At 45.3% G+C, this 141,796-nt stretch overlaps 11 protein-coding genes and 1 long non-coding RNA gene across 23 annotated transcripts; 8 read left to right on the top strand and 4 right to left on the bottom strand.

Annotated features, from left to right (window-relative positions):
• Positions 1-47,129: 47,129 nt before the first annotated feature.
• On the top strand, positions 47,130-53,263 carry LOC3291198 (midnolin homolog). Its single transcript, XM_061653707.1, has one exon. The coding sequence runs from the start codon at positions 48,026-48,028 to the stop codon at positions 50,198-50,200; it is 2,175 nt and encodes a 724-aa protein (XP_061509691.1). The 5' UTR covers positions 47,130-48,025; the 3' UTR covers positions 50,201-53,263.
• A 10,376-nt stretch (positions 53,264-63,639) lies between these two features.
• On the top strand, positions 63,640-68,192 carry LOC4577638 (high affinity copper uptake protein 1). Of its 10 annotated transcripts, XR_009765798.1 has the most exons (6): positions 63,678-64,279; positions 64,796-65,032; positions 65,246-65,615; positions 67,026-67,072; positions 67,165-67,353; positions 67,457-67,692. XR_009765798.1 is itself a non-coding variant. In XM_061653774.1 (5 exons), the coding sequence occupies exons 2-5, from the start codon at positions 64,895-64,897 to the stop codon at positions 67,463-67,465; spliced, it is 564 nt and encodes a 187-aa protein (XP_061509758.1). In that variant the 5' UTR covers positions 63,654-63,794; positions 64,796-64,894; the 3' UTR covers positions 67,466-68,192. The 10 variants fall into 10 exon arrangements, 8 of the variants coding, with proteins under 8 accessions (XP_061509754.1, XP_061509758.1, XP_061509756.1 ...); XM_061653774.1 differs by lacking the exon at positions 67,165-67,353 and having other exon boundaries at positions 63,654-63,794; positions 67,457-68,192; XM_061653772.1 differs by having other exon boundaries at positions 63,654-63,794; positions 67,165-68,192.
• Positions 68,056-70,778, bottom strand: LOC1271016 (mediator of RNA polymerase II transcription subunit 18). Its single transcript, XM_309758.6, has 3 exons — positions 70,522-70,778; positions 68,702-68,792; positions 68,056-68,631 (listed from the first exon to the last, which is right to left on the bottom strand). The coding sequence occupies exons 1-3, from the start codon at positions 70,644-70,646 to the stop codon at positions 68,212-68,214; spliced, it is 636 nt and encodes a 211-aa protein (XP_309758.5). The 5' UTR covers positions 70,647-70,778; the 3' UTR covers positions 68,056-68,211.
• A 557-nt stretch (positions 70,779-71,335) lies between these two features.
• Positions 71,336-73,404, top strand: LOC1271017 (delta-aminolevulinic acid dehydratase). Its single transcript, XM_309759.5, has 5 exons — positions 71,336-72,026; positions 72,107-72,254; positions 72,391-72,843; positions 72,917-73,033; positions 73,101-73,404. The coding sequence occupies exons 1-5, from the start codon at positions 71,917-71,919 to the stop codon at positions 73,257-73,259; spliced, it is 987 nt and encodes a 328-aa protein (XP_309759.5). The 5' UTR covers positions 71,336-71,916; the 3' UTR covers positions 73,260-73,404.
• Positions 73,405-73,997: 593 nt separating this feature from the next.
• Positions 73,998-80,249, top strand: LOC3291197 (uncharacterized). Its single transcript, XM_563987.2, has 2 exons — positions 73,998-74,113; positions 74,187-80,249. Exon 2 carries the CDS (start codon positions 74,187-74,189, stop codon positions 79,947-79,949), a length of 5,763 nt encoding a protein of 1,920 aa, XP_563987.2. The 5' UTR covers positions 73,998-74,113; the 3' UTR covers positions 79,950-80,249.
• A 2,116-nt stretch (positions 80,250-82,365) lies between these two features.
• LOC1271018 (small ribosomal subunit protein eS19A) lies at positions 82,366-83,527 on the bottom strand. Of its 3 annotated transcripts, none has more exons than XM_563989.4 (3): positions 83,424-83,527; positions 83,061-83,131; positions 82,366-82,974 (listed from the first exon to the last, which is right to left on the bottom strand). In XM_563989.4, the coding sequence occupies exons 2-3, from the start codon at positions 83,129-83,131 to the stop codon at positions 82,569-82,571; spliced, it is 477 nt and encodes a 158-aa protein (XP_563989.2). In that variant the 5' UTR covers positions 83,424-83,527; the 3' UTR covers positions 82,366-82,568. The 3 variants fall into 3 exon arrangements, with proteins under 3 accessions (XP_563989.2, XP_061509016.1, XP_061509015.1); XM_061653032.1 differs by having other exon boundaries at positions 83,389-83,457; XM_061653031.1 differs by having other exon boundaries at positions 83,383-83,451.
• A 1,927-nt stretch (positions 83,528-85,454) lies between these two features.
• On the bottom strand, positions 85,455-87,713 carry LOC1271019 (CWF19-like protein 2). The gene is made up of 3 exons (XM_309761.5): positions 87,546-87,713; positions 85,725-87,412; positions 85,455-85,645 (listed from the first exon to the last, which is right to left on the bottom strand). The coding sequence occupies exons 2-3, from the start codon at positions 87,390-87,392 to the stop codon at positions 85,511-85,513; spliced, it is 1,803 nt and encodes a 600-aa protein (XP_309761.5). The 5' UTR covers positions 87,393-87,412; positions 87,546-87,713; the 3' UTR covers positions 85,455-85,510.
• A 2,393-nt stretch (positions 87,714-90,106) lies between these two features.
• On the top strand, positions 90,107-91,974 carry LOC1271020 (SET and MYND domain-containing protein 4). The gene is made up of 2 exons (XM_061658777.1): positions 90,107-91,231; positions 91,312-91,974. The coding sequence occupies exons 1-2, from the start codon at positions 90,585-90,587 to the stop codon at positions 91,676-91,678; spliced, it is 1,014 nt and encodes a 337-aa protein (XP_061514761.1). The 5' UTR covers positions 90,107-90,584; the 3' UTR covers positions 91,679-91,974.
• Positions 91,975-98,366: 6,392 nt separating this feature from the next.
• On the top strand, positions 98,367-100,681 carry LOC1271021 (uncharacterized). Its single transcript, XM_061659420.1, has 3 exons — positions 98,367-99,382; positions 99,453-100,190; positions 100,268-100,681. Exons 1-3 carry the CDS (start codon positions 98,868-98,870, stop codon positions 100,359-100,361), a joined length of 1,347 nt encoding a protein of 448 aa, XP_061515404.1. The 5' UTR covers positions 98,367-98,867; the 3' UTR covers positions 100,362-100,681.
• A 3,384-nt stretch (positions 100,682-104,065) lies between these two features.
• On the top strand, positions 104,066-105,813 carry LOC133393784 (uncharacterized). Its single transcript, XM_061660255.1, has 3 exons — positions 104,066-104,423; positions 104,495-104,743; positions 104,824-105,813. The coding sequence occupies exons 1-3, from the start codon at positions 104,141-104,143 to the stop codon at positions 105,372-105,374; spliced, it is 1,083 nt and encodes a 360-aa protein (XP_061516239.1). The 5' UTR covers positions 104,066-104,140; the 3' UTR covers positions 105,375-105,813.
• A 4,502-nt stretch (positions 105,814-110,315) lies between these two features.
• LOC1271023 (tubulin beta-1 chain) lies at positions 110,316-130,110 on the top strand. Its single transcript, XM_309765.5, has 2 exons — positions 110,316-110,677; positions 128,429-130,110. The coding sequence occupies exons 1-2, from the start codon at positions 110,621-110,623 to the stop codon at positions 129,713-129,715; spliced, it is 1,344 nt and encodes a 447-aa protein (XP_309765.4). The 5' UTR covers positions 110,316-110,620; the 3' UTR covers positions 129,716-130,110.
• Positions 130,111-131,616: 1,506 nt separating this feature from the next.
• On the bottom strand, positions 131,617-140,664 carry LOC133392746 (uncharacterized). Its single transcript, XR_009765800.1, has 4 exons — positions 140,034-140,664; positions 139,805-139,930; positions 139,162-139,591; positions 131,617-133,333 (listed from the first exon to the last, which is right to left on the bottom strand). It is a non-coding gene; the product is annotated as an uncharacterized LOC133392746 (long non-coding RNA).
• Between the last annotated feature and the right edge of the window lie 1,132 nt (positions 140,665-141,796).

The following is a 141,796-nucleotide window of genomic DNA, read 5'->3' as shown; positions in this document are numbered from 1 at the left end:
GTTTTGCGTGATAACAAATGGTGGTTAAATAGTTGAAAATAGCTTTCCAAGCACTCATTATTTGAATATGGATAGCCAGAAGAAGTGTAAAGTACCAGAAACATTTAGAGTAGAATTGCCGATGAATAGAAAGTAAAGAATCGATCGGCAAAATTAGAAGAAACAAATATAATTACAAAATTGAATGCAAATCCCCCGTTTAAGAATATCTTAGAAATCGTATGAACCAAAAATAATTCGGTAATGAAAAGTGGGAAATATCCTAAAAGTAAATCAGCAAACCTATAAACATACAATTTGAAAAAAAATGCTGGGGAAGCTTAAAAACTAAAACAAAAGTCAAACCAATGAAAAATAAAACGAACAAAACAAAACAAAAGAATTAAGGAATCGAACAAAATAAACAAATTCAAGAATTAATAAAGTAATATTATTGAAAAAAGTAATAATAATGAATCATGAACCACAAAAAAGGATTGAACAAAACACATTGAAGAACAAAACAGACTTACCAAAGCAGAAAAGCCTAATAACGAAACAAAAAAACTTGTGAATGTGTAACAGCTCTTAAAGGCACCCTAATTTTGTTCGTTTTAAATATTTTGAAACGCCAATTCCTCGTTAATGTAACGCTTAATTCCTACTCAATAATCTTCTCAGTTTTCCCCGAACATTATCCATTCATCAGTTTTGACTTCGTCCCAAACTAATTCAGTCGTTCCGTTCTACATACATCAAAAAGAGAAAGCAGTGCTCGTAATATCACCACCACCAGGCAACCAGCGCTCTTCCTGCATCCGAAATTGACACTTTCCAAATGCGTTCCAAATGTGCGGCCCACAGAATTTTTCCGCTCGTTAGCCAGCAAAACAGTGGCTTATGTGGCGCATACAACCGATCGCCGATCCTTCTGCACGGCGCAACGGCCCAACAGAACCGGATGCAGAACGGAAAGTGCTCACGGCTGTCAATAAGTAACGAGATCCCAAGATCCTTTTCTATCGCTTCAGAAAACAGCACATCTCTTTCTACCTCTCTAAAAACATTCTCAAACTCCGGCGGTGTCATCTAACGCGTCATTCTGTCACCCGAAGGCGAAAGGACTCGCGGCGTCCTCGTCGTCGTCGTAAGTGCATCGACGTCGATGATGCAACAGTCCAAGAAATAGGACACCACAAGATGGCGTCCATTTCGTAAAAATCGTTAAGACGCAATTGCCGATTTTACGTTTCAGTACAAGCAGGCAAAACAAGAACCACGGCGTTGCCCGGGGGAGATTCTCCCGGCTGCGTGGATGCGCACGGACACAAGACGCGCCCGCCGTAAAAGGGAAAGGAAGATGTGCGTTCTCTCGTGTTGTGCCCAACTGCGGACAGGGCAATCAATTATAGCGCGTCCGAGAGCGGGCCCACCATTCCTAAATGTGTAACATTTCAGCCCGCACCGCGCCTGCACCTCCCAGGGCTTTGCCATCCCATCACAGGGGCCTTTGCCATAACCACCACAGCGCGTCCTAACGGACCCTTTTTCTGCTTTCCCTTCTGTCTTCCCCTTCACATCTTCCTGCGCGATGTGCCTGGGGTTGCTAGCGACGAACGATCGTCAATTTCCTGCAAAGCAAAGGCATCACACCACCACCAGCACCACTCTTGCCCGACGACCTCATTCCACCCGACCCGAGCACACCCAACAACAGAAACAGTTGGAAAGCCGTCCCGATCGCCGCTACGGCTGCCGCCAACAAGTCTGTCCGGTCCGTCGCCGGCGCGCAACACACGCAGCAGCAGCAGCAGATCCCTTTTCCTTTGCCCTGCCTTCGCCTTTAATCGCCATCTTATGTTCTCTTACGCCTTACACCTCCTTCTTCTTCTGTTCACTTCTACTCTTCCCTTGCTTCTCTGTACCTTTTTTTGGAAAAACTCTGGACGGCCCAGACAGGAAGGCACCAGACTAACACAAACGACAGCTCTCTCTCCACAGCACGTGAAGTGGTAGGCAGGCGCAAGGGAGGGAAGTGAGGTGACCTGTGATTGGAAACGGTGGTCCGCTCAAGTGTTTCTTCATGTTTCAATGCATTGCTTGCTTACCCACCCTTTCCACATGCACACACACACACACACATGCACCACACGGCACCCCCCGCGAACGATCGGACGGGGTTCAGGTTGGGTTTTTTTGATCGATCACGGCTTAGGTTAAATGCTACATTCATCAGGGATGGAACAGTTGGCCCAACCGGCCAAAAACCCCTGAAACGCTGAACCATGAGAGCGGGTGGGAAGCGAGTTTTGGGACGGGTTTTTGATCATCATGACAGGGGGATGTGGAAGATCGACAAGAATATGAATTAAGTTTCTTTGGTGTGGGTAGCTAGAGCTCCGAATCTCTCCACGAAATGGCACAAGAACTTTCGGTTCCTAACTGTCTGTCTGTCTGTCTGCCTGTTGGGCAGAGAACACCGTTGCCAGCCTGTACGAGTCATCCGAATCCAATTATGAATGTAATATAGAAAAGAACGGGATGAAGCTGTAGAGCGAAGAATATGATTTATTTAGATAAGACTTTTTAAAGAATAGAATAGCTTCTCGAAGATCTTTTAAATCTTCATATAGCAAATGGTTCAAAATTGGCCATAATCAAGCCACGAAGTTTATTGAGAATTCTTCACAAATTACCTGCATAATCCAATGACCAATGATGATATTCCAAGGTATTAAGTCGCCAGTATCTAATGTATCGCCTAATACTTCACATAGTCTATAGTTTAAAGACACTGGGAAATGGCTTTACTTTGTCTAATGATATCGCTCGTAGTACGACGTTTATACGAAACAGATTCCAGAATAACCTTAACCGAAGTAACAGAAATCTTAGAAAACTTCTTCAGACATTCGGCAGAAGTGCATGATCCTTACCAGAATTATCCTAGACTTCAACCAGAGATTAGCCACAATAGGAAATACTTGAAAAGGAATGTCTCTAATGCAGTCGTTGCACTCAACATTCCGTTCATTAATATAATTTTTTAATTACCCTTGTATGTCCATACCCACGGCTTTGCTCTACCAGTCTCTGTAAACTTCATTCCGTACATTGCAGAGCTGGTACCGGCGCGCTCGCTCGCTCAATCTCAGCACTGATCGAGGTCGATTGACATGTCTTCACTGTTTAGACGATTTGTCCATCAATAAAACGGCGCAATGAATTGATTGACCTTAAAACAACTTGTCTGCGAAATTATTGAAAGTGACCGTCAGGAATGCAGCCAACGCTTGGCCTGCCTGCCACCAACTCATACGCCCTGTTATTTGAATGTGTACGCCATCTTAGCACCCAGTTGGTTAACAGCAACCCGGAGAAATGATATGAAAAGCAGTTAGGTGTATGATTGATGGAAATGTAGGGTTGAACAGATTTAAAGTTCTTTTCTAAAGCCAGAACCCCCATTTTAACAAGCATAAACTGTCTCGTGCCGAAGTTCACAATGCCCCAAATCTCGACGCTTTTCTTACGCTTTGTAAGTTGTGTTGTTATAAGGTTTCCTATCCCGTATTTTAGTAAGCCAGTAGCAAAGGGAAACATTAAAGTGTGCTCTCAAAGCAAACAGTACCCACTTGGTACTGCACTGGTGACGAAAAACCCAAGGCGTTCGGGCAAACAGACACCCCAAAATCAAACATTTGAACTTCATGCCCCACCTCCGGCCTCTGTCCTCGTCTCTGGCTCTATCTCCGGCCCAAGACGAGGATTTTATTTACGAGCTGCAAAACGATCCAACTCATACTTCTCGGGATCGCGTTCACCCTCCAAGATCCACCCTACCCGCCCCTCATGCAGGGACCATTGTGCAACATTCTCGTTTGCGTCGTTTGGAGAAGGAAAAAAATCCATGTTTTATGCTGCCAACTCCTCCGCTCCTCCATCACTCTGCTATGTATTTGGGCTTTTATGGAAACAGAACCACCACCAGCAGCAGCAGCAGCAGCAGCAGAAGTGCATTTGCTTGGCTCTCACTCCTTATTCTTGGCATTTCTCTTCATCTTAATCTTCCCAAACCTCCCTTATTTGCTCACCCCCAGTGCAGCCTCCACCATCTCTTCTTCTCAGTGGCTGCACACCATCTTTCGCTGCGATCTTTAGACGCAGAGCGCATCAGACTTTGGGAGTTCGGAACGACCACACTGTGCAGGGTCGTTCTTTCCCGCTTCTTACCCCCAACCCCTTTCCACACGGTGTTGATAACGATATTCTTATGTGCACTCTCTCTCTCTCTCTCTCTTTCTCTCGCGCTCACACAAAGACACTCGTGCGGGAAGACGTTGCAACCGGAGATGCTTGCACTACCAAATGCGTCCATATCGCGCGTTGATGGCCCGTGTGTGCACATGCACTTACGCAAACAGACCCGGCCACATCCAATGGACACATCCAAATGGGGATGCAGAGGGTGTGTGTGTATATTTTTTAAAACAACAAACCATCTTCCTTCCTTACTTCCTTTTGGTTGTTCCAGGGCCCTCATGCAACCCACTACGGCTTCTGAAATCCATTCCTGCCAACATCACCCCATCCTCCTATGTGCATGCGTGTGTGTGTTGAGATCGATCGAGGCGTGGTGGCGTAGCAACAACAGCAGCAAAAAAAGTGTATGAACAACGACGCTCCGGCAGACAGTATGACGCCAAGCAGTCTCGCCGCCGCCGTCAGTGTTAGGCAGTCACGGTGGTGGTGTTTGCGTTTCGATCTTTAACCGCGTCGATTCGATCGTTGCAGTCCTCCCCCCCCCCCCCCCCATCCGCTTCCCTTCTGCTTCATGATCGCTCTGTGTACCGTGGTCGATACTTTAAGCGGCCACCGTTCTCCCCCAAACAACCCCTATCCTCACCAAACGAACAAACGAGGCGACCTCATCCGGTTGCGCGGTTAGTCTTTTCCGTGTCAGGCGTTACCTTCCGCGGCTTGTGTATGTGTGTGTGTATGTGGGCACCCGTGGGCAGCGCAGCTCGACACCGAGGGCAGAAGCTATCGGACGTTCAAGCCGGATACAAAGTCGATTGCAAAGTCACTGGAATATGAGCGCACATACAAAATGTTTCAATGTAGTCTACCATTTGCAAGTTCGAGCATGAAACCTAACTAATACAACAAGAACGATATAGAGAAAATACATAGAGTTTGCTCTATTAGATGTTGCTTTTTCAGTGCCTTAAGGGCAGCAAACGCGAGGAAACCTAAATGGACACATAACGTAGTGAGACAGGTTTGCATGCTGGTCACGGCACCAGATATGATATGTAAAATATCATAAATTTTAATAAATTTAAAAATAGATAAAAGAGCATTGATAATGTGCAAAAAGCAATGAGTTATATGAGCGTTACAGTTCAATAAAATTCCCGATTTTAAATGTAATTGCTACTGTAAGTTAAATATTCATGTTAATAATTGCATTATTCCGTCCGATCAAAGTTGTATAAAACGTACACGACTGCTCTTATTATTTTATTTCCTTCTTATAAATATTGTAGTATGCAAAGTAAAGTATTAGGATGATTATATTTCATTTTACGTCGACATAATGACATAGTGACTTTAGTAACAGGAACACTTTAGGACCGCAATAGGACCCGTACAAATACTTAAGTTCAGAATGACACTTTTACACCATTTCTCATTTTACTAACTCATGAAGGCTAAACTATTCTTTAAACAACTACCGAAGTGACATTTATTCTAAATTTTTATCATTGATCCGCTCAAATAGTATTCAAAACACCTGAAATTATGGATTTGTTTGAGATTCAGGTGAATAATCATGTTTAAAACGTTAAGATTTCTTTAGTCCATAAATTGGATCTTCTATCGATAGACAATTGCTTTGAGCTCTTTTTACATTCATTTCTTTTTGGTATTGGACAGTGAAAGAAGTATTTTCTGCGCCGCATTATTTATGGAAAATGAAGTATTTTTCAGTACACGATTAATTTAAAGGTTGGGTACGTTATTTCCTGGCGGAACAAGAAGAAATCATAAGAGCATGCACATCACAGTCGATTTTTAATGGCTTGATCTAAAACTACCTTAAATTGGTGCAGTTTGATGTAAGTTAAAGGTGCCACTTTTGAGGAAAATAGCTTGAAAGCCAGTCTCGTAAATGGCACAAGATTTACGGAACCCGTCAATTTGACGGAACTTTGAAATGAAATACTACAAATATATTTTGTTTAATCTTGATTTTTACTTTTACGTAGCAAAAGTTTTATTTTCATAACTTTCATAGATTTTCAGATACATATGTGCTATACTTATCTCTACGGAACTCGTGAAATTGACCGATGGATAGATTAGATTTAGATTTAAATAAAGTGGCCTCAAACGGAATTACTGATCAACTTATTCCTTATTCACGGACATCGGTCAAAATGTGGCATCGAAAAGATATTGGTCCATGTGTTCGGTGTCAAATTGACGGGTGTCCGTGGAGATAGGAGTGAAAGTGAGCTTGGCTTTCAGTGACTTATTGTTACCATAGCTGGATAGTCAGTCCTACACGTATGGGGACACGGTCATTCGGGACTTGAACGCATGACAGGCATGTTGTTAAGTCGTACGAGTTGACGACTGTACCACGAGACCGACCCCTCAATTTTGTAAACCATTATTGCCAATAGCGGTAACTTATCAACTCAGCCGCAACAGCAAGATAAACAGCAGCATAGTAGCCGGTGGCGTTGTTTGTCATTTGCGGTTACACAGAGGGGGCCTGCCGCTTGTGTTGTGTGATGATTGTGGGCATTGCGCTGCTGTTAGTGCTGTTGCATTTGAATTTACGTGATCGGTTGCTGGCGGCTAAAGAGCGCCAGCAGGCAAAGTGTGTGTGTGTGTGTACACATACACTCGCACCACCCAACAAGTACTACACACAACAACGATCCAACAAAGATCACCCGTTGAGTTTGTTGCATGAAGGTTGTGGAGGGAACCGAGGGTGGAAGCAACACACACCTCCCTGGAAGTGGCCGTGGGATGCACCAGCACAACGGTTGTGCGTGTGTGATCTGGCCGGTGATCGAGGAAGGGTTGGGGATGGGGATGGAGGGTATATGGGCGCGAACACGTGCATACACATGAGAGCGCTAGGCACTGTGTGGGACACACCATCGATGAAATCATCGCACCGTTTGCCCACATCCATGATCGATAGAGAGCCAAGGCACACACAAACACATAGGCAAATGACGCTTGGCTCGCGCTTAGGAAACCCGCGGAGTTCGATACGAATCGAAACGAATCGAACACCAAAACGAAACGTGGGACGTAAAGTAAACTTGTGGTGCGCCCTGCCAGCACCACTCCACACTGCCTCCCACAATTCCCACATCCCGCACGGACATTCGTTCCAACCTTTGACACATCGTTTAAGGAGCTTTATTCCCTATTGCTTCGTTAGCACAGTTGTTGGCCGGCGTGTTGGCTATACACGCGTTTTTTGTATGTGTCTATTGAGTTGGAAGCCGTGTGGGAAGGAGTTGGGGTGTAGCGTTTTTTTTTTTTCAAATAGGTTTGCATAATGTTTAATACTGCAGACACAGCGGCACATGTGGAGACAAATGCGGAGAAGAATAAGTTATAAAATCCGCGTGATTTATTAACACCATCATGATGAGGGAAAAAGCGGTAAATATGTTTTGAAGATGAAAATTCTACAATCATATTTTCAATTTGTTCTCATTATATCGCAGACGTAAACTGAATGCTGATGTATTAGTAAGTCTACCATTTAGCGATTTCAGGAACTTTTTCACAAACGCTCAGAAACTAGAAAACCTAACCAAACGTTAAACACTTCAAATTTAAACGGTTTAAGCAATCTTTAAATCTATTATAGTCGTTTATGAGTTATGTCACATTTCAATAGATTTTTTTGTTTAATTTAGTGTATCTATTATGATTTATGTTATATTATCTATTATGTTTGTCGTTTATGATTTGTTTGCCAAAGGTTTTATTTGTCCTATAACTAATTTATTTTTTCCATTTTAAGGTTATTTTGACAATTGATTTTATGTGCTACGTTTTTATATTGTGTATTTTTAAAGAGACACTGCACAGTGGAAGCAGCTCATAAAAACACCGTGATAAAAATATATTATTAAAATATGTTCTAGTGAAGAAGGATGTTTTATTGTTTTATTATTGTATTGATGTTCTATTTTACCTTAATTTTCTGTTTAATTTGAATTTAACATTTAGTTTTGATAGTTTAACTCTTTTCTAACAGTTTCCTTGAGCTGATACAGTAAATTAGCTGTCCTATTTGTACATTACGACAGAAATTTACTGTATCGTCGATTTAAAAAAATAAAATAGAGTGAATTTATACTGTTATTTACATGTTGTAAGACTTTCTACAGATTAATATTTATCTTAAATTAGTTTCAAACAAAATCGTAGCAAATTAAAAAACTAAAAAAACAAATTCGTATTACGGTTAAAAACAACGAAGTAATTAGAATTAAAGAGGCAACATTAGTATTTCACGGTATATGACAGGACGTGCTATACTTACATTCAACCCTAATCTTCAATATTACCTGTTATCAATCTTATTATTTATCTTATTATTTTAATGTTTACATTTACCGAAAAGCGTCAAAATTCCGTTCACATCCCAGCTGTGATTTATACTTATAATCGTTTTCTTGAAAATTTGCTCAAATGAATTTTTATCATTCTATAAATATGATTGCAGTTCGAAAAACTCAGAATTCAAATGCCTGCTATTTAAATTAAAATGTTCTTTGTTATCCCTTCCAAAACAATTATATTGGAAGAAGTAATATGGCCAACACTTCTATTATTCTCACCATGATAAAGACAAAAGTTTTATTTTTATTTTTGTTGTTATATTTTTTGGCATAACTCTCTTGAATTAGAATAATTTTCTAAATAAGGCATTCGTTTTAACGGTTATTATATGAAACCTTTCTATCTTTCTAAAACGCTATTAACCGTCAAAATTAAAGCAGTACTTTTTTAAATATAGTCGCTGAAAGATGATCGTTTCCTTTACCTGTGTGAATGTGAATGTGAAAGATTTGAAATACCCTTCAAGTTTTTTTTCCTTGCAATCCACGGGGTTTAGAAGCCTTTCTTAATGTAAAAGTATCTACTTTAAGGCAAAAGTACTCCCGGCATTGAAATCTCAAAACATAAAAAATGATTTTCATCCCAATCAACTTCAATCAAAGTTTAAAAAAAAACACTACATTTCATTTGAATATTCAGATTTAATTGTGTTCATGGAATTATTCTCCAAAACCGACAATACAATATATTTGATGAAAAGGATAAACCAACAAAGTGTATTTTTTTCTGTAAAATACATAATGCAAGTTAGTGTAGAGTGTAGAGTGTAAGCGCAAGAGCGTACAGCGTAATGAACATATATTATTACTATTCAATCAAATAAACAAAATCTGTTTTTTAAGGTTAATTAATATGAAAATTAAAAACAGAAGTAATGCAGTAATTGAAGTTGGATCAGTAGTTTATATAATTTTAATTCAAATATTTCTTTTGTATACTTGTTTTAAAATTATGTTAAAATACTCTTCTATTTTCCTCATACATTCCTTCGAGTGCAATGATGCACGTGAAATGGAGCGAACGTAACCAATATAACTACGTGCGGTAAGCCATAAAACTCAGCCACAACTACTCATTGGATTGAACGACGATACTTATTTCTAAAGCAGTTTCACAGAAATAAGTATCGTCTTCATTCTATTTTTTTATTAAAAACAGAAAACAAACCACTCTTTCCGACTGAACCCTTCTGCTTCATTATGCAATTGCGTCTCAACGGTGTCCTTGCACCGATCGCACGTAATGGACGCGGTACGTCAAAACATTCGCTTATTGAAAACGTCGAACGCGTCCGATAAAGAAACGCCTTCCCCGTTTTCCACCAACCGGCCCGATCAGGCACCACACTATCAGTGCAGCAGTCATTCTAACGATCATCACGTTTCTTAACGCACACGCTAATGGCGGCGACGACATTCGACGAACACAAAAACGCACTCCGTCGCCCAGTTGGCTGGCCGGTGCGTGCACAAGCTCGAATACGTGTATGTGATTAGCTTAAGCCTCGCCGACGAAAAGGGTCCGCTGTGAATGTGGAGGGCGGGCGAGTAATCAATCCACCAAAGCCGCACGAAGTTAATCGCCCTTTTACACGCCCGCCGCACTAAAGCAATCGATGGCCGCGCTCGCTTATCAGCCAAACAACGAAGCATCCTAAACAACAACGACCTCGCATCTCAGTCCCAAGTCCCTTGCGCTCGTAGTAGTTGTAGCAGTAGTAGCAGCAATCCATGCCCTTTCGCTTACTCAGCTGCTCGACGGCTGACGGCGGCTCTTGCCCCTACCGGCTTCCGTCTAGGTCGCCCTGTTTTGACTGATAAGGAGCTTCACGTTAAAAAACCCCAGCAGCAGCACACACGTTTGACGTCTGAAGGGACTCCTATCTCATCCCCGTTGTCCCCCCTCGCAGACAACCCTCTCAGCATACAATCGAGATATCGTGACACGTTCGGCAGGGTTGCATCTCGGCGCATATTTCTAAGAAACCCTCCGCCGAGAAGATCACAACAAGCGACCGCATCCACAAATCCAAACAAAACATTTACGCGGCCTAAGCGCCGCCTTTGATGATTGGTCGACGGTCAGAGGACCGTACCGACAGTGGGATGGGGTAAACTGTCAAAGCAAATGAGGGTAAACCTCCACACCTGCTGCTTCCCCTTCACCCAACAAATACGCGCGCAGGGTCGCCACACCACACACCAGAAAGGGGTCACAGTGCGACCGGCTTTGAAGGTTATTGGTTTTTGTGTGGTTTCGCAGCTCGGTGAGGAATATTTTATGAGGGCCTGCCTAGCTGTGTGTGTGTGTGGACTCCCCACACACCATCATCAACATCATCATTGCGGCAGCTGCTGCATAAGGCGCCTCCGACGGATGCGAATGACGACATCACATCGTGTCAACCCCGGCCCCCAAGGCCTTGCTTGATCTGAGACTTTATTGACGTTTTCTGGTTTTTTTTTCTTCTTTTCTTCGTTGGCAAATGTAGAAAAAAGGAACACAGCGCCACATTTATGGAGCAGAATGACGGGTGCAATAGTAGGGGCCACGTTCTGATTGAACGAATTCCTGATATCGAATGCAATTTTAATTACCGCTTCATGGGCTGTCAGCCGGGGCGAAACAGCGATTGGTCGATTTTAAATAAATATTCAACGGATTATTTTAAAAACAAGCAATCATAAGAAACAGCTTTGGACTGTGGAGAAGGGATGTAGCAAATATTTGTACCTATATTAATATTGTGAGCTTGATGCTACTTGAAATTCATGAAATTGTATTCTGGTGCGTAGTGACAAAAACATCGTTGCAAGTTAGTTTACAACTTATTGCATTTATAAACTACAGCACTGAAGTTAATGCTTCAAACCGACTTCCTAGTAAAGGTTGTCTATAGGTTGTCGCAATGTATTATTCTTTAATTGACTGCAAACGAATTGAATGAAATAAATTTGCACCACATTCTATTTGTTGCCTATACAAAAAGCTCCAGACTGCTGTCATGGAAAAAAGAACTACATGAACAAATCAAAAAGACATATTTCTTGTCATATAAATGATTAAAACTCAAACCCAACCAAAAACGTATCAAATATATGCTAATAATGTCCTAACTCATATCCTACAAGGTTAGTTACTATTAAAATAACAACGATTTAGTTGTTTAGTTGTAAAAGGTGACTCTTACACGCCGAACATTTAACGTAAATGGGGAACGCTCGATTATTGTTGAAGTTATTTTATACTCTATTATCAGAAATAGTACGACATTTATTTTTTTATAACAGCCTTTTCCAGTTCGTTTAGATCACGGATTCGTTGGTGGTAGCACTAACACATCATAAAAAATGAGTGCAAACAGTTATTGGAAAAATAATCCGGTTCGAAGGACCATAGCTCCTTAGATTCGAAACTCATATATTATACACATATTATACATCACTTCGTTGATGTTAAGAAGCTACTTGAAAACGAGTTTATAAAATGCAAGTAAAACACATTTTAGATTAAAAATTACCATAAGTAACAACAAACAGCTATGAAAAATAATCCGGTTCGAAGGACTAAAACTGGCGCAAACTAACCATACCAAATTACGTATTTTAGATTCTGAATTGATTCAAGTTGTCAAAATTCAAAAAATGCTCGATAACAAACATAACTTCAATGAGTTGAAGTATGACATTCGCATTTAGTTTAAATATTTTCTTAAGAGGGTTTAACGAGATGTCAATTCTTCTGCTGATGCTCAGGCATTTCTTTTTATACAAGGCCTCAAAAAATGCCAATCAAAAACAAGTCACAAATCCACTAGGATGCATTTGAGCACAAGCATTCCTCCTCTACGTACAACACCACCACCAACGACGCTGATGGGTGATGGTGGTTGTGAATGGCTAGCAGAATTTATTCCAGCCGCATCCATACCGTATGCGCACCTGCCAAATAATTTCCGACTCCTGTAGCGACCAGGCCCCAAAATCAAACAGGCAGACAGATGCGAAACATTGGTCCAATTACGCCGAGCCAGCCACTTCCGGCCAGCTACACGGTGTGTGCACGATAATTGGCCCAAAAAAAACAAACATACATAGGTTGGGTGCCCCCCTTTTCGGCCGCAGGAGCAGCGCCAACGCTGCTCAATTGAATGTGTACGCGCGTCTAATCGATTTGCATGAGAAGATGCACCCGAGCGGGTGCAGCCAAAACATGCGCCTGCTAATGCTTGCGGGCAAATATTTATTTACATTTCAACGTGTGTGTATGTTTTTTTTTTCGCCTCTTTTGCGCTTTTCAATCTAACGCCGGATGGTGCATACAAATAAGGCTTCAAAACCCGGATGATTGTGTCTGCGCGGCTGGCTGCAGTGTACGCCCTAACGCGGGACACATTCAGGCATTTCTTTCTCGTATTTAAATATAACGTGAATGCTATCCAGTCGCAGGGGAGGGACACTTTTTTACACAACAAAAGCCACCTAAAGCCGTTTGAATCGTGTATAAGGTCTGCCCGGTCCATTAAACAAACATGCTAACTATTATAGTCTAAACAAATCTATTCCGAAAACCGCTGGCCACCGCACCCCTAATTCAGCCGGTTACGCCCTTCAGTTAGCCTCCCCCACCCCATCTCGATACGATGATTAATTCCATCGATCGTGGGAAAAAGCTCGCCAGCAACCTGTTTCCAGCTTCTGCTTCCCCCAGGGCCGTGCCTTGCTTCCCATTTATAGCGAGTTTTCACTCCCAAAAATCAACAAATGGCGCCCTCGGATGACAATCTTTCGGCCTAATATGTGTGTGCTTGTGTTCCACTGCATCACCTCCACCTCCTACTCCTTTGGAGTCATAAATTTCGCCCATCTCGCAGCGGAAACACGGAATGTCTGGTGTGGGCTTAAGATGTTGGATGTTTTTTTTTGTTTTTGCTCTTCACTTTTTAATATAATAAAAACACAAAACAACAAACAACACCATTTTTCGATCATTTTCTACGAGATGACCACACAGAGTCTTCTTTCAGCCTGAAATACACACACACACACACTCGAGAGTGGCTGAAGAGTCAAAAAGGGGTAGAGAAACATTAGTGCCGACCGAAAGGCTTAAACAAGCACACCTGAAGTCGTTTTATGCAAAAAAGGCAACGAACAAAGCACAACACTGCAAGTAAGGAAAATGAAGCAGTAAAGAACAGATAGGATAGGAGAGGGGGTGAAAAAAACAACCCCCACTCACACACCTCATTCACAAAAACACACGTGCAGGGCCGTGCAGGGGATATCGGAACACGGAGGAGCGCGCGCGCACGAACACAATCGGAATGCTCCTTTTTACTGATGAATGAAATATGATATCCTCGATCGCTAGGCGGCGCTGCCTCTTGAGGTGGAATGTATTTTTATAAGATGTGTTTTTTTTTTTTAACTTCTCTCTCTCTACGTTGCGCTGTTCAAACATTATTTTACGGCTTTAATGGGCTGCGGAGGGAGATGCTTTCAGTCCCCCAAATCTCTCGAACGCCATTTGACTAAGCCTGAAATCAATCACAACGCGTAGCTTTTCCCGCCTGGTTGGTCCCGCAGAAGATCGTATAAGTGCGTTTCTTTTTTCTCTCTCTCTTCCTCTGGGACACACACACGAGTGCGAGATGCGCTTCAATGACAAAATCCCACTTGACATTCACAGTTTTAAATTTATGTCCCCAATGAATGAAACGCTACAACGCCACGCAGACGCCATCGGATGGATGGTTTTTAAAGCAAAATCGCGCTACAGGTGGCAGGCTGTTCGTTGTTGTTGGTGTGGAGATCTTTGTCTTGCCTGTTGTTGTTGTTGTTGTTGTTGTTGATGCATCAGCATACATGAATGGGACATGTAAAAAATATAGTTATTACTGCGCACACGCTGTGAAGCAAAGAAAAAGGTTAAATTGCGCCTAATATTTCAATGTTTCACATTCGTTTACACATAAAAGGATATTATCTTACAAACAATGTAATGTATTTGAAATGTCAGCTTAAAACTACTTTGTACGGGATCTCTAGAAAAATTTAACTGATAGTGTTAGTAAACAAATTGGGATTATAATACAATGTTTCCGTTTTGTTTTATTATACCCATCATTCTCATATTCATAACAAATTAAAACTTTTATTATGAATATACAACTTCCAGTAATAAAATAAGAATGCAATTGATAGTGATGCTGTACAAAGTGTAAAGTCTGCCGTATTACAAATTATGCGTTCAAATACAATCTGGACCTGTCGTCTCACAACGCCTAAAAACGCCAAAAGGGTGTTGAAGGTAATTGATAATAAATCGATCGAGACACGTAAAAATAGAGTTCTATAAAACATTGGGCATATCATAACAGATTAAATGGCTTTAAATATATGATTTATGTAAAATCATTACATAAAATTATGTTTAACTTTTACTCACAAAACTTCTACTTTTCATATAAATGATTTGATTGTTAGTTTCCGTGGAGCGCCGTTTATCCAGGCTTCTCGGGACTTGACCTCACCCGGATATGCGAATAACACAGATAATGAGTCAAATGATATATTTTATCACCAATTCCTGATAAATATTTGGAAAATTATCTTATTTTTTTATAAAAATAACCCACTTTTTATTAACTTCATGTTTTTCCATAAGAATATTTGAAATTTGCTTGAAATATCGTGTCTTTTGTTACGACAATGTACTCTTTTATTCGCTTTTTCAAATATCCTCCTCATAGCGCAATGTCACCATTGTATTGAACTGTTATTTCTCAACTGCACGGATAACAGGACACCCGGATAAAAGGTACCCGGATAAACGGCGCTCCACTGAACTTAGATCTGTCAAACGCGACAGCAGTTCGAGGTTGAAGATTTGGGAGGAACGAGTTCTACAGTTTTTTAATATACTCATCCAATAAAAGAGCAGATATGAAAAGCATTATAGGCTAATATTACTTTTCTTTAACGATCAAAGATCATCCGTCAAAAGGCTTGAACAGGAAATAAAATTAATACCCAAGAGCACAATCTAATAGAGATCACGAATCAAAGCGATGTTTATCTAAAGTTGATAAGGGTTAAGGCTGTCGGGAAAGACCTTGCCGTTAGGTGTCGATCATCCTTTAAAATCCACTCTACCAAGGCATCCACTTGTGCGTCTAAGTGAACCTAAAATAAATTGAAATCATCCCCAAACCATATCCGCAGTGACGCATTCATCGCGATATTCAACAACAAGATGGTCTTCTATAAAGCTAATGTACACCGTGTGATATCGAAGGTAGACGATGATCGCGATTCCGGATGGGTGAGTCATCCCTGCCAGTGTAACCTGAAACTTTGCACTGCTCGAGAAGATCGCAAACCCAAAACGCCACCACCAAAGAACGCGCACACCGTCCAACGCATCCGTCAACAGGGAGCGTATTTTATTGACATCTACCGAATTGTGCGTCGATCGAAACCCGTCTCGTGAGGAGCACGACACTGTTTGTTTTAAGCTGCTTCCCTGTCCATGGGCTCCACGACTCCACTCCCTGGACCCGCTCACGCCAGCCCGTTTATTGTTGTTTATTTGCAAATTTTTGATCCTTCAAGCCGAGGGTGCGCATCTCGTGCGGCAGGCTAAATAAACATATCGTTTTATGATACCGTCCAGTATGTTTTTTTTTATTTTATGTGTTGCGACTATTCTTTTCGCGGCATTTTTTGTTTTGAAGAGTGATATGTGTGTGCAACAAGGAAGTGCTTTCATGTCTGTGTGCTCTGTGTGTGTTTTTGGTTTGCATTTTGTTATCCACTTTTATGGAGTCAAAATTTTGATTTCCACTGTTCGACTCCAGCAGCCAGCCAGCGGCAGCAGCAGCAGCAGTTTGTCAATTATAGAGCTATCATCGGTAGCACGGCACTGGTTGGGGCATGCAAATTTTATAAAGCCCGTCTTCCATTTATGGTACTGCGCGCCGAACCATCTCACACAGGAGGGTCACAAATTGACTCCGAAATTGGTTGTGAATCTGGCAACGAGCCACCAGTTTATCTTGTGCTTGATTGGTGCGCAATCTTCTACGCTTTAGAGAGCAGTGGCGGAAGTGGATTTGCAAATTGCTGTTTGGTTTGCGAATACATAAATTATACAGTAATTAAATGCGTGACTCAGTGTGGTAAGTTCAGCGCAACGTTGTTTTGAAATAATTTAAAACTTATGATAGACAACTATTTTATCAGGAGTAGTTTTATCATACTGTTATGGTTTATTAATGTTGCCCGTTCCATAACAAGTCAGAGCACTTTCTCCAATATTCTATTCATGGCCCTTCATAACAATCATCGTAAAATTCTATTCATCGAGCATTCTAAAACCAGACAATTCCCACGTGACAACTAAATAACTAAGATTGTTTACAGTGTTCACCCATAAATCTACCGCCTGTGATACATTCCGCTCAAATTCCAAACACTACTCACTCGACCTCGAAGCCCCCGAACAGCAAACCTCGTTGGGACATCGTCCGCTAGCCAAACCTAACAAGAGGCTACTAATTTCAAACACATCTATCAAGCCTCGGTTCGAGCCATACGACACTCTTACTGGCCCTTGGATAAGCTCGCCAGCACGACACATTCCACCGGCAAAGATAAAAACCCGGGGATTAGCATACGCAGCATTTGGAACGCGGGTGAGTCCGTCGGTACGCCTGCCTGCATGGTTAGGCATTTGTCAAAAAAAACATACACTCAGAAATAAAACCCTCAACCCTCAGAAGTCACCGGATCTCTCCCATGCCGCACAACCGTTGCATTCCTTACTCGCCCGAAGGGGAAAGGGAACGAACCTGATCCGAATGGTTCCAGGCGGGGTGTGGTGGTTGCCTAGGTGGTTGGAGTGCAAAAATTCTTGGAAAGCCCAAAAATTGCACCAGCCACTACGTCGCCCACCGTAACGCAGAGTTCAGTGAGTTCGCGATTGGTGGACCGTTGCATAAGCCCAGCTGTGGCGGACATATTGCATAGTTTCCCATTGCCTTGCCACCATCGTCGCCATCACCGCCGGATTCCAGAACGATTGAACCATGCCTGACGATATGGCGTATTATTTGCAGCATGGTCACGTGGCCACAGTCTGGCCGGTCGCGATCGTGCCTACTAACGAACTTGGCGGACGATGGCCATTCGTGTCCGTCAGATTCGATGCGTTTGCCCTCCCACCGTCTGCCTAGACAAACGGGCACGTTCGATTCGGGACGCGACCCGCGGGAAATCGCGCACAGATGCAAATAACAATTATTGCCACCTCGGTGGGTACAGACACTGAGGTGCCGTACAAAGGGGGGAAAAGATGGACAAGACATGCATAATTTCAATCCCGAACATCTTCACCACGGACGGGAGGGGGCATTGGAGGTGCAAAACAAGTGCTGAGGGCCAGCGACCTGCGCGCCTATCGTTCAATTTAAGGGCCGGCTAGACGAGACCGATTGGCGCGATGCACGCAACCGTCAACTACTGGTCCCTAACCGTCCCCCGTCTTATCACTCGGCTGCGCCATCTCACCCGCAATTGTTGCGGTGGCTTTCGTCTAGCTGTCATCCTTTTCCGGATGACAGGCACGTCGTTGACGCTTATTCGCCTTGTCTTTGGACTCGGCTGCTCCGTTTCCGTTTGGCGTAAAATATAAGGAGCGTGGCATCGTGGAGTGTGTCCGCCGCGGGTGGACATAGGTCTTGCACAATGCAACGGTACAATTACGTAGCGTTACGTTTGGCAGGCTGGTCCGTTTTAGAGCCGGGCGTAATAAGTGACGGACGCACTATTGGGTCAGGTTCCTATTTTGGAATGATAAATGTTGGACTATTTATATTTTACAATTAACGAATCTATTGTGTCAGTTTTTTTTTGTCAAATGAATTAAACAAATAGCATTGAAATCTTCCCATTCTCTATTCTTAAGACGTCTTATCTGTTCTACAGACGATCGAAGCTCTCTGTTGGTAAGCAGAAGTATGTTAGTCCGCAAATGTTGTTGTTTCAGCTTACTTTACTGGTAAATAAGGAGAACGAAACTTCAACACAATATACACTGTTATACCTAATTTGCTACTGCTACTACAGTGTTCCGTAAAGAAGACATAGGCCCCAGAACAGAGTCATGAATGTAAGACTATGTTGGCCAAGTTGTATAATCTAGGCCATATGGAACACATGAGACAATAAGATGAATGAACAAACCATCTCGTTCTTTATTTGAAGTTCTAATTCTATATCTTGACAATCTGCTTCCCAGAAGTTGGCAACTTGGTTTGACCTGGATTAGAAATTTAGAGCAGAAAAAAACAATGTTACCATATTTTTGCAAGAAAAAATGAGTACATGCATCTGTAAGAACAAAAAATACTGTTAAAAAATTATCTCGATCTAGAAATGATTTAAACTTCATAACTAAAACAAACAAAACATATTTTGGATAACCCTTTTGGAAATACAATAAGACCTGAACATCAGAAGCTTCTATAAGCGAGACGACGTTTAAAAGAGAGGTAGACGATGCAAAATCAAAAATATCCATGTTAAAGAGTCATTTAAAGCTTCTAGAGAATTTGAAGACTCATCCAAATGCCAAAGCGAACGAACAGTCCGCGCAAAAGGGAAATGATCCACGTCCGACCTTGTAGAGGTCAGTATGTCTATCTATTAAAGCACCGAGCGTACAATACATACCTCATGTATTATTCCTATATTAAGAAATGCCAGTTTTGTCAATATTCTTCAGTACCTTCAAAGTTCCACTGACCATGTATTTAAACCCTTGAGTTCATTGGTCTAAATTACGTCAATTGAGTAGTCTTCTTGAATTCTTCTCTCAGCCATCCTACTCAGATTGTTATCCAAGCAGTTAACCACCGTAAAGAAAACCTCATCAAAACGTGCTCTATGATTGATATCATTTATTATATTTAACACCACCCATCCACGCACCCATCCTCGCCCCACACTTCTCACTGAACGCTTTGTTTTTCGCCAACAATTAGCTTAGGGTGGCTTTGGGTGGCGCAAAATTTGACGCCACGAATGGTCGGATATCAGATCCAAAGCTATCCCCCTCGCGCAAACCGTCGCCGTCAGTGGGCAGTGGGTTTTTTTCATTCGTTTTGCTTTCCGCTGGTGCGCAATTGGTGCACGAGGTATTTCCCGCCAGCGTGGTGGCCACCTGGGCCAGCTAAACCAAGAAGAGTGCGCACGGTGGGGTCACCCCGTTCATAACGGTAATCAATTAGGTGACCGACCGGAGGCGTTTGCGTTTGTGTGTATGTGTTTCGTGCCAAAGCAGGACAGCAGAGAGCTTGGCCCCTCTACCTTCGACCGACACACACCTGGGCCGCACGAAATCATGATGCCGCCCGTGGAGTCAGTTGCATTTATGGTGAAACCGGACCCCGAACCGGCAGACCCGTTTAAACCACCAACACCACCACCACCACCTTTGGACACTTGACAGGCGTACCACTAGGCGCTGTGGGGATGGCGAAATAAGGGAGCCCAGCCGATAATGAAAGGTGCTCAATCAAAATGGCGCTAGGTAACAGTAGCGAAACGGGGGGCATGGTTCGGCTCCCCCAGGCGAGAGATCTCAGAGCCGTGCTCGAAAACTGGTGTACTAACCAGCCTCACCAGGGCTTCTCCGCTCCCGTGGCATAGGATCATAGCTCGTGACGACCGGGCACCCGGGACCATTTATTCGCCTGTTTACGGCGCACTGTGCGCACATGCTTTCTGCTGTGCGATGAATTGCACCGGACTTCTGCAGGAGGAGGCGGTAGAGTGCGTCCCCAGCACCAGTAGTCACAATGTTGTTCGGCTAGTCGCGGAGACCTTCCCAGCCCGCATGATGATTGAAGGTAATGTGAAGGAGAGGCCCCGAAGGCAATCTTTTCACTTTAGTCGGCAATAGTCGTCGGCAGTGGGATCATCCAAATGAGGGTGCCTTAGGGGCAATGCAATTACCACGCGATGCTCTACACTACAGACTCTCCCCGTAAACAGGTGTAAAATGGGCATCCGGGGATAGCTCACCGTGTGTGTCTCGGTGGAGTACACTTCACGGTTGTCCAATAAAGATAACCCCCGTGCCTAAATTACTAAAGACCGCCCGGACCGAGCTATCCGGTGAGGTAGTGCGGAAAGGGGGAGCTCTCTTTAACGATCATATTCAAGGTTATAGGTAGAGGAAAATGTGAGTCACATCGCTCTAACCACACTATGGGAAACAGTTTGATTAATACACACATGCTAGGCCGTTATAGAAAAGCCCATATACAGACAATGAAATACCCTTTGATGATATCGATCAATGGCGTTGTACATGGCCGTCGCCGATGTAATCTGTTTCGATTCATACATTCCATAGGCCACCACCGTGTAGAGTGAAAAATCTGTTCAACTCTACTAATTCCATCGCCATTAGTAGGCGTTAAACCTTACATATACACATACACAGACACAAAACTACACGAGCTAACATCCGCTTGAAGCATAGAAGCGCGCAAATGATGACGTAAAGTAGTGCGCACTCGAGGCGCCTCTAACTTAACTGCACATTACAGCTCCATCGGACAACGATCGTGTGCGCACATTGTAGATCCTGTTCGATCCATTTTTCCTCCTCGAGTGATCAGCAAAGCGGGGAAAACAAATGATCCGATTGAGGTGAGGCAATGTGAGGTTAAAATTACTAAGAATTAGCCCTCGCCGTTTGCACAGCTGGAGAATCGAACAAGATATGCGCCATCGAATTGAATCTTCCCATATTTTCGCTGCCTCGTATTTAAACAGTCGCACTGTGTTTTGTCAAATGGGGGGGTCCAAGAAGTATCACGAGAGCTTTTTGTGACTGTCTTTTTTTACCTATTCACCTGTGCAAATGGGAACGTGTGGGTGGCGTTTTTCCGAAAATTTAGCTCACCCTGCTCCCTTGCGATCAGCGTATACAGTGATACGCATTTTGTGGCGAATGATAATTGTAACTGCATTGAGGACGGTTCCGAGAACGCACGCTATGGGTACGAGGGCCAAGCTGAATCAATAAAGTGGTTCATTGGACCTCTGCAAGGCGCGTAGTGTTTTAATTCCGCAGAAAAAGTATGTTATAGTTTCTGGGGATGGTTTTAATGCTTGTTGCTTTGGGAAGGCACTAATAGCAGCACTTCATACTATATGGAGCCTAAAAATGTCCATGTTTATAGAAAATTTAATTTTACATTAAAATTGTTATATTTTATTTAAGAATAGCCAAACAAAAGTGCAAGATATGCGTACAATGGAATGCTACAAACTTCGAAGACAATAGTGAATAATACCGGAATTCCGGAAATAAGCATTTAAAAACTTTCTCTGTGATATTTAAAATAAGAATTTGGTTAAAATATACTTTTGTCTAATACAGCACTTTCGCCGCTTATATAATTATAATCCCGGCTGTATATAATTAGGGACTTCAATATGACGCAGAAGGTTGTCCTCCTAAACATCTTTCTCCTACTAAAGCTGTGGTCCGTTGCGTCTATCTGTGGCGCTCGATCATTGGAGCTACAATCTCCACTAGCATACAATGATTCATATGGGGTGGTTCCGGAGGATTTAGTGTCTCTCCCCAGCGGTTAGATCTCTCCGAAAGTCGAAGGGGATTAATCCTACACATCCCTAGCATCAATACCATTGCACAGCTGGTTAATCAATATGTCAATATGTGCCGAAGACAATACTGTGATTGATGTAGAAGTCCTTAAATGTTCATCGTAAATCCTGTACGTCGCATCCCTTCATGCATCCCTTACACTGATTTTTGTCTATCGTTTAAGATGTTTTTGATACACATGATGTCCCTTCTATAGCACAATAAGGCCAACATTGCCATATAGTTCGTATCTCAAAATACGACAATGGAACATCAAAACCAAGGGATAGTACTTCTTTCCGTCTAAAACCACAGAATGAAATGTTTATCAAAAGTCTTCTGAATTTATATATCACTAATAATATGGGAAATACAATTTGAGGACTGATTTGAAATTGAACTAACCATTCACCAAGATGTTATTGAGATCTTTATTCGAAGAGCAGAGGTCCGAAAATAATAATGAATATGATGATGATATGATCTCATGATCTCAAGATCAGATTAAACATCACAACTTCATGCCTTGAACAGATGGTTATGTTCATGTAAATGCACATTCTGTTAAAGTGTTTTTGATAATCTGATGTCTTATACTACATGACTTTATACTACACTTTTAGTACATCATTAATGTAGAACAATATAGCACATAATTTGAAAATTCAGAATCACCTTCTTCTCCTTGGCACTTCTTCCTGCACCACAGATATCATGGTAGAAGTAAATTCTCCAATCAAAGTGTGCCGCTCAACCATTTAATATCCTTCTCGTACGGCACATCATCACGGGCGTATCATTAGTATCGGGCGCATTGCGTGTATAATTAAAAGTGATTAATTTTTACCAATCCTCCAAACGGTACCCCGACCGGCTGGCCGAGCCCCATTTACCCCTAGACCGAAATCAACATCAATCTGACCACCATCAACCGGCACCGCCAAAAGCTGGAGGCCCAAAGCTGAGCCCGTGTATAAATCAAAACCACCGGGACTAGGTGTAGAGCTACCCCGCAGAACCGCAAAAGGATCGTGAACGTGTGAAAAACAACCCCCGAGAACACCGGGTACAATAATGATTCAAAACCCGCAGCACACTGTAAAACCGCTCATTTTCTGGTCCATTTCGAAGCGCGCGCGGTATCAATCAAATATGGCGACGGTGGAATGTGCCAACGCCAGCAGACTGAAGTAGACACGGGTAAAGGTTTTGAGAGCCGCGCGCACGCAGGGTGGTTGGCGCGCTGGAGGCAAATAAATACTTAAATAAACGAAAGCTCAAAGTTGGCTAAGCGAGAGGACTAAACACGGACGGGGAATGGAGAGCAGTTGACGAAAATAAATAAATAAAGCAAGCGAGCGAGCGGCCGCGGAATGTGAAGTTCTTGGTGCGCGGACATACCACACAAGCCACCACGGGAAAGAGCCACTGCCTTCGTTTGCTTTCATGAGGTTGGAATTCGTTCGCAGGAGTTGATTTTGGACGCAGGAGTTGAACAGAACGACCAATCTAGGGGGAGGGGGGAAGCATACGAAGAAAGGGTAGCGAAAGGGGGAGATGAAAGAATGCGCAATGGGCTCCCAAGGTTCAAACGAAACAACCCACAAAGAGTTTGCGGATCCCAAACGCTAAGCCGTCCGATCATCCTTTCGGCGGGCCGGTTACACATCGTTCCTCATCCAATTCCGTCGCATCTTCGCGGGGCACAGGACGAAACAAGAAGAAACGGCATGACAACAACGGCACAAGAAACCATGCTTGTTGGAGGTGGAGAAGGTTTGAGGCGCACGGTGAGGACAGCACAAAGAGAGCTACACACGCCCGAAAGTCATCCGAAAACGAGATGAAATGCCACGCAAAAGGAAGAAAGGCAATACAGCGAAGGTAGAAAAAAGGGAGTCTCGTGCAAAGAAATAGCGCTCCCAAAAATTGGCCTCTAGTTAAGGGCTGCTTCGTGCTTTTGTTTTGTTTTGCCTTTCTTGGGTGAACGTCTTTTACAAAAAAAAACGGACCAGGATTTTGTAGTACTTTCGTTTTGGGTGCTTGCTGAGGAGTTGGAGGATTTCGAAAGTTGCTCAGAATTCGTTTGGTCATTTTTTAGGGTTAGGCACTCAAGATATATTTCAGAAGAACTCTTCAACAAAACCATAATCTTCAATAGAACCAGATAATGTAAGAACATCATTTTCTGAAATGAAGATCAATTTCACTTTATTGGAGGAACCTACTCCAGGAAATAACAAAAAATCTTAATTCTGATTTGATGATCTGAAAATTGCACATTGCATATTTTCAAAAAAGACCAACCCCTTGCAAATCCCACTAGTGCCTCAGGATTGTCAACTTAACAGCAGAACCTTCCCAATCTTCAAAGCATCCTCCAAAGACGAACAAAAATGAAACCTCAGCGACTTGTTCGTGCCAACTGACAAACTCCACATCCAGCAGCATCCAACAAACTCGCTCAACGGCTCACCATGCCGCTAACCATCGTTCGCTCCCTTTTTTTGCTCTTGGTTCCATGAATCGTCCTCTACCACCGATTCGCCACGCTATTAACGAAACGAGTGGCACGAAGCGCCCGGAGCCCACATTGCGCACATGCAGTTCGCGATTGTGTGTTGACTGACATCATATTTTTATGGAGGTTAAGTCAAACAAACCGGTTGTGTTGCCGGGGCGCTCGGGTTTTGGCTTCAGCGCGGTCTTTCGCCGCTTGGTTGGTGTGCGCTTGGCGCTACACGACGTTCCATGCTATGGGCGCGCGAAAACCCTTCATCCCAACCACTTGCCGGCACTTGGGCGATGGCGTGGCGTGTTTATTTTTCGTTATATTATTAAACTGATTGCTGGGCCTGCGCCGAACCAGAACTGGCTTCAAAAAGACTAGCTTTACGATAGCTTTTGTTTCGAAAAACAGCTTTGAAGTTTCGCGTCCCGATTATTAACCACTGCAACGCGTGGTGACATTGCGTGAGAAAATCAATTTCAGTAGGCCAATCGGAATGTGGGACTGAATCGTAGCCTTGTCGACGCCATCGTGTCTCTATACGCACCGTATCATCTACTAGTTAAGGGGACAGCTTCCCGCAAAGCCGTCCTATGCTATTAAACCTCGCCGATGTCCAAAGGGGGAGAGTGTTTTCAAGTGTCGAACCACCTCCCGCGGATTCATCCGCGTATAGTGAGGATGGCGCTATAAAAAGATCAATGTACACATCCTGTCTACGAAAGCCGCTCGTCCGATTGCCGTTTGACCAAGTGGAGCCACACACACACACACACACACACACACACACACACACACACACACACACACACACACACACACACACACACACACACACACACACACACACACACACACACACACACACACACACACACACACACACACACACACACACACACACACACACACACACACACACACACACACACACACACACACACACACACACACACACACACACACACACACACACACACACACACACACACACACACACACACACACACACACACACACACACACACACACACACACACACACACACACACACACACACACACACACACACACACACACACACACACACACACACACACACACACACACACACACACACACACACACACACACACACACACACACACACACACACACACACACACACACACACACACACACACACACACACACACACACACACACACACACACACACACACACACACACACACACACACACACACACACACACACACACACACACACACACACACACACACACACACACACACACACACACACACACACACACACACACACACACACACACACACACACACACACACACACACACACACACACACACACACACACACACACACACACACACACACACACACACACACACACACACACACACACACACACACACACACACACACACACACACACACACACACACACACACACACACACACACACACACACACACACACACACACACACACACACACACACACACACACACACACACACACACACACACACACACACACACACACACACACACACACACACACACACACACACACACACACACACACACACACACACACACACACACACACACACACACACACACACACACACACACACACACACACACACACACACACACACACACACACACACACACACACACACACACACACACACACACACACACACACACACACACACACACACACACACACACACACACACACACACACACACACACACACACACACACACACACACACACACACACACTAGACGGTGGCAAAATCCCTCATTACCGGATGCGGCAAAGACAGGTGGAATTTGCGTGTGCTTGTCTGTGTGTGCGCCCTGGCGGTAAGATTACACAACAAGTGGCTACTCGACATAGCTGACATTCTGGGTGCACGGTCAGGACGGGTTGAAGATGGCGCGATCGGACGCCTTAATGCTAAATTTGTGTTCACTTTTAAGAAGACACCGTGTTCACACGAAACACAGAGGGGTTCGGCATCGATTTCCGTTACTATCTTGCAGCGAGCCACTTGTGCACAACACACAAGGAAAGATAAGTGGCAACGAGGGGACGTGTCTCATTGGGGTTTGATAAGGATGGTTGTTTCCTTTTGAAGTGGACAATCATCGGGGCGGTATCGAGGTAGCAGTTAGTCCTATTTATAATCCCTAAGTGCTGGCGGTGGAGTAGATTATCCGGGCATTAAGGAAATCGCCTCTTCTACACTGCCCAGCAGTGCCCAGCAGAAGGTGCGAATGCATCGGTAAACATTGGCAATGGGAGCTAAGCGTGATGCGCTAACCATCAGCTATATTGGAGCTTAAGCGAATCTCACACTTCCTCTTTTGGGGCTGCTTGGCTGATAAGCTAATCGCCGTTTCATGTCTCAAGATGCCCGCCACAGTAGGGGAATTTTTACATTAGACTTTGGAGGTTTTCTAATCAGAACTATCAAAGTCGTACCGATTGACTGGAGTTAAAGTAGATATTCTTACATCTGCAAGGTAGCAATTCTAAAGCCTACGAAAGCCTTTCCATGATACTTGATGAATTAAAATTATCAAAATATAAATATAGATCATAGGATCATACCGTATAAGCAAACGATCAATACCAGACATTCATTGACATTAAAAGGAACAAGCTGCAAGTTGCACTCCATGGTGAATAATGTAATCTGCCATGAAGTCTACCATAATAGCTATAGTCTATCATACTTCATGGTCTATCATGTACATGGTCAAAGAGTGATGGCTATTTGACGGATTTTGAATGATTTCGAAAGAAAAGTTGTCTGATCGTACACCACCAGAGTTTTGTATGAACATCATGGGCCTGTTCTGAAATGATGACCAGATGATGATTATCACTTAAAGATATTATAAACTAAAAGAGCAATTAACATCACGAAACACCAATTCTAAGAGCTAAAGAGTTCTACGTGTTACGCATGCCTAACAAAAATCATGAACAAGATTTTAGAGACACGAATCTTTAGTTTAATATCTATTCTTCATTCTAGATTTTATACTGACAGATGAAGAGTACTGAGAAAAATTCTGAACATCCAAACCCGCTTTTGGTATTTAGTAGCTAGTTCCACCTCAACTACCTGTACCTCAACAACTACCTCAATTATCAGTCATCAAGATCTCTAGTGATAGAGTTCTTTATAACACCACTAATTATAAATACAAAACATACAAAGTTAATACACATGAATAAAACGATTCTACACGAGCATCTCGAACATTTAACACGAAATCGTGGCCACAAGGAAACAAGCCACAACTATTAAATGTAGTGCCATTGGTCATGGCACCACTCAACCACAGTTGCCACACATCGACCGATCATCGACGAGCTGACGAGTGGCTGATAACGTGACAGCGAGCTGGTGGCGGAGGGCGCGGGTGTGAGTGTCCCCGCGGATGGTGAAAGTGTCGGAACAACAGCGGAACATCTTACGAAAGCGCCAACCGCCCGTTTGGCAGCACACGTGGAAAGGCTGGAGTAGAACGGAGCGAAACAAACAAAAAACTAAGAACCAGGACCAACGAACATCAAGCACCAACCAACGGGAGGCGGTAGAATATGGCACCGGCCGGCGGGTAATCATAATCAAATCAAGTGCTCAACGCGTGTTCGGCACCAGATCAAAGCGCGGAGGAGGTCGCTGGGCGGCACACTTCAAAGCGTGCGCCCTCGGCAAGACCTTTCCGGGCACGGTTCGTTAATTATCGGTCCATTTCAAACGATGCGCAGTCCCATCGCTTCTGGAGGCCCAATTTTTTGCCCCGATTTGCCCGGAATCTTCTTCCAATCGCGAGCCACAGCCAAATTGTTGTGCAGTGCACCACACGACATCAAAGATGCGCGCAAAAGACATAAATAATTGCCATTAAATCGGTTTCAACGCTACCCAGAAGCTAAGCCAAGGTCCAGGAAGGCATCGAACGACAGCATTTGACAGCGTGTAGCACAATAAATCTAAGATTAAGTTCTTGCGCATGAGAACTGTGTGCGCAGCGAAGAAAGCACCACTCATGTCCTGCTAATGAGCAATCCAAACTTGACGATTTTCAAGCCCAACACCGCGTCCCGGTCTAACGAGGATCATACAGCCTATTCGGTGCCTGTACGGCTCTCATCCAACATGTACAGCGCAATCAAAATAGAAAAAAGCCTCACATGTGTACGACGACTTCCGGTAGTGGATGCACTCGAGAAAGGCACTTTTGAGCCCCCTTGCGCGAATGGTTTTGGGCGGTCCGGTAATGAGTTATGGATGGCCTACTGGAGCTACTGGTATTGCTACCGCCACAACAGCCCATCTGCAGCCAAACTGTGCCCATTAGCAACGGCAGCAGCCTTGAACAAGAACAGAAGTACAAGCTCGGAGAAGTAGCTCTGCTCCCTATTCCGGCAGGCTCCTCGAACCGAAGCGTTCAAGATCTTGGAGAGGCCTCTCCGTACCGTAGGTACCGATCGTACCGAAAAAAGGCACATTTACATAACAGAAAAATTCAAGTGATATGTAAACCACTCCACTCCGAACAGCCCTCCGTTGAAGCTGGCCACCGCGTAAACTCCTTTCCGTGGACCAACCATTACCGAACACAGTTTCCTTGCTACACAGATCGAAGGCAAAAATCGAAACACAAAAGCACCGAGAGCTCGTAAAAACCCTTCCCCATAGACGATGAATCACACACACACACATGAACACACACACACTTTCTGGTGACTTCTTATACTATCAAAGTCAGAATCTTGGTAGAAGCGACCAAGCAATGCATGCTACCAAAGGTAAGTGGAAACCAAACAGGAAAAGAAGGAGAGAGAACGCCGGGCTTGACCGGGAAGGTAAAACCGGTAGCCGAAGTTTTCGGGGCTGAAGCAGTTTCCCAGTGGCTATTATAATCTTCATCATCATAACGAGCATCTAATGGGAGGACTTCGAAAGGAGCAACATCCGGTGCTCGATAGCCATCGACTGCCGTACGCACAGCCGGGCACCGTGTGGCACGGTGGTGATCAACGCCGATGAACGATCGTGTGTGCGCGTTGCATGATGGTTTACGGGGTAGCGTGGATGCATTTAAACGATTGCGTGTTAATTGAAGGAAGTGAGACGGTGAGGTTCGTCGCCGGCAAGATGGTTTTTGAGCTCGTTTTGTACCCCAAAAGCGGCGGATAATGTTCTTGCCATTGCGTCCGTGCGGTTGCGCCGTACAATTGCTTGTCGTAAGTTATTATTAAGCGAGAGCAATTTAATTTCTAAGACATTTGTAAACATAGCTAAACAACACTTCAATGCTACCCTAAAAATGGTAAACATTTCATGCTGGTTCAAGGATCTAGATGAGATAAAAGATTGTCCAATAAATTTATTACTCGGGACAAATGTATATTTAATAAATATTTATTCTACGTATGATAAACTCAGCAGTATCCTTAAGCATTATGGTATTATTATTTCAGCAAAGACGTTATTTTTGGTATTTAAGTCACATATGTATTAGACAGCAGTAAACACGCCGACAGAGCATGGACTTCAATGGCTATTAGCATACAGCATTACTCGTGGACGTTTAGTACAATGTCATGCACGATATCACACGTTCCGAGGTAGTGAGATCGAATCCAAACTGTAGACCTATCTAATGTCTGAATATTTCGACATTACTTTTCTAGGTTTTATGAAATACATCCGAAATCCTGAATTCATTGCAGTTGAATAGATGCACAACAAAAGAAGGCATACATGGATTAGTACCGATGAAATCATTTCATTCCAAATAATAATAATCTTATTGTAAAATATTTTTTTACTACTACTTTCCTACTTTAATACTTAAGGAACAAACCTACAGAAATTTCACTATCGTTATTGAAACTTTATCCATAACCAATTTCCATCCACTTTCTGTCATTTAAAGCACTTGTGCAACAGCTTACGATGGGTCACCGGAGATAAAACTTTTACACTTAAAAACGTTACACGCAAATTACCTGCGCACTTAAAAAGTGTTATAAATTGAAACTACACACACTCATTGACCTACCCTTCCGGCAGCTACTGCGAGATAAAATCTTCCCAACGATCATGCACCGCTCTGTAAAAGGATTTTGCTAACTAATGAACAATTTTGTGCAAGTTTTACCACGTCAAACATCAATCACCTGCGCGACACTTGACACTCCTTTGGTCAGATAAAACCCCCTTCATGTGGTCAGCTTCTGGAAAAGGCCTTCTGGTATTTTATTTTTTCGTTATGAAAATTAAGTAAAACTTTCAACTAAAAAGCCAATAAATTAGCTATTCCCACAGTTCATTCATGTCGGGAACGGTTCCCCCGTTTTGTGCTACACAAGCCGTAAGGGAAAGGTCAACTTCATTTTCACGTTTCAAGCGATAAAAAAACAGCAGACCCTTCCGAGGTGCTGCACTTCGGGTTGCATATACGCGTCCACTTGCTGCCGGAAAGATGCTGCTTTCACACCTTTTGCACCACCGCCCTTTTTCACGAAACGGGACGGTGCACGTCCCGAGAAGCGAAGCACAAAATAAGATAAAAGACGCTAGCCAAACACTGGCACCGAAATGAAGAAGACAACAAAAACTGGCGAACAAACGAGAGTCAAAAAGCGCCAACCGACCCAAAAAAAAGAAGCCACCGGAGGCTGCATCTTTGTGCACAGTGCACATGGCAAGGTATTTAAACGAAGTACCCCGGTAAGTGCAACCCTCTGTCGTACAACGGACAAGGAGTGAGGAAAGAAGGTGTGTACCATCGTCATCATCATCATCTTGCTTTCTTCCAAAACCAACCTACACAAACTGCTTTCGGAGGCTTCAGCATCAAAAGCCGGCAGCCAAAAAAGCCCTTCACACAGTTCTAACCCCTCGGGCGACCAAGACTCGCTTCGCTTCTGTTCAACTCGCCCGCAGGAGTCCGCTTGCCTTTGTGCGTTTCGATCACACTCTGCGTTCACTCGGTGCACCACAAAACACACGGGTGCGAGATGCTGCCTACGGACACTGTTTAAAAATACTCATATCTTATTTGTTGTTTACTTTACACCGTTTAACCTTTCCCCAACAGCCAACAGAAAAACGCCCGGCTGCAAGAAATAACTCCCGATGCGCTCGCCTCTCCGTGCTTCCCGGAAGATCACCGGGGCCCGGCGTTATGCTACTCATTTATGCTACACCACACCGGGCCAGCTTTGAGGCCGCTTCTCCAACCTCTTCCAGAAGCACCGGGCCAACCAGAGATTCTGGCCGAACGAATCCAATCTTCTATTTACCATTCGCAAACTCGGTGTTCGGCTTCGTTTGCTCTAGCAGTTAAAGCAGCGTTTCGGAAAACAAACCCCGTACGTACGGTGTAGTCCGTACACCGTACAGCACCTCACAAAAGCCTCGGTGTGGCGGTGTTTGACACTTCCCAGAAATCGAAACCCTGGGCGCACCGGTTCGAATTGTTCTACTCATTTGTTTCAGTCTCCCCGCTTACCCGGAGCTTTCCCAGGAATTCCAACCAAATACCATTGAATTGATTCAAGGAAACCAATCTCCATTGCAAACAGAAACAACCAACCGACTCGGAAGGAAAAGCAACCCCTGTATACCCGCTAGGGGGATCGGCACCAAATCTGGTGCTTCACACAGGCGCAGCATAAACGCGCTCGCCTGCCGGCCCGTGGTCAGACAGTGCGGAGCCAACATGGCGCCCTGCGATCGTCCAAACGAAATGGCCGACTTGACCGTTTGTGTGTGTTTTTTGTCTTCCTCCCTCCTCCCTCCTTCTCTCTCTCTCTCTCTCACTCCGGATTTTTTGTTCAACGTTGGAATGTTTCGATTCCTTTTTGGTCATCGCCGTCGTCATCGTCAACGCACCTTCTGGTCGTAAGATCACGTTCAAGATCTCGTTTTTTTCCTCTCCTTTAACGCACGTCTCTGAGTTTTTTTATTCCACGAAGCCCAGTTGGAAGATATCATTTGAGGTGTAGCAAGAAAAGAGGATTTTTATTTTAGTGTTAAAAAATTAGCAAAAAGGGAATTTAGCAGATTTACATTTAAGTAACCTAGACGTCGGCCTGACCTACATGTCTCCAGAATCATGTTTTAAACATCTATGTTTAATCTCGATTCGTTATTTGCAATAAAAAAGACAGACAGCTAGGCAGTTCCTCCAAAATAATTACTTCTAAAGTTTACTTTGGTTTGTCAATAACACATGTAATATAATGTATGTAATCTTACGTTTATTTAACATTTATCTCAAGTGCAAGATCTTGAAAAAAGACTTTTCAGCTTCTACAATCAATTAAATCTCTTGCTATGTTTCAGATATGTTTGCTCATAACGTTTGATCAATGATCTTGTATAAGGATGCTCCGAATATTATACACCAAACATCACTTTTATATCACCACATCTAGACATTTCCACTACCGAAATATGTCAAGTGTACATTCAAGCATATTAAGAAGACCGTGAAGTGTACATTCAAACATGTTTGTACGTTTGGATAGGCTTTTGAGAATCTAGAATCAAATAACCGTTCAATCAATATATCGAAATAATGCGTCATGTTGGATAGACTACGATTTCAGATACATTTGATCGATGATCGCGTATAAAGATGATCAAAGTATCCTAGACTAATCATAACCTTCATATCACCCCATCTAGACACCCCAGAGATGTGTCATGTGTACATCCAAGCATGTTACGAGGTCTAATCTAGTCCAAATAACCCAAAACCTGAATTCATCTATAGATCACGTTGCCTCTTAATTCCAAAGAAATCGACCAAGCGGATGTAATGGAGAACTTCGACTTGATAAAGATTCCTGGAATAACTTGTGTGACATGAAAGCTTCCGAATCAGTAACTAGAACGCCCCTAAAAGTACTCATGATTTAGTCCCAATTCTCAACCCCACGCTAATAACTGCCACACCTTGCGATGTCACTGCCAGTTTGCGTAGAGAGTTATTAACCCATTACACAACTTCTTCAAAAATAGATAAATGTCCCCTTGGATCATACATTATTCCACTTCCACATACAGAAAAATAAGAATACAAACAAACAAACAATTGTCATCGTTCGATAAATCAAGTCACCCTCTCTCTCTTGCAAGCTCCTCCAAGTACATTCGGGATTTTACATCTTCGACCCAAAATGTTACTTTTTTCAGGTGGGGGTTAGGAGGCTGGGGCGCTGGGCGAGAAACACAAAACAATCAGGTTTTTCTTCCCATTACTGCATCCGCCGACTCCACACACATCACAGAAAAGAACGCACAGTAAATGTTTGCTGTGAATACCGGGGGTTTTAAAAACAAAATTCGAATCCACTCCACACTAGACCTCTAGGTCTGTATGTGTGTGTTTATGAGCGTGTGTTTGTGTGTGTATGTAAGCACAGCATCCGACCCCGCACGGTTTTATCGCTGGTGGCGCCTAGCTTGCCCTCGCACACGAGACTGATCGGCGACGTGTCGTGGTTGGAAAGAGATCGCAAACCAAGAGCGACCTCCGCGCTAGCCAGAGTGGAACCGAGACGGTGAAGCATACGAGCCAAAGAGAGGCAAGCGAGAATGCGTGAGAGGGATAGAAGGAGAAAATGAAAGGATGAAAGAGACACAGAAAAGTGTAAGCGGGGCATTAATTAACCCTCTTGGCGCAGTGGTGAAGCAGCGCAAGGAGAAACAAAACCAAAAACCCACAAGAGACAGGATGGAGACGCTCAAGAAGGGAAGACCAGCCAGGCAATGTTGGGGTGCAGATTAACGCGAAGGAGATCATCCGCCAGCAAATAACAAGTACAACAGCAACAACAACAAACACGATATAAAATAAAAATAAAAAATCACCCACCTCGTACACCATCATCCACCATCCTCTAGGCGCCGCCGGACGTTAGTGCACACCACACACTCACGACGGGCTCATAATTCGTGAAATGAAAACTTCCTGTCACACACCTCTCTCGCACACCACAGAGCTCACGCACACATTCCGCGGTACCACGGTCTCACCCGTTGCGGCGTCGGCGCTTCGATCTCGGTCGATCATGTCTCCTCCATCAGTCGCTGTACGAATGTGTGTGTGTGTTTGCGTTGATCGAAGCTGGTTTGGCGCCGCCTAATGCCATCCCGCTTTAGCGCACGGTGACGCTCGAAGCGCTACCTCGCTTCTAACCTCCATTCACCATCTCTGCCTGGCGTCTCTTATCCTGGTCACGGCACCATCACGCGCGTCGATCGATTCGGTTCATCCGGTTACTGCGTTTCAAAGCAGCAGCAGCAGCAGCAGAGAGCGAAAGAGAGAGGGAGGAGAGAGATAAAAAGAAGAAAAAAATAACCAGTAAACGATCTCTTTGCCAAGGTGCCTATTGCGCCAGTGTTGCCACGTCCCGGCCTTATTGTTGCTGTTGATCTTCGCCTGCTAACGAAGGAGCCGGGAGAAGATAAAAATTGAAAATTTATAAAACCCATTATTCTTTTCTGTGTTTCGTGCTTTCCTCCCACCGGGACCTTTTCTCCCTTCCATGTACCGTTTTTCGCTCTTTACTCGCTCTAATAAGCCTCCTTCTGCATCCCGCTGCACCATTTTCACCTTCCTTACCCACGCCGCCGGTCATGGATTTAAGGTTGGAATTGTCGGTGCTGCATCCTGAACGATCCTGAGTCCAAGCGATTGCAACCTTCCTGGCAGGTTTCGCATTTGCACCAGGATCGTTTTCGCTCGAAATCGAACCAGAACGGAACCTGCATTTCTGTTCTGCCCAAAAACCGTTGAGAGTGGAAGCAGCAACAAAAAACAGTTCGATGCTTTGGGAGCATTTTACCGGGAAAAACACGGAGCGATAGCTAAAAGGGAAGCCAAAGCTTAAAGGCAACAACGAAACACCAACAAGCGCAAACTTTGAACACAAAAAGGTGCCCGAGAATAGAAAAGAAACTTAGAAAATATCCCGCTCGGCTCGAAAGAAAGGAAGAAGTTTGAAAAGTAGAATTCCAACCCGTAGAGAATATAAGCGACCGCGTCCGAGAGAAGATAACAAAAGCAGTTCAACCCCAGAAAGGTAACCGAAAAAATAAGAGAAACGAGAAAGGAAAAAAACAGATAACTGAACAATCGAAGGAATAGAGGGAAAAAGTGGAATAATAAGAGTAGCACTAACAAGCCACGAGGAAGAGGACGCAACCGAAAAGGAAATCGAGCAAAACGGGACTGCGAAAGAGAGACAATCAGACGAGAGGCACGAAGAAGCAGGGAAGCCTGGGCGGGAGAGCAGAAGAAACGTACAAGCAAACTTCGATTGGAAAGAGGTGAAACGGGTGAACGAAGGTGTGGCAGGGTTAGAAGGATGCGCCCAAGAGGCAAGAAGCCGCGCCAGTCAATCCACCTCGTGCAGCACAACAACCGGCAAAAAATACCGAAAACCTGTATCGAAAGATGTAAACTATGTTTGGAAAATCATTAATGCGCTGGAAAGTCGTCCCGGACCACATGAGAGTCGTGGCCCCGGATGACGGCGAGACGACCGTCGTGCGATGGCCACGGCAAACGCAAACAAGATTTTCTTCACCTACCTCCGCCCTCTCCTTCAGCTCGCTGCACCTCCTCCTCCTTACCGCACCTGTGCGCTTCGTGTTTCGCTCTTTTTCGAAGACCCATCCTCTGGACGAGATCGCGCCCAGTCATCCTGGCTCCTGCCACCGAGAGCGAGACGAGTAAGAAACGCTAAGGGAAGGGTGAAGAAAGCGTGGAGTCCCCAATGCCTTCACCTCTCGCACGCGCGCTCTTTCGCGCTCTCTTGACCACAACCATCACCAGGACCAGGAGGTGAAGAAGACGAAGCAAACAAGCACAAAAAACCTTCCAACACGACGCCTTCTTGATCACCATGACCAAATAGAGGAGCGGCCCCTCATTTCCCCGTGGGCGAACGAATGGGCACCATGACGCGGCGGCGACGCAACTCCACGCAGAGGGCCTGGTAAAGAGGGCGAGTGGCGCGAACGTGCGCACTCAGGTGAGGTGGTGAGCAGCAGCAGAGGAGGCTGAGTGAGTGTGCGCTCCATGATCTCATCCTGCGTTGCCACCACCTCTTCGCTAACCACGCTCGAGCCGAGAGAACGAGCTCTAAACCGGAGGCGCTACGATCGGCGTCGGCAGCCAGAGCGGCGCATCTGCGATCCAGGGCCAGGCGAACGCGCGCGTTGTTACCCCGTCTGTGTCTCACACACAGGCGCTCACTGAATGAGTGTGTGTGTGTGCGTAGGAACGCGTGCACCAAACCAACGCACACCCGCAGCCTCCCGTTTCACGTATCGCGCTACGATCCATGATATCTCGAGGCGAGAGTGAGAGCAAGCGAAACAGACAGAGTGCCAGAGCGAGAGGGCGAGTTAAATCAAGCAAGAATCGAGAACGACTCACCATGGCGCCCTGACTCGGTGGAGCTTGCGGTTGGAGGAGGTGAAGGTGAAGGAACGAAGATTAGCGGACAGAATTTTATGCCAACGCACGAACGATGATGATGATGCTTCTCCACTTCACTCTCACCAGCAGGCACCCTCCTGTCGTGTGCATGTAAGGGGGGGCGAAGTGAATGATGGGCCAGATGGGGAGGGTGATTTTTCATTCCGTCTTGCCCGTGCGCCGTGAAACGGGGCCAGGAAGAAGGGTGCGGTGGGTTTGGGTTGAAGAACAGGATTGAAACGCTGAGTAGCGCCACGTAGCCAGCGAGAGATTTAGCGTCAGGCGGGAACAAGTTCTGCCCGTTTAGCGTCGGTTGGTGGTGATTCGGCAAGTTTAGTTGCCCGCCGTCCCCGATATGTTATGTAAAGTGTTTCTAGGCCATACGCAAGCAATCTATCTTTTATGGACTCTATTGAAAATATATTTACTTAGCAAACAGGTTAGTATTTAAGTCTATTTGGAATGAGACTTCTATAATTAAGAACTTAATTCTTTCAAAGTAAATGTATTCAGTACAAGAGACGTTTATAGAGACTTTTATCGCGACGTCTAAAACATAGCCTATTGCCATGTACATTTTGTTTAATGATACAATACACATAATCATTCTTTGATAGTAATGACAACTTAAAAAACCATAACATGGTTTTAAATGCAATTAAGCAATTTAAACACGCACGATACTGCTCAGATATTACCGAGCCCCGTGTGAAGAGGACCGCATAGCGTAGTGCGAAGAGTTTAGCCCCACGCAAAGCGGGTCGTGTAATCAAGCCCCGATAAGATCGGGCGAAAAAATTGGTGGTGTAATGTTGGTAAAAGAACTAAATAATAAACCTCTTCCAGCTTTACAACAAAGTGGGTTACAAAAGGTTCTTTTGAAAATGCAATACCACTCTATTTGAATAAAAAAGAAAGGAACTCTAGCCTTATTCTCTCTACAACGCTGGTTGTGTATTTTGTACACCACCCCATACATTGTGAAAGCAATACCGCTTGCTGCAATTCTTTACAACATTCTCTCCTATCTAGTCTCTGTCATCCGAGAGAATCAATGATGCAATAAAATCCATTAGCCCCCCAGCATGTGTGCATGGGTAGTGTTGTTACCACCGACCAAAGCATCATCTACACATCATTAGCAGCAACAGTGTGTCACACAGGAAGCTTATAATTAGCCTCTTCTTTCCCGCTCTCCCCACCATCATGCGATCGATCACACAAGGTCAACTGAGCACAAAAGTGTCCCTTTCATGCCTCTCCAGCTGCAACAGTGCAACACAGAACACGTGATATGACGATTGCCCACCTCATCGAAGCAAAATCACCACCACAACACGACGTTACGATCATTATGATGAGTCAACCCTCTCCTCCCTCACTCGCCGCCAGTGCTACAATGCAGCGAACAAGGCGCCAGTGGCAAGAACTTCCCATTTTTGCACTTCAAATGCTTCCCGCGACACGTACCGCCGAGCGCGGAAAGTGAACGTTCGTACACAAGTGCCAGTATGTTTGCTTATATAATTTGCTTCCTGGGTAAAATCTGCCCCCACCTACCTCTCTGGTGCGAATCACGGGGGGGGAATTTTTCATGCTGCACGTTTTATCCCGTACAGATGACGGTACAGTAATTGAAGAATTGTGAAGCTTTTTGCTTCTTGGGTATGGTGGCGCACACGTTCTAACTGTGTCTTTCCCTAATGGAGCTAAAAGACTGAGTCAAGAGATGATTACCGGAGAACGGTGCATGATTTGTGATAATGAAGCGCATTTAATGGTTCCCATATAGCAAGATGATGACGATGACAGATCGGGAAAATTTGCTGGAAACCCACTATGATGACATTCCCTTTTAAAATCCCACCTTTGCAACAAGAACATTCGATTTCTACTGCGTACTTGCATCCAGTATGCAGCGGATCCCGTGCCCTTGCGCCGGACGAATTCCAATCTGTCCCGGAACTCGGAGCAACGGAACTGATTGTAACGAAAGCACCACCTGTTCAAAAGCCTTGCCTCGTTGACGGTAAACCCCGATTAAAGGTACATTTTTTCTAATTAGTGATGCTTTACGGGCGCGCGCGATTGTTTACGCTGTGGAGCTTGTTGCTTGTTCGCTGCGCGTTTGTTTAGACTTTGGTGGTGCGCTTTTGTTTTTCATACCCACAACACACATACACATACACACACTCACACCGGACAATGTTTTCAATTGTGTTGGCTGCTTCGTTCTATTGCTTACACACGGCAGCAGGCGTGCGGAAGAAAAGCAACAAGCGGCAACAAAACGCCGCAAACGGCCGCGCACCGCACATTGCACCGTTGCGCCTAGGCCTGCGGGCCAGACAAATTGTCGCCACCGGCAGAGCACGCGTCAGACAAAGCGTCGTCGCTCGGACGGCTGGAAACGGTCGGCAGGTTTTTCGGTGGAGTGGGTTTCCATCAAATTTCCTGCTATTTGTTGGTTTTGCGAAGATTTTTTTGAACTTTAAGCGGAAGACGTTAAGGACGTCAAATTGGAATGTTTGATTTAAGAAATGGAACTTTGTGGAATGATTATTAAACAAAATAGAAATAACGTGGCCAACGAAAGAACATATCCATGAGAGTAGCTGATCAAAGAGGTTGATCACAATTTACAGGATTTTCCAAATCAGTTTCGAATGTGCACATCATTATTGACGACCTCAAAGATGTTTTTCATGAAAATGGTATATTTGCATCATAATAAAATTTCAATTCTTACATTCAAACAGAAAGTCAATTAACATAACATTATATACTTATACATTATAAAAGAGAAATTCAAAGACATGATTTTCGACACCTCACAAAGAACTTTCAAACTCAATCCACCTTGAAATATGTTGAAAATCATGTGGATGAACTGAAACATTATTGTGATACACATACATCATTTGACAGCAGTTGGAAAACATCTCGCAATCCATGAAAAATTGTGTTGGCAGTAAGAATTGACTCGGAAAACGCTATAAAAAATCACTATCACTATCACTAATTAAAAGATCAATTGATCTTGATGCCTTAATCTCAAATAACAAGTCTTAAAACGTGCTTTAAAATACGTTTACATGTTGATTAAAGCCAGCCATAATTTTCCAATTTTATTTTTAACAGACAGTCTTACAGTGTCTTCTATGCGTTTTAAAGGTTTTGCAACTTTAAAGACTGTTAAGCATCTTCAAAAGACATATTAAAACGATGTAGCTTAGTACACTCATAATAAAGCTTTCTTTAGACTTTTTTTGTTATTCAGGAGGGACGGCTTTGCCGTATTGCTTAACTATTTAGACTTGTTTAAGAGTAAACGGCATACGAAATGTTTTTTGGGAAATGTGGCAAATCAAACTGATTCTTCTTCTATTTGGCGAAACGTCCTACGCGGACATGCCCGGCCTATACAGGCTTTCGAGAATTAGTTCATTATCACACAAGGCTGATAGTTATCAGTCCTTGCAACGGGAGGACGATCCATTGTAGGCTTGAACCCATGACGGTTATATTATTGAGTCGTTCGAATTGACGACTGTACCACGGGACCGCCCCTGCACATATCACACATAAATACTATTTCACACCGAGTTCAGTAGGTATCTCAACTACATTAGATCAGTTGCAGAACACTGCATGTGAGCTCTCAAGATCTAAACCCCCTCTTCAGAAGTGGAAAACCTTCATCAAAGCTCCCCCAAAGCTAACCAGACTGCAAAAATTATTTAAGTTTGTTTGCTCACAACGAACCCTCCTTTTTTGTCAGATTTTCTGTTTTGCCTCTCAGAATTAGGGCTCGGCAGTAAAATTCTAACACAACGATATTAACCAGCAGCAATAACAACAACAACAACAACGCCATCATCATGATCATCACCGCCAACACGGCCGTCCCGTCACGTTAACGATTTAGAATGCACGTTCACCGGAAATGACTCCCACTCGAACCGACTGGCAACATTATGGCACCCAACCCAACCCACCACCACCACCGGGCAACAGGGTTGTGTGGTGCATTCCGCGCCAAACATTGTGCACGCCGGATCGCGATTATGCATCGTCAGCGCACAGGCACAGACAGCATGGAGCGCGCGTTTGCTTGCGCGTTCTCTCGCGCGTTTTGCTGCCCGCCAGCAGCATCGTACGATGCTCTAACGCGACCAGAGTGTATGTTTTTTTTTCTGTTCACCCTTTTCTCTCCCTTCCTCCGCCCACACACACACACAGACATACATAAAGAGCTGGTATGGGCGCACCTACACTCCCACAACCCGCGGCGTCAGTGCGCTGAGTCAATGAGGCGCGCACACAAAGTGGCGTGGCAGCCAGGCAGACGCCGCGTTCGCGCCTGGAAGAGAAAATTGTACATCGCGCGGCACACAAGAACGGCGCACCAAAAAACCGCCAGAGTGGGAAAGAGCCGTACAGCAAAAAGAGGGAGAGAGAGAGAGACCGCGCAGGAACGACAAAAAAAGACTCATAAAAAAGCAACAAGTAACCCTTTACCGTGGTACATACGTCTCTAACCTCCGCATGCTAGCCTCCTGCGCATCACGCAAACGAGCAGCGGCGCTTGTGGCTGGTTCGAACGATTTGGTTTAGGGCGCTGGGGAGTTGTTGCTTCTTGGTCGTTGCTTTTTGTTCCGTTGGTGGCGCGTCTTCTTGCGTATGCTTTCGCGTCCCATCAGAATCACGTTTTCCAATGAACGCGCGCGCGTCGATCCAAGGAGGATGGGATTTTTGTTGTGTATGTGTGTGCTTTGGGTTTTTCTGTTTTTGTTATTTGCCACGATTAGAAGCAAATGATCACCGCTCTTGACCATTTCTTTGGAGCCAGTAAGAACCTTAACCATTCGTTCGGAATGTTGGTAATAGTTTAATGCGATAATACAATATTTTCAATATACCATTGATACGATATGCGTTAAAAACTAAATTGAAGAAAAAACTCCAAATGTTAAACTATTTAAATCTATGTCTCAGTTTTCCTGATTTTCAGAATTCAGCAAATTTAATTCAAAATTTCACAAATCTCCATTGCAAAAGATCAAGACCAAAAGCCTGCACGCACTGTACCGATCTTCTAAATACAAATCTGCGCGCATCTTTGGTCGCGATTTTGCCGCGTTCTTCCCACTCCGTCTATGCGTATTAGCAAGCCGTTCGGGCGTACACCAAGAAGAGAAGAAGAAACACACCATGAAGTAAGGCCCCAACGCTAACAGCGATCGGTAGAAAAGAGAGCAAAGCTGTGAACGCACACCGCGCCGCGACGACTTTCATGGGACGACCACGTGCGCCCAGGCGTCAGAATCGATTTTAATTTGCACACATCGTTCCGCGACGACTTTTGACTTTCTCGCCCCACCATCATCATCCACAATTCCTTCGCCTTCTGGTGGTATATATTTTCGAGTGGCGGCAATATGTTTTCCAACCATCGTTTCGAGCATTTCGAGAGCGAAACGCAAAATCCCGGAAACGCGTCTTGATTTAGCGCGTTCTAAGTCGCGCATTTCTAAGGCACGCTATAATCCGCCACATTAAAACTTGATTCACATGTTTTGCCCCATGCGCCTTGCTGTTGGCGTTTTTGCGTCGCAATTTAATCGCACTTTAAATGAGCAATATAATCGATACACGCCAATCGTCACACGGGGTGGGAATAATGCGTTTCGGTCCGATTCGATAATGATTACAACGTCCGAACGAATGGACTGGTCCCCCCCACACGCTCTACCCTGGTGGTGGCTGCTTTCTCACGCTCCAGAAATCGCCCTTTTTGCTGTGGGTCAGTGAAAGGAAACGCCAGCAGCGTGCGCACAAGGACATGCGGCAGCTCCGTGCGGTGGTCGCGCTGTGGCAGTGGTTTTCTATTTATTTATTTTCTGCAAACAATTCTCCAGCGCGCAAAGTCGCTGGTGCGAAAGTCAAGGAAAGATCCTACGGACTCCAAGTCGTAGTAGGCGCCTTTCGCGCACGCCGGGCCGAGGCCACCGGCGGTGAAGGACAAAAGGACAAGAAAAACGCGCGTCCGCGTTAAGGTTCGTGCGCGCTTTCGCTGTTGCGCAATCGAAAGCGGCAATCCAGCCATGGCGTAAGGTGTGTGCGTAAGGCCCCCTGTCGAAGGTGACCGTAACGAGCAGGTTGAATTATGATCTAGATTTTGCGTGAGGATGGCTAGCGGTCGGAGTGTTCTTTTTAGCCTCTCACTCGCGCGCAGTCTATCGCTGCAAGGACCTTTCACCAACTCCTGGGAATGGGAGCTAAGGTTATGCAATCGGGGCGGCCCCATCAATCCGTGATGACCGTGAGTAGGGTAGCGGCAAACAGTAGAATGGCACGTTTCCGTATGATATGCACGTTTAGTCTGTACCGTTGACCTTAGAACCTAAATGTCAATGCATCGCGCGCCATGCGGTCTGCCGTGTTTGCTCGTGTTATGTCTCCGTTGTGCGGCTTATGCAATCTGAGCCTGTTGGAGGGTTATTTTTTTATGATCGTAGAACGTTTCCCCGTCCATACTGATACGGCTGCCTAGAATGACCTCGCATGGTGTTCGGAATGATAATGCCTTGGAAGTTATTCGTAATAAAACCGATTGATTGGACGTTGAGTATCTTAAGATACTCCGCGATGACTTCCTGAGCTCCAGAGAAATTCCAAACTCTCAAACATAGGTCCTGCTCAAAACTGACTATTTTGGGCTCATTTGACATTCTCAGGAACAGATAAAAATAAGTCCCGAGCATCACTGATAGGGTTTTTACATTTGAATGAAGACTATACGTAATACGTTAACACATATAACTAGCCTAGCACTCCTATGAAGGAGCTAGGAAATGTTTTATATTATATTCTAATCTATTATATTCTTTTCTACTGTATGCTACAATGATCTAGTGATCCAGTAGGAAGCACTATAGTCTAATCCAGTGCAATTGGACTGTTTGGAAATTTCAGATCCTGCATATAGACTGGCATGTCCGCGTAGGTTGTCACGCCAAATAGAAGACGAGGATCTAATAAACCATATTATGATCTTGTATAGATCCATTATTCCAGAACATCTCAAGAAGACCTAAGCTGTTAGTTCTGAGTAAACAGATTGAACGTAGTTCAAAATTAACCTCAAAATCATTAGAGCGAAGTAAGACCTCTATATCTGTATCAATAATCAATGCTTGGAGTGTCGTACTTCTGTAGACATCATTTCCAATCAATTCCCAAAACCCGATTCATTCACAACCCTAGCGCCTAAACAACTTCCTGCCGAAACTTGTTATTTTAGCTTGTTGCAGGTCCTTCCTCCCCTACCCACACATACACCCAAGAGGTTGTTAATGACATTTTGACTGTGGCCACTCGGACAACACATCATGGAGTTGCTGCCGATGATGATGCTGATGAAAATAATGATGATGCTCGGGCCCCTCAGCTCCCAGAATCACATACACACAACCACGTTCGAAACCCCAGAGCAGGAAAAAAAAGAACACCCCAACATCGAACGATGTGTGTGATGTTGTATACGCCGCGCGGCCTATGCAATGCTTTCCAGCCGCGCGACGCTTTGTCTGGGGTGGTTCGCCCATGGACGGCGAACACTGCCTGCCTGCCTGCCTGCCTGTCTGCCTGCCTGTCTGTCCCGACCCGTTCCGCTCCGTCCCGCTTCGCCCCTCCGCCTTTGTCTGTGCGTTCAAGCCCGAGAGAGCGAGCCGCGCCGTGGCGACAATTTGTCTGGTGCGGTCTAGGCAGGCCTGTCCCGTGCACGGCGGCTGCTGCTGCTGCTCGCACACATCGAGAGCTTGCTCGTTTGCCTGTTGCTCTTTCTACCACCACCTTCACGCTCGTTGCGGAGAGACGTGAGGGTGGCAGATAAGCGAAGGGCAATAGAACGAGAAGCCGACACAATCGGAGAAGCATAGCAGCAGTGTGGCCAGAAAGAGTGTGCCTGTGTTGGAGAGCTACACTATCGCGGCTGCACAAGTTTGATGCTGCGTTGCCACGTTTGCCGCACCTCTCTCTCTCGCTCTCTCGCTCGCATACATTCACACAACTCTCACACACACGCGCGTATGTAGCAGAAAAGAACACACACAGTAGCCAGCGGTCGTTGGTCATGCATACGTATGCTTCTTTTTTTTGGTATAAATCGAGCGTCATCGACGAGCGAGCGAGAAAGAGAGAGAGATAGAACCTTCCTGATACGGCTCATCGCCGTGTGAGAGAGAAAAGGAAGCAATTTCTGTTTGTTTTTCCCTTTTTTCAAATTGAACTCGCGGTTATTTTAACATTTTTGGCACACCAGTGTAAAAGGGGTTTGGGGGGAGGTGAGAGGTGAAAAGGGGTGGCGATCGCGAAAGGGGAGAGTGGAACAGGGGTATTGGGGGATGCGCAAATGTGTCAAATTGAAATTATTTTTAGGGGAAATTCATTCTTCGCTCTTCAAATGATAAAGAAAAAAACAAAAACCTGTAAAACTGAGTGCGTCGATAAATCATCTTCGATTTGTGTGTGTGTGTGTGTGTGTGTGTGTGTGTGTGTGTGTGTGTGTTTCGTCCCCTTCCCAACTCCCTCACCCCACCTAACCCACCCTATGGGAGATAGTGGAGCCGGGCGAGATGAGCTGTCACACGCATGCGGAAACGGCCCCGACGGAGCGACCGAGCCGCGGCAGGTTGTGTGTGTGCGCGAGGGTGAAAGGTGAAGGTGGCTTAGCCGTCCCTCCCCCCTTGCACCCGCTTGCAAACGGTCGGAATGGAAGACGGCAGCCTGGATGACGGCAACAGGGCACAACACACACACACAAAGCCGCGCTCGCGCTTGTAGAACGGTTTGAAAGAAGCAGAAAAAAACAAGCTAAATGCAGGGCAAACAGGGAAGGGAATGAAAAGGGGGAAAGGACGGGGAGGGAAATGTTTCGATCTCTCGCGCAGTCCGGTCAGACCGAGTGGCATTCTCGCCGCACCAGAGATCGCGCCGCACCACTGCAAAGCGTGCGCGAGCGAGAAAGCAATGCGAAAGACTGTGTGTGTGAGAGAGAGAGAGAATGTGCTCGGAACGGATGCTCACACTCGCGGCAGACCAGTAGGCGTTTTGTGAATGCGTACTATACTCACACACTGACACACACACAGGGATGAAATCAGCTCCGCGTTCACTGACGGCTGACTGTCTCGTTTGGTGCGCCACCCCGCCGCCCATCGCTCTGACCACCTTTCCACACTTGACGCACGTACGAACACCCAAAACCCGCACAACCGAACGAACGACATTCCATCGAACCGCGCGCACTACCCGCACCTGCCCTACAAAAGGGCCACAGACACACACACACACGCACATACGAAAGCGAGAGAATGCGCTTTCCTGCTCTCACAAGCCGCGCTCAAACGCTTTCTGCCACTTGTCTCGCTAGCGGCGAACGAGAACGCCATCACATGCTCTCTCTCACTCATGCACTCTTTCCTTCGCTTCTTTCACACTCATTCAACACTCATTTTCGCGCTCTCTCTCTCTCACACACACTCTCTTGTACGATCATGTGACGGTGAGTATGAATCAACGCGCACGCACTGCGCCCCTTGTACGTTTGTGTGAGTGTGGGTGCGCTGGTGAGCGAGAGAGAGAGAGAGGGGCGTACGATCGACGACAAACCGTGAGCACGGCCGGCCCTGGCACAGTCGGCAAAGCGAGCCGTTTTTTCAATACCTCACAGCAACTGCACCAGAGCGCACGCACGCTCGTCTCCCGCGCGCGAGAGAGACAACAAGAGAAAGAGAGAGTGAGAGAGCGAGAAAGACGGAGCCAATAGGACCCCCCTAACAAAATAGGTTTCAGGTGTGTGTTGTGTGTTTCATTTTGAAAACACAGCTCAACGACAGCGGACACACCACAAAGCAACCGGAGTGCAACCCGCGCGCGCGCTCGGTCATCATTCACAGAGAGCCTTTTCTTCTACTCGGGTCGTGTGTGTGTGTTTGTGTTTAGTGTGAAATATATTTTAGTGTGTTTTGTTTTTGGCGAGTGTTTCCAGTGTTGTAATTGCAGGGAAGACTCATATTCCCAAAGTGCCTTTTGACGACTTTTCTCCAACGACAGTAGTGTGTGTGTGTGTGCGTTTGTCTCCACAACCGCAATAAAAGCAATTGTTATACAAAGAGCAAGTGACGATAGTAAAGTGTGTGTTGTGCGTTTTTGTGAAAATGCAGCAAGCGCATTAGAACGGCAAATATATATATAGAGAGAGAACGTGATAGTGTGTGCGGACGACAACAGTGAAAACGAACTGCACCGGGCGCCTCCACACGCATACAAACACGCAGCGAAAACAGCAAACAGAAAGAGCCGCCGGGCGAATGGAATATTTTGACAGTTCCAAGCTCCAAGCAAGCGTGTAATGTGCCGTAAACGTTCCGTAATGATGCTGTGCCACAAGTGTGCGAACGTGTATCTACGTGCCTTTTAGTGTGTGTGTCTGTAAAATACTACCAATTGTGTGTGTGCCTTTTTTCAGTAGCGAAAAACATATCCGACATATCCACAACAAACACTTTGTGCAAAACTTTCCCGAAAAAAAAAAACAGAAACAGAAATGGCCCACGGTTCACTCACAGTTGCCGGCATGATGGTGAAAAGTGAAGCGTCCCCGACCGGCCGGTCACCGTCCGCCGCCGGCACAGCGACCACCACCACCAGCCCCAGCCACAGCAACGCCGCCAAGATGGGGTCGCGGCGCATCTTCACCGCCCAGTTCAAGCTGCAGGTGCTCGACTCGTACCGGAACGATGGGGACTGCAAGGGGAATCAGCGGGCGACCGCCCGCAAGTACGGCATTCACCGGCGGCAAATCCAGAAGTGGCTGCAGGTGGAAAGCAATCTCCGCTCCGTCGTAGCAAACGGTGGCGGAAGTAGCAGCAGCAACAGCAACAGCAGCAGCAGTAGCAACACCGGAAGTTCTAGCAACGGAGGAGCAGGCAACGCCAACAGGGAGGCGGGGATGAAAATAAATCTTCTAAATCATCACCAGCACCACCACCAGCATCCGCATCTGCCCCACGTGCAGCAGCACCATCCATCGGTGCACCATCCGGCCCATCATCCGCTGCACTATCAGCCGGCGGCAGCGGCGGCCATGCACCATCACCACCATCATCCGCACCATCACCATCCGGGGCTGACCGGGTTGATGCAAGCGCCGTCGGTAGCGGCGGCGGCAGCAGCAGCAGCGGCCGCAGCAGCTGCAGCAGCAGCAGCACACTACCACCACCAGCAGCAGCAGCAGCAACACCTGCAGCCGGTCCATCCTCTGGCGTTCCATCCGATCGGTGGACCCATCGTGCCCCAGCAGCAGCAGCAGCAGCATCTGATGGACGCGGTCAGACAACGCGCGGTGCGTAATGGTGCAAGTTTGTCACCCGTCCACACCGCCCCGGCCATCCCAGTGTCCTCCTGTTCGCCCCTGTCCACCGCATCGTCGGCGTCGTGCTCGTCATCGGCCGCCGGTTCGCTCTGTCCCACGTCGCCGCCAGCGAGCGTATCGAACGGTGAGCAGCCGGCGTCCTCTGGCGGCGATCCGGCGAACCCGCAGCAGCCGTCCGTCATCTTTTCGCCCGTACCGCGGCTGGCTGGTTCGTCGCCTGCCGCCGCCCCACCCTCACCGCCAACGTCGGCCGGGGAGAGCAACCACTATTACGGCCACATTCGTGCGTTTGCGGCAGCGGCGGTGGCAGCAGCCGCCGTCCAGCGGTACGATCATCCGATCGATCTGTCACGCCCCGGTTCGTCCCAGCTCGGTGGGCCCGTTTCGCCCGCATCCGACGCCGGGTACGACCGGCGGGTAAAGCAGGAGCAGCGCGACGAGGAAGGGGAGCTGGAAGCGGCGGAGGAGGAGGAGGATGAGGAGGAGGAAATCAGCGTAGAGGAGGTGGATGAGCCGGTAAGCAGCCACAGCGCGTCGGAACAGGCGTGGGATCTGTCCTGCCGCCGGTCAAGCGATGCCACCAGCAGCACGGTCACCTCCTCCAACAAGCGATCCTCATCGGCAATGAGTGGCCCGATCGCAACGCCCGATACGAGCCGCCCCGCCAAGTCGGTGAAACTCTTCAAACCGTACCTGCTGGATGAGGAACCAAAGCAGCAGTCGCAGCAGCAGCAAAGGCCCGATTCGGCCCTCGCGGAAGATGATAAGGATTCGACGCGTGAATCGCCCGCGATCGTGGAGCAACACCACCAGCAGCAGCAATATCCAATCATTTGGAGCAACAGCTCGCCGGCGTACTACGAACCGCCCCACGCGTACGAGCTGAACCCGCCGGCCTATCTGCTTGCCTCGCCGGTGACCGGCCTGCCGGGTGTGGCGCCCGTACCGGCGCTCGCCACCGAGCGGGGCTGGAGCTCACCGCAAGCGTCGCCCGTGTCCGGGTACGACAGCTCCACCTCGATCTCGTCCGTGTGCAGCGGGCCGGAGGAGGACAATGCTAGCCACAGCAGCGCCTCCAGCCACGGCAGCAGCGACGGCCCGTCGTCGTCGGAGAAGCTGAAGCGGCAGGCGATCGACAGCTTCTACCATGATGTGGCGTGCCGCGGGGACTACCGGGCGGTCGCGACCAAGTACAACATTAGCCGCAAGTACGTGGAAAAGTGGCTGCAGCAGGAGGAGCAGCAGCAGGAAGATGACCACCACCACCACCAGCAACACCATCGTCATCATCATGCGGAAGTGACGACAGCGGGCAGTGTGCGAGTTTCACCGCTCGTTGTAGGGTGATTTTTTGCACCGCATCAATTGCGACACGTGAAAGGTAATGCCGTACTGGGTGCATAGCATTAAAAGGGAGGGAAGCAAAACGGGAGTTGCTTTTTTCAAGATAGGCCATTTAATCATATTTGTTTTATTTAACTGAAATGTGATATTTTACTATATATTGTGTGAATTAAAAACACACACAGAGAGATACAGGGATGTAACTCGAGATGAGGAAGATTCAGAAAACAGCATGAGAGAGAGAGAGAGCGAAAGATGAAACGAGAAAGAGATGGGAAGGATATCATGTTGGACGTTGTTTTACACACCAAATACCAAAATTACAACCGTCTCCAGAACAGAACGAGCAGGTCTTGTTTTGTCTGTTGGTGGCCAACAGTTCAGCAAGGGGCCGCACAGGTGGCGGGATTAACACACCGACCGCCGCACACCTTATTATGCTTTACCGGGCAGGTTTTGGGTAAGGAGGCGACCAGATCGGGATCGCGGGATTTCCCCACAATTAGTCGATCGTCACACCTCACAGGTGCCATAATGTTCACCGTGTCATTAGCTTTTTCGTTTGCAAGTTCAATCAATAGAGAGAGAAAGATAGGGACACACAGGGATGGCCATAATCGAGGGCCCCGGGGTCAATTGAGAAGATCCCAGGTAGGGCAGTGTAGGGATTGAGAAGCTTCGGAGCTGTGAGAGGCAGCCTTGCCAGGTAGACCTTAGCTGCGCTCTTAAAGCAAACCAAAATGCATTTGCATTTTACAACACACTTATAATGTGCCCTCTCCAAATCAAACGTGTTGCTGCGACGAAAAAAGAAGGAAAGAAGGTATGTAGGTAAGCGGCCGCTTAAGGATACAACATGGGGGATGGGCTGCATCTTTTCGCACCTTTTCCCTTTTCTTTGGGTAGGGCGCGTTTGCCACTTGCCTTTTCGGTGGGAATTTCCCAAAATCCGCGCGAAAAGGCGGGGTAGCGTAGAGCAACACACACACACATCTTCCGTACCGTGTGCTTTTAGGACATTTAGGGTGCAATGTGCCAACTACCGGCGGTTTCACATATCATTCAAACAGGGGGCAACGTTTTCCGTCTCTCCAGTTTCGCCGTGAAAAGGAACAACGGAGAACGATTTTTTGTTGTTGCTTTTTTATTCCTATTTTTGTGCCGCAAAATAATGCTTCGCACATGCACTTCTTGAACTAGACCCTATTACGCATCGCCCTCGATCGCGCGCTACTTGACTTTTGCTTCTTTTTTTTTTCTTTTCGTTTTGTTTTTTCGCGAGCAAATATGTTTGTTCCGCCGATAGGCTTTGGTTTTGTGGGGAAGAAGAGGTGGTTTATTTGAGTCACCTGTTTTGCGCTGCTTCCCTCGTAAGTGTGCACGGGACCGACCACCGTGTGTTGTCACCTTAGAACGCGCGCACACACACCCTGTCCGGCGTCCCGCTTGATTACGATCAATTTGACGCGCGGCGACGGAAGGGCAAAGAGAGGGAAAAAGGTTTTATGTTTCTGGCTTGCATCATCATCATCATACCTGGTCGAGTTGTGGTGTGCGGGGTAGCTAAAATTAGACTTCAATTTGCAAAGTGCAATTGTATGTGTGTGTTGTGGCTGGCCCTTAGCACCGGATCAAAACAGTGTGGGGTAAAAAAAATGCCACCCAACCACCAAAAAGCAATAACGTATTAAAACGGCAAACAAATCGCGCACACGGACAAAAAAAAGCAAATCCTATCCTGTGACTGCAATTGTACACCTGCATATCGTTTAAGGGACAATTGCAAAAAAAGGGTCAAGAAAGATTTCAAACCCCGCAGGGGGACTGTTAAAAGGAAGTGGCGACGGTGCGGCTCGCTCGCTCGCTCAACGTCAGCAAATGAGCCATGAGTATTTTTTATTTGTTTCCCTTTCTTTTTTTTTTGGATTTTGAAAAGTGTAATCGAAAACTTGTATAACGGTGCCTTAGTTCTGGGGTGTGGGCCGCCCGTCCCATAGTTCAGTGCAGGTCAGCTAAACTTGTTTGTTCTCGTTTCTGGTCGTATTAGTCCTTAAGTCTTTCCTTTTTATTCGCTCTATCTCACTCTCACTCACTCTTTCTCTCGGCTGTATTATCTCTCAATCTTGTATGAAAACTAAACGGTGCCAACACACAGAATCAGCAGCAAGCAAAAGGTGTACAGTAAGACGACGTTTTTGTGCGTACAGATTGGTGGTTAATGTTAAGCAAAAAGAAAGCTCTAGTGTTTAAGTAAGCAATGTTTATAACACGTTTGTTGAGAAGTAGCATGTAGAAAGGTTAATTGTTAAAACAGCGACTCGAATTTCCCCTCCCATTTTCCGATGTAAATCCCATCATCCCAAGCATCCCAATTTAAGAATCGAGTTCTTCCAGAGCGCGAAAGCAAAGGAGAAACGGATAGACAGGGGAACGGTAGAGCGTTTCGAAAACAAACTACAGGAAAACCCTCTTATATCAGTAGTAATACAGTAATTGTTAATAGTAGCGACTAAAAAGCATAGGGAAGAAAACAAACGTAATTGTGAAATTCGAGTGCCTAAATGAAAACGAATCAAAACGTTTATTATATTAGCATAGCTTAGAGCTTAGAATGTAGCCAGTTTAGTGCTGTTTAGTGTGTAAGCGTCATAATTTAAACCCCCCATTGTATAAAAAAAACGTATATTACAAAAGCAAAGAAGCGCGCGCGTGTGTGTGTAGCGCAGCATTAGCGGTAGATAGACAGGATAGATCTTATAAGCGACACAGATCAAATACTTATCAAAACGGCGACAAATGTCTGCCAGAAAAGCATACAATACATACAACAAACGGCAACAATAATCTATATACATACATACATACAACACACTAACTGTGTCAATCAAGTGCCAATGCGTAAGCGTACGAGAGAAGAAGAACCCCTCCCCTCGTGGTGGTGTAGAGAGCAATAGAGTGTGAGTGTGTGTGTTTGCAAAAAACGGTTGAAGAACAGATTCGCTCGACACCACTACCCACATATGGTTAAAACAAATAAAATCAAAAGCAATACATTTAAAACATAAATTGCAAATTGTTTCCATTATTACTTTTCCTCGCACTGACATTGAAAGAAATTCGTGAAAACTCTTCCTCGTGTATGAATTGGGTTGTTAAGTCTTATTTAGTTTTATTCTTATATTTCAGCGTCTTTTTTACGGTAACGGATTTTGACAAGTTGGTAGGTATGATGACAATGAAACTTACTGCGATCATTTCAGTATCATATGATAGTACAGATTGCAACTTGCAGGGTTTTCCGAGTCAATTTCCTACAACATTGTGTCTACAACATTTTTCATTCGTTGCGACATGTTTTTCAACAACTGTCAAATGTTGTACTTGCATCACAATCATGTTTCAGTTCTTCCAATCATGATTTTCAACACACCTGAAGCTGGATTTAGTTCTTAGTGATGGGTGTGTTGAAAATCATGTGTAAGAATCGAAATTTTATTTTTTATTTCAATACTCCATTTGAAAGCTGTTGAAAAACATTTTGAAAGTGATGAATAATGAGGTGCACATTCGAAAGTGCCCTGGAAACCCCTGCCAGTATTTCCAGGTATATTTTCGAATATTTCTGGTCAACCTATAATCGGATCTAATAAGCCAGATCCACAGAGGATCCTTTGCTCCACAGACCATGAGATCAAGCTAAACTCACACCATAGCTACCTAAACTTTAGCATATGTACAACGTCCTATTCCCTATGATGTTGAGACTAATTGCATAAAGCATAGCAGGTAAGGGATTGTTAGAATGAATTCCCGTCGGTGTTGGGCGCCGAAATCATACTCCGCTATCAAAAAAAAAAAAAAATTCGCGGAAGAAACCCCTATTTAATGATCGAGCGAAAATGAATACAAATCGTTATTTTTTTATACACTAAAGATCACCATTTTTACCGAAATCTACCTTATAGCATATACCGAACGATATTATATTGCAGTAATCATCTACTTGCAAAATAATAAACATTTACAGAGGTTCACAAAATTGATGGTAAACGCAGCATGATCACAAGAGCTTTGTTAATATCTTAACCAGTTTTCAAACTTGGACTTAGACTTAGACTTAGACTTAGACTTAAAATCTTGATAGCTATCGCTAGTTAATCTTCCTAACCATCGATTAGGTATTGCAAAAGTAAGGTTACCAAAACTTGTCTTTTATATTTAAGTCAAAGCTATCAAAAATACCTGAATTTGAAATCAAAGAATTAATGGTGCGCCTAGAATTACATGGACGCATGTACTTCATTTGAAGTCATAACCTAATTTTCTAACGCAAAAACCACCACTGGCCTCTTCAGGATACTTTTACAAAAAAGGCTGCTTGACCAATTAGGGTTCTGTAAAGGCCCTATCACATTGAGGAATTGGAATAGAATTGGTACATCAACACGCGTTTGACACCAGTTGTACCAGATACAAGAGTGTCTTCGCAAAAAAAAAATCTTCTACAAGGTTTGCAGACAAATTATAGCTAACTTTCGTATGATTTTGCTTGAAGTGGTAGGTTTTAGTCAATAAATTTATTATTTGATCTGATTTTAACTGAAGGTTACAATTTTATTGGTTACCTTTTAAAATGGCGTTTTCAAATTCGATCAAAAGGAAAATTATTTTGCATTTGACATTCGATGTGTAAAATTAGTACAATTTGCTATAAGAACTGTCAAATTTAGAAAATAACGTATAGCGAAATCGCGTATGTCGAGAATATTGTAACAATTGATTGGACATTTTAATCTTAAATTCAATGATTTTCTTATAGTAACAAATGGGCAAATCTATGCTTAAAACAACATTTTGAATTTAAAGTATACAGTCTTTCCCCGAGTTACGCGAATTTTTATTTTTGACAGTTCAGATGTCAAATCAGTACAATTTTCTCCATCAATTGTCAAATGAAAAATAATTACCGATAAATAACCAAATTTTCTACACCAATTGCATCAAATAAGTATTAAATTACATAAATGAACTAAATTCAATCAAAAATTATGATAAGTAAAGTATATTTTTGCTGTAACATGTGATATTCGACTTACGCGAAAATCCGAGTTACGCGAATGTCTCCGGAACGCATTATTCGCGTAACTCGGGGAAAGACTGTAATTAAATCTTATCAAAAATGCTATGAAAACATAATGGTCGCAAAAAAATCTGCTATATCAAACTAAATTTTACAGAAATTAACTTTATTGTACTTAAGCTCTATGCAGCTGTTCGATACATTTTGTGAGCTACTGTATATTAAGGATTAGTTTCCATCGCTCTACAAATGTTGTAACAATACGTTCACAGGGAAATGTTGAATAGATGTGTGTAATTTATCATTCTGTTCCAATATTTGGGAAAACAACCTTTAACCCTCGTGTGTAATGTTTTATGTGTTGATTTGTATATTGTGAGACATCACAAAAAAACAAAAAACAATATTTCATTTTCACTAAACGACTGAATATGAGGAGAATTATTTATTTTTTGAACAAACATAATTTTGTTGCACAACGACAAAACGATCATTAAATTAAGAAAAATCGAGAAGAAAGTACACCTTTAATTTGTGATTGTGAATATGATCACCATCGCAATATCACAATATGATCAAAACGGCAAAGTAAAGCTCTTCAAAAATACATTAATGTCATTCTCATTTTTCGCAATATTAAACTCATTTCCAGACGCACCTGATTCTAGAGCATTTGGCACCGATTCCCTATTGGCACGTGTGCAAAAAACAACAATATACTCGTTGCGATATATCTAATAACCCGACCATAAAACTGGAACCTAATTACCGGCAGGAAAGTGAATTAAAGAAAGAGAAAATAGTGAACCCAAACACACCCAGTCCCAGTCCGCCCCCTCGTGGGTTCGTAAATGAGAAATTCATTTATTTGCCCACTATTTGGCCGGCTCTAGCTCTTATTATTTTTATCGCTCGGTTTTGCCGATCAGTGTTAGTACCCCTTACTTAGCTGTACATCCTACAATTGAGAGCGCGTTATCATTGATCCGAAACGATCCGGGCGTACTGGGGCGCTGGCGGGCGATACGCTAACGGGTTGACTTTACGAAACGGGGAGGAGAGCTGCATTTTATAAAATCATTTTCATTTCAGTTTCATCCTCAGTCGCGCAGTGTCTTTGATGCCTCACAGCACAACCGGCCGGCTATTGGTTTTCCATCGTTTTTTTTTTTTTTTTATGAACAGTTTCACTGATCAGTTGGTGGAAAATATTAAAAAAGAGCCAATTGCTCGAAATGCTGCTCGATCGTGCTTGGGTGATTCATTTTCCCGCTGATCGATTCGGAGTGGTAGGCTCCTCTTTTTTTATTTGCTGTTCTCTTAACTGTGTCACACTCACGTGGCAATAACCCTGAAAAAAAAGGGTTAACAAAAATTACACTCCCAAAAATGTGTTTTCTTGCGCACGAAATGTGAAACCATTAATTCATTTAGCGTGCATACGCGTTTCGGGCATGGCAACGACAAAAGCAAAACCAACATCGATCGCACAACTTTCACTAAGTACGCGCCTAATTGAATCAGACGGTCCAAATTAAAGCGGTCCACATCCCCACCCCGCCCCGCCAAAAGTACCCTCTGGCTGTCCTTGAACCCCGGGGCCGCAGGCGAAAGGGTTATCGCGAACGCTTTTCACTTTCAGCGGGGGCAGGCAGTATCAAGTTACCGGTGAACCAATTACGACGAGCGAATCCTCCGACCGAACGACAGGAAAATGCGCATCAATGTATCCTGGTGGAGCTTACGCGGCACTTCCGTCAGCCAGGTGTGCCAGTGTGCGGTGGAATTTTTGGTGACCGGTTGGGTAATTAAGCTCGACTCCCTGGAACGGGGTGTTTGAATACAATTAATACAATATTTATATAATTTTATTCGAGAGCAATGTCTCTACCGGTCCATCACGACCACCTTGTGAAAAAAAAACAAATAAAATTCAAGAAATACTTTCGTTCTTACCCGGTTTTTATTTACACCGGCACAATCACCGCCAGCCACTTCCATCCAGAGATGGTACACGCAAAAGGGGTATAATTCAATTAACGCCCAGTGTGTGCGCATAAAAACGCCGGCTAATGCGTGCTCTGCTGTACATGTAACATCCCACACGAATGCGTGTTTCTCGTATAAATTTAGCTGGGACATATGCCAGCAGACTAATTGATCGTTTATCTAATACAAAAGACGATTCCAGACAGAATTTGGAAGAAGAGCGATATTCGGGGACACAATCTGGATCTGGACTAGAACTCACACATCATCGATCTGTTCGATCTTCGACCATAGACTTAACTTCGGCGCTAATCAGTCTCAATGTACAGTTGAGGTTAACGCTCAATATAAAATTGTTTGCGTTCGTTTATTGTTCATTATTTATCGTTTAATTCGAGTTTAATATACGTTTTATTAGTTGCTCCTACTATTGTTACCCAAATGTATTGGGAAAACCTTAAAAACAATATTTAGGTGTACATGATATTGTCAAAATTAATTTATCGTGAAATATGAAATATGAGATAATATCAGAGGTCACTATAGAGTGTAATTTGGCTTTTATGTTCAAATTCTGGAATCATTTAATTTGATGTAGTTAAAAAATCAGAATTTAAAATAAATCATAATCTCTTTTTAAATCTGATAAACGACTACTAAATGTAACAGAATAGATTAAAGATACAATTAATAATACTACGAACTCAATTAGGCACGTTTTGTTTTCGATGGTGGTTGGTAAAAAAGGTTATAATATAATCTTTACAAAATTACAAACAAGCAATCATGTTTACACGGATATACATATCTAATTCCCAAGCCTTACCCGTTGCTTTGCTTCGTTGCTCCAAGTGCTAATCATACCTCTCCCGTGCAATAGGGGGATCGTGCCATGTGACCAGTCCAGTAATTCGGTATCTCGCCCGGCCCGGAATGGAGTGATTTTTAATTGAATTAGTTTTGTCAGCCCCATCCCTCCATCCCATTCTACCCCTTTTCCAAACCCCAGAAGCAGAGCGTGCGAAAACGTTACACACTTCATTATCGCCAGCTCGGGCACGGAAGGGAAGTGATTTGGCAAAAAAATGGGCGATTTAAAACACTGTACACTGGATGGAGAGTCCTCTGGCGCGCTACTAATTTATACGGGTTGACAGGGACCCAGACCAGCAAAAAAACAAACAAAAAATCGGTCCAGGCAGAAGAGATCGATGAGCGTTTTCCTCACACCGTTTTATGCCCTGGGCGGACGATAGGTGCGAGTGATTTGTCAACGCGGTCCCGGGGCTCAAACAAACCCCGGATGACGGATGAGGCAACCCTGGATGCGAATTTTTTGGTAAGGCTCCCACGAACACCGGTGCCACTGTGTTTTCCCCCACCACTCAGTTGATTTGTAGCATTATCGATATAATCGATGGGCTGGATATGGTGTGCACCAAGGCGCAAATTGGCTCAACTATTGAGTGCTCTCCCACGATTTTCAGCCCAACACTTGGGCAAAGGGGGTCGCGTCTTGTCATGAACATGCAAGCGCGATAAGACTAATTTGAAGGTGAAGACTCACCCGGAATGTGATGGTCAGTTAGGTGATTTGATGTGTCTATTTTTAAAAGCGCATAAAAGCGGCTTACATGCTACTCTGCGCCACTTAAATCAGCAGAATATTCCTTTTTTTATAATTTATAATTGCAAAATCACTAACCAATTTGAAATCACAATTTGTGGGGTATTTTTTTAATTGATTGATCAGTCTATAGTCTCTCTTTTGTTTTCGATTATACCTCCCTACTTTATGTAATGGTCGATTAAAAGTTCAGTGCGTAAACTCCGCGATCGGGCAAGATCGAGCATTGAACCGTTGACGAACGTGCTACTAGAGCTATCCTTTAACGTCTACGCTACGGGACGCAATGTTCACGACGGCGTTAATTTGCGACACAAATTGATTACCAGGTGCCACGGAAGAGCTTATTACAATTACTTCTTAATCGTGTAAGCTGATCTAACCAAGCATTGAGGATTATAGTTGAAAATAAAAAGGTCCAGAATTGTTTATGGATTCATTTAAAAATTCTTACAAAAGCTATTAATTTGTGGTTTGCTTTCTAACACCCTTTTATATTGCCGAAGCTTTAAGGTGCATTTTTTCAATCCATCACAAGTAAACATCAAAGAATTTCAAAATTGGCAGCTTTTTAGGCTACTCGTTCAATTAATTTTACTTTACCTCACAAACCTTTCCATATAGCAAGGTGTCCATTATCAATATTTGGTACACAAACTATTAAACCATTCCTGCAGGTCGCGATTGACCGGATGTGATGTGATTACTTGCTTTCGTTCCTTGCAACTGTCCGTCAGACCGCCCAGCCAGACAAACCGAAAGAATGAGATGGAAAGTGTATCGCCAGCGCGCGAAAAGGTGGCACAACACAGCAAAGAAGCACACGCCGACACGGGCATCGCTCGGCCGGCAGGATGGTCCGGACTATTTTTAATCTGATTTCGCGAAAGGATCGGAATGTGAGGCTATGGGCCCAGCAGCAGCAGCAGCAGCAACAGTTTCGAATGTGGCAACCTAAACATGATGCTCTCGTTCGATGCTGTGTTAGTAAGGGGAGCATCACTGTGTGTGTGTATTTATTTTCTTGCCCGGAGGTCACCAAGATCAGGTTGATGGGGAGGCGCTCGCTTAGAAGCCAGGAACAGTAGCCAGAGCGCTGGGTGATGCGCCACCAACGGTCCCGACGAGTTGGCGAACAGACGACGGACGATGAGCGATAACGATCCGGCTCGGATTGGCCGGTTTTTGGCAAGGGTGACGGACATTCTTTTGTACCGGACCCATCAAGTCTAGTGCACGAGCGACGGATGGACCGATTGTTGTTGTGCACCCGTTAACCTAGGAAGTTAGGATGAGTGCGATTAGACGGGAATTTTGCAAAGGAAACAAACCTTGATGCGGCCTAATTTCGGGAGGCCTGCCGAAACCGCCAGGCGCAGACTGATAGGCGCATCTTTGCTTTCTTCAATTAGTCGGTACAACATCACGGGTACCAGCCCCACACACGTCGGGCGAACTTGGGTGCACAATATTTCGCAATGTGCCACAACAACGCAACATGTCAACGTGGAAGTTATCGCAAATTTAATGAATGAATTATTCCCTTATCGCCCGGCCGGTCAGGACCTGCACTTTGTCAGGAGGTATTTTTTATAATGACTACGTAAATGTCACAGTTTTTTTGTGTGTATTTTTTAATGTTTTGCACATGATTGGAACAGTTCGGCGAATTGAGCTAAACAGTGAGGTAAACGGAAACCGACGCAAGCAAAAATTTATATTTATCAAATTTCATTTAGTTTTTTTTGTAACATTTTGCAATCATAAAACTATTATACAAGGACGGACACATTATGACAATTGTAGTATTTTTTTATTTAAACGGTAAAAAAGGCAAGCGGAAAGTATAAACATTAAATCAATGAACTTACAATTTTAATACGTAATGTAATTAACCGTTCTTCATGCAACGTGCACCCGTTTTTCAGATTTTCAAAATTGTGCTTTTGGCTGCCTGCACGACGAACGTACGCAGCCAGTCACTAAAAAAAGCTCGTTGTAGCATTAAGCACGGGTTTAACACGACAAAGCGAAAGGCCATGGGAGTCAAGGTGTTTGGATATTAGGAGGTGAAGTGCTTCAGAGCAAATTGACATTTCACGACTTGACATAACAATACTGGGGGCTCCGGTATTAAAATCGGTAAGGGCAAGAGGGGGGTATAGAAAATTGTATGCGATTTGACATAACAATACTCAATGATGGCGCCCGGCAAACGCGCTAATAATTCACCTTCTAAATAAACACACCTTGCATGGGAGTGACAAAATGCTGACAAATTTTTCAACATGTGAGCTTTTGTCACTTTTTTTTAGCTTTTGTCAAAATTTTGTAACCTGGAGCAGCCAGGAAAAAAAGTTGACAAAAGTTGACAAAATTTGACGTTCGTGAAAAAGCGTAAACAAACAGCTATTTGGCGCAGTTGTGACCAATTGTTATGATAATAATGCTAAAATGCATGATTCTAATTGATTTATGTACCTATTTAGTACTTCTTAAACAAAACATCGATGACATTCAGATGTTGGAGCTTTTTTTTCGCTCTTGTGTATGTTTTTGGTGCGACCACGAGAAAAGCTCTTTTTTGCAGTTGACAAGCAATTTTGACAAAGTTGAAAAAATTTTCAACATTTTTTCAGCTCCGTGGCCACGCGCTAACAGATGAAATGCATCATCAAATACAGTGATTATCACTTATATTACACTGGAAAAATACTCATCAAATGATTATTCTTTGCCAATAATAAGCCTAATATTATGAGCTACTTTATGAAAAACAAGTTTTTTTCCATTCATATTTTCTCTAAGACGCTTCTTTTTTCTATGCTCTACAAAGGCTGTAAAGTTACGCTTATTACAGGGTTACAGGATTTATTGGTCGGTTCCCATAATGTTGTATTTGCTTCACATATCTTTTTGGTGTGTTCCCATGATTTATTGGGCGTTTTCCAGAATTTTTAGGTTCAATTGTATTTATATCTAATCGAATGATACCAATACATTATGGGAACGAACCAAAAATCTACGGGATACGATGAAAAAAACGTGAGACGAGCCCAAAAAAAATATGGGAATCAACCAATGAATCGTGGGAAACCCTGTAAAAACCACATAATGCCAAGCATTTATTATATTTTTTGGTGAGAAGTCCAAAGCGGATTTCTTCAAACGCTGTTTGTAAAGCAGTTGTATTATAATTATATCAAAATGGTCTAGCGTAGTGAAGGGGAAGCTTTGTGACTGAATGAAACAAATTCATTAAAAATAACCATAGAGTTCCAATTTGCAAATTGGGAAGAGTCAAATTGATAAAACAAGAGTAAAATTATGTCAATGTTTTTTTTTTTAATATGTGTAAGGTCACGGAAACGGACGTGACAAAATGCTGTTTTTTTTAAATCAAGAGCTTTTGTCACTTTTTTACCAATATTTTGTTACCTGGAGCAGCTAGGATTTAAAGTTGACAAAAAGTGATAACATTTGACGTTTGCGAAAAAGCGTAAACAAACAGTTATCTGGCGATGTTATGATCCATTGTTAAGGTAATATTGCTAAAATGCACGTTAACAATTGATTTTTGTTTCTATTTAGTACTTTATAAATAAAATCCTACGATAATCCGAGGCTTCACTTTCTGTTGTGTTTTACAGCTTTTTGTACCAAAATTTTGTCAATGTGTCATATTTGATCCCTCGGCTCCCAACGATTCCGCATGGCTTCGACATCAATTTGGGTTTGTTTCCGGTTCCCAAATTTCGAACCATCATCCGCACCTACCATCGTCCAAATCCCTAGGCTTCTCGATACGAGCCTTGTTATTTATAAATTTTAATTTGTCCCAAATTAGCTCAAATACACATAGGATAAAACATAAAATGGTTCCTATCAGACAAATACAGAAGCAAAAAAGACAAAAGTATGCTGAATATAAAAGAAATGGCAATTAAGAGGCAAAATGTACCCAACACGACTGTAATTTCATTTCTTTGCCACAAAAGTAACAGATTCAACGAGTATTTTAAATCTTTCAACCTGTTGAATTATTTCACTGCAATAAAACTCAACCCACCGAAACTTTTCTCAAGCAAATCGAACGCACTACGTGTAAATGCCGCTTAATACCGCTCAAGGACGGCCAAGGTGGATTTAAAAATATCAGGTGGTGGACTCTAGTGCATTTTGACAATTCGTCACTTGACGTAAGGTCCCCAGGATTCAAACTTTGTTTACATTTATTAAATTTGTTCATATAATTTATCTACCCCATTTTTTCGATTAAATATTCTTTAAAAATATATTTTGGACTTTGCGAGTTCTTATTTAACATTAAAACATAGATTAAAGTGTGTTATTTTGTGTTATTCCGTGAATTTATTCGATAATTTATTATGTTTTCGACATTTTTGGTTATAACAACTAAGAAATCATTATTTTTATAAATTTTTACATGAATTCCTCATGATCTACGAGCCGCATGGACAATTTACGTGAGATTAGAACTCTTACTCACATGACTTTAAATTTCGTGCATAAACAAATAATCAAATATTTTGTTAATATATCTTATTTTTTCGATAAAATCAATAAATACACAAAAATGCACGTAATAACAAAGAAATCTGTTCTATTTGCTAAGCTTTGTGTGCGGAAACCAATGGTTAACGGTTCTAAAATGACGTAAAGTCCCTCAACTATGGCGACCCCCCAAAGGCCCTAATCCACCACCTGATTTTTTTAATCCACCTTGAAGGACGGCAGAGGTTGAAAGAGACAACAACTACACATCGCCCCACAACGCGCGTCTTCTATGGCACCTCTCTTTCTACCCGTGTAAAGCACAAATTTCGTTCGACTGTCGTCGCTGAGCGGAAAAGGAGAGGGACTAGGGGCGTGTGGGACTGGTAGGTGTAAAACTCGGACCCGAAAGGAAAAGTAAAGACAAACACAAGAGAAAAAAAAACAACAAACCACTCTTTCAAAACACAGCTGACACAAGCACAGTATTTTCGGGGTGTTGTTTCGTAGGCTTCTGCTCCCCGTGTGTGGGTTTAAACAAAACAGTTCACCAATCAAACCACCACAATTAGATGGTTGATAGAAAAAAATTCTAAAGTGCTACAGAACCACCCAACCAGTTTGTGTTGTTTTGTTTGGATAAAACGGCTTTGTTAGCATCAAGCAGATTGTCGCAGCAGAAAAGAGTGTGGGAAGTTTGCACAACAACACCCTCTCGCGCTCGTATCCATTTCACCCCACAAGTGCCCCCACTGCCAAGACCGTTGTTGCTATTGTGCCACACGGAGATTAGGGAGAAGCGTAGATGAACCACCGCACATCCGCCCAGTGGGTTCTTTCCCTTGATTGAGGCTGATTAAACCCACAAAAGGTAAGCTGTGCAAGCTCGATGCTGCACAGTTATTGGGTGGGGTGGTGTGGCGCAATATTACATAAAAATCCGCATGCCCCCAAAAACCGGATCAATGGGCCAAACCAATGTGTGCGCGTGCATGTGTGCTTGTGTGTTTTAAAACCTGAATTGCCGTCCTTGCGTTTTACTTTCCGTTGTTGGTTAAATAACAACGCCAGGGGAAGGCTTCTTCGTAGGTACTCCAGCACTACCAGTTCTTCCTCCCCATTGTGGAGTGCAGGCCGCAAAAAGCAGGCCATCTCAATCGGTCGATGGTCATCGTTTGTGGTTACGCACCACACACACGCTTATCAACGGGCCCGGGAGCAGAGATTGCTGCGTGCACTGTAAACTATTGTGTGTGTATTCCCTCCCTTTTCTCCCTTCCAACCACACAAAATCACCCCCGTTCTGTCCATGAGTATCGGCCCTTATCGTGTCGTTTCTTCCAACGCGCTAACGTACTTTTGCTTTCTTTCTTTGCTTATCCCACAGGGCTGAGCATTCACAGTGGAGAGGACGACCAAACCCGGGACAGTAGCAGTAGCATAATAGCATAACAGCGGTCACCACAACGTACCTGCACACGCGAGGATGATGCACATGTCCTTCTGGTGGGGCTCGAACGTGGGCGACGTGTTCTTCTCCGGCCTGACGGTGAACGGTACGGGACCAATGGTGGCACTCTGTCTCACGCTGACCGCCCTGTCGGTGGCGTACGAGGGGCTAAAGGTAAGAAGGAGGGCAGCAGTGTACCGTAGATAATGTGCAGCTACACGGTTCCGCCCGTTCGGCGAGTTCACTGACCGATAGGTGCCCCGTGCGTCTTTGTTTGGTGAAAAAAAACCGCACTTACAAAGTAGAACGAACGATATCTGAAATGACAATCTCGAGTTAGCACAGCCCATCGCTCAATAATTCAATTGTTTTACCTTTTTATTTTAGATCCACGGTGCTAAGGTGCGCGCTAGGACGGCACGCGAACGGGTACGGTCCGCCTCGTGTCCACCGAGCGAAAGTGCCACCCTGCTCTCGCTGGAAGGTAGCGTCAGCAATGGGCCACTGAGCGGCAGCAACCTATCGCGCCGCATCCGGAAGCTGGCCGCCGAAGCCGTCACCTTCCTCTTTCACAGCATGCTGGGATATGCGCTCATGCTGACGGTGATGGTGTACAATGGGTACCTGTTCGTGGCGGTCGTCGGTGGCATGGGGCTCGGTTACTTCCTGTTTGGCCACCTCTCGATGAAGGTGAACATGGAGAATATACAGGCGCACCAGACGAAAATGATCTGCACCACGCGCTGCCTACAGCAAGGTGAGTGTGTGGCTGAAAGAGAGGCAGCAAAGTGACGTCTTTGTGTCAATGTTCACTAGGATCCCGGTTGGGGGAGGGCAATCGACTTACCCATTTCATCTCTTTGTAGCACTAGCAACCTGCACAAGCACTGCTGCAAAATGTCATGAGCATCACGAGATACAGTCAGAATTCAATAATTGAACGTTTTTTAATTGGCATGTTTTTTAGTTGAACGCTCTTTAGTTGGCTGACAGTTCAATTAAAAAGCATGCGATTGTATGGAAAACCCAGTTTTTGAAAAATCACAAAAATCTCATGGCCTGCTGAGAAAAATTACAGAATATTTTTGTATGGAAAAACGTGCCAACTAAAAAGCACATAAAACAATAGTTGGCAGGGAATCGAGGTTCAACCAGTGAGTTCATACTGTACTCATCAACGAAGCCAATGAACATATCCGTGGTAGCTTGATGCTCATTGCTGATACTCAATGAAAGTGCGTCATGACATGCCGAACACGACATGCGAGTGCTTGAATCAATCGCGGGACTCTGACTCACAAGCTGCCGCCACAAGCATAATCATGACTTGTTCTGACTGTGAACAGTGCTGCCAAATGCCACTGTTTCAGTCACCAAAACACTCATGACTAAAACGAAGCTCAAATCAGCTCACGATCACAACTGTGACGATCAGAGGAAAGACTCAAACAGTTGGTGGACCAATCACATGCTTAATGACATTTTGTTTAGCACCCAACTCTTGGTCATTCACTTGGTCATGACATTTTCTGTTGGTGATAATCACGACATTGTTGCAATATACTTGGCGGGTGGTTCCACTGTCGGGTCAAATCAAGCGAGAAACAGTGATCATTTTGTGTCATGGAACCACTTGCACGCACCGCATATCTCCCATGACTATCGTGATGATCACCGTTTAAAAATGTCGCACAAAATGTCACAAAGCATGTGATGGTCGCACCAACTGCTTGAATCTCACCTGTGATCATCGCCGTATAGCTCGTGGCGCTGACATAATTTTGTTTCAGTCGAAATTTCTCATGACTATGTCAGTGACATTTTGCAGAACTGATCACAGTAAAAAAAAAGTCATGACATAGTGACTAACCAAGCGATGATTGCAAAAATGTCACGAAGCATGCATTGATCACATCAATCGTTTTGAGTATCATCTCTGATTATCAGAACTGAGTACGTGACGCTGACATGGATTTTGACATGGATTTTTTTGACAGTCAGACTTTTATGACATTGACAGTGACATTTTGCAGCACTGCTAGCAACACGCGCATAAATCTCATATCTAATCGTCCTTTCTGATCATGTCCTGTTTCTTCTCTTCTTTCTCTCTCTCTCTCTTTCTTTCTCCTTCCCCTTTCTGAACGATTCTGCATTGGTGCAAAAGGTGCGGAAAGCTGTGCGATGAGCCACTCAGCGCCCTGTCCATCCGCTGTATGTGACAATCGGTTTTAGAACTGTTCTGTTGTGCCATTTTTTTTTTCTTTTCCCTTATATCTTTTTCTGTTTCTTTTTGCCTGTTTTAGCGCACTACCCGCTCTAATTATCAAACCCTGACCTAAGTTGTATAGTATCATCATCCCTCGCGCCATCTTTTGAACACACATGCATACATTTTTAACCTTCCGAACACGCTGGCTACAGTTCCCCATTTCCTGTACAATAATCCCGCCACAATCCATCATCCTCGTTCTTCTGTGCCCGTCGTTTTTCTGGTTTGATTTTGTTGCTCTTTCTGTTCTGTGTTTTTAAGTTCCTGGTCTGATTTTGTTTCTCCTTTTTTGTGTTGCTGTCGCTTCCCTTACCTTTTTGTTACAGAATCGGTAAACCCTTCCGCATCGACCAGTCTCGAGCATTACCCGCGTGACTCCTCGTCGTTGGACGCAGAGCATGGCACAAGCAGTCGGTATGGCATCGCGCACGGTTCGTCTGGCTGTCACTAGAGCAGGAAATGAAAAGCGTAAACAAAAAACGGCCTACCGAACACAAATTACGGTACAATTGCTGCACAGTACCCAAAGTCCCACACTATCCACTTGCTGGCGGTTTCCACGGGTTGATGCCGCACCGAAACTGTGATCTTTTAGCGCTTTTCCGCCTCCCCGTCTGAAGCAGAGTGCTGAAGGAACCGACCTAAAGGGTCAACTAACACATGATCATACTTTAAATTAGCGGGGAAGAGAAGGTGCCAACCTATATAATTACTATTTCAACCAAGAACAAACAAACTAATTGACAATATTTAAGGAACAAAAAAGGGGGACCGGTCGCGTGCTATTTAAGTACTAAAAAAAGGGGTGTTTGCTTCCAATCTTTTACAAAACAAAAAACATGCTTCCGTCTTTGTGTATTCTAATAATTTGTGATATTTTTTGTTGTCAAGCATCCTTCCCACAAAGGGGACTTTTCTTAAACTGTTTGTTTGTACAGAAACCTGCAAATGTTTATAATTGTATATTGAAGAGAGAGAGGGGAAAAAGGTGTAAAACTTTCGCAATAAAGCCACAAAAGACAATGCATTGTTACCACACTAAGTCATAAAGCAAACAGAAAAGCGTGGAATTATTTGTGTTTTACGGCATTTGGGCGAACCGCTTGTAATCAATCTTTTCCAGCTGCACCAGCGGTTTCAGCTGCTCGGCAAAGATGCGCATATCCTCGGCGATTGCGTCCTGGCCCTTGGGCGCCAGCACCGACAGCTCCACCAGATAGCTTTGGGAGATGGGTTCGGTCATGTTTTTCAGGATTTTAGAGACGGTAATCTTCATGCGCCCCTTGCGAAACATGTACCCCTTGGTGGAGTACTCAAAATCGAGCCGGAAGCCCATCTCGGTCAGGAAATCGATCACGTGCGGGGTGCAGGCAATGTCGAGGCTGCTGCGGACCAGCGTGGGACGGGTCCGATCGCCCAGCTCGGGTTGACCGATGTAGCGCAGCTGGAGGGGGGCTTCCACGTCCTGCGCACGGCGCACACGGACCGTCATTACGGGGGTCTAGGAGTAGAAATGGCGGAAAAGGTGTAAGTAATTTGGGGAATGGAGAAGTGTTCCACAGGTGAGTCACCTTCTCTGTAGGAAGCTTCAAGCTGAAGCACATTTCAATATCGCTGAAGGTTTCCGGGCTAGCGTCCACATTGTCGCAAAGACCTCGCAATCTGTGGAAATAGACAAAACATACATTTTACTGTTGTAGGTTTTCCTTAATTTAACCCATCTTCATGCCTCAGAGACGTATGTGAGAATTATAACTGATCGTTATGATCCATCGCGTTGACTCCCAATTCAAATGTCATGCTTTCGCCAATTCTTCATTTGTATGATGTCCTTAGTTGCTGTTCCCTTTTATTCTGATTATTATATCATTATTGCCCAATATCGTTCTATTGGGCGAAACTGCGGCAATTTGGTGGATTCAGGTTTTCTTATATGAATTTCACACTATTATCATTGTACCATTATAGCACGTCCTTGCCATAATGGCAGCTTGCTAGATCAGGCCAAAACATGATTGGACCATCATGAGTCCCAATAATTGGCAAAATTCGTGTCTTAATGCACTCTTGCTAATACAAATCAGATTTAATTTTCTTATTCTTCACAATCACAATGGTGTTTTGCCACATGAACGGATTCCTTGCCAAATCCTTGCCAAATCCTTGTTAAAAAATTATAAAATCGACTTTCACGTAGGTTTCATCATCTATCAATCTATCTATCTATCAGCAAACCATGCGGGTTGGTCAGCACCAAATCGTACAGCTTCCGAGCCCGGTTTCTGGCCATTGTTTGTTGTTTAATGTTTCGATTGGGTACACGATCGTTCAGCTCTTCCAAAAGGCTCTCCAAGTAGCGCTAACTCGTTCACATGGAGCAAACTGATTGAGTTCGAGCGTGTCTATAGCTGCACACGTCTGACATGTGATTGGTGTGTGGTACCATTCCATCTACTGAAGAGTTCTACATGTGGAATTTGCCCCATGTACAAGCAAGAATAGAACGGAGCGTTGCAGTGATGTTCGTTTTTTTTTTTTGTCGTGAATCTTTCCAGGCAGCGCCGACATGATGCTAGTGTCACTGGAAGTCTTTGGATCAGTTTCGAATATATTGCTTTCGTTAACTGTGGTTCTTCCGTGCTCAAAGGAATATAGGTAATTTCCTGCATGACAGTTTTGTAAGCACGGGTATGTTGTTGGCGGGATGGCCACGAGGTTTGATGGGTTCTTCCAGCCTCGACGATATGTTTAGCTCCGACACGCAAGCATTCTCGTTCTTTTTATGTACCGGTTCGTAAGAAGTGCCCTACTTTTTCTCGCCAGTAGGTGCAGGTTCAGGTTCGTTTTTTATCTCGCGGAAGCGCTAGTTGTTCTAGGGGAATACATATACCTCTAAATCCATAGAAAAGAAGATAACCGGAATGCGAGGTTGCCTTCGGTAATGTTCATCAATCTTGCTGAGCAGATTAAGAGCACCAACCACAACTTAGGCAGCAAAAAATGTGTTCAGTAAAATTATTCTCTGTTCTTCAATTGAGATCTCTCACTCTATGCAGCCTTACAAGCTGCCCGAATTTGCTGATCATCAGCAGGGACATTCCAATTCTGGGACGCACATTCACGGACTTAATCGCCACCGAGTAATGTTTATGTCTCAGGCGTGAGACAAGACCTGAAAAGACTCTATAAAATCTGATTCCGGAAGACTCTATACTGGTTCAGCGTATCACTCCTCTTGGAGCGAGAGTTGTTGTGGAGGCACAACACAGACAATATTATACATTGCACTGAATCTGGTACTGTCCTTTGCATCTGCAAGGACATCTGCATTGAGAGATCATCTGAAAAGAGGAACCATTATCCTTTAAACAACCCCCAAACCGATGCTTACCGGTGAAGCAGATTCTCGGCAGCCGAATCTAGTATCGACCCTTGCAGTAGAAACTCCTGATTCGGTATGATATTTGAGCTGAGCGCTTGCTGCAGCAACTCGGCAGCATTAACTTGTGCACCCATCTTTCGTTTGGGGAATGAGAGTTTTTATCACAAATTTCGGTTTAAAATGCAACCACAACTGGTAAATGTTTACCAGAGCGCGCAGCAGAGAAAAAAAGCAAACAATTCAACACAAACAAAGCGCTGTCACTTTATGACAGCTTGCGCGTGTGTCAAGTAGTGATGGGTTATCGGAATCGCACTCACAGCTTGGAATCGCTTGCGGGCTTTGCTACTCCGGCTCCGATTCCGGCTGAATAAAACCGACGATTCTACCCGGAGCCGCTCGGCAGCTGGAGCGGGTCGCAGCCGTAGGAGCCAAGTGTAAATCAAGAAGACATTGTTTTTACTTATCAACTCCTAATGTTGTATTAGATTTTGGCGACTTGAAGCACCTCAGAATACTTCCGACTGTTTCATCGGTTCCGAACGGCTCCTACTACTCCGGACGACTCCAATCCCTCAAACGGCTCCGACCGGCTTCGGCTAAACGCTTCCGAGCTTGGAGTGTTGCACATACCTTCCGGAACCGCTTCCGATTTTGGCGGAGTTGTTGTTTGCATACGGACATCACAAGAGGCGTAAACTCAAAAAGTTTACGTTTGATTTGTATGGGAGAACATAAACTTCCAGTCAAAAGATTATAGTTTACGCTTCGTGTGACGTCCGTTTAAATTTTAGAGAGTCTTTGGCTCCAACTGACTTCTTACGCCTAAATTTTGGCGGAGTCATTCGGAAGCGATTCCGGATTTTTGTTGAATCTACCCATCACTAGTGCCAGGGTATGTTAAGGAAAGGTGAGCTACATGCACCTTGGTTGATTCGGTTGTCAAAAACAGATGTTTCGCCAGGAAGCAAATCACAATAAAACAAAGTTTGCTGATAATTTTTAATTTTTAAAGAAAAGTGTGCAATTTACGTCTATAAACAGTATTAAGTAAGCTAATAGGGCCGTGTTACAAGTGTCAGTGTAAAAATCTTCCATTGATTCCGTCAAATATCATACCAAAACAACTCCATTCCACGATCCATTCCCAAAAAACCCCCGGCGTTTCCGTGCTCATTTGTATGTGTGTGTTGTGCACGTGCTACAGGTGCCCAACACAAACAAAGCACGATCCTCGGCTGTAAATTACACAATCTAGCCAAGCTGCAATGATTCCAGCGTAAAGTCGCGCTCGCTATTTACTATTCATTGTCCACACGCGCCGGACGCTCGCTTTCTCGCTCTCTCTCGCTCTCCGATTCTCCATAATCTGCAAATCATTCCCCGATTGAAGACCCGTGCACCATGACGTCGGCAAGACTGCACAGCAGCATATTCCATCCCACCCTGCGAAAGCTCCAGTGCCAGGATGTGGCCATCGCAGCGCACAACCTGATGTACCCGGTGTTTTTGGTGTAAGGAAGCTTCCCACTCGCAGGTCAAAGTGTGCCGTGACAATGGCTAACATCGCTTTCTTTCCCTTTCCCTTTTTCAGTGACGACGATGACGCAGTCCAGCCCATTCCAAGCATGCCGGGAGTGGCCCGGTACGGTCTCACCACCCTGCTGGCCCACCTGGAACCGCTCGTTGCGAAGGGTCTGCAGTCGATCCTGCTCTTCGGCGTGGTTGATAAAATGCCCAAGGTATGTCTTCAATGTGTTGTGCTTCAATGTGCAAATCACCCAGTGCAGCGATAACACACACCATCGACACTTTCAATTGCACGAGCTCATCGTAATCACAAACAAACGATTTTTTTTATTCGATTTCCATTTTTAGGACTCCACCGGTTCGGGTGCCGATTGCGCCACCAATCCGGTGATACGCGCCCTGCCCCGCCTGCGGGCAGCCTTCCCCGAGCTGCTGATTGCGTGCGACGTCTGCCTCTGCCCGTACACCGACCACGGCCACTGCGGTGTGCTGACCGCCGAGGGGCTTATCGACAACGGGCCAAGCATTAAGCGCATCGCCGAAATTGCCCTCGCGTATGCACAGGCCGGTGCGCACATTGTTGCACCGTCCGACATGATGGACAATCGCATCGGCGCGATAAAGGAGGCACTGAGGGGGAGCAATCTCGAAAACCGTTGCTCCGTCCTGTCGTACTCGGTGAAGTTTGCGTCCGGCTTTTATGGGCCGTTTCGGGATGCGGCCAAATCGGCACCGGCGTTTGGCGACCGGAAGTGCTACCAGCTCCCACCCGGCTCGAAGGGCATAGCGAAGCGAGCTGCGGTAGGGCAATGTTTGCTAACCTTTTTTGCTATTGTTGTGTAAAATATTTACATTATTTGCTTTTATTTTATAGAAACGTGACGTGGAGGAAGGCGCCGACATGCTGATGGTCAAACCGGGCATGGCCTACCTCGACATTGTGAAGCAAGTGAAGGACGACTATCCCGAGCTTCCACTTTTCATCTATCAAGTAGGATTATTGTTCAACTAATTTCCATTATTATTCAATTAATTGTTGAATTTATTAAAATTTTCAGGTTTCGGGCGAGTACTCGATGCTGCTGAATGCCGGCCAAATCGGTGCCTTTGATCTGAAGACTGTCCTGTGGGAGGTGCTGGTCGGTATGCGCCGGGCCGGTGCCGACTGTATCATTTCCTACTTCACGCCGCTCGTGCTAGATTGGCTGAAGGAATGAGATTCCCCTTTGTCCTCGTGAAGCTGATAATAGTGATAACGTTTTGATTTGGTGTCGGGAACATCAGTATGTGTTTGTATTGACAAAACATCTTGTTTATTGTTGCAATGAATCTACTACACCCGAAAATTGTGTGTAAAAAAGGTATGAACTGTTCTTTTTCTAGAGAAAATATTAACTATTAATTTGGGGTTTCACATATATTTATGGACATTTCTACCAGTTTAAGGCAAATTGTTATTATTGCAATAATTTTCCTTTTATAATTATTTACTAAAATTCCCTTCAAATTTAACAGCTGCTTCCTAATTTGTAAGAAGTTTGTCACTTTTAGGAGTCATAAGTTTATCAACACAATTTTTAAAATGTTTCAAAATAATTATTGGTATCCATTTTAATAAGAGAATCCTAAATGACTCATTTTTAGAAACGCTCTAATTTATTTTATCAGAAATTAAAAAATGGTGCCCCAAATGTCGAAAAAGTTGTGCGAAATCCTATATTAAGCGAAATATTCGAAACGGGGAATACCCAACGCAATTATAACGAATGGCTTGGCCGCATTGACCCGCTGCGAATTAAACTGGTTTAAAAGTTTGTAAAAATCCCCTTCACGCGTAAAATAAGCGCACCAAAGAAACTTTGGCATGGTGTGCGTAAGCCAGAAGAGCGCTATCGTGGTAAGAGAGCGCACGAGCAGTGTCTTTTTCTTACCCCCACCACTACAAAGAATGGGGTGGGAAACCCCACTTGATCGTCACTTAAGTGGGGGCACGTCCGACAGCGACGTTTGTTCTCAGCGCACGCAAAACCAAAACAGTTCCTTCATAGTCGTGCGCAAGCGATAACACGGCGTAAGTTTGCTGCGCTCAGTGTAAATTTTGTGCGTATTTAACCTGCTACAAGTTTCGCTTTGTCACTTTGCAGATGGAGAGCGCTGATTTGGTGGAGTGTGTGTTCGAAGCGGTAAGCACCGGTGATGCCGAGCTTTTGGCAGGATGCATCGGCCAGCTGACCATCGGTACCGTGCTGGAGTTTGAGCGTCTGTACGGGGAAAGCCCGCTGCATCTGTGCGTGAAGCTTGGTGGCATGAGTCATCTGCCAGTGGTGCGTGGCCTGCTCGCGAGTGGCCTGTTTGATAGTGCCGCCGTCGACGGGGACGGACGAACGATGCTCGAGTGTGCCCAGGCAGGTGAAGATCGAGAGCTGCTCGAGGCGCTGATAAAGATAACGACCGAAGGGTTGGATGATGCAACCGCTTGCTACCGTGTGCTGAGACACGATTCGTTGGAGATATTCAAAGCGTACCTGGCGGTGAGACAGTTGACGGAGGAGGAAGAATTTCAACACATCTCGTGTGCGTTAGTTCAGCTAAATGCGAAAAACGTTAAACTCTCGGAAGATCTGCACATCTACACGCTGTGGAAGCTGTCCGACTATGGCTTCCGACACCTGGCCGGCAATTGGCCGGGCACGAAAGACCCCAACGAATGGAAGCAGCACATCGAACTCGTCCGGGAGTGTTGGGAAGATATTGCAAAGCATCACGACACTGGGCTGTACGCGGACGTTGACGATCCGTTTCTGCACCGGCTGCAAACCCTGCACAACCATCTCTACCTACTCAAGCACAAACAATTCCTCGCTTATCTCCCGCTTCAGGAGGCAATCTTTTGTGTGGCCATTTTCCTATCCATCTATCGAAATCCGGGCCAATTTCGGGAGTATCGGCTGATGGTGAACAAATGTCTCGTGATCGAGTTTGCGCGCATGGTGAGCCGACAGCTGAAGCTGGTGAAGATGTATCTCGAGCGAACGGAGCAGGATTTGCTGGAGATTGTGCAGAGTGTTGAGGGGAATGATGCCACAGCGAAGAGTGTGCTGATTGAGGAACTGTTGGGAAAAATTGGAGAATCGCATCTGCCCAACAAAGAGCACGTGGTGAAGCAGCTGCGTGAGCGGGCAGACACGATCGGTTCCGCCAATAAGGACGCTCTGATTAAAGATTTAATGGACAAGCTAAAACGCATCGATAAACCTTGGACCGAGGCAAAACTGAACCAACTAAAAGCGCTCGAAAAAACCACCAAAGAGCATCTGATTGAGCAAATACGCAAACGGCTACGCCACGTGTCCCACCCACAGAATGTGGCGAACCGTTTGATGGGCGACTGGAAGAAGGGCAAAGCAACCGGCCCCATCGTAGCCGACCTCATCGCGGGCGAATCGTTCGATCTCAGCCACCTCATGCGCCCCGATCGCACCACCCGCCGCAAGCTGATCAAGTGTTACGTCGCCACCAAGCAGCACTACTCGCTGCACAAGATCGTGTACTACTGCGAGCAGATGGCCGGCACGGCACGGCGCCGTGTCACCGCCCCGACCACCTTCGCCGACATCGCGTGCATGAAGCGCACCGTCCAGGTGCTCGGGGAAGCGATCAAAAACACGACCAACTCGGCCAACCTGCCCGGGAAGGCACAGGGCGCGGTCGACTCCATGCTAACGGCCCTCTTCCCCGACATGAACAAGCAGCTGCGGGAGGTGTTTTCGCACAGCATTTCGCTGAAGAAGCTCCTGGTGGGGGATGGCAACGATCGGCGGCTGTGTGAAACGTTCCGCTCGCATCTGGGCATGGTGCGGACCGCTTTCCAGCTGCTGTATGCCGTTGCGGTCGCCGACATAAGACACTCGTTTTATGGCGCTATGAGACGATGCAGCAGCATGGAGCAGGTCCGTTCGCTTGCCGTGTATGTGGGCGATATGGAGGAGCTGGAGCGGCGGCAGAGCGCTTGCTACAGGCAGGTGCGGGCGTACTTTGACGAAGCAAACGACACGTTTGCGGAGCTGGCGAGGGAAGCGATCGGCCAGACGCCCCAATTTCGGCTGCTCCAGGACCAGCTCGCTGTGAAGCGCAGCATCGTGAACGTGCTGGGCAAACACATTGAAGAAAACGATGGTTTTGGGTACGCGGAGCTAAGGAGAGCGTGCTTTGTCGGGGACAGTTTGGATGCGATCCGGCGCATGCTCGACTGGAAGCTGACGATGACGTGGGCGAACAAATTCTACCGCGAGGTGCGCACCTCCTGGCACAGCAATCACGTGGAGTCGGTCACGATCGAGTGGATGGAGAAGCGACTGCTCCAGTACAATCCATCCGTCATTGCGGGCATCCTGAAGAATGGTTCCATCTCGATGGACTGTGCGGAAGAGTTCGATTACGTCGAGCACACGCGAAAGCTACTGGAGCAGCTCGGTATGGAGGCGGACACGATCGGCGAGGAAGCGTTACAGCAGCTGAACAAGCGGCTCAAACCGTACTACAACAACATGTTCTTCGTCGACAACAAGTGGAAGGTGCTGGAAGCGTTCTGCAAGGAGCGGAAACTCGTTTGGAGTAAAGAACTCACGCGAACGTTGGTGAGGAAAGATCAGGAAGAGCTGCAGCAGCTGTACGACGAACGCCGTGAAGAGTTGCAGCAACTGCTCAAGGCGAACGAGCTGCACACGCTGGACGGGTTGACCAGGCGGCTGTTTGAGCTACCGACCGCCATGCTGGTCGCGATCGAGTACATGCAGCTGGAGCTGTGCGAGATGCTGTACGCGGTCGGGTACTTCGGGGACAGCTTCCACTACGTCAAGCATCGCGTGCCGATGATACAGGGGAAGAATTATCGCAATTTCCTGGCGCACGACGCACTTTCGTACAATCTGCTCACGGACAGCTCGATGGAGAAGATCGTGGTGAATGCGTTCGTGTTTGCCAACCGGAAGGTGCGCCTGTTTGGCGGAGGGGCTGGTGCCGGGAAGGCGGCTAATTTTTCCTTTCCAACGGAGGATAAAATCAACGAGTGGGTTGCGGTGCAGAAACGTCTCTTGGACGCATTTCGCGCTGGCGATATTGAGCGGATGCACGCGATCCGGATCGCCGGTGGAGAGATTCGAAAGGCTCGGTTTTGTTGCTCCCGTAACCCTGCCTTTCTGGCGGCGGATTACTTCGAGCTTTCGGAGCTGCTGAATCCTTGCCGTGTTGCGCAACGGATGATGCAGTATTTGGGGCAATTTTTCCCAACGATCCAAGATCGCTGCAACGATGCTGACCATCAGCTAGCGATGGCACTGAAGTTGCGCGACTTTCAGTCCGCTTATGATCGTACGATCGCTACCGGCGATCGTGTGATTCGGGAAGAGCTGTTCGGCTGGCCCGAGCTGATGGAGCGCGTGCGCCAAACCGATCTCTTCGTACATCTGGTTGCGGTCGTTAATAGGGGCCCCATTTTGCAGAAGCTGATCGAGCACGGCAATGAACGTGGCGTGCGCGAGCTGCTGCCCTACTTTGAGCACTTTAACGCGACGGAATCCCGCGGTCCGCTCGGCGATGCGATGCTGTACTGTGGGCGTGCGATCACGGATTTGCTACTACCGCGCACCACCGTACCGCATCCGGCCGTCATTCTGCTCGCCATCATGCTGCACTGGAGCGACATCTTTGCGGGCATGATGGGCAGGGCTGAGATTGATCCCTCGACGTACACGTTTCTGCTGAAAACGGCCGCACAGGCGAGTAACTACACTGCAGGGGTTTATTTGCTTGAAACGTCCTCGTTTTCACACTTTATTCCCGCTGCCTTTGAACAGGGCTGCCTGGCCGCGGTTCGACAGGGAGAGGTTGCTCTGTTGAAGCATTTACTTGCACGCTGTCCAACGAAGGCCAGCACCAGTCTGGCTAAGATCCTACACGAAGCAGCACGCCGGAAGCGGTGGAACTGTGTTAAAGTGCTGCTCGAAGAGAACGCACCCATCGATACACTCTTCCCGGATGGGGTGCGCGAAGAGCGCTGCGCCTTTTTATTGCTGGTAAAGCACGGCCAGTACAACCTGTTGCGCAACATCGGCACGATCCATCGCGACATGTTCGGAACGGTTGCGCTAGATCCCTTCACGGTGGCGATACGCAATGGGACGGCAACGGACAAGATGATTCGAGCACTGCAACGACTTGGGTTCGATTGGCTCGACAACTCATCCACCCTGCACGAAGCGATCCGAAGCAAAAATATGCCAATCTTGGAAACGATCCTTAAAAAAGTTGACGTGGCCTGTACCCTACAACAGCCCGCCATCCATCACGATCACTTCCGGCTGGCGCTCGCGGTGCTTTATCGCTGGAAAATGATCGCTTTTGTGGAGGAATCGAAAACGTACGAAACGTCACTGTTTCGGGCGGTACAAAACAGGGACAAAGCGATTGTAGAGACATTGCTGGCGTGGGGCCGGAGGGTACGCTCACTGCCAGAGGAGTTTGGCGGTGTGCTAGGGGGTATTGTGTTTGAGCGAGAGTCTGTGTATATCCGATCGGGGAAGAGATGTGAAGAGCAACCGCTTTGGAATGCGGGGGATAGCTGTGAGGAGATGATCGTTTGTATGGAATCGTGCGCCGTGCTGGAGGGTATGACATGGCAAGAGGTGACGGTGAAGACGCGAGCTGTAACGGTTACGTTCCACGTGTTAATGGGAGAGGATGAAGTTTTGAGGGTTGAAGACACCTCCTTCGCACTAACCAACCAAGATTCGTTGCTAGACTGTTTAAAGGACTTCCAAACCTTTGCAAACAGCAAACTCAATGAATATGGCATCATTTACGCTTCGTTTTCCACCCCAAAAGCCACCAAACACTTCTGGCAGATTGAGCAAACGAATTGTGCGTATGATATCCTTCCCGCTAGCATCGATCACCCCATCGATCTAACGGAAACGGTTAATTATAGGGACAAGGGGGGTGAAACACCGCTCCATCACTGCTTTCCGCGCGATACGCTCGAGCTCGTGACGCTGCTGGTGGAAAACGGTGCCAATCCGCTGCTCGCGGATAACAGCGGCATGGCGGCCATCCACGTGTCGCTGCTCAACTCGCAAGACTACGCCGTCGGCCGGTACCTGTACGATCAGTGTGTTGCGCGCGAGCTGCGCAACGAGCAGGGCCAGTCCGTGCTACAGCTGGACGATGGGAACGGAGCGAACCGGTTGATTCATACGGCCGTGATGGTCGGACGGCGTGATATTATCGCACGATTGCTACGGCACGGTGCCGACGTGTCGGTGGTGAACAGTTACGGCGTAACGCCGGCCCAGCTTGCCGCCGGAACTTGCCTGTACCGGGCGGACCGGGTCGTCGGCATGCTGCTCGAGCACGATGCCACCGCGATCGATGCGATCGATGGGAAGGGTTTGACGCTGGTACAGTACGCGGCAAGGACGAGCTCGGTCCAGCTGTTGCGCGTGGTGTTACGGTACAAACCGAACTTACGGCACACCGCAAACGACGGTCTGACGGCCCTCGGAACGGCAATAATCCTGCGGAACGTTGAGATTGCGAAGTGTTTGCTCAAGTATGCGATCGAAAATGACATCAGAGGGTTGACACGGATCGGGGAGGAAGATTTGGTAGTGCTTTCGTTGATCTGTGACGATCGGGAGCTTTCGCAGGGGCTGCTCGAGTACGAGCTGCAGCACACGCTGGCGGAGGTGGACGAGCGTGATCTGCCCCGGTTGCGGTCGGTGCTGGACTGTACACTGCCCGGGATGGAGGATGTGTCGGTAGCGCAGGTGATACAGATGAAAGGGTATGGTGAGTCGCAGTGCTTCCTGGAGGAGCTGCTAGTGATCGTTACCTCGTTTGCTGATCAGTAGACTGAGTTTGCGAATTTAAAAAAAGTAACTACATATTTTTCTCAATTTTGAATATATACAAATAGATCTAATCTTTCACTCAAGTATGAGAGATCTGAGCCCTTTAAGGCTCAAACACGCATTGTGTAGGACATTTAGATAGCTTTTATCAATTTTTAGGACTTGTTATGAAAAAGAATCTGAGAAGAAAGCCATTGCAGAATTAATAACAAATTTGAATTGCCTTTAGAAAAAGACTTTAATAAGCAATTGATGCAGGGATATATTGAATAAACGTTTTAACCAATTTTTGTTTATGAATTTGAATATTTGAATTTTGGAGAGTGATTTTCCGCAAATAAAATAGATATTAGATAAGCTCAATCAGTTTGCAATAAAAGTACGAAACAAGACAAAATATACAAAAAAAAGAATAGAGAGAAAAATATAACAAAATTATTTAACAGTGGTGGTAGGTACACATTTTAAAATCTGTTGCATTTAACTTCAGCGGAGCCAATGAAATGGAGAAAGCTGAGTTGTGACGAAACCCTGCCACGACGGATGAAGCTGGTATTGTATATCGCACCTTTACGGTTGGATATAGGCCAAAACTGACGAAACCTTGTTAGTCGTGTTCGAGCGGAGAAGATATTCAGAACGATGTTTAACCCTGTATGTTTCGAAGGACAATGGAGGGAGCTGATACAACGAAGAGCTATACCGTAGTAGTGACGTGTTCTTTAAAGCGCACCTAAGACTCCAATTCCGACTCCGGCCAAATCCGAACCACCAGTTTCGCCCGGAGTCGGAGTCGTCCGAAGTAGTGGCGGGAGCTCGGAATCGAACCTGCCCGATTCCGTGCTCGGAATCAAATTCAGAGCGGATTCCGAATCCGGAGTTGACTCAGTAGTCGATTACGGAGCCGATTCCAGAATCAGAATTGGTTCCGAAATCGGAATTGACCTTGGAAACGCAATTAGCCCCGGTAATGGAATAAGGATTGATTCCAGAAATGGAATTCCGATCTCCGGAATGAGAATCAGTTCTTGAATTGAAATGATAAGCTTCAGAAGCGAAATCGGTCCCAGTATCTCCATGAGAATGGATCGTTTACAAGTAAATTTCGATTCTTTGATTTTTGATTCTCCAAATGCTTATTCGTATTACTTTGTTTCGACTGCCTACACTGATTTCCGAGCCAATTCTGATTGAGGATTCGATTCCGATTCCGAATCCGAAACCAATTCCAGAGCCGATTCCAATTCCGCAGCAGATGCCGATTCCGGACCTACTGTCCTGAATCGATTCCAGAAAACTTCGGAAGGAGCCGGAATTGATTCCGACAAATGCTTCATTTTTCCCATCACTAGTCCGAAAGTCGTTCGAAGTTAGAGTCGGTCGGAGTCGACAACAATCGGAGTCGGTCGGAATGTCCGTTGCAATGTGCTTGTAATCAGGCATTTCATGTTCTTGTGTTTGTTGTCTTTCATTTTGTGCGTGCACTTCATTTACAGGCCTTTGTTTCCGGACCGATTCCGGACGCCTCCCGAGGACTCCGTCAGACTCCGAACAACTCCAAAAGACTCCAGATAATGCTGGACGGACCTACCTTCCGAAATTATCGGAGTAGGACCGGAGTCGACTCCAGTTTTTTGCCAACTTTACTCATCACCATACCCTAGGAGCGAACTATAGGCATGGAATCGGAAGACCTAAAAGCAAATATAGGTGGCAAAATAGCATGGAGGCGCCCGCCTTAAGACCGGAATAATGTATTGGTATATGTAAAATTAGCGTGTAAATGAGCGGTTTCCGACATTTTTGGAGCTGTCCAAGACCGGTTGTAACGCCGAATAAGCAAAAAACGAAGAAGAAATGAAACCGAGAGCCCACGAAAAGGGCAATTAAATAAAACATTTTCAGAAAGAATAATCTGCCTGTTAAAGGTAAATGGAGAGGAAAAATAAATAAATTCATAAATTCCGCAGATTTTTATAAGTAAAAGCATGCCAATTCAATGAGTCGGTTCCTGTGGCAACGAAAGATCGAAGCCTTTACATGTTAATCGTTTGAGGCTAAACGACCATTTCACACCACTAGTGTAGCCACTGAACTTGTTATGAAAAATCTTCCTTCTGTTCGTCCCTAAGGACTGTGGCAGTATGGCAAATAAAAGTTTTTGCAACCAGCACAACATAGGGTACCATCCAAGCAACCAGGTTAAACATCACAGCATGTTTAGTGTGTAAATTTCCACCTGATGGCAATGCGGTGCTGCTGGTGACACTTCACATGCACGAATAAAACGGACTTTTTTTCAAACCAAAAACAACAACAACCCTCGACACCGGCCGGTACCGACAGCAATGGACGAATTAGCGTAATTTCTCACTGTAAAACACGCACACACACACACAACACGGGAAGAGTCCAATTTGTTTTCCACTCTCAACGACAGCGCGATGTTGGTTCGCTGTCGTCCACAGTAGTAGCAAGTAACTTATATTCTGACCACACCACCATCGTTTCAAACTTTCATCCACAGAGTTGTGTTGTTTTCTTTTCTCTCCCGCGCACGGAATACAAGAAAAAAATGGATTTTACCCACGGGCGTTCAAAAAAACAGCACACACACGCTTATTCCTGCAGCTTCAGCACCTGGGCGGCTTCCTTCTTGGCCGCTTCGCGCTTCTTGCTGGAAATCTGGGCCGCGATGCGGTCCAGATCGCGCTGGCCCTGGCTGGAGAGCTTGCGGCCACCGTCCGCGTGCCGCTCGATCATCTTGATGGCTTCGAGGGCCTGGACGGCCTTGCGGGTGGCGCTACCGTCGGCCCGGCAGAAGTGGGACGGTCGCACACCGTGGCGCTGGCGGCCACCGTAGATGCGGCAGATCGACCCGATGCCGGCCGGGCTGTGGTGGTACAGGCGGCGCAGGATCGAGGCACAGCGGACGTAGAACCAGTCCGGGTCGGTCGGGGCCAGCTCCTTGAACTTGGCGGTCTTGATCAGATCCACATACTCCGGCACCTTCAGCTTTCCAGACCTGCGAGATGGGTGAGGGGATAGAGAAGTGGAGCCGTAAGCATTTGCTGATTGTGTGACCCCGGAGAGTGTAGCCGCAGTACTTACTTCTTGAGGAAAAGGGCAACACCCTCAACCACTTTGTCTTGATCAACGTCCTTTACGGTGATTCCAGGCATCTAAAAAATAAGAGAAACACACACGCGCACACGTTAGACAAGGGGAGCCACCACACAACACACACAACACACCAGCGGCGCGACCAGGCAGCCACATGCAACCCGTCTCACACACTGGTGGTCAACATTTTTCGGCTTTTTACACCGCAAACCCGTGCCAAATATCGCTAACTGCACCAACAACACAACCGCAGCCCGTCAAGTTGCGTTTGCATCGCGAGAGATCGCGATTTTCGGCCCCATTTCCTTACATTTACCACACTTTTTCCAGCAAATTTGCCACAAAACGTACCTTCACTTGCAAGCGCAACCGGAAAAAGAGATCGAAAGAAGCTAATATGGCGACAGCTCTGACAGCCGCTGTCAGTGGTGAAACGCGGACAGCTATTTGACGTTTCATCAACATCCGGGGCTTGCACAGTGTGACTTTCCCCGAGGACATCGCGATTAACCCTGTTACTGGCAACCAAAACATCATGTTTCAGGCAACCGGCCTCCCGGGTAGCCAGCGACTTTGTAGGCTTATAACTTTTGAATGGGCAATCCAATATCGATGCAATACCGTGATGAAAATTGCATAAACTATTGCAGTTTCTATAATGGTGCATAGATTGGTTCATCTCGCTACCGTTTTTAAGTTATACTTTTCAAAGTTAAAAGGATTTTTTAAATATTACAAAACGTAAAAAAACTTTTTTTAGTATTTTACAAAATTTTTACAGCAAAATGGTTCTAGCAGTTTTAAGAACTATATGTTACACGTCTTACACAACTTTTTCAGAACTTTTCTACCAATAATCAAAAAGATAAAGTAGTTTCCATTTGAATACAAACCGTTTTACATTATGACCCTTGCTAGTAGAAAGACACCAACATCAAATAAATTTCACACACGATGTTTAAGTTCAGTCTCTTTACAATGTATTATCAACATAATTTACCAATAGAGACCATTTTATGAAGTTTTTGCATTTGTCGCAAATGTGCATTTTATAAGATTATTACGACAGGTGTGTTGTAACGGTTTTCATTCAAATCGAAACTCCTTTATCTTTTTTATTGCTCATAGAAAAATCTGTAAAAATTATGAGAAGTGTTATGTACAGTTTTTGTAACAAATTTGTAAATAGGTGAAAAAAAGGTTTTTTTCATTTTGTATTTATTTTTTCAAAAAATTTGTTGTGCCAAAAAAAGAAGATTATTTTATTAAATTATCATCAGAAAATTGCATCGATTTTGGATTACTTATCCAAAATAGTGATGTGCTGCGCACCCACGACTCCGATCCGACTCCGACTATTGTTAGTCCGATTCCGACTCCGGCAAAATGGAACCACTAGATTCGCCCGGAGTTGGAGTCGGTCGTTGTCATCCGGAATCACTCGGAGTCGCCCGGAGTCGGAATTTTCTGGAGTTATCTGGAGTCGTTCGGAGTCGTCCGGAGTCGTTCGGAAACGAGGTCGGTCGAAGTCAACAGGAGCAGTGTGGTGTAATGTGCTTGTGATCAGACATTTCCTTTCTTTGTGGTTTTTTCTCTTTCACTTTGCGCGTGCACTTCCTATACATGTCGACCTCGGCCGACTCCAGATGACTCCGGATGACTCCATCTGCAGCCGATTCTGGATGACTCCAGACGACTCCGAACGATTCCGAACGACTCCGAACGACTCCGAACGACTCCGGACGACTTCAGACGACTCCAACTCCGGATGATTCCGAACCACTTCGGGCAACTCCAGACGACTCCGAACGACTTCGGGCGATTCCGGATGACTCCGACTCCGGACGACTCCGGACGACTCCGAACGACTCCGGATGACTCCAGACGACTCCGGACGACTCCGGACGACTCCGAACGACTCCGGATGACTCCAGACGACTCCGGACGATTCTGGACAACACCGGGCCATTTCGGACGATTCCAAACAACTCCGGATATTGCATCGCGGAACTTCCTCCGGAGTCGATTCCGAATTTATCGGAGTCGGATCGGAGTCGACTCCGGATTTTTGCCAACTTTACCCATCACTAATCCAAAAGTTGTAAGCCTCCAAAGTTGCTGGCTACCCTGGTAGTTGCCTGGAATAGGGGTATTGCAAAAAATATTTTTTGAAGACAGGTTTATTGTTTTTAAAAATTCTACGAAAAAAAAATTTAAATTTTAAAAGAAAGATGACTATTTACATAAACTTACTTTACATAAAGTTTACATAAACTTTCCAAATTTCAATTTAATCGGATTCCTAAAATCAGAGAAATAAGCAATCAAAATCGATTTGGCTACCCGGGTAGCCGGCTATTCCAATAGGGTTAAAACGAACAGTAAAATTGCTTGAATTCACTTTATTTCGTAAAAAAATGAAGAATAACCTTAAACAATTATTTTGTTTGCAGAATGGAGTCATATTCACTCCACCACCGCTTAAACTCTTCCACTTTTTGGGCCGGATTCATCTCCTTCCTCGGTTTGCGCCAATCTCGCGTATCGAGCCCAAGAATGCCGGCAATCGTTTCCTGTTCAAAACACCCAAAAAGCGAACGATTAATTTAAACGCAACTGCTAAAAAGCGTTCAACATTGCCCGTTCACTTACCGTTGCAAAGGTAACCGGAAACAGTTCCTGATCCTCGATCACGTGCGCGAACCCGCTCTCCATGTTAAAGTTTACCCAAAAGTAGGGCAAACCCTTCGGCACCGTGCGCCGCACATTGAACCCCTCCACGGTGTGTAGCTTTTTGTTCATGGCCCACTCCGTCTCCGACTCGAGGATCGCTTTCTTGAAGTAGAACGGTGCCATCTCGTAATCCTTCGCCGGCACGCACTGGATGTACGTGTGCGGGTTGCGGTGCAGGTAGCGAACCGTTTCGAAAAATACCACCTCCATGCCGTGCTTGCGGAACATCTGCACCAGCGCCTTGCACACGTCTACGATGTCCCGATGAACGTCCTCGTCGACCTGCGTCAGGCAGGGATAGTGACCGACCGGCACAATGAAGCAGTGCTTGGGCTGTAGCGCTCGCCAAGTCGGTATCGCGAGGTAAACGTTTTTGCCCATCGAAATGAGCTGCTCCTGACCGAACACGGACGAGTTGAGGCAACGCTCACAGTCGGCCTGTGCCTTGGCCATACGGTTCATGTCCTTGACCGACCGCTCTTCGATGCCATCCATACCGGCAGCGGACGAGGACGCCTTCTGGTGGTCGAAGATGTTTTCCAACCGCTTGCCGTCGCCCATCTTCGCGGACACTTTGAAGAACTGTGCGTCCATGTTGTCGTTCTCGACTCGCTCGGACCGGAACTTGTCGGCCAGATCCGGCCCGGGTGGTAGATTTTGCTGGTAGCGTTTCTGCTTCCTACCGTCGAAGCGCTGGGACCGTTCACTGCCCTGTTTGCCGGTAACGTACGTGATTGGCTCGTCCGTGCTTATTCTTCGTTTCTGAGCAGCCGGATCATGGCGGAGGGACGGATGCTGCTTTTTGTTCGCTTGCACTTCATTACGGTATGCTTTAGCCTTTTCTAGCTTCAGCTTTAAACTTTCTGCATGCGCGGTGTTGCCGAGCAGTTCCGCTTTGATGATTTTAGCTCCCAGCTCATTCAACTGCTCGTCCGTCAGGAGCTGTTCATCGAGAGCATCCGGTTTGTTCACGCTTTCCGGTTCCTTTTCTACCCTTTTCTCATCTTCCCTTGGTGCGAGTGTATTTGCAGTGGTTTCTCGAGCGGATTTTTTCCATCCAGCATTACTAGGCCGATGCTGTTGCTGCGGCTGCTGTGAATCGTTCGCACGACGTCGGTAGTAATCATCCCGCTCATCGTAGTCATCCTCATCATTGGCCGGTTTGCGAAAGCTGGGCAACCCGCTGCCCCCGTTCTTCCAGTACGGATTCAGCTCACGGACGCTTGTCTTCGGATCGTACTGCTGCTGCTGCTGGTCCGCGGGCGTACTGTTTTTCTTGTCCTCCTTTTTCGGCTCCCGACTGTACGTCGGTATCAGCATGCTGTTCATCCAATCTTCACGCTCGAGCTTCGCTTCGGGCGACTGTCGGGAGGGGCCATCAGTAGTTGCTGGCAGTGCCTCAACCCACTGATCGCTTTCGCTTCCCGCGCTGGACGACGAGGACGAGCGATGCCGCCGGTGGCGTTTGTGTTTCTTTTCTTTTTTATGCTTTTTCTCCTTTTTGGATTTTTTGGACTTTTTCTCCTTTTTCTTGTGCTTGCGCTGTTTGCGCTCTTCCTCGCTGTCGGAGGTGGAAGAAGATCCCATGTTATTTATACCAACAGAACCTAAAATGAAAATAGCAATGTTAGCCTGAACTGTTTATCAATATTCTTTCGTTGCATAGAACATATTCAGAAGTTTCCTGAAGCGATTAGGAGGATGTTTAAAATTGAACTCTAGCCACAAAGTATTATTTACCTGTCTATAATTTAAATATGGCAAACATTTATTTGAGATTGCTCACAAATATTCTGAAATAAATATTTCGCAAAGCAAAGCGGCACCAAAATTGTCCCCACGGTGGAATTGTTTGTTTTGATCGGCGAAGGAGACCGTTTTTTACGTGCGTCAAACATTAATCTGCTACCCAAGCAACAAAATTACTTTCCCCAAGTACAGGTAGTCCCCGAGATACACGGTACCTCTTCCCAGCCAGACAAATCGGGCTAAAATTACCCCTATCTTAACGCCGTTAATTTAAGAGTACAGTGGAGCGCCGTTTATCCGTGTACCTTTTATCCGGCTTTCCGTTTATCCGTGCTGTTGAGAAATGACAGTTCAATACAAAGGTGACATTGCGTTATGAGGAGGATATTTAAAAAAGCAGTTATAAGAGCACATTATCATAACAAAAAACACTATAATTCATGGCAGTTTTCAAATATTCGCATGAGAAAAAGTGATGTTAATAAAAACTGGGTTATTTTTATCAAAAAATAGGATTTTTTTAAAGAACTAATCAGAAATTGGTGATCATTTGCCATCATTTTTATCATTTGACTCATTATCCGTGTTATTCACTTATCCGGTCGAGGTCAAGTACCGAGAAGCCCGGATAAACGGCGCTCCACTGTAATTTAATGTCACCGTTAATTTAAGAGTAAATTAACAGTCGTTAATTTACCCATTCGAGCAGTTTTGATAGATCCCAAGTGCCACAAATCCACTAAACGACCACTAAACGGCTTCTAAACGACTCAAGTTCTCTACCTAAACGGAATATAGAATGACTTCGTTTAGCAGACGGCTAACGACTCATGCATTCTAAAAATAGCTGGTGGCGCTCTCTGTTGGTGGGATACCCCAACCAGTTGAGCTTCATCGCTTGGAGGAGAGCTTTCTCATTTCCTCTGTACTGTTGTATGGTTTTGCATTGAAGTTATACATCGCTAGAACTAGAACGGCGATACGATTGTTTAAATACTAAACTTCAACGGAAACCACCAGCACTGAAGCAAGTGAGATTTGAGTAATGGTCGTTGGTGTTGATACCCACGTATCTGACCACACGACTATCCATATAGATTTTTGCTCAGAAAGTTAGAAGGCTATATAGGTCATGATTAGATGAAACTTGTCGAAACACATTGCAAGAAAAGGACAGTAATATAATTGTGAGTTGTAATACGCCACCTATTGAGCAAACAAGTGAGAAGCTTTGGAGCTTTCATTTTTTTCTATGGATATTTTATTTTCCAGTCGTTTAAGCTTAATCTGTGGCGCTCGGGATGGTAAATTTCAAATATTCTCATTCGAAAAACACGAAGTTCCAAACATTTATCACGAATCAGTGGCGGATTAAGGGTATCGGGGGCCCTAGGCGGAAAGACGAGTTGAGGCCCCCTGTAAATTGTAAATGTTGTTAGGGGGGGGGGGGGGGGGGGTTTAGCGCCACTAAACTTGCTGTTGAGATGTTGAACAGTAAACTTGCAAAGTATGCAAAGCCGTCGGGGGCCCCTTCGACCATCAGTCAAAGGTTCTAAACTTTTTGCTGATCGGGGGGGGGGGGTGGGGTGGGGGGGGGGGGGGGTGGGGGGCTGTGAATGATTCGCCAGCAGTGGGGCCCCAACGGCCATCCTTCCGGGGGCCTTTGTCGCTAGTACTCTGTCCATACGGCATACTATAGAATGGCGATCTACGGGGCCCCGAAATCGGCGGGCCCCAGGCGACCGCCTAGTCCGCCTACCGTTAGATCCGCCACTGTCAGGAATTGGTGATAAAATATATCATTTGACTCATCATCCGCGTTATTCGCGATTCAAGAAAAATGATAAACTAAAACCATACAATTATCATTCGACGCTTTTTGTGTTATTTATTAAAAACCTGGCTGAAAAACATCGCAAAGAAATAGAGAAAGGAATAGAATCTATCAAAACTGGTCGAATGGGTTATTTAACGACTGCTAATTTACCATTAAATTACTCTTAAATTCCCGGTAATGTAGCGGAAAGATAGGGGTAAATACCGGGTAATTACAAGCGCGCTTAACTCTAGGTTTTTACGCACACCATGATAAAATATCCCGCTCTTTGCCTGTAGGGAAATTAAATCCGATTGGTCTGACTGGGTACTTCATTTTCGAGCAGTTTTCGCACGATGGACTCGTTGATATCCAGATTGTTTGCTGGGTGTGCTCACAAATCTGGTTGCGCGCCTTGCCCAAACATCAACCAAAAACTCCACGACGGTAACGATTCCTTTGTGCAAATTCAAAGAAACGTGTGCCATTCATCTGCACGCTTGTGAGGTAAAGAAAGTTCGATTGATTTTGTGAGATCAATTACTGTTTACAATTAATTTATTTACCTTAGTTGTAGTATACATTTTGTTCGGATTGCAGTAAGTAAAAAAGAAAATGGAGCAATACGACATAGACTTTTTAGAAAGTATGGAAGCATATTTCGGCGTAGAGTGTGTGTCGTGGGAAAAAGAAAAACAACAAATGATGACCTTTTTTCAAAGGCCTTTTTTGTGGACTGTGGTGTTTGAACCCAGCATGCAAAAAGCAAACATGATGAATCGAAATGCCAACGAGACTGTCCAGTTCTTATTTTCGAAAGTAAGGGAATCGCTTCATAATTGTACTTTTCGCGAACGGTTGAACTTGCGCAACGATGGCAACAAGGACAACGAGAAGGCGGCTCAGCTACGGTCCGCAGGGAATAAAATGGTACACCCGAAGGTGAAACGATACATCGAGGCCATGAAGCTGTATAACGAGTGCATCGCTTTTTCGGCCAAAGGATCGGAAGAAAGATCGCTGGCATACGGAAATCGCTCGTTCATTTGTCTAAAGATGGAGCGCTTCGAGGACTGTTTGCAGAACATCCGGCTGGCTCGTGAGTCGAACTATCCGAAGCACTTGAGTGGAAAGCTGGATGAACGCGAAAAGGAGGCCAAACAAGCTTTGTCCAAGGCCAGGAATCAGAATGCCTCCAAGGGTGTACGGTGGCCATGTACTGTTCGGAGGAATGTATCAGCAAAGCGTACGGCAAGTACCATCGATATGAGTGTGGCGTATTAAGAGACCTGTGGACAGTTCTAGGCATAAGCGGCGTGATTGCTCTACGCATGATAGCAATTGCGATCACCACCTTCGATAACGATCTAGAGAAGTTGAAAGATCATCTGGATGCATTGGACGAGTCGAAGGTGGATGGGTTTACGATGGACTGGAAGAAAGCCACGCCACAGGACGTGTTCAACACGGTGCACGTGTTGTGCACCAATCAAGAACGACGCAACATCAAAGAACTTGCCGGGCTGACCTTTTTTACAGTTGTTATGCACAATCATTTGCTGGAGTGGACCGAGCTGGGACCGGCCTGCGAGGCAAATCCAACAGCAAGCAAGCTGTTACTTGATTTGATTCTGCGATATCTGCAAATTACAGAATGCAACTATAAACTATTGACATGCATTAAGATCACGAATCGAAATCCCGAGGACGAAACATTTGCTACGAGTTGCTACCCTTTGATTAGCATGCTGAACCATTCATGTGCTCCCAACGTGAGACGTCTCATTTTACCCGATGGCCGTTGCGCCGTGATTGTCATCCATACAGTCGCTAAAGGAGGCCAACTGTTCGATAATTACGAGTAAGTGATGGCATTCGGCAAACGTTAACTCAAATTTCTCCCATTGCTTCGTTATAATTCTCCTATTTATTTTTTTTTAGAGTGGATCACTGGACAAAGGATCGGAAAAAGAGGCAAATAATTCTACCATTCTTTTACCAGTTCCAATGCACGTGCGATGCTTGCATTTATGACTATCCTTCATCAAAATGTGTTGAAGAAAGTAATGATGGTACAAAGGCAGCATTTTTTATTGATTTTTTGCAAATATGTGGGGCAGCACAGTCTTTTGATAAAAAGAAGCTATTGAACATGATGTTAAAACTACGGTCGTTTCTGAATGTAACGCCGCAACCGTATGCAGAGCCTATAGTTTGCATAAAGCGAATAGAGTTTGAATGTACTGTCGTGACACTGTACGGTCAGATTTCAGAAAGTGTTAAGTATTGGAAGTACTGTGAACCGTAATAGGGGTGCCACAAATAATTACTAAATCGAGTTAAAGATTTCGAGGACACAGATGTGCGCATTTCCTAACACACAGAGCTACCGGGAATTGTTTAGCGCGAAACGAAAATATTATGAATTTCAATCAACTATGGCACGATTGATAACTGTTGTGTAGCACACAACATTAGATACAATACTATTCAATAAACTAAAATCTTTTGGACTGGTCACCAGTAGCGTCGTGTAAAATAGCTACAGTAGAACGTCGATTATCCGGGAAGCTCGGACCGGAGGATTGCCGATTAATCGGTTTCCACGGATAATGGCCCAAAACATGTCATTTTCATAGAAAAATTATAAAATTCACTGTCTAATTTAATTGTTAATCAATTAATTAGAATCACTGTTTATGTAGAATTCACGTGATTCTAATTAATTGATTAATTAATCACTAGTATAATAATATTTTAATCAATAACTATAAGTTACACAACTGTTCATGAACAAAAATGAAGTTCAAAAATATCGGACGAGGACCGGTGTTTTCAACATGATATGGTCGTTGACTAGACCGTTGATAGTTGCACACAAATATTGTTTATCAACCTAACTATCGATGCAAATGTTCCCCACGATTGAACAGCTGCCAAATTGTTGCGCACGGTTAATCCACCCCCAGATAATCGACGTCTTACTGTATTTTGAAAAAGGAGAGAACGTCCACTCCCTGCTCTAACAGATGTGAGTAATTATGGGAAAATTAAGTTTTGGTTAAAATAGATTCCGGCTAGCTTCGAAGTTTTCTGGAATCGATTCCGGATAGTAGGTATGGAACCACTTCCTGGAATCGACTCGCTAGCCGGCGGAATTGTATTTGTAGGTGGTTTATATCGACGGCCGCGTGGAGCCACGGAATCGTTATGCGTAGTTCCACACACTCAAAAGGTCCTAGATGTTCTACAGTGCAGTGTTGATACTAGTAGTGTAGTGATGTGCTCTCAGGAGCGCACATGGAATCTAACTGGAGTCGAAATCGGCCGGATTTGGTATCAATCTGGAGTTGAAGTCAACTGGAGTTAACTACCATAGTTATCCGGAGTCGGTCAGAGTAAGTTTAGACTCCTCATCTTTCGCTTTGCGCGTGAACTTCGTAAATGAGCCTTCTAAATAAGTTTCTTGCAATCAACATCCAAATCTTGCCGACACCGGACGATTTCGAACGGTTTCTAAATCCAGAGTCGGATCCGAGTCGACTCCTGTCGAAATGTAGATGTGGATCCACTCCGAATCTGTCTCTGAAAAACTGAATACGAATCCAAATCAAAGGGTACCATGGGTCTCTTACGCTCCTTAAACGACACCAGTCAACAGGGCGACAGTATCATAGCTCACCGCTAGAGAGCACTTCAATGTACAATTTGTATGCAAGTTGCAATCGTTTGATTCGTTCGCATACAACTCCAAACGGTAAATTTGACATTAAGAACGGAAGTGCTTAAGAGAAAATGGGTTTTTTGTACATATTTTGCTCAAAGACGGGCCAATAAAAAAGCCAACACTGAATGTTGGCATACCTATAAACACTAAATAGTTAAGATTTACATTACAAGCTTAAACTAGCGATGATTTTTCACATAAAATTCTTCCCTGGTATCAATTCAAATATCGCACATGAAGAAAAAAAAATCACTCCTATAACTGCAGTGTCAAAGGGTGTCATTCGTAATAATTAAAACCGTAAAGTGTACATGATCAGTCCCATATACAGCCAAGTGCACTACAGACCAATTGGTACATTTACCGCAAGCCACAATGAAGCAATTGCATCACGAGAGCTTCTCTAACAAACATCACTCCATCATTCTGAGCTCTAGCCAAACCTTGCTGCCGTAATGGGTTCTGCCCAGTTGGCTTTTTGAACTCCTGTATTCTGGATCCGTTCAGCACAGCTCGCATTACTCTCACTGCTGAACGGAGACTGCCTATTTTGGAGCAAACGATGAAGCAACTATGATATCATTCTCATTACCAAAGCTGGTGCTTTGCCAGCGACAGCATGGCAGCATCCACACATCATGGCAGCGTCGGTACTCATTACGGGGGCGGAAGTACTACCCTCTGTGTAAAAGAGAAAAAAAAACTGGAAGAAAAATGTCTTACACACAAACACTTGCACCCATCCACGCCATTTGGCACCGGGCAAAGAAAGGTGCAGAGACAGTTCGGGGAGTTGGATCGCTTTTTTATTTTATAATAACACCTCGCCCCCAAAAGCAGGCGCACAAACGCCGTACAGAAGATTGGACCAGCCAACCGAAGAAATCGAAACACCCACACCAGGATGGCTAAAGTTGGTCACAATTCCGGCACCAGCTTTCGGACCATAAAAGGGGGAAACCAATCGGCCTCGCACCGGGAGATGATCCGTAACTGTGAACACTGTGAAGTCGTCAGCATGGTTGGGGGTTTGTTGCGAAGTGCATTTAACAGGCCTATTTCGTACAATGCATTCGATTTTGCTGGTAATGAATGCTACAAATTTTCTGTAAAGTGTTATGCTATGGCAGGAGTTTGGGAAATATACAGAAAATTTACCCTTATTCTGGCCTTTCCAATTAAATATTTTTGATTACGATAAGATGTAAGAAAAAATTAGAAATCCACTTAAGAAGCAGATTGTTATTTGGCTCACAATGGAACTGTATCAGCTGGGTGATGTGGTAATGTGTTATAGAGGACGTCTTGCAGTTCTATGATAGATGTTCCGAAGTCACAAAAAGGTTCGGATCGACCCCTTCCAAGTCAACATCTTCAATGATCTTAGGTGCTGGATCGTATTTACTAATTATTTTATATGAAAGATTATAATACATTGGACAGAGAGATGCTGTATTCGAAAGGAAGAGTTTATCAGTGTCTAGTTTGTTAGCGTCAAAGCTCTTCAAAGACCTAGCCCGTTTAGATTGAAGCTAAATTGGTTGTGTGCAAGTACTTCTGCTTATTTTTTCTGTAACCGATATGAGTGAAGTCCAACACACATCTGCATCTTTATCTAATTAACTTGGTTATCGATTTCAATGAATTCGGACAACAAGGTGGTTCAATGCATTCGGATAACAAGATCGAAGATAGAACAATCAGCTCCTGTAAAGGCTTCAAAGTTCATTTCATTCTGAATCGTTATAAAATTGACGTAAAAAAAGGTTTACCAAAAAACTAAAAGATGAGTGTCTAGGTCCTTATACCAACAAGACAAAGGCTATAAAACCAGGGTTATAGCCATAAACCAGGGTTACCCTATGATATTAGAACCCAAGACGGACCTGTTGTTATGCGGTGAATTTAATGGCTAATCACGGCACATGTTGTTCAATTAACCATAAACAACAAGATCTTAGAACTTTACTTTACTTTACATCTGAGTTATTTTACGCTTCATTTAAGCTTATCCTTAAATTGTTGAAAACGCTAAATGCTTTCTTCGATTACTTATTTATGAGATCATTCACTTTCCTTGAAGATCACACACACCTAAAAGCTCCTAAAAGACATTCTCTTTTAATTGCTCCCACAAAGCCCCACTTTTTTTTTACTCGAGGGTACTTTTAAATCTATGAATGACATTCCGACCGTAGCCATATTTCAACCTGTCGATCACTACGGACCGCGACGTATTTTCCCACACGCGCGGCGGCGCTGATCAATATCGTCGGTTTCGATCAAGTTTGCTCAGTGCCTCCCAGTACCGACGGTAAGACTGTGCGCCCACGCGCCTACACGCGGCGCAATCAACTGCAAAACCTCATCCTTCCTCTCCCGGCTCACCCCACCTACCATGGAAAGAAAGGCAACGTGGCGGGGGCGGTCAGGGTCATGCCGCGGTGCTTGGACTATTTGGACTCGTAGAAGTACCCATTGCTCACTCACCGGGGACTAGTGTACCGACCGAAGGTAGGCTTCACTGCACAGTGCTGGATTTAGTGTTTTTTGTATTGTAATAGAGAACTTGCCCACTAGAGAAAGAGAGATAGAGAGATAGAGAGATAGAAAGAGAGACAACCGTCTTGGGATTGCGCACAAGGATGTCGTGGTCGTTTGATTTATGTAAGAGGTTCTGTTTTTGGTCACTTTTTTTCGGCACCTTTGCCGATGCGTAATCGCATGCTGCCCATGCCGAGGGTCGTGTGGGGTTGTGTGAGGCCGTGCTTGGCCACTTCTTCACACCGTGTCACGTGTCTTCTGCTGCACTGTGGTGGCGCCTTGCCAATCTCTGCCTTGTCCGCTGCATGCATCGCAACCAGTAGGGATGATACTGTGGGGGCACGATTACGACATTTTTTGTCCAATGTTTGCCAGATGTTTGCACACACGTGCATTGGGGTCATTGGTTGGTCTGGCGGCTACGTCAACGGAACGGCGCCATAAGGCGTAGGGATTTAGTGGGATATGGTGTGTCGTTTTTTTTTTTGCTGGTCTAGCTCGATTCCTCATGCCGTCTCTCCCACGGCAGTGTCATAAGGCAGCAATTTGCACGGCCTGGGGATATTGTAGACGGGCCGCAGGAAAGCTAAGCGTGTCTGTAATTAGCCTAATTAATGGACAAGCTGTGTCGGCTTCTACTAGAACAACTGGACGACCGAGGGGATGGCTTTATGAGGTTAGTTTAGTACGAACAAAACGATGATATGCATATTGCGAGTAATCACGACATTCTAGACGGTGGAGGTGAATCGATACAGTAAATCAATACAGGTTCTTCATTTCCTGTCTTATAGTTTAGTTTCTTTACACCGTAGCTGATATAGTACAATTTTAGAATCTATGTTGATTTACGTTGACTTTGTTGACATGACTCATATTGGTAGAAGTTGGTGCTGCATTATTTGGGGTTTTGCGCGTATTCTATTTCACTGGCAAGCATCATCATGCATTAAAAATCATTATGAAGGGCTCGATATAAGATGATTGATATGATCATTAGGGTCTTTAATATTTCTTTGTGAACACAGAGATAATTTACTGGATGGAATTTTTTGGTACAATTGGTGATGATTTTAGTGGCAGAGAAAAATCACCGTATAGTTCTGATATTCTGTTGTGCACCCACAGAGCTGGAGCATAGGAAATAGTTCACTAATTTGAAATTCAAATAAGCTTAGCTTAACGGTTGGATCTTGTATTGGCTTTAAGGAACGTTGTGTCTTTTATAATTAGTTTCAATCTTTTTTTGATTGGAATAAAGATTTTGAAAAGATGCTAACAGTACTGTTAGTGCTTCTACCATCTAGTATATGTCGCCACAAAAATAATAAGCACAGATGTAAGATCGAATAGCTTATCTCTTAACGGTATAGCTTCTTCTTTTTCTATTTGGCGTAACGTCCTACGCGGACATGCCGGCCTATACAGGCTTTCGAGACTTAATTCATTGCCACGTAGCCGAATAGTCAATCCTTGCTACGGGGGGCCGGTCCATTCTGGGCTTGAACCCATGACGGGCATGTTATCGAGTCGTTCTAGTCGACGACTGTACCACAGGAACAGTATAGCTTATAGTATAGCAAAACAAAATGCTAATAAAAATGGCCTTTTTCATGATCATTTAAATGTGGATGACGATTTCTACCCATTAATGCATCAAGGAAGGTCCATCGACTAAGAGCGAAGAGAATCGTCAAAAATCACATTAAAATATTGATACTCAATAAATCGATACTAAATGTTTATGCGAGAAGATTGATTCATCAAATAGAAACCCAATCATTGAACGGTTTCAACTCATGCAACCCCCCAAAAAAAAACAAACAAACAAACAGTCAGTTAACGATGTGCTAACGTCTACTGGAGTAGCCAAAAGAGGGCCTGGGCAGGTGGTACGATCTAATCCTCTTCATCCGTGGTAGTGTCGTTTAACTAATAATATATATTCAAATTTTATAACTCCTCTTCGCATCATTTCCATTTCTCCTTGAAGATATTCATCTCACCACACCAGCTGATAGAGAAGACGCTTAAGCGAGTGATAGTGATGAGTGAGTCCGAATGAGTTTGTGAGTTAAGTTGAATTATCATGAAGAGTTTTTTTTCACTCTTGTGTGGTTCAGCTCGTTACGATGCCTAACAACTCACTCGCAGTTAAGTAAATAATTCGTGAGTTAAATAACTCTTTTCAAAGCTAAATTGAGAGTTGTCAAGTTACTCACTCACAGTTACAATGATTTGTGGGTTAAATAACTCTTTTGAAAGTTAGACCTCCATGAGTGAGTTTACTGTCTGCATAAAACAGTAACTCACAATTCCATGATTCATTTTCCATGACTCTTGTGGAGTTTGCTAAACATTTAATTCGCCACTCTAAATCGTTAATTTTACATTAACTCACGTTAGAGAGTGATGGAAATAACCCATCTCTAATCTCAATGCACCAATGATCAGAAGTTGTGCAAAAGCATGTACACAAGCCTGACGAATATTACTCAGTCAAGTAATGCACGCCTCGACAAGCTAAATATTTACCCTTCCTTTTGCGACACTTGTTGGAAAAGCAATTAGCGTGGTTTGGCCGTAAGATGACAGAAAGAGCCCTTCGTGGAGTGTTGTCGCTGTTTTAGTACCGAAGTTATCAATTCCGTTACATTGGATGAGTACCGTACTGAGCTTTCCCCCCACCCGGTGTGCGGGTGGGTAGTAGTGATTTCAGACATTGAAGGTCCAAATTGTTGTCTCGCGTCGTCACCTTAGATATACAGCAATAAATTAGTTAAAAAAGCATGTTAACGTAAACGGTGTATGCCATGCCGGCAAGAGTCAAGAGTCAATCGTCTCCGACCGGGAAGGAGAAACTTTGTGACCGATTGTGACGGAGGGAGTCAAAAACAACGACGATCACCACCACCACCACCACCAAAAAGGCCAACGACACGAAACCGGCTGCCGGTTCGGAAAGGGAAGAAATTCAGGTGAAGGTGAAGAATTTCCGAGAGCATACACACCCGTTCACCAAAAGCCCCGTACGGCGCGTACCGGTTGACTGGTTCGCTATCTAGGTCTTCGGTGGTCGGTGAGGTTTTTATTTTTCGGTGTTGGAAAATGCACCACACCGTGTAAAAGAGTTGGAGAGACGCGATATCACTCGCAGATATACCCGCCAAAAAAGTCACCACGCAGTGGTCCGTGCTTGCCGTCTCTGTGTGTGCGTGTGTGAGCCATGGGCGTCTTCCGTCTGTGGGCTCCGCACCGTTCATCGATTGGTATGTGCATACATTCCGTATCGGTAACGCCGGGAGGGAAGATGTCGTTTGGCTGCCGTCGCTTCGTGGTGGTGCCGGTGGTGGTCGCGTTCGTACTGTTCGTCGGGCTGGCAGCGTTGGCCGAACCGTACCGGGATGGGAAGTTCGGTGCCCGGTTGGTAGGCCGTATCCGGGAGCGAAGGCTCGAGCGGGCCCAACTCCGGGCACAGCGGTTGCAGACGATCGCGTCCAATGAAGCGTTCGCCGCTGACTACGCGATGGATTTTCGGGACGAGATGGTGGCCGACACCACAACTACTGCTGGCGATGGGGAGGAGGACTACAGCATGAACGTCACTACGACTGTTGGGGTAGCTGAAGAGGAGGAAGTGCGTAGACCGCCGCCACTGCCACCGGCACTGCTTGCCGCCCTGAAGCCCTCCCCACGCCGTACGATGTTCGAGGGAAAGATCACCTTTCGGTTTTACCATGGGTAAGTCACGGTGAACGCACCGTCGTGGGTGCACCGGCGTGTAGGCTGTAACCCTCTCTGTATTTTAAAGGGGCAATCTCACCAAACAGACAACGCTGATCGAGGAGGATCGGCTGCTGAACGGTACCGGCTGCGCGGCGGACGAACGCTTCGCCCTGATCGTGCACGGGTGGCGCGAGAACTGTTACGAGGTGCCGTGGGTGTTGGCACTGCGCGACAACCTGCACCAGCATCGGGGTGGCTGCGTGGCCTGCATGGACTATTCTGCCTTTTCGAGCGGTGGGTACGGTGGGCTGGTCGGTGCGTTCCGAGACATCCGCGACGTGCTGATGCACTTCCTGCAGCAGCTCCGGTACGAGGGCGTCCAGTTCGGGCGCACGTTCGTGTTTGGGTTCAGCTTTGGAGCGCAGCTGGCGCTGGACGTGGGCAGCCGGATCGGTGGCCAGGAGCTGGAAGCGATCGATACGTGCGATATGGCTGGCCCGGGCTTTGATAGTGATCGGGCGTTTAAGCTGATGGATTTCCGGAATGCCGCTAAGAACGTACAGTGTGTGCATACGAGCATTGATAAGGGTACGAAGTTCCCGAACAAATGTCACCAGAACTGGCGCATGGGACAGTGTGGGTTGAGGCAGGCGGCGGCAGGACCACCACCGCTTGGATCGCACGGGCTTTGTCCGGTGTTTTACAACCTGGCGTTTAAGTACCAGTTCCTGGCACAGCCGAAACCGCTCGAGTGCGTTTCGTTCGGGGAGGTCGCCACCTACCCGCGCAACTACCGGATGGGATACATGGAGACGAGAAAGAGGTACGCTTGGCTTGTTATGTTAATTCTCCTTTAGGATCTAATAATTATCTTTTTTTTTAAATCTCTCTCTTTCTCAGTGAGGTCCGAGGGGAACTCTTTGCGCCGACCTCCGACGTGTTCCCGTACACGGTGTACACTAATCCGTACAACATCTTTGACTATGGTTTCTAGAAATAGGGAAGGTGGATAGACTCTCCAAAAAGAGAGTCGCAAGTGTCGCAAAAACAACCAACCCAGTGGTGCCAATTTTAGGACCTCCCAGTGCCAACTACCCCAGTTTGTAATGGCTTACACCCGACGAAGGTGTAGGAGTTGACAGATCCCATCGGGGGCAGCAAACAACCCACGGACGAGCGGAGGAGTCGACTTCAGGTTTCGTCATTGCTTATGTTTAATGTTCGGTTTTTTTTAACTTTAAGTGTCGATTGAAATACGATATACACTGAGCGAAAGGGAAATAAATATTTTACTCTTTACAAATACAAACCAAAGTTTTGGTAATTGATCCACCCTATTGTTTTTGTAAGTGCGTTCGTTAAGTACCGATCACAAATTCTCACTAGTTCCCAGTGAAGACTCTTCTACTTTAACTCTTCGAAATTGGTTTCGGTCGGTGCTTTTCATGGCGCCGTGTTTCGGTTTGTTCGATAACCGTGATCACACCGTTGAGTGATAGGTTAGTAAGCCACCCAAAGGGAAAAGACTTCTAAAGGAGGAGGAGCGACGAACTGTTTTTTTTTTTTTTATGAGGGGACCGTTTTTTCTCAGTTTTATGTTTGTTTTCCGCTTTTTGTTTGTGTTAGCAGTGCTTGTTACTTCACTAGCGTCATTTAGAAAGCTTTCGTGGTTCGATTGTACCACTTGTCGGATGTGATTGTGTGTGTGTGTATGTGTGTCGCCATTAGTGTTGAGGGCGATTGCAAAATTATGATAAGTTAGTACTATCTCAGAGACTTCTCGGGGAGTACGATCGGGAAACAAGGGGGGAGAAATAAATTAAAAATAACAACACCGCTTTTGCAGTCAAACATTGGGTTTAATTGGTTGCCTTTACGGTTCCCCATTTATGATTTTGCCGTTAATTTGTTTAGCCGTCGTTTAACAGGACAAGTGCGGGATTGAAAATGTGAAATAAGTGGCTCATATGAGACACTAAATTCGAGTTAGAGAAAGGATTTCACAGATTTGTTTTCAAAAAATTGTAACAAGCTGTACCTAATTCTTTTTTATTAGTTCTGATTCAGAATTCCCAAACTCCCAACATGAAATATAAGATTAATCCATGATGTTTTGATATTTTACGGGCTTTAGCTTAAATTAATATAGAAATAGAAACAACATTGAAACTCATATTGAATCTAGCTTTTTGAATCATGAATATCAAAAGATTCGATAATTATTCAATTTATGATTCAAATGACGTCATCAATCATTTCATAAATATTTGATTCATAGTTTATGTTTTGAACATCTTTTGGTTTGCTTCCGTGTTGCAAGGGCCCAGTGGAACATATTCGGAATGATAGAATATACCAAATTCTATCACTTGATATACCAAATATTATCACAAAATCAAACATTTCTGAAGATTACAGGGCTTCTCTGACCAACTCAACAGCTCAAGTGCCAATTCGTATCCTCCCATTTCAACATTCTCAATTGTTAGTCCATCGTAGGTTCAGGAAACTAACGAGAAATCTTTCGAATTATTATTCGAAATTTTAGTTTGAAACATTTTCTAATATTACTAAGAAAGGCTTAAGAAACCCTTTATTTAAACTCATTTTGATTACCACCACCGTTATCATCGTCATCATCATCTGTTGAACGAACGAACGCATCGATTGGTGGAAATCGTATAAGAAATGCCATTGCCATCGACCTACCCAGAGGTTCGGAACTGTACCGTTTACCACAAACCTCATCATGCACCCAAGAAGTAAAATATCCCCCCGCCTCGCAGACCTTTATAGTGTGTCTACACTAAAAACCAATTCCTCTCGAGAGCTCGAACGATGGAACAGAAAAAGAGAGAGTTCGTTCGGATCGGTCGTTTGGTCGATAAAAATCGCGAGCCGCCGAAATCAATCCTGCCGAATTTCTTATCTCCCCGTTTTCGCGCGTCGCAGACTTACGTACACACCGGAACGCGTTACGTCCCCGGGGAAGTTTGGGCATTTTTGGGCTATCTTTCGGGTGGCACATACAACCGCTGCAACGGCTGGGGATATACACGGCGCGGTAAGGCTTATGGAAGAATGATAATAATAAATTTCTTCCTTCCCAAAACTTCGCTTTTTGTAGTTGCGGCGAAATTATGGCCCCAAGACACGCACACACATGTATAGCGCACACGGAGACGGAGAGTTGCTTTCGGAACAGTATTTTGGCTCACAGTTTTCGCTCAGTCTGCCCAATTCGTCGCCATTTTTGGAACGAGCTTTTGCACTGGGCGGCTTTCTCGGTGCGGTTATATCGATCCACTACCCAACCATCCCGAGGCTACCATCAGACCGGTGTTTTGGAGCTTTCTTTTGCTTCGCACTTGGCGGACTGAGCAGCGGACGGGTGCGATTGATTTGTGTACCGTGCGTGACCGAGAATGCTCCAAGGGGGATGAAGGTTTTGCACCGAAAGAGAAAGTACACAAACCACCAAACACGACGACACGTGCGTAAATGCTTGTTCTCGCCAGAATATGGTTCAAATGGGGTTATGTGGCATTAAAAAAAGATCAATTTGCAAACATGAACATGAGTCATTCCGTGAGGTGTGTGAGTATGTGTGCGTATCTTGGGAGCCATTCATGCGTTTCCCTTTTTGCGCAAACGTTTTATTGATTTATGCTTGCGATGCATGATGGCCGTTTATTACGAGATAATTTGACGTTTTGGGCAGAGCAAGATGACACATGTGGCAATGTCCAATCCCTTGAACTGCCTGCACTGATGTAATTGTGTGTTTAAGGTCCATGACCTAGTGCAGAGGTTGGCAAATTCCGGCCTGAGCGAGAGAATGCATTAATTTCAACACAATAGGAAGTGAAGATAACAACATAACTTTTTCGGATTTTAAATTCAAGAAATTATTTTGAGAATAAATGAAAAGTCCCAACAGTTAAACAGTTTGCCGACCCCTGACCTAGAGGGTTAATTTTGACCTCACCATCACCCCTACATCGCTCTAACTAAACACGCAAAGGTGTCTCCATCGGTGTATCCCCACCGGTATTATGACGCTCCGGTGCTGACATCGTGCCAACGAATAATCACGTCAAAACAAATAAACGTTATTGCATCGCTAGTCAGGAATACCGGTTTCGGGTTATCCGAAATTTAGTTTGACAGTGAAAAACAACGAACCCCGTAACATGAACTCGGTGCCTGATGTCTCTAAACAACTAACGCCTCGTGAAGAGGAGGTTCGTGCCAGGTGAGCCAGAACCAGAAATCTGACCTCACCGTACTAAGCCGGTTTCCAAAGGTCTCTCCAGAGCTCCAGAGAAAGCTTTCACGATCGACACATGCAGATCGCAGATAAGCAAATCGGTGACAGGTGATATCTCTCATCGGGGGGCGGCGACCGGGTCTTGCAAGCGCAAAGAACCTTTTCGTATCCAACATCCCCAACACACAAGATCACAAGATCCATCAATTCTCGCGTGGCTCTGGCTTCCCTGAAGGGTGTGTGTAGTGTTGTCTTAAAGGTTTTTATTTGTTTTGTTCCTCTCCACACACATTCGGTGTCTTTGTGTCTCTTACTTCCTCCGAAGTTCCCGATTCTCCCCCTACATCTTGGGTCCTCTATCAGTGTTTGCTTTTTGAATCAGTGTTAAGAATTTAGGTCATCCTAAAAGTGTATAAAGGTACGGCCGCTCGCTGGCCTGTGTTTTAGTTTCTTTAGGCATCAACGCCGGGAACCATCAACCACGTCAGCGAAACTTTAGCGGGATGTTTGTACGACAGAGTATCAAGAGGTTGGCGCTGCCCGTGGCAGTGGCCATGGTGTTGATGCTGGTGCATCATGCCCATCCGGTCAGTGCCGATCGGTTTCAGGACAACATCTTCTTCAACTACTACAACTCTTCGGGAGATCTCGTGCACATCTACAACCTGGCGGAGAACAACACGTACGAGTACGACGACGAGTGTCACCCGGGCGCCAAGTATGCGATCGTTGTGTTCGGGTGGAAGATTGACTGTGAAAAGTACTTTGTGCAGGATCTCATTCGAAGTGCGTGGTAGTGGAGTAGAAAGGGATTGAGAATAAGAGGACGTCCCTCTAACTCTATTTTCAAATTCTAGATCTAACCGAATACCGTGGAGGCTGTGTGATGTGTATGAATTACGATCGCTTCGCGCAACTGCCAACATACGCCCGGCTGCGGCGTAACTTCAAAGACATCTATGGTGTGCTGAAGCAGAAGCTAGAGTTCCTCGAAAAGGAAGGCTTCAGCCCGGACAATGGTTTTCTGTATGGGTTTAGTTTTGGAGCTCAGGTGGCACTGGCCGCCGCCAAAGAGTACGGCACACGCAAACTCAAGGAAATAGATGGTAAGTAGTCCTGTCTTTCGATTAGCCTTGTTAGGTACTAACATCTCCCCAACATTTTGCTCTCTCCCTTCGTCATCCAGCCTGTGACATCGTTGGCACCGGCTTCGACACCACAGACGTCAATGCGCCCAACCACCGTACGGCGGCCAAGAACGTGCAGTGCATTCACACCAGCCGGAATTATGGCACGCGCCATCGGACCAGCTGCCATCAGGATTGGATTATGGGCGACTGCGGTATCAATCAGCTGGCAGCACCCCTGTCCCCGTGGGGTTCGCACGGCGTCTGTACGCTGCTGTACAACGCGGCGTTCGAGCATGACTTCTTGGCCCGCGCCAAACCATCCAACTGTACCAGCGAGTCCGAGGTTCGGTCGTGGCCCGAAGGCTTCAAGATGGGGTACAACGAACAGCGCAAGGCCACCGTACGGGGTCAACTGTTTGCGCCCACGTTTGCGGAGTTCCCGTTCAACGTTAATGTGACGGCTAGCTCCAACACAACGACAACGGTGCGTCCACCGGCCAGTGCGAACGATATTGAACAGTTGCCAGGGTTCGAATTCCGCTCCGCTGCGAATGAGCTGCTGCTCGAGGGGGAGAACAACGAATCGGATGAGCAGGATGAGAGCTAAAGTAGGGACCGGGGCGGGTCGAATTGAGTGCGCGCTAACGTTTAACGAACCGAAAAACTAATGCATTCCACGATTTTGTCGCAAGTACCGCAAGCGGTTGCGGCAGCGAAGGAAAACCGCACCAACGGAAAAGGGGCGAAAGAAAGATAATCAGATCAAATGCTGGTATGCTGGTGGGCAGTTTTTGGAGTAGTTTTGTGTGTGCCTCTGCCTCTCTTTCTCGCTGCAATGGTGCATGAAGGGAAGGAGAACACGAATTTCCTCCGTTTTGGTTGGCACCCAAACGGTTCAGTTGTTCATTGATTAGTTGTGCTCAAAATCGTTTATTGATTGCAGTATTGCAGGCTTTGCCGGTCTGTCGAGGGTAATTTTTGAGCAGCAATAGAGGAAAAAGTATTATGAAACAAAACAGGAATGAAATAAATAATATTTAACATTATTCAAAACAATTTTGTGGAATTAATTTGGAAGAAATCAGTGGCAGTCAATCATGACTTATTAGTGCTGAATATAAAAATTAGGCATGATGCTAATATGAGAAAGACGCCAAACAACTAACAACATAAATAATCAAAAACAATTAGCATTTTGGCTGGACCATCTCAAGACTATCTGGTTAAAAAATCATTCCAAAAATCTTGTAGAAAACAAACATGTTTCTACAAGAGTAAACCAATATGTATGCATAAATAATCATACTAGAAAGTTTTAATGGAATTGTCATTTATCAACTTGATTAGTATCTAAAATTGGACTACCATTTGTTTCCAATATTTTTCCAAGCGTTCTTCAAACCAAGTGATTTTGATTCTTAAGAGATAAAAGAGAACTCTGAGCTTTGTGTTAATTATATATGGAATTTGATTTATGCTTTTTTGAAAAATAATGACAAATATTAAGTAAAAATAATTTATTGTAAAAGACCTCAATTTGCTTTATTAAAAAAAATTGAATTTTACTTTATCTATTCATTACGAATATTATATTAGATGATCATGACATTTGTTTGTATTTCAGATCACATTCTAGGCTTTTATGCATCAAAAATATTCAAAATTAGTTATCGATTCCATTTGATGTGGTAAATTATAAAACTAAACTTCAAACGAACTACGAACAGGTCTTTGTTTCACGAAAAAAAAATGTAAATTATTGGACTGGTCATTCAAAAGATAATCGTTTTAGACATATTTAGTGTAGGTGTAGGTTAAGTGTACCAATTATGGCTATATTATGTCATTATAATTCCGATTTTACACCTGTAAAAATAAGTATTTGGTAATATTTTAAAAGTCAATATGTTTTCTTAAAGTCTATAATGTGTAGAACACGAGGGTATTTTTTTATTTTGACTCAGTGTTTATAGAAATAATAGAAAATTTCGATTAAAATTTGCATCTCAAATTACCATTTATGACTAAAGTGTTCCTAGCAATTCGCCATAGATGTACCAATTGTGGTAGTAAGCCAAAACTCTAGGATATTTAGACGAAAAGTCAATAAATATAATAATGGTAATAATAATAAATATTACAAAAAAATGATGATTTTAAGTTAGAAATATAGTTAGGTGCCTGAAAATCGCTAATATCCTACAGTGCTGCTGTTAACAAAATTGTAAGAGATACCAAAATTCTTAGCAACGCAATTTAAAATGGTTATATTTAACAAACGGAATTGAGCAGTACGGAACTAATGAAACAAAAATGTTTTAAAATATTCATATTTGAAATGAAAAATCCTTCCGTGGTGTTAGAATGCAAATAGAGAGTTTTAGAGCGAAAATAGTGTCCGTTATAGCCATAATTGGTGCTATAGCTACAATTGATACACTTATCCTAGTTGTCAATTTTTCCTAAAATATGGCATAATTAAACATTGACGTCATCTGTTTGGTTAAAAATTCAAAACACTAAGAACAATTTTACTTGAAATTAATTATCTTTAAGATTTGAATGTGCATGCAAATAAACCACATACAAATATAATGCCATACAACAACAATCTTTCCAAAGACGACCGGATGACCTGCGGTACACATCAGCTATGCATATTGTAAAATTTCGTTGATTATATGTCATAATCGTGAACCACATTATCGATGCACTTAAAAGTCAATTGTTAAAAATCGTTTATGCATGATTTATCATTAAAGACAGCATATTATCACCCTTAATCCAGCAATGATCACCAACCAACTTGGAATGATCACCATCACCGGCAAATCGGCGGCAGCTTGCCCGTGCATCCTTAACCTTTCTTCATCGAGTACGCACGCACGCACCCAAGTGTTCGCAGGTCCCGCATATGGTCTTACGTACTAATGAGCTACACATATCATCTTTTTTCGGACAGCCAGTGCGCCGTAATGCAATTCCAATGCCGATTGGAAGGGATGAATTTATTCGTCATTTTTCAAAAGTGATTACGCGACCCGTGGGGCAAAGCAAAATAAATCGATTCCGACACCGGCGGCACACGCAGCACATGTGATTCCATCCATCCATGTGGCGTGGTCCATCGAATAGGTGCGAAGAAGCCAAATCCCTCCATGCACTATGGTTCCGCCAGCCGAGCCGAGACCAACTTGACTGAGTCACTCGGATGACTGTGTTGCCGTTACCGTCATCCGTCCGACTGAAATTGTCGTGGGCCTCGGTCGCTCGCGACGTCTCCGTCGTAGGCCGTCGAGGGGTGCGAGTTTCCGATTTGCCGTTTTTGTCGTATTAGGCTCATTTGTGTAGTTTTTTCGCCTTTCCAACTAATGGTTTGCGGCGGTGGGTTGAGTTTTGCCTTTGGCTCTCTTGCCAGCGTATACCAAACAAGGCCCGTCGCGCTGGATGGTGGTGCTGTGCTCGGTGTGTGTGTGCATATATAATTCTGCGCCCACGTACACCTTGCCTCATGGGCATGGAAAGCACTCTGCACCGAGTGCCTGCACCGTGTTGGCTCTGTTGGATTTCACAAAATTAGAACAAACAGCGAAATGAAGACCTTGGTATGAGTATTTCGGGGCGAAAATTCAGGAAGTAAGATCTTCCGAGTGTCTTTCAATGTTCAGCCTACTCAAGTCCTACGTTTGATATCAGCCAAGGATAAGTTTTTGAAGATCCTATTCTTGTTCCAATGATCCTAACAACAAGATCTTATCTTCTTCTTCAACATGGGCCATTAACTGTTCGTTGAAATAAAAGCTCCAAAATGGCAATCAGTGGTGCAATATTCGACCAAATTAGACTTATTAGTCACGCAGCCCCATCTGGGGGCCCATAGTGGCCAACAACGACAACAACAACAACAGCAAACCGGTCCCACTCACGGCCGTGTACCGTGTTCCGCGTGTCGGAGGCGGTGTAGGCCTATAACGTCCGCTCGGTTACGCATGCGAGGAAAAGGGAAAGAGGACACTTTGGACACCCCCGCAGAAACCGGAGTTGCCGCCTACGAATATCCACCCAGGTCCAGACACCACCGGCTATGCGACTATGACCTCATGGATGTGCCCGAGAAGGCAAAAATATGAGCAAGAGAGAACTTGGGAGGAGAGAATCGAAGGCGTCGATGAGCGCATGAATATCCTGCAATCCTTTGACCTGGTTTCCATAAAAGGCAAATATCTGGTCGCTTGTCCAGGCGGCCATAACCCCTTCCCTCGATGTCGCTCCCACCACCCAGGTGGGAGGATGATGGTACAATATGATTTTGCTCCTGTACGGGCGGTGTGTTTTAAGGGTGTTTTTGTTGAGGGCCCTCGCTCTCCAGCAGCAAAAGGGCTGCCGAATCTCTAAATCTCCTAAATCATATCTCTCGGCCGTCTGGTACGCAGACTCAGTTCGTCAGCAGTGGTGTAGGCCTGTCTTATAACAAGAAGAGGGGAAGGAAGGATAAAAAAACCCACTGTTTTGCCTGTGCGGAGGTTGGTTTGTTGTTGTTGGGACTGTCCACGGTTATGCTGCAGCACGATGGGGCTCGAACGGCGATGGCTGTGGGCATGTTAAGGATGTTGGAGATGCATATGATGTGGTTCGGTGTTTGGTCCGAAACGATGAAAAATTATGCATTTTATGATAAAAAGATTGTAAAATAATAAATTTGTTCAAAGGTTCAAATAACACAATAGATGATATTATTTTGCGACAATAATTCATCGTACAATAAATTTACTCAATAAATTAAACAAAAAAGACATTGTATAATGATTCCATTTGCTGACCTATTACACACATAATAAGTAATTTGAGGGCTTAACTAGAAGTCCTCACTACACCCGATATAAAATCAATTTTAAATAATTTTAATTTAAAAAAAACGAAAATTTACTTCCTACAAATAATAATAAAAATAAGCCAACAATAAATATCGAAAGCAAAAAAATAAATCACCAAAAATGGGCTTTTCTCCCCGAACGCAAAAAAAAAAAACACTTTACTTCTTATTTTTCCCTCCCGCTGAACGTTTCTACAACTATGCACTCAACTGTAATGCTCACCCTCTACTAGCTCACTCACACACTCGCACCGGCTTTGCCGGCACTGCCGTACCGGTGTGTGCGTGCGAGCCTGCGTACCGGAGCGCAAGGCATCACGCACACCAGCGCACACGTGCGCACCCCTCTCGAGCCAAACGCGCCTTCCGAATGAATCAAATCGATCATTTTACACTGACAAATCGTCATTTTAATCCGGCAGCAGTAACGTGAGTGTAAAAAACAGATTGAAAATAAGCACAAAACGTGTCCGGCGGTGGAAAATTCCATTCCTTCAATGGCTAAAAATCGATAATTCGGCTACACGTTGAGCGGCTACGGGCGGGGGCCCTAGGTGTGTGCGCACGTACGTACGTACACCATCACACCACGTCACACCGTCAGCGCGCTCTCGCGGGCGCGTGTGCGAGTGTGTGCGTGAGAGCGAGAGCACCATCGCCCGCTGCGTGTAGTGGAACGGTGTGCGAAAGCGGGGTAACCGCACCGCACGTTAATATAAAGCGTACGACGGGGCGTTGTTCCAGAGCAAAAAGCAGTACCTTCGATTCCGAGAAGCTCATTTCGTGTGTCTTCGTCGAGCAGAGCAGACGTGTGTCCTCCCTATTTCTGTCCTCAGCAGCCAGAGCGAGCGTGTGTGTGGTGTTTGTCTCAGTGTGAACCTTGCTGTTTGTTCCCCGAATTTAGGTGAACGAACCGTCCCGCGCGCCAAAGTGCACATTTTCTTCGCGAAAGCCTCGATAAAAAACACTTCACCGTCAAAATGAGAGAAATCGTCCACATTCAGGCCGGCCAGTGCGGAAACCAGATTGGAGCTAAGGTAAGTGGCGTGTCTGCCGTGGACGGTGATGAGATGAAAAGTGTGTCTGTGTGTGTGCATGTGTGTGCTAAAATGTCCCGGAAGCGACTGCCGTCGGCCGGGCAGCGCCCTGGGAAGAAGGAGGATGTGAAGAGGGTTTAATTGGCGGCGGAGTGTGTGCGGTGTGTGTGTGTGCTGGTGGGAAAATTGGCCAACTTTTCGATGCCGCGGCTTGTGTGAGAAAAGTTAATGAACTCTACTTCTCGCGGGGCCTTACATTGTGTGGGCACGTGGAAGCAACAGAAAGGACAGATTTTGATGGACAAAATGGTCGCGCACTGTTGGAGGATGATGAGGAGATGTGAGTGAGAGGAGTGTGTGACCCCGTGCGGTGTGTGGACAAGTTCTTTTCTGTATGATGAGCCACTCTGGACCGCTCCGTGCGTGTGTGTGCGTCGGTGAATCGGTGCAAGCGAAAGAGACAGAACATGCATTTCTCCCTTCAAATCGCTCAAAGGTGCTCTATTGTGTGTGTGTCACACCTTTTACAAATTTAGCTAAAAACTAAGTTTTTTTTCCTGGTGTGTGATGAGATCATGCAAATGCAACAAGAGTAAAAGAGAGAGAGGGAGAAATGCGGCACAAGTGTGCCAAACTGCTGACGTTAATGCCGTGGCCGCCTCCGCTGTTTCTCTCGTGTTCCCCAACACCGCCGACCGGCTCTGTGTGTTTCAATCAAACACTTCCGGTTTGCACACCACCACACCACTCCCCCCCCCCCCCCCATTGCGTTTGTTAACCTTTTTGTTTGCTGTTGTTTCTCTGCGGCTGTCTTGTACACCGGAAAGAGCATCGGAGGGCTGGCAGAAGGGAAGAGACAGGAATTGCACGAAAAAAGCACACACACAAACACACCCAGCCTCTACTGCATGTAGTCCAGAGATACAGAAAAAAAAGAGTTGTTAGTCCGCGGCTGGTGTTGGAGCAGCAGAATGAAAGCTGTTGGAAAGCGACGGGGAAAACAGCAGGAGGAGGAGAATCAGGGGGAAAACTCGCAGAAGCGTGTAATTTTCCAACCGTATTCTTCTCCACCGATCAGGCTTCCGATGGCCTGATGGATGAGATGGCGTGTATGTGTGTGCTTCATTCTCGCCCCACAGAGCGAGAGAGCGGCCATTTTGGCAAAAGTGTTCTTTTTGCTGTTTGCTGCCTCCGTTTTACTGTGTTTCTTTCGCCCGGAGAAGACGATGGGGCCTGTTTCTTGGCTGGTGGTTGGCACTTGCAAAGTTGAGGTGTGTGTGCTGAGGCACTCTGAAGAGGCCACCCCAGGACTGGTGGAATTTTTGAGGTGTGATGGGAGAGAGCGTTCAAGGAAGAAGGCGCAGTTGTGAGTGCGCAAGCGTCCCTTTTTTAGAGGGCTGGTTGGACCGATGGAACATGAGGAATCTTTTTTCTTTCATGGAATACATCTCTTATGAAAGAGGAATTAAAATATTTAAAGAATTTCTCTTCGCTGCACACTTAGAAGTAATTTGAATTTGAAGCCGCGCGCTCTCCATTAACGGTTACATTTTTTTCACATAATGCGGACATGAAGGAGAGGCGTATGTTTCATCTATTCATGTGCGCCTTTGAGTGTGTTAGTTGCTGTAGGCTTCCCTGAATATGCTATGAACAAAAAAAGCACAGCGAGGAGAATAGAGGAAGAGGAAGCGAGAACGGGGAACAGAAACCAGCCGCCGCCAGTTCTATGGCCAATAGAAAGAAGGGAATAGAAAGAAGCATTTGTACATGTATGCGTGCTGGGGTGCGTATACCACGGTAGAATCGGTTAAAATTTGAAATTTGAAAAAATGAACAGCGCGTAGCCTAAGCTAGTGGCGCTTTTTTGTGGTTGTGTTGCCAAGGAGAGAGCGAGCGGAGCGATTAGCGATCGTTCCACGTACTTGGAAGCCATTCTCGCATTGCAAGTAGTAACAAAAAAGGCGCATAAAGTAATAAGAAAATTGCCTCATATTGCAACATACACACTCCGCATTTAGAGTCTGATTCGCACTCCCTGGATGAGAAGAAAACAAGAAAAAAATAGCCCCGAAGCATCAAAAACCCGCTTTTGCCAACGCGCCAAGCAAAATAAGAATAAAAGAGATTAATTCAGAATTGCCTCGGCGGATCCCGTTTGTGGGGGATCATTCTTAAAAGATCGAGTCCGGATCGTGGAGCCGGGAATTAGCATTTTAGCATGACTGCGTGTATTGGACGATGAAATGTAAATTGAAGAACCAAGAGAGACGCATTGATGGTCAGCCATGTTTGAACAACATTTCCAGAATAGGTAGGATCAAAATACCTTCTTTTTGGAATGAGGCAAAGCCTCAGCTCTGGCGGCTCTTAGTAACAAATACATGAGTAAACGCGCACACAGACATTTTTACGTCCACTGAAAGTGTGTGCGTACGACAACGGTTGCTCCGATCTCTAATTCCAGCCATCATCGCCGCCACAGAAGGGCTGGTTCGTTTAATAAACCGTCATTTGAAATAACTGCACGCGCTCTCTCTCTAAACCAACCGGCTTTGTGTTACACATTTTGTAAAAAAAAAACAATTACACACATTTCGCCGATAACGCTCTCAACGCCGCTTTGTGTGTACGGTTGTATGAGTGTGTCGATCCTCGTCTGAAAACGCCGTCGGGCCCGTGTGCGCGCACGGCGGCGTACCTTTTTGTCCCCCTCTTTCTGTGTGCGTTTGTACGCAAAAGTTTCCGTTAAATTCAAACCATCAGCACGAGGATGGCGCGTGTGTTTGTGCACAGCAAGCGGCGGCGGCGGCAGATGGTGATACGCTTGTGATCGCCCTGCGCTGCTGTAACTGTCATTTTGGAATATGTTTTGAAGCCTAACGGGCGGCGGGCGTTACATTCGTGACGCAAGGTAACGCTACGGTGTGTTACACCCGTGGCGTCGGTTAAAATTCTACCGAAAATTGCTGTAGAAATGAATATTATACTAAAACTGGGGCTATTTAAGCATAAAATGTGAAAATCAAATTCTCTTTTCAAGAAGCAGCGTAGGAGCGAGGAACAACGTATATCAATGACAGAAGATAAATTCAGATCGTTTTCAGATCAAATTTCACATTGGCTTCCCCTCCCCTAAATGAAGTGAAAAATGCACGATCTTTTCCGTGTTTGCTCTCCCCCTGCACTCCCCATCAATCCCCCCAAACAATTAGCCTTCCTCGTCGAGGAGGGGGGTGTCCGTAAAAATCGCTCCAACGACGATGACGACGGTTGCGCTCCATTCGCAGCTCGTTTTCGGCGGGAGTAACCGTTTTTCCCGTTAAATTTTACGACCAAAGACACAGATATTTTTAATTCCCTCTCGGTTGGGGCAACACACAAGCCAGCGGGGAGGGGAAGAGTGCAATTAAATATTTTCCATTCGAAAATCGATTGCTTTCCGAAGCTAAAATTAGAAGAAGGACAGGAAAGCCAACGACGAGCCAGCCGGGGAGTGGAAAAGAACACTTTCTTCTCTAAATAGAAGGCAAAAGAACACACAGAAGAAGAGGCGCGCAGACCGTGGTGTTCCGTGTTCTCCCCAAATGGTGTCAATTTGTCAAGTATCACCCCGACAGCCAGTCAGCCACAGCATGTTTTCTTCCTTTTATACGTTCCGTGGGGCGGTGAATGTTGATCTTGATCGTGTTGGAAAAGGAAATGCACACACCCAAGGCTTGTGTGTTTTTTTAAATCGAAGACGCGAGACGGCGACCATGTTGGGTGTTAATGGTTTGACGTTGTCAGAGGAAACGTTTTTCCTCCATTTTTTGGGGAAACGGGTCTGTGTGCGCTTCCTCGGCACGACGATGACGCGCCTTGGGTTGTGTTGTTGTGATCATTATGTGTCTTTCCCTGGCTAGGCCAGCCACAGCTCCACCACCATCAAAACCCACAAAACACACCACCACACGCATTCTCTATCGGGGGGTTTGTGTGAAGGTTCTAATTCCATCCAGGCAGCAACAGCACACGCCGAACGCACCTAGAAGGTGTAAACCTTTTTCCCTCGTGTGGTGTATTCTCTCTAATTTTAGCTGCCACGCAGCAGAGGGAAACTCTAATCCGTAATCCGTTTTTGAAGCACGGGGGGCCTCGCTTTTCTTCCCAGTACTGTTTTTCGTAGCACAACGTGTGGCTCTTTTACCTTCTCCCGTTGGTGCACACTTCACTGTGCCTGCTCAACGGGTCTTGGATTTAGGACCGTCTGCTCTATTTCTCATCGAGGTGTGGTGTGTGTATGTGGACAACGACCACCACCACCATCACCGTTAGCCTTCAACTGTCGGCATGATCACGTTTCGAGGCCGCTTTGGTGAACTGTGTGTATTCCTTCTTGTGGAAGAAAAATCGAATCACACCACGTTTTTCACACGCAGCAGCAACCATGCGGTGTGCTGCATTTCGAATTTTGGACCGGGAAACGCACGCCACTGGTGAAGGCGAGTATGGAGCGCGGCTGGCTGGGGTGATGAAAATCGCAATTCGATTAGGCACAAGTTCAAGCACAAATCTAACTGTGAAAATGGTCGAATTGGAGCTGATTTGCTACGCTTTTGAAGCAATGGCAATGGGGGGATCAAGAGAGAGGATTGAATTCCTCCACGAACAGCGATCATTCGAATGAAAATGATTAATGCTCGCTCCCCAGGGAAGCGCAGGGGATTAAGTAAAACCAAGTCCACGCAAAGACACGACCTACCTGGAAGGTAATTCATGATGCGCATTTCAAATCAAACGCGTCTTTGCCAAAGTAACACGCTTTTCTTTTAATGCTTCTTCTTGCACTTTTAGGTATTTTTGCTCCAAGCACACGAAAAGCAGGAGAAAAAGCCGCGCTAGTGTGTGCGGTGCCCTAAATCGGGAAGTCGTCATCTTCGCGCACACTTTTTTTATGCGAACGGTTGCGCAAATCTGCAACTACCAAAACGGGAGCAAAGCAAGGGCGAGACAGAGAGCGCGTGCGTTTCGCTAAATAAAATTTGCACAAATGAAAAGAGGGAACACGCGAGCGAGATTCGCGCAAAAGAAAAGACAGCACGCGCGCGCTTCCGAAATAAAACAAAAAGCCAGAAGAAAAGCAGCGTGCTCAAGATTAGAAGAAGGCCAAATGTGGCATACGAATTACACACGATCGCGGGAGAAATGGGGTAAACCTTAAAGCAGGGTGGTGGCCTTAACATCCAACTACTGCCACCCCACGCCTCCTCCACACTATCATCCCACGGCCGCGGGGGACAATGGAATGTGGCCGTTTTGCTACACGAGCTTGTTTCTTTTTTAAATGGCTTTAGAAGGGTTTGAGGTGCCCAGCCAGAGGAAGCCCACCTTCATACTTCCCTTTTGCGCGCAAGTGGGTTGGGTGTGTGGGCTGCTTTTCTTTAACCGGGAGCAGCCCCACCTCTGGAATGTCGTTTTTCGAAAGGGGGCGCACACGCTGGCGTGGATCCCGTTTTTCCGCGCTTGTAGCAAACGTGTGTGTGTGTGTGGCGCAAAATCCCTGTCCAATTCTCTCTCTCCCAAACCCGTTGGAGGGAAGAGAAAAAGGGGGATGGTGCGCAGGCTAGTTAGCCAGTGAGGCGTGTAGCGATTCCTCATTCCCGACGTGTGCGCAAGAAGAACGCGCAAAGCCGGCAGCACTGCTGCTGCGCCACGTCGTCGTCTTTTCTGGCGTAAAAGCAGCTGCCGCCGCAGCCGCCACGTTTCATTGGCCCCATGTTCGTTCCGTGGACACACACGGGTGGGAAGAACGGTTGATGGAAGGCGCGCGATCCTAAAGGGGGAAATATAACTGTACTTTCTCTCAACTCCCCAACCTGCAGGCGCGCGCGTGGTCTGACATGCTTCTTTCTTTTTGTTCGTTTTGGACGAACGGCGCTCTCAGACTTTACCACTACCATCTTCTCTTAACCCTTTTTTCGTGAGGTGTGTGTGTGTGGTTGGTCTGGTGTGTGCAGTTTGGATCTTCTAGCCGTTCTTCTGCTTCAATGCAACGCAGCAGAGTGAGTCTTTGGACGGGTTGAACAACTTGAACGTCATCGGCATTATGATGATGGGCGACGACTCACAGAGAGGCCCATTCTGAAGAGCTTCAAGACCTGTGTGTGCCTTCGACCCCGGATGTTGGTAATGGGGGGAAGGAGCAGCAAATGTGTAGGTAATGTACAAAACGATCTGTGTTGGTCTGTCCAGCTGTCGTGTGTCTAATTCTGTTCCGCTTGGGGCTTTAGAATGGAATAAGAAAATAGAGAATAAGCAAAGGAGAATTGTGATGATGATGTGAAATTGGAATTCTAGCTCCATGTAGAGTTGTGCTCCTTGGAAATAGATGACCATCTGTGTGTTGACCGTCAACTCCGAAACAGAGCAAACTTTGTTGATGGCGTCTCTTGCAAAGAGAACTCAAATCCGCTTTATCCCGTTTGTCTCGGACCATAATAAAATAGTGTACATGCCCCACGGGATATTGTGACTTCTCTCCACAGAGTGCATGAAAGGCTTTGGAATGTCATGGAGTGTGTTGGTGGTGGTGTGGACTAACCATAATCTCCTCCACCCATTTTGGAATGGACCCCTGGTGTATTGGTGGGGTCCATCAACTTATTTCTCCTTCCCGACACGAGCCTGACCTTTCTGTCATCACTGCGCTTCAGCTGAAAGCTTCAGAGAAAGAGGTTTTCTTGATGATGGTGATGGCTTTCTTCGTATCATCTCTCTAAGCGAACGGGCATCGCTCCTGCACCCAATCTTCACTCTTTATCATTTCCATTTGGTGTGGGAGAATAAAAAGGTCTCCTCTAAAGTTAAGCTAGCGGGAAGTTTTTCCCAACGAGCGAAGAAATATCTGACCCTAACCTTCCACCCTTAGAGAGATCACCTATTTTTCTTCGGCGTCAGTGCTCTGAACCGGGTTTTCCATTTTGATGAACTCGTTTTTGGATGTGCTTTTCCAACCAGCGCTTTTTCTCGTTATCGGGAGGCGGTGATGGGAACCTTCGTTTTTAAATATTCCAATGTCGTGGGTATCTCCCTCAGAGTGTTAGATCTCTCTAATCCACCTCCAAGAGAAGAATAACTCCAAAAAGCCAGGTTATAGATGTGAACTTTCTGGGACATCATCAGAGGAGTTTCTCTTTTCACACTCCGCCGGTACATTAAAACCATTGAAATGTGGCTAAGTAGAGTTTGATTTGGCACGATTTTTACACACACACACACACACACACACACACACACACACACACACACACACACACACACACACACACACACACACACCTCGGGGTACCTTCAAACCAATGTTTTGCTTTTCTGAATTTTCCGTGGGAATGGGAACACAAACATCACACACACCGTTTTGGAAGGTGCTGGTGTAGGTACTTGCCATTCAACAAACACCTTTTTCGTGCGGCACCAGCAGCAGTGTGGCGTGGTGTGGTGTCCCATGACGCTTCGTTTACCTTCTCTTTTCGGTGTTTCTGATGTTGGATCCGCGGGCGTCTTTTTCCTGGGACTTTTGCTTGAGTAAGCGATCAAAATAGAGCAACAAGCGTGCACAGTTTTAACGGCTTTTTTTCTAAACATTTGCTCTTTTTTTCCCTTGAAGGGAGGGGGAAGCACCTGCGACGACCCTTAAAATTTTGTAGAAAAGCATTTTCTGAAATGTGTACAGACGTCATTGCATTACAAATAACCTCATCTTAGTTTTTTCCTATTAGAGTGAAAGCGAGCAAGAATCCCAATTGGAAAATCCCCGAAAATCACGTTGTAGACCAATAATACGTCATCAACTTGCGTCAAACAAATTGTGTGGATGAGATGTCCCCTACAGACGCGATATAAATTGCTGCAATATTTTTTCACTTTGGTCTTCTCTGCGGAATACACGAAAAATAACTCAAATTATATCGTCGACAAGAAGAATCATTTCATCGTCTGTCTGCAAATGCCATGCCGGCTCGGGATTGTGTGTGTGCGTTACACCTTCGTAGTGCGCATGTTTTACCGGCTTTTTGCACGAGGGGCCAGTGCACGGCATGTGCGCATGTGCTCTGAAATCGCCTTTTCGCGTTTAAGAAAGGGTTTGATTCATATGCTCACACACGTGATATTATATCGGGGTGCACAAAACGGTTGGGGAATGATGATGATGATGATGATGGCCAAGAAGAGCATGCTTGAATCTTCAACATGTCCGGGACTGGTTTGTCTGCCATTGAACCTCTCCTCTCCTTCTCCATCTCTTCGGTTAATCCAAGTTGTCTGCGAAATGTTGCAAAATTACTCACAAAGCGTGTTATACAAGTCTGAGTGCTGAATAGCAGCAGTTATCGAAGCGGCACAGAAAAAAAAGAAGAGAAGATGCAAAAATCCACAACAGGAAACACACTCCTTGCGAGGTATGGGACGAGGGGATGAAAAAGGCAGGATGAATATTGCTTTTTAAATAAACCGATTATCTCACTCAACGAAGCATGAGCCCTTGGCCGCTGTGGCGTGCTCCTCTGTGGTTAGTGGAATTCTTTCTTATGTTCAATAATCTTTCCCTCCTTGCCCCATTTGTGCTGTGGTGTTGGTGGCCCTTGATGTAAGAAAAAGCCAATATTTATTGGATGGAAGAGGCCCCTTTCTCCTTGGCAACAGTGTGCGGAAAAAAATGAAGAATGCAAGTGCAGCAAAACGGAAGAGGAGGGAACGTCTTGGAATTCGCAACTGATGATTGAGATTTTCAGGCACACTCAAGTAGCGTGTAGTGATGGGTAAATACAATTTTTTTCCGGAGTCGGATTGATCCGACTCCGGCATCCCTCGGAGTCGGACTCGGAGTTGCTCCGGAGTGTTTAGCGGGGGGGGGGGGGGGGGGGGGGGTGTGCGTACGGGAAAACCCTCGGACTCATCGACTCCGAGTCCGGATCACTCCGGATTACTCCGGATTACTCCGGATTACTCCGGATTACTCCGGATTACTCCGGATCAGTCCGGATTACTCCGGATCACTCCGGATCACTCCGGATCACTCCGGATCACTCCGGATCACTCCGGATCCGGAATGACTGTCCATTATCGTTTAGACAATTCTTGATGAGTTCATTGACTTTCAAGTCGTACATCTAATATGTACGAAAACTGATCCGGACTGACCCGGAGTGATCCGGACTGATCCGGAGTGATCAGGACTGATCCGGAGTGAACCGGAGTGATCTGGAGTGATCCGGAGTTATCCAGAGTGATCCGGAGTGATCCGGAGTAATCCGGAGTGATCCGGACTGATCCGGACTGATCCGGACTGATCCGGACTGATCCGGACTGATCCGGACTGATCCGGAGTAATCCGGAGTGATCCGGAGTAATCCGGAGTGATCCGGAGTAATCCGGAGTGATCCGGAGTAATCCGGAGTGATCCGGAGTAATCCGGAGTGATCCGGAGTAATCCGGAGTGATCCGGACTGATCCGGACTGATCCGGAGTCGAATCCAGTTATGATCCGGAGCCGGAGTCATATTTTGCGCACCGGAGTCGGAGTTGATCCATGACTCCGCTCTGGATTACCCATCACTAGTAGCGTATGATTGGGTATGCAAAATTCAATTGTGAAGAGAGTGTACTTGTACGTGGGTAAAGATGATTGAAATATTCAACATAAATCTCTCATGGTAAGAGTGAGAAGGAAGGAGATTACACTGCTAAATGATTATTCCCCCGCAACGGATGCATTAATTCCCTTTTTTTACAGCTTCTCTATAATCTTTTATTTTATAAATTGCGCACACACACAGAGAAAGGCACAGTCAGCGTATGTGGCTGTTCCGCCTATCAATTATTTGAAGAAATCACGTCATGGATGAATGATCTACTCTCCTCCTCTCTGTGAGGTGAAAGTAAATCAAAAGCACCACCACGAAGACGACAAACAACATGGGGGGATGGATCGAGATCGAAAAAGGCGTGCAATTCATCGTTGTCATCGCATTTCAGCTTTTGGCATAAATCGATGATGGGGATGGGGAAGACATGTACAACATACATAACATGTCTCTTGTTTCCCGCTTCGCCCAATTGAACTATTGAAAACGCTGTCCCGAAAGATGGCGAAAAAGATATCCAAGAAGTTGTGTGTATTCCTTACAAGGGAGAAAGTTTTACCAAAGTCTTAAAACAAGCGGCAGCATATGGATAAGGAAACTGGTTCGAATATTATTTTTCAGCGGTGGAAGTCGGCACACATCGAACGCGATCAGTTGACATATTGAAGCTGTCATGTTTTGTATGTATGAATACGCGTTGTTGGCGACTGTGTAACACACATGTATTTTACTGCTTTTTATTGTCCAAAACAGTGTGTCTCGTTGCGTTGCCATAGCAGGGTGTGTCCCTTTTACTTTATGGTGAAACATGTAATAAGGGTTAAATGAAGAAGGGAAGCCGTGTTCATGAATCACATTTGTGTATGCTCAGCAAACAAATATTTCTATTATTATTGATCCAACACAACAACACTCGTGTCTTCACCATAATGTTGTGAGTCATCATTATTCAACCTTTCGAAGGCGACCAACAACAGGAAGAAGCAATTGAATATTCCTAATTTTGTTGTGCCCGATGTGTGATAATGGTCAAAACGTCTTTTCTTCATATTTGTTATGCTTTCTATTGCTTCCCTTAAATGAGCTCTCTATCCCCTTAATATGGGTTTCTTCCCGAATAGGGGGGCTCAAGTCGAAGAAGACATCGTCTCAACATAGTATAGAACAAATTGATTCCTATTCCTTTTTTGTCTTTTGAACACTTCACTCTTTTCAGCATAAAAGAGGGAGGATGAGAACGGATTATGGAAAATTATTGAGGCGTGCATGGAAAATAAAAGAGACCTCACAAAAAACCAGAAGAACTATTATAGATCCCGATTAACCCCTTTGGAACACCACGACGATACATTGAGGGAGTGTTGGCCTCAGTTCACCGACAGCGAACGGTCGTTGCTGTTTGACTTAGATTAGAACAAGTTCCCAGTAAGACACAGCACCACACCACACACCTCTTTGATGTATGTGTGTGCATGAAGCGCATCGGCGTTGCCATGTTACATCCGCTGCTCGAAAAAAACCAATGGACAAGCTATGAATTATGAACCTTCATGCTGTACAATCTTCTTAACAACACACGTCTCGCTTCTGTCGGTTTGTTTGTTCTTTTTATAATGTTTTATGTGTGGCTGATATGGTATTAACAACCACCTCACCTCCAGAGGATTAATTGGGCTTTCGTAACTGTTGTTCGATTTATGGCGGTGAGTAATGCCATATAAAAAAATCAAATAAGAAACCCAAAAAAAAAAAAAAGTTTCCAATTTAGCCTTTTCCTCTAACGGGAGGTTGTTCCAACGCGCGCACGATGTCACGCTTGTTTGATTCTTTCCTGTGTTTGAGATCTACGGAAACGATATTTCACCTGGAAGAAGTAATCGGCGTGGCAGCCTTACCGTCTCAAATCGTTGCAGCTCCGTGCACTGTAAAGAGAAAGGTGTGCGTGTGTGTGTGTTCCTCTAATTCTCTCCTTACCTCTTTTGCTCTTAATTAGATCCGTTTCCGGTTTGCCCTTTGGGTGGCGCAAAGTGGCGGGCAGCATCAATAATTTCTTTTCTCAATTATATATACACAGCACACACACATAATGTTGAGTTCTCCCCTCGAAGACATGAGTTGGCAATTAGAGAAAGAATTTCCGCTGGACCATGTGTCTCCTCATACCACGTGTGATGTGTGGTGTGGGGCCTTAGGTGCAACTAACGAGTGAAATGGCTTTTTTCGATCAAATATTTCTTTGAAAAAGGAGATTGTTTGGGAAAAGTAAATAAAATAAAAATGATGCACCACCAAGCCCATTTTGAAGGGCGGCGAAAATTCCGAAAGTTTCGTTCCAAGAGAGGAGAGGATAAGCTGCAATAAGAAGCGATTATTAGCTAATTGCCTTGATTGGTGCCTCGTGCATCCGACAAGTGAGGCGTGTGTGCGTTGTTTGAAGCATTTGAAATTCCAATTTAATGGGAAGTGCATTTTCTTCTCCTTCTCCTATATTCCTCCGCCCAATCCTATATCAGATGGGGGAGAGGGCCCGCGGCCAGCGCACGGTCAATTGGAGAGGAAGATTTGTTTCTTCTGTTCGTGTGTGTGCCACACGCGTGCACTCGAGGAGCGGCACAAGTGCGCAGCAGATGAGGAGAAATAGATGGTTTGGGGGATGTGCAATCAAATCTAGTTGGAAAATTATTAGTGTGTTTAACCCTTAATTGATTCCGAAAGTGGCGTCGAAGTGTGTAGAGGGAGAACTCCTTCATCCGTATCTGGTGTTGTGGGGAGCAGCGCTTGTTGAAAACTATTTTTGAGCGATAAATGCAACCCTGGCCGCTGGCCACCAAAACTCCATAACGAGAGAGGGGTCACGGGAAGAGGAAAATACCTCCTCTCGTAGTTGTCAGCATTCCATCTCCTTTCCGTTCCGTGATGGACGGGGGGAAATGATGACGTCTTTCCTTTTGGAAATGCAATCGGCTTTTATGCGTCCGCCCGATGACTTTCACCCTAGAGCAAAGAGAGAGAGAGGGGCTGCGACGTGAGGTGGTAGTGGTTGATGATAAACATAGACCTCTTTTCTCTGCTCGGCAGTTAATTTGACACGAAACGGGCCAAGTGGTGTATGATGACGTTAGCATGCCGGCGCGGGGTCAGGTGACCGATTGTGTGGGAAATGGAAAGCATAATCTTCTTCCTCAGCAGAAACTGAAGTTTGCATTTCAGATTTGAGGAAGGGATCTCCTTTTTCTCGCTCTCAATAATGGCCGCGCATATGTGTATGTGCGCACACAGAGCAAAAGATTGCATCAAGGAGAAAGGGAAGGGCTTGTTCGTATGCATTTTCTGAAATGCTCCCGACACACGGGAAATGGGTAAAGTGACAGGTGCACACGGTATCTTCATCTTGATGAGGCCCCGATACACCTATCTATGCCACTCTTTTAAGCACTGTTTTGGGTTGGGCTTTTCGGATGTCAGTGATGTATGAGGGGACACCCTTCCCAAGTAAATAAGTGTTTTTCACCTAGTCACACACTTCCCGCGTGCCATAAATTTATTCCGAAAGGAAATTGTGGAGGGGGTTTTTTTGTGTAAATATGCGTCCCACCATGACCACATTGTTGTGTTGTTGTGGTGAATGACTCAAAAAATTGGAAAGCCCCTCAAGTGTGCGACGAACCTCCCAAAGCAAGCGAGAAAAGAAGGAAAAAGAACGTCGGTGCATGATTTTGGTGTATTCATTGGAATTTCTTCCATTTTTCGTCTTCGCTGTAGCAATTGCCGAAAAAAAAACGCATAATTGAGCGACATTTATCATCATCATCACAGTGAATGAGGAGAAATCCAATGAAAATCACATCCAACTTAATTCCGAAAGTGACAAATTCGTCGGAGAGAGGGAAGAGGCAGTCTTTGGTCACTATCTGTTGATATTGATCGAGCGAAGTGATGACGACGATATCTTCCAATTAATCAAAACTCAGTCCTTCTCACCCACTTTCGCTCTTGGAAGAGACAACCTTTGAGTTGCTTTTCTTTCTTTCAAATGACATTTCTCGTTGTCGCCAACTTCCATTTGCACCAACAATGTGCGACTATCTTATAATTAAGTAGACGAACTAACTAGAGTCGCGTTATCTGAAGTTACCGTTAACGATAAACCAGGCATGCACATGCATCAAAAACTGATCCCTCTGCTGCTGCTGCTGCCGCCTCCTAACCTTTGCTAATTTTGTTGCCGTGGTGTGAAAAGGCCTGCAAAATCTACCTTAAAAAAAAGCGCACCTTATCGCGCGCGCCCTCACTTTGGTTGTGTGGCTGTCGTTCGTGTGTTTATTTTTGTGATTTACGAGAGAGAACCTGCTCAGCCTGTTCGTGTGAACGTGTACAACCACTGGAGTACATCATCGCCTTATCAAGGTGTTGGACGTTGTTTTTGCTGCTTAAAATTCTCTTTTCATTATCGGCAGCAGAATGTGGAAAAGTTAGGGTTTTGATAATAAGTAAACGAGAAACACGCGTAGAAGGCAACGGTTGTCACACTTGAGCATGTAATTTACGCTCAACGTTTGCTTCGTTAAGGCTAATTTAAATATAAAAATACGCTCAGCGTGTACAGTTTATCAAGATTTGTAACTTAAACCACATAAAAATCATTGCAAAATACATTCAACCATCATTTAAATACACACGGGTGGAGGCTCGTGGTGTAACAGCGAGAATATCAAGTAAGAAACTGTGGTGACATCACACACAGTCGTTATTATTCTCCTTAATTGCGTGCGCATTGCGTTGTCGCGTAATATGCTAAGCGGCGGGTGGGGGTGGACGTGGGACACTAGACCCCGGCACATGACAATCTCTCTCAATCATTTCTATTTTATTGCTGTGCTTAGGTCGTCATGCCTTCAGAGGGTCATCTTTTTGCCTCAGCGACTGTTCTTGATCACTACATTGTCGCAGAGCCTCTACTAGAGCTTGTGATTGTATGTGTGTTGGTCGGGCCTTTTTTTTGGTTGGTGTGTTCTAGATTTTGCTGGCACACAAATAAACAGTTCAGTATTTTTTTTTTTTTATGAAGAGGAGAGGGTGGTGCAATGTTGTCATATTGATAACGATCACCGACAACTCTCCCCACACCCGCCCGCGTTTTTCTGTTGTCAGTCTGACGCGTATGCACATTCCATTTGCGCTCGCCTCAAACGCACAATTGAGTTGACAAGCGGGCGTGGTGTGGTAGTAGGACCGGTTGTGTCGTAAACGGGAGGAGGAGAGGAGGAGGGGTCTGCTAAATTATCGCGTTCCGTAGATGACATCATCGCGAGAAAGAAGGCACTGTGGTGGTAGATCGGATCCACCTCTCCATCCACACTCTTCTCCAGACGAGTAAAATCATCATCATAAAGGGAAGTCTGTCTGTGTATATTGGCTCGTTAGAATGCCGTGATGCGAGGTAAAAATGTGCGATAATGTTGGGAAAGTGAGTAAAGTGGGATTTGGAGAGGCAAAAACAACGCACAAAATAACCATGACATAAACTTAATTTTTTCTATCAAAGTATATGAGTCAAATCTGTGTTGAGCGTGTGTGGTTGCTCACTCCACTCGAAGCTCGGAAGTTGCTTCTCCAAAAACGGCAAACAGTCGAGTCTCGCGCCACACTTCTGCACCAAACGCCACGTCAGCGCTCGTTTTTTTGTTGTATTTGTTTGTGTGTTATATGCAAATTTTGGACTAACGTAGTATGGTGAGAGACGCTGGGGCGTTTTGCCTGAGTGCGCGCCGGAGAATGAGTTTGTGTGTGTGTGTGGTGTGCGCTTTTACGGTGGGAACACATTTTTTCTCCATTTATGGACATCCGACCGACCGAGACGCCTCTCGCCTCTCGTGCCTCTGTGTGCCAACACACCATCCCTCTGTTGGGGTCTTTTTGCAGGCGAATATCTCGCAACATTTGAAAGCCTCGCTCATTGTGCCATAAAAAAGATAGCAAAGAGGGGGCGAGGATAAGGGCGAAAAATAAATTTAAAAAATTGTACCCAAATTCTTATATTTACTTTTTAAAAAGACCTCCGCCCTCCAAAAACGCAGTGGTGGTACGAGGTTAAAATGTGGAGCGGGCTTTTGGTCATAAATAAATAAAATATAGTGCCTTTTTTCTGCTCTATTCAGACAATTTCAATGTTATGAGAACGGAATAATATACTCCAACTTTTTAAATAAAAAAAGGCACACATATCCGATTCGGAGTTCCTCCAAATGTCGAAAAAGTTGCTTACCACCGCAGCTGTTGTATTTCCCAACGGCTCCTCGCTTGTGTGAGGTCTTCCTGTTGTTTTGTGACCGTCGTTTTTTTGCTTTTGAAAGGAAATAGCATAATCTTGAAGTACACATAAAAAAGAAGGAAAGCAGCAAAGAGTCCGTATAATTTGCTACCATGGTGAGCGCAGGCGAACCAGTTGCCACAACAGACGTGCGACGGACGACCCTCTTCCGTCTGTATAGAGGGAAAAAACCCCGCACAACCCTCTGGTATTTATTGTTAAGTAAGGGGTGTTGTATTTCTTTCGATATTTATCAGAAGACCCATTCTTGAATTGAGGCTATCTTGTTACAGCACACAAACCTTCGGTGGGAGTCAGTAACACATGGCGAAAGAGAGAGAGAAGTGGGAGGTCGTCTTCGTATCACCCCTTTCCTTTTCCGATCGAATGTTTTATGATTCTATCATTCCTTGCCTTTTTGTATCGCAGAAAGAGGGAGGACGTCTCGCGTGGTATTGTGGTCACTAATGGGCACTTAATACGGTCATTACTTGGAGAGAGGGTAGTTGGTGAGGTGTCTAAATCGCCTTAAGTTGAATAAAGGACCCAAAGGTGAATACTCTTTGCACACGACACGCAGGGGTCTTTTTCCAGTTAGCCTTAATTAGCTTTTTCTAATAGCAAATCCAATGTGCTAGATTCTTACTGGTAGCTATAGGAATCACAGACCCCGAGAAAGGGTTGGAAAAACGATTGCCAAGAGTTAATTTTTTCCCTCTCCACACGCACGCTTGAATTAAGAACCTTGCGACAGAATGTCGCTGTTCGAAAATGGTCAGTGAAAAAGTCCTCGAGACACACGATGACTCACCCTCAATTTGTGACCACCTTTGGTGGTGGTGGAGTAGGGGGGACCTCAGGGAAGGATGGAAATGGGGAAAGTTCATCGTCCTGAATCTCTTCCAACAACCCCCCTTCATGGCCACCATACATTCGGTGCGTGGTAAAACGCGTCCTTTTTCTCTGGTGGAGCATGCGCCATTTAGAAGTTCTCTCCAAAATCGCCGTCCTGTGCTCTCTGTGACGTGTACCGGGTTCGATTTGAATCTCAGATTGGGCCCCAAAATGCGCTACTTCAACTTGGAGAGAAGAGCGAAACACAGAAAAAGAGAGAATATTGATCCAACCTTCGTGCACGACGCCACACGGTACACTCTGCTTTACGTCCTACTTTTGGTGATTTGATTACCTACCACACGGACACAAACACATACAAAAGGACATTGGAAGGCTTTTTACATGCTCCTCTGTACCTCCAATGTTGACCACTTCCTGCGATTGGCCACTGTCGCCACAAGCAACAGTCTCGCCGTCTCCGTCACGCGCCATTGGATGATGAAATATTCACCAGACGACGGGTGGAAAGGACGCGTTTTTGGGGCTATTATGTTTCAACGAATTTTAATACTTTTGCCCTCGATGAACACAAAGAACCAACGTCCTTTTAACCACATGGTGACCGCCCGAAAGAGGGAAAATATGCCAGAGAAGAGCGGAAATCAATTACTATCCCTGGTGCATGAGGTACATAATAAATCAAGAGGGATTGAGGGGTTGTATACTTCCGGATACATAATGGCGTGACTCATCCTGTCGCTGAAGTTGTCCTGACGAACGTGTGTGTCGTAAGCGTGTAACATTGGATGAGTCATCGGGCGAAAGAGGCATTACAGTCGCCTATCTTATTACCTTCACTCCTCCTTCTTCGACATTTCCATGAGCAAAAGTACTGCTACCATTTCCAAACTCTTCAAATGTGTCCCAATTATTAACCTATCTTCTTCCCTTTCTTTGCGTCTCTTTCTCTCTGCACAGTTCTGGGAAATTATCTCCGATGAGCACGGTATCGATGCGACCGGTGGATACCACGGCGACTCAGATCTGCAGCTAGAGCGCATCAACGTGTACTACAATGAGGCGTCCGGTGGCAAGTACGTGCCGCGTGCCGTGCTGGTCGATCTCGAGCCCGGTACCATGGACTCGGTCCGCTCCGGCCCATTCGGACAGATCTTCCGCCCGGACAACTTCGTGTTCGGACAGTCGGGCGCCGGTAACAACTGGGCCAAGGGCCACTACACCGAGGGTGCCGAGCTGGTCGACTCCGTGCTCGACGTGGTGCGCAAGGAGGCCGAATCCTGCGACTGTCTGCAGGGCTTCCAGCTGACCCACTCGCTCGGTGGCGGTACCGGCTCCGGCATGGGCACGCTGCTGATCTCGAAAATCCGCGAGGAGTACCCGGACCGCATCATGAACACATACTCGGTCGTGCCGTCGCCGAAGGTGTCGGACACCGTGGTCGAACCGTACAACGCTACCCTCTCCGTGCACCAGCTGGTCGAAAACACCGACGAGACGTACTGTATCGACAATGAAGCTCTCTACGACATCTGCTTCCGCACGCTGAAGCTGACCACACCGACGTACGGCGATCTGAACCATCTCGTCTCGCTGACGATGTCCGGCGTCACCACCTGCCTGCGGTTCCCGGGTCAGCTGAACGCCGATCTGCGCAAGCTGGCGGTCAACATGGTGCCGTTCCCGCGTCTCCACTTCTTCATGCCCGGTTTCGCGCCGCTGACGTCGCGCGGCTCGCAACAGTACCGCGCGCTGACCGTGCCGGAGCTGACGCAACAGATGTTCGATGCGAAGAACATGATGGCGGCCTGTGATCCACGACACGGTCGCTACCTGACGGTGGCAGCCGTGTTCCGCGGCCGCATGTCGATGAAGGAGGTGGACGAGCAGATGCTGAACATCCAGAACAAGAACAGCAGCTACTTCGTCGAGTGGATCCCGAACAACGTCAAGACCGCCGTCTGTGATATTCCGCCGCGAGGACTGAAGATGTCGGCCACCTTCATCGGCAACTCGACCGCCATCCAGGAGCTGTTCAAGCGCATCTCGGAGCAGTTCACCGCTATGTTCCGCCGCAAGGCTTTCTTGCATTGGTACACCGGCGAGGGTATGGATGAGATGGAGTTCACCGAGGCGGAGAGCAACATGAACGATCTGGTGTCGGAGTACCAGCAGTACCAGGAGGCGACCGCCGACGAGGACGCCGAGTTCGACGAGGAGCAGGAGGCTGAGGTTGACGAGAACTAAGCAGCTTTTGGTGTCTTGGGTGTATCGTTTTGCGTGCGCGCCGCCGCGAGCCCTGTGAAAGTCATCACCATCCCCCACAGCAGCAGCAGCAGCAGCAGCAACAGCCCCTGCGCCTCCCTCTCCCCGGAACCACTCGCCTTCTTCCACTGTCCCATTCATTCATCAAAACCAGCGCGACAACACTCCCTCGTTCTTCTATACAACTGTCACTTGTTGTGTGTGTGTCCCTCCCTCCTGCTTTGTTCTCTGTACGCAAGCAGCAGCATAAAAATGGAGGACAGAAAGCTGCAACGGTTTTCAAAAAGCAACAAAAAACGCACTTCCTTCCCGGAGACAGAGAAACAAATATAGGCGCTTTTTTGTGGGCCGTGTTGGTTCCACTGAAAAAAACAAAACCTAATTGTCCCTAACCGTTCTTCATTGTTATATTGTAATACGTGCTACAACACCCCCTTTATCATCATCCCCTTTTGGCTCTGTGTTTCGCGCTACTCTTCTTCGGAAGATTCTCACCATTTATTCATCGTCACCACCACCATCATACGAAACGAACACAAACGCACACACACACACACGTTATACACGCAACAAAATACACTTGAACAAACCTCCACCAACACAAAATGGAGAGGATTTAAGAGCAAAACTACGCACGGTGTATTTTAAGGATCCAATTGAAGATCAGATCAGTGTCCACACAACACACACTATTTTGACACAAAACTCCATCTCACACAATCCAACGTTGTCCTTGGACATCGGTAGTTGGTGTGTGTGTGTTTGTCCATCATAGATGAGAAAGCTTAAGTGAAAAGGATCAAGGGAAACAAACAAAATCGCAAGCATTTACATCAGAATCACACAGAAGATGCACGTGTGTGTGTGACGTGAGAAAGACAATTGTATTTATTAAAAAAAAGATCGCGTGTTGCATTCAGTGTGAGCTCCAAATCCTTAAAGGAGAGCGAGAGGTGGTGTTATGTCCTAGTTTTTAAGGCAGGGATGTTAATTCCATTTTCCGGCATATAGGGAGCGTCGTTTTCCCCCCATTTCGCCGTAAACTGTTTTTCCACGCACACACTGTGTCACGCACATTGCTTGCAAAACAAAGGAGTGTTCAGTATTCTAATGCCAACAAATCTCTCCCACTGAGAAGCTTTTTCTTCCCCTGATGCGCAACACAGACCCGTGCCGCGCCGTGTTCAAGCGTGTGTGCTTTGTGGTCGTGCGTGAACGCGAATCTAATTGCGTATGAAATTTAGAGGAGAGTGACAAAATACAGAAAACATCATCGAGTCGTGCGTGTGTGTGTGCGGGCGTGTATCCTACACGTTTTGAATTAATGCGCTCTCTTCCCCTCACTCTCCACCTACATCTTACCATCTCATACACACTGCGGCCATCCCCCATTTATGCGCACCCACACTGTTGGTATGAGTGTGTCATATCCACGGTCTCTTGAAAAGAAGAAAAACTGTTACTGTTCCATTCCAGAATTTGTATTTTTTACCCTTCCGTTTTACGCTGAGAGAGAAACAAATGCGGAGAGTGCGTGTGTGTGTTTTTTACATGTACCAGTAATATGATTTTTTTTCTTTTTTTAATTAAGAACCCGCTCTCCCCCAGCTCTCCTTTGTGTTCTTTAACACTTTAAGCGCCGCGTCATATGATTTCGTATGACGGCTTTGCTCACCACTCAGCTTTGTATCTGACGCTCAGTGATTCTCTTGAGAACGAATGAGGTAGGAAAGAGAGAACGAGAACGACATGTGCTACGCCGCTTATCGCAATGAAACAAAAGAGTGATAACAATGGCACGAGAAACTGTCTCTCTCATCGCTCTCTTGCCATGCGCTACGTGCTCACTCAAAAACTGTGACGTCAGGCTGGCGGTCAAAGTGTTAATCTGTGGGACTTCGGAAGAAACATGGGGGAGCAGCAGCGCAGTGTGTAGGGTGTAGGGGCGAGTCTTTTTGAGGGCAGGGAAAAAAAACATCAGCAAAGAGCAGCGCTTATTATAAATCGAACCAACAAAACGCAGAAGAAAGTGGAAAAGAAAATTAATACCTCTCCTCTAATAATTACCATTCACACGAAAACAAAAACGAACAAGAAAAAAGAGAAAACAAACAAAAAACCCGCTCTTGTGTGTTTGAATTATTTCGCCCGATTTTCCCTGTCCGAAAGGGGAGAGGAGGTTGAAAAGCAAAATGTTGTATCCGAAGCAAGAGGCGGGGGATGGGTGCGGTGGTGGTTCTATTCCGTTGTTGCTTGCTGTGTTGTGTGGTTTCGTGGAAAATCGATGTCGTGTTCAGGGGCTGGTGTTTGCAAAATTATACTCCAGGTCGTGTCCTCCTTTACGAGACAGCTTGACTAACGCAGAGAAAGAGAGAGAGAGTTCCAAAAACAAAATTATATCTCTAATATACAACGTGTTTACCTCTAGAGAAGCCAAGCAAAATTAAACGCAAATTACACTAACAAGAGAATCGAGTGTCCGGGAAAAAGTGAGTGAAGAAGAAGAAAAATAGAGGAACTCGTATATCCTTTCCGCTTTGTAACAACAATTAGAGAAAGAGAAAACAAGTGCTTAAAGTTTAAGCTATAAAACATGTGCCCCCCCATTTCTTCCCCCACAAGAACAATCCTAATTGGCTAAGAATGTTAAAATCGTACGCGTGTGCGACTTATGCGCATTTGGCAAAAATGAAGTAATGCCTTTATTTAACTAATTATTTAAAACAAATTGGCTCTTAATTTTGTCTTTCCCACTTGAAAGAAATCCGCGTTGTTTCGTTCCGATGGTTCGTTCGTTAGTCAAGTTTGTCTGTGTTCTATATTTTCACTTGTCCGATGGATTGGTTTGGTCTTGTTGTTTTTCCCTTTGAGATTGTTTTGTGTTCGCTGATTTTGTTTTACTTTTTTCTCTCCTACTTTCTATTTGTTGGTGTTTTTTTATTTTTATCATGTTTTGTTTTGTGTTGTTTCATCATGTTGTTGATGTTGTTATGTCTTTTGGGTGATTTTCGCGTTCGTCATTGTGTATTGTTTGTCTTATTATGTTTTTTGAAAATGTTAATCTTATGTTTATGTTCTCATGTTCTCATGTTTCCATATTACTCTTCAACTTTCATTTGTTTTTATTTTTCTCAATTATTCCTCGTTTGTAAGTTATGTTATTTCTTTTTTACATTTTCTTACACTTTCATTTCTATATTTTACTTAAAGTTTTTTTTCTTTCTAAATTGATGTTAACTCTTTACTTACATTGTTTTTTTGCACATTAAATTCCAAAATTGTAAAGTTGCTTCATACAGGGCTTTACATTATCAGTTTTATTTTTATTCAAATCATTTCTCCCAACCTCTCTCCCTGTGCCCTCTTCTACACAGCAATCCCATTTCGGGGAGAAATGCCAAGGCTCCTGGCTTACATTTTACGATCTTGGCTTGGGTGCAGCGAGGGCGCCACGCTGATGCAACCAACGCGCAACAGAAGAACGGTGTGTTGGTGTGCGTACGCCGAGAGGGGTACTTGAACACGCGGAATGCCCACGGATGGCGATGGTCAAGGAAAACCTGTTCGTCAACGGACCCCGGTGGATAGTTGCAGGTCCAACTGGAAAGAGGTACGTCGATTCACTTAACGAAGGATGCAATCTGTGTTTAGCATACACGAGAGAGGAGATCGTGAAGAGTATTTTCATTTTGATTGTACTTCTTTGCTTACTTACGGTCGGAAAGGGTAAGCTTCTTTTGTTGCATTTTCACTCTTCTTAGGTTCTGCTTGTGCCTGACAAAGTTATTTCTGTGCTTCCCAACCCTATTGGGTCGTGATCGGCTTAATGAGAGACACACTTCGATGCATATTATCGAACACAAATAATCATTATCGATCGACAAGAGATATTGCGTGCGCGTGAAAATTTACACCATCTCCTCCGTGTATATTATCGGCAGCCTCTGGCGTAAATCAAGCACTCTCTCGGACACCCGTAAATGGTGTGAAACAAATAATGGTATCATGAGGGTAGTTCTTCCGTCCCTCAATTCCATTACAAAACCGAATGACTTATTGTGTTCACGAGCTTTTGCAATGAGATATGGAAGGTTCGTGAATGTAAAAAGAGAGCCGACATTCGAAGAACCACACACGCGGTGAAGGTGGTGGTGGTCGTGATAACATAATTTCACCTTTGACACACCCCTGGATGGTGTGTTGCCTCTGAGTGCTGCAAAGATCAGATCGTGTGATCTGCGCTAATGATATTTTTCAATTATTTAAACAGAGAAGAAGAAAGAGCTTGGAATGGGAGAGATTTGAGACAGGTTGGCAGCTGAAGAAAGAATTATGCACCAACATTAAAACTGTACATTTTAACGGTGCTAGAGAGAAACCTAACCCGATAGAAGGGTGCATCGGGAAACACAGTTGCACTTTGGTTTGGTGGTGGTACGAGCTATTAAAACGTCACAAACCCTGCACATGTTATGCTGCTGTCGTCTCTTTATGTGTCCACTCTGTCTAAGCACACCCATAAAACAAGCTACTGTATATGGGCCTTTTGCCAAGAGTGATTTAACGACATACGTGTACTCCCTCTCTCATCATGCTCTGAACATCCGATATCCAAAACATACGCAACATGCCCGGTTCTAGTAAAGCAGACCAATCCTCCTCCTCCGCCGGTTGCGTGAAACCGGATCGAAACGCGGAGGACTTTCCGTAGGCGCGCACTGACTGGTGGCGCCATAAAACCGCCACCACGCTCGTGCGTGTGTGTGTGTGTGGGCAGCAGGGGCGAAAATGTGGGCTTTCGAGCTCTCGAAGGCGCACAAACCGTTGATTGAGTCAGGCCTGGACGGGCCTGGCCAGCCAGTGCCCCGGCTAGCAATTTTGGGGTTAAATTGCATCGCGGATTTTGCACCTTTTGAAGTGAAGGCGGCGGGGAAGGCAACCACGCGTGGGGTGGTCAGGTTTTGACTGTTTATGGAAAAGTTGTTGTTACATGATTTATGCCGTGTGTGTTTGCTACATTCACCACAACGAGTCGTGGTTGTGGTTTCATCGACGAGAAGGAAAATCCCACAAAATCCTCTCAACTTAGTTCCTGTTTTGGAGACAGCTGCTGCTGAAGAATCTCAGATTAGCAAAACACGGTGTGTTAGTGGCTTCGTAGAGCTCAGTTCTACGTGTGCTCGTAGGAAAGTCGTAAATCATCTCGAAAGTCCCAGGACAACCGTGCTCTCACAGTCATTGTGGGAAGGTATGAAGAGTTGAATTTTCCCAAAAATGAATCGCTCCAGCTGCTGCCTTGGTTGTACGACAATTCGATTATGGGATAGATGCTCCCTGGTGAGTTGCTCTTGTAGGATGATATCACACACAAGAAAACGTGACCTTACGAGAGCATTGCAGACAAACAATATTTCACCCACCAGGAGATAATCACAATTTAAGCGATTTGCTACCGAGACTGGGCTATAAATCTATTAAAATTTAATTATCTAATGGATCTTTTGGACTGGGAAAGGATGCACTGTTGTTTATAGAAGAAGAACGATGCCCCTGTGCCGGAAAAGTGAATCAGATGAATTACAGTCGAGATTTTTCGTTGATCGTGTCCTTGTGACACAGAGGTCTTTAAAACCCAGCACCAGCAATTTTCATTAGAGAGGGTATTTTTGAAATAAAAATTATATATTCATGCACGACAGCCACAACTTCACTCCTAGTAGTCCTAGTAGCCGTATGACCTTTCGTAGGTCGACACACACTAAAACTGCATGACGCAGTAAGAGTTTGTTTCCTTCCCAAACAAATAAAAATCACACAAAACGGCTTTTGTGATGATACAAGGGCAGGAAGTAAAGCGAAAAACAAAATCCTTGAAAAACACTATTCCAACTTTTCGTTGTGGGAGACAAAATTACCCCCAAAAAAGTGCGCGTGTCTAAAGGAAAACTTTCCCTCCGAACTGTGTCGTTGTTTTGGGGGCTCTTGTTGGCGTGTGTTGGTTAAAAAAAACACTAGCACTAAAATAAAGTCTAGTTGCATGACTGGAACCAATGCCTGCAAAGACATAACGCCACGGATGGGGTCCCCTCAGGAGCAAATATGTAAAGCCCCGGTGCGTTAGGCACCAACGTTGATGAGAGGGTCATGGAAATTCGTTCGTTCGTTTCCTTCACCCCTGATGTTGTTGTTTTATTTGGACACCCCTCAGTTTTACCCAATGTTTTTTTGTGTGTATGTGGACAGAATGGCTATGGCATATCATCATGTTTTGCCAATTTGATTGATGGCTATTTCCCGTGAATGGTTTTGCGGGACGGACGCGGGACCTTTGTACCAAAGTGCGTAGGCTGCCACTGCTTGCCGGTGTGATGTTTGATCGATCAAGAGCGGGAATGGAAATAGTTCTCTAAGTACGCGGAAGAACAGTTGTTGACAACTATGCTCGCCCCATACGAATGGTTTTTGGAGGTCTCGGACGACTCATAGCAACTAACTTCCAGAGTTTTTATGTCTGAAGAATCTTATACCTATAATGTCATACGGCGCACAGGTTCACTTACTTAACCTTTAGATGGCAACAAAAACCATCGACAGGTGAGTCAGATAGAGCGAGAGAGAGAGAGAGAACGTGCTTTTAAATAGTAGTTCCGCGAATGGTTTTTTGTCAACAGTGTTCGGGACGTTGTTCCGCCTACGGATATACTGGTAGAAGTTGTTATTAGTCAAAGTTGCCGCCGGCTCTTTTACTTGACTGACTAAATCCGCTTCCAAAGGGTAAAGAGAATGGTGGTATAGAGCTCGATCTCTAAAGAGCTCTGTTGCGGAGGTGTTAACCATCATCCTACGCTTCTGGTGGAGCTAGTATTGGCCAGACGATCTGCTCCGACAGAATGCTCCAATGTACAAATAGGGGCATTTTTCTGGAAATATGATTCCACGGCAATAGACCGGCAAAGGTTCGGTTTCCTCTTAGGAGTGGATTCGAACGGTGTGACAGATTGTTCTGTTCCGAGTTTCGTGTGCCATATGAGTGCTATCTTTATTCGAAAGCAACAACACTCCTTAAGAAATAGAGAGCACTCCAAGAATGGTGCGGATTGCCGCCTGGTTGCTGATGATCGTTCGACCGTCACAGCAACAGAAGATCATCCCGCGCGACCACATCAATAACTCAGCGCTCGTTGTGGGGCCACAAGAAACCATCATCCAAAAATGGTAAACAGTGACAATAACGTGCTGCTGCTGTTGCTCCAATTTAAAGGTTTATTGATCATTGTGCGTACTTATGCGAGGGAGATGCGGGAGGGTGACACTCTGCCCGGTCGATCGTAAGCAATTTGTGCGTTGGCGTTTCCCGGCGCTAGGCAAATGCTGTGGAGCCGGGTCTACAAATCGTTTTCCAACGACGCTCCAGCTAAACGGTGCACAGCTACGACCAAACGGCGGTATCGAATTATCTACCACGGCATCATCATTTTTGGTCATAAATTTTGGGAGAATCGCTCCCAAATAACCTTTCCACCGGTATGCGCCCGTTTGGCGGCGGCTCGTGTGAAGCGAACCATAAACGGAAGCCGATGTTTATCGCACATTCAGGAAGTGGGGTGGCCCAAAAATTCCAACGATCGTTGCGATCGAGATGTGGCGCGAGAGATTGGAGGCGCTTAGTGGAGTGTGCTGAGACGTGTGCCAACGCCTACTGAGCTTAGATCCACCGTATGATTGATATTGAACGGGAAAAATAGGAGATTTACCTACTTCGTTTCTCAAGAGTAACGTTATACCAAGGCTTGAAGCCTACGCAGTTTGCAAACCCACGCAATGAATTCGTGTGCCCTCCTTGCACAGTGCAACTTTCCCAAACGTGCTGCACCGTGTGTCGACTGCAATCTCGAACCATGGAAGTACGCCGTGTGGGCTTTTTTCAAAGCTTTCAGTAAGCTTGTTGGGACCTGTCCAGTTTGAGTCCCCGTCCCAGACTTCGAGTGGCAGCGAAATTGGCTAACGAACGAATGAAGGGATTAATGTCTTGATTACGATTAATCTCCAGAGCCCCAGAGATTGTTGGATCTGTTGGACCATCTGAATCCGGAGAGAATAGCTTGTTCAGTTGCTTTTTTGCCCTTTTTTGGAAGGAACGTATTTGCCCTTTTCATGATGCCCTCGCTTCTGCTGTTGTGGCCCTTCATTCGAAGGTTCACGTCTGTGGTGTGGGTAATGGACAGGAAACTAGCCTCCTTCCCCAGTCCACTGCCACTGCGACTGGCGCCAAATGTCCCAAAAGATGCCAAAGGGGAGATTAACTGTACTGTTTATGGAGCTCGGCGTATGATGACTACTTCGCCCGGGCGAACCAAAGCAAAACTGGGCCCTAAATGAGGTCTCACACTTGGTAACGGTTTGTTTGCCGCTGTTTGCATGTCCGGGTTCGAACGTGGTGAGCGGAGGAGTAGGAGAATGAGAAGGACAGGAATGTTATCCTTTTGGGGAATCAGATGTTTGTTTATGCCGGTGGAAGTATCAGGGACGTTGGAGCAGTGCTCAAGGTCCATGAAATGGGGCGGGGCTCTTGATGTGGTGTAAAGTGCCAGAACGGTTCCCGTTTAATGACAGAACTAGGACGTTTTAAAATGTTTCCATGTACTCCCCAAAACCAAAATGGAATAATCCCTATCATGATGCCCTTTGACCCTGTGGATCATTTACACTTACTACGTAGAAGTATACTCGGGGTTACAACATGTTCAAACTTTCACCATCTGTTGGAAATGGGTAATGGATTGTGGAAAAATTGGATACTTTTTGGAAATTCAGCTAAATTGACCGTTTTTTTATACTCCACGAGGACTGAATTCCTTGATAATTTTACAATATCGATAATTTTAGCACATATTCTGAGCTTGATAATGCAGATATCAGTAAATCTAAATGTAACGATAATTCCTAAAAAGGTACAACGAGATATAAAACAAATCCCTCCTTATTATACGCCTTCACCGTTTAACGAAATTATACAACAGTTGCCTGCCATAACTTCAACTTAATCCTGTATTACCCACCATATAACCTAACCGCAATGTGGCATATCAACATTGCGTTACGGAGGGTTACACTGTTATGTAAAAGAACCACATAAAAATTTCCCCAAATAAGCATAAGACGATTTACGTCCGACAAACTCCAGCTGCAGCAGCCGGATACAAAAGCCCCTAAAAACCCCCACGACAAGAAAATTGATACGACATCGACAAACCATTTCGGTGTGTGTGCTTGAGGTCCCCAGAGGGGGACAGCTCCCATTTCTGGTGTCCTAAATTCTTGGTTACACGTAAATGGACGTTTTCGATCGAGTTTTTGCAATTTTCATTCGACGTCCCCCAGCCGACGCGTAAAGGCGCATAAAAGAGAAAAGGACATAAAAGACTTACCCTGTTCGTGGTACTGGAGTGAGGACCAATTTTTCGTACTGGTCATCCGGAGTTTTTGTGGCTCATGCTACCACACTCCTCCAGGATTCTGTTTTGTGCTGTCCAGATGGTGGAGTGAGAGAAAATAGAGATTTATCGAGCCGGCTGGTTGCTTCGATCGATACACGGGGAAGGTTTCGGTGCCTGCTGGTGTCGGTGGCTACTGTGCAGAGTGTTCTGTATTGTGCCCTTGTTCGCTCTTTCTCTCTCACACACACATACCAATATCTCCAAATCGGAGATGAAGCGAAATACGCCGTCCGTCCCAGATCGAATACACACTGTTGCGCTTTTTGCGGTGGTGCTCTACTGGCTGGCAGTCCGCAAGGGCCATGCGCGTGATCATATTATGACACCGGCATCGGTTCTCCGGACGGACAGGGACAAGAGCCTAGAAGTGGAGGTACTTTAGAGGGTGCCGGGAGTACCCTTTTCACACTCCAAAAACACCAGACGTTACCGGCAGCTCCTTCAGCTCACATCCCAACATAGGCCGAAAGCCTCAAGGGAGTGGGATGTATGTGTAGGGCTTACCGACTGTCAGAGAGTGTGGAATTGCAGAAGCTGTCTGATACGCTGTCGGAAATAGCACGCGCGTTCTTACCGTTGGCTTCATCGCTTTCTTTTCGCACTGCTGATGAGTATCCGCTGCTTGCTGGAGAGCCGGATTCCAAACGTCTTCCGGAGGGAGGTGGTGTGCTGTATCGATCCAATGGCGCGAGCTGTTCGACTGCAACGTGATTAGAATTTTAATGACACACATTCGCTCGCACACAACGCTTGGGCTTGAAACTCTCGCGCCCGGCTCATACGTGTTCCGATGAAAACCTTACCTTATCCGCACGCTAAGGGCGTTGTCCAGCTTCAATAATGGAGAAGAAGGTTATGCAAAACTAATCGACGACGCCGCGTAGCGTCCAAGAAGGAAGAAAAGCAATGGCAACTCGACGTATGACGATGTGGAGGCTTCCCCGATTTGTGTTGCAGATTACACCGCGGGCCTGATTTGTTCACTGCCTACTCAACCAATAAAGAGAAGCAAACCGTTTCGATTGCCTAGTGGTGGGCTACTGCTACCCCCTGGAATGGAAGGAATAAACCTCAGGCCAGAAAGAAAGGAAGGATTCTGATAAAATATTCATATTTTGATATGATTTTACCATTTTAGGGAGGTTAACCCTCCAAGGGTGCGAGGTGGAACAAGCGGCAAAACAAGCGAAAACGAAACATTAATACTCAATCTTTATTATCTATCTTGTGATTTGAATGTGCGATTTGCTTGAACACGTTGTGTAATGTTTATTTAATGTGGCCATGTTGGTTTGAGTTGGGCTGGATTGAAAATTGATGTCTGTCTGTTGGAGTGTTCTTGCTTTGATGCCATTTTTCAATGTCTTATTTAATAACATTTTTCAGGCAGACTCTTTCATTTATTTTTTTTTACTTTATGTATCTTACAAAACGATTAAATTGTTTCTTTTAATCTTTACTTTTGTGCATGTTTTATGTTTCTTATTTCTTTTCATTTTATTGTTGTCTTATTATTAATTATTATTCTGGATTTCTGAAATCTTGTTATGTTTGTAGTGTTATTAGGTACGTTTTGGGGATCTTTGTATGTTTTTCTTTTCTTTTTTCTTAAAATTTGTTCGACATATTTATTAGTTTTCATGTTGTCATATCTATTTTATGTTTGTTACTTTGATTCATCTTTTTATTGTTGATATCTTAAATATTCCTTATCAATTTTCATTTCCATCATCATATTTCTTACTTTTGCTTCAATTTTTTTATACTTATCCCCGCTTAACCACAGAACGGTTGCAGAAAAATCAATAACGCTTGTTAGCACGCTTCGCCATGGTGCCTGGTGTGGTTTGGCGGTGGAAAACAGGAAAAAGGTACAAACTCGACCGTGTACAACACTTTGAGACGCTTTTATATTCTATTTTACGACCACCGCGGGGATAAAGTACCTGGAACCGAAATGACACGGCAAGGTGGCCTTTGTTTCATGCCGTCCTTTACTGTGGTAAAATGGAAAGGCAACTTCGTACGCCTGTATTTCGCACACACACACACAAACCCACTGGAGGGCCTTACGGGCTCGTTGCAAAAGTGGTTAATGTGGTAATAGAAGATGAGGGACAAATTTTCCTTCCACTTGTTTTTTTTTGCTTTCGTTGTTAAGAGCACATTGTTAAGCTCTCTTTATCCAGAAGCGAATGCTGCGTCGAGCTGCTTGTTACGTTGCTTTCCGAACAGGAGCTACACGAGGAGCGTTTGAAGTAAAAATGGCACAATTGACTTCCTTGCGCAAAAATTATGCAATTCGCATTCCTCGCGTGTGTCGCGTGCAGTTGTGCAGGGGTGCAGTTGAGGGGGGCCCTATTTATGGGGTATATGGAAATTACTTCCCAAATGCAAATACTGCATCAGAAGGAAATGTGATGGAAATAGGAGGGTGTGTTACCTAGGAAGGAAATGATTTTTATATCGGTAAGTTCGTGCTTGGCAGCAGGGAGCCTTTTGTCCTGGTTTTTTTACAGGAATTATTTAAAAAAGGGTGTATGTGTGTGTGTGTGGACTGTTGCAG

Source organism: Anopheles gambiae, chromosome 3, assembly GCF_943734735.2.
Source record: "Anopheles gambiae chromosome 3, idAnoGambNW_F1_1, whole genome shotgun sequence".
In the NCBI taxonomy this organism is placed as follows: domain Eukaryota; kingdom Metazoa; phylum Arthropoda; class Insecta; order Diptera; family Culicidae; genus Anopheles; species Anopheles gambiae.
The sequence above is the reverse complement of the archived record's forward strand: the minus strand, read 5'-3'. Positions and strand labels throughout refer to the sequence as shown.

What these genes read in the sequence shown, in the direction of transcription:
- LOC3291198 (XM_061653707.1), top strand. Translation starts at nt 48,026, where the DNA reads ATGGCCCACGGTTCACTCACAGTTGCCGGCATGATGGTGAAAAGTGAA.
- LOC4577638 (XM_061653770.1), top strand. Translation starts at nt 64,895, where the DNA reads ATGATGCACATGTCCTTCTGGTGGGGCTCGAACGTGGGCGACGTGTTC. An exon ending in TGGCGTACGAGGGGCTAAAG is followed by an intron (nt 65,033 to 65,245) that starts GTAAGAAGGAGG and finishes TTTTTATTTTAG; the next exon opens with ATCCACGGTGCTAAGGTGCG. An exon ending in CACGCGCTGCCTACAGCAAG is followed by an intron (nt 65,616 to 67,456) that starts GTGAGTGTGTGG and finishes TTTTTGTTACAG; the next exon opens with AATCGGTAAACCCTTCCGCA.
- LOC1271016 (XM_309758.6), bottom strand. Translation starts at nt 70,646, where the DNA reads ATGGGTGCACAAGTTAATGCTGCCGAGTTGCTGCAGCAAGCGCTCAGC. An exon ending in GCCGAGAATCTGCTTCACCG is followed by an intron (nt 68,793 to 70,521) that starts GTAAGCATCGGT and finishes CTATTTCCACAG; the next exon opens with ATTGCGAGGTCTTTGCGACA. An exon ending in TGAAGCTTCCTACAGAGAAG is followed by an intron (nt 68,632 to 68,701) that starts GTGACTCACCTG and finishes TTCTACTCCTAG; the next exon opens with ACCCCCGTAATGACGGTCCG.
- LOC1271017 (XM_309759.5), top strand. Translation starts at nt 71,917, where the DNA reads ATGACGTCGGCAAGACTGCACAGCAGCATATTCCATCCCACCCTGCGA. An exon ending in TGGTTGATAAAATGCCCAAG is followed by an intron (nt 72,255 to 72,390) that starts GTATGTCTTCAA and finishes TTCCATTTTTAG; the next exon opens with GACTCCACCGGTTCGGGTGC. An exon ending in TTCCACTTTTCATCTATCAA is followed by an intron (nt 73,034 to 73,100) that starts GTAGGATTATTG and finishes TAAAATTTTCAG; the next exon opens with GTTTCGGGCGAGTACTCGAT.
- LOC3291197 (XM_563987.2), top strand. Translation starts at nt 74,187, where the DNA reads ATGGAGAGCGCTGATTTGGTGGAGTGTGTGTTCGAAGCGGTAAGCACC.
- LOC1271018 (XM_563989.4), bottom strand. Translation starts at nt 83,131, where the DNA reads ATGCCTGGAATCACCGTAAAGGACGTTGATCAAGACAAAGTGGTTGAG. An exon ending in GTTGCCCTTTTCCTCAAGAA is followed by an intron (nt 82,975 to 83,060) that starts GTAAGTACTGCG and finishes CCCATCTCGCAG; the next exon opens with GTCTGGAAAGCTGAAGGTGC.
- LOC1271019 (XM_309761.5), bottom strand. Translation starts at nt 87,392, where the DNA reads ATGGGATCTTCTTCCACCTCCGACAGCGAGGAAGAGCGCAAACAGCGC. An exon ending in TTCCGGTTACCTTTGCAACG is followed by an intron (nt 85,646 to 85,724) that starts GTAAGTGAACGG and finishes TGTTTTGAACAG; the next exon opens with GAAACGATTGCCGGCATTCT.
- LOC1271020 (XM_061658777.1), top strand. Translation starts at nt 90,585, where the DNA reads ATGTACTGTTCGGAGGAATGTATCAGCAAAGCGTACGGCAAGTACCAT. An exon ending in CAACTGTTCGATAATTACGA is followed by an intron (nt 91,232 to 91,311) that starts GTAAGTGATGGC and finishes ATTTTTTTTTAG; the next exon opens with AGTGGATCACTGGACAAAGG.
- LOC1271021 (XM_061659420.1), top strand. Translation starts at nt 98,868, where the DNA reads ATGGGCGTCTTCCGTCTGTGGGCTCCGCACCGTTCATCGATTGGTATG. An exon ending in ACCTTTCGGTTTTACCATGG is followed by an intron (nt 99,383 to 99,452) that starts GTAAGTCACGGT and finishes TGTATTTTAAAG; the next exon opens with GGGCAATCTCACCAAACAGA. An exon ending in TACATGGAGACGAGAAAGAG is followed by an intron (nt 100,191 to 100,267) that starts GTACGCTTGGCT and finishes TCTCTTTCTCAG; the next exon opens with TGAGGTCCGAGGGGAACTCT.
- LOC133393784 (XM_061660255.1), top strand. Translation starts at nt 104,141, where the DNA reads ATGTTTGTACGACAGAGTATCAAGAGGTTGGCGCTGCCCGTGGCAGTG. An exon ending in TGTGCAGGATCTCATTCGAA is followed by an intron (nt 104,424 to 104,494) that starts GTGCGTGGTAGT and finishes TTCAAATTCTAG; the next exon opens with ATCTAACCGAATACCGTGGA. An exon ending in CAAACTCAAGGAAATAGATG is followed by an intron (nt 104,744 to 104,823) that starts GTAAGTAGTCCT and finishes TTCGTCATCCAG; the next exon opens with CCTGTGACATCGTTGGCACC.
- LOC1271023 (XM_309765.5), top strand. Translation starts at nt 110,621, where the DNA reads ATGAGAGAAATCGTCCACATTCAGGCCGGCCAGTGCGGAAACCAGATT. An exon ending in GAAACCAGATTGGAGCTAAG is followed by an intron (nt 110,678 to 128,428) that starts GTAAGTGGCGTG and finishes CTCTCTGCACAG; the next exon opens with TTCTGGGAAATTATCTCCGA.